Genomic DNA, 144,179 nt, shown 5'->3' with positions numbered 1-144,179 from the left:
ACCTGGGTAGAGAGCTATCTTGGAATCTATTCTTTTACACTAAACAGCATCTACTCCCGATAAAATGCCTACTTCTGATGATATTAGTAACTCACTATCCCATTCTTTGCCAAGTAACTGTAGCAAATATACCATAAAATGTTTGAACTCACCTTAGATGGAGAGAGAGAGATGGCAGACTTCTTGTGGTGAAAAGCAAGTCTTGAATGCTTTCACCCCGCAGAGGAGATAACAACCTCAAAGAAAGTGTTGGACTCTTCCATTCGAAGATGGGGTGCCAGGGTCAATCTCTGGAGGGGTTACCTCTTGCTAATATTTTAGCAATATGTGGGCTTGCCCACACTCTCCCCCCAACTAAGAGGCCCACGCGTAAGGTTAAGCAATTTCTTAATCCTTATCTTATTCTACATCTTAATCTTGAAATATTATAATGCTTTTCTAATACATGTACCATTATCTACGAAATACTAATTATCCCCAGATTTTCATCCCACAGCACAGTCCGATGGTGCATTCCCTTACCAAGGGCAGTTGGTGTAAACATTTATTACTTAAATATAATTTACCACAAAGCGTCCCATGACGGCTGGAATCTAGCTCGCAATGACTCAAACGTCTTTCCCTTTGGGATCTTCCCGACTTAGAGTTCATGTAATAGAGTGGCCATCCCTATTACACGAGGTGGATTTTCCATCCTTCACCAAGACGTTTTGTCACCCGGTAGGATTGCTACCGATACTAGCAACTTCATTTCTCATAATTCTCTTCTCCTAAGGTGCCGTCCGATTGCATAAAACAACGACTGTTCAGTCTAAAACTTAAATTTGATTGTCCCTGGTACAGTGGTGTCATAGCAGGCACTCTTACATACAGTGTATAGACTTGCATGCAACTAAAATATGCGTGCCTTAGACCATCAATTAAAACTTAAAATACTCATAACTATCTAGCGTCCCAGGTCTGAATGGGTGGGGCTGGCCAGGTTTCGGCAAAGCCTTCTCGTCCCTGGGTGTAGGTTTGTCCATACCGGACCGATTCATTTCCTCGTAGGTAGTGGGGTGCTGCCATCATACCCCACGGTGGCACTGGACTCTGCTGGAATTGGTATGGCGGCTGTTGCTCCTCCCAATGGGGTGGGACCATCCTCTGCGTTGCGGCAAGGTAGTTCATGGCCCCGTCTGGATGTCCTTGGTGCGGTTGTCCAAGATGTGCATATGTAAACATTGGAGGTGGATGCCTGGCGCGAGGGGGGTTCCTTCGAATTAGTGGAGGGGGACTATTCGCCAGCGTAGCATCGGAATTAATTACCTCAGCTGGCGGTTGTTGGTATTGAGGCATGGCTGGGGGTGTTAGTGGGTTAGTTTGTGGTGAGGTTAACTGAGGGTTTTGAGACACTGAGTGGTGTTGTTGAGGCAGGGACACTGATGGGTTACTCGGTGGTGGAACAAACGGCCTTCGATCTGGTCGGGGTGGCTCCTCCGCAGACGTGGGTACGGTCCAGGGTTGAGGTGGTTCTGGGTTCGGTGGCACAGGACGGGGTCCAGGGTGTCTCTCCTGTGATGGGGTGGTTGAAGGTGGGACTCTCTTTGCGTAAGGTTGTCGCTGGGCAGGTTCATCGATTAACTGTGCGGAAGTTTCAGGGACAAGCACAACCTCTTCGTCATCCTCCGAGTCCCCATTTTCTAGCCCTTCCTGTCCCTGTGCTAGTGTGTTCCTCGTGTGAGGTTGATGGGGTCGGACAGCATCTCCTCTCTTGGCAGGTCTTGGGTCACTGTTACCCTGCAGGTACTCACATGGGAACAGGAGGTTGCGATGGAGTACTCTGATTCTGTCCGGCTTTTTCTCGGGGTGCACTTCGTACACGGGCATTTCTGGGGACATCCTTCTCTTTACTACGTAGATTTCTTCGTCCCAATGTGACCGAAGTTTCTGGGGACCAGGTCTTTGGTGCAAGTTCCTCACAAGGACTCGATCACCTGCTTCCAGTGGAAGGGGGCTGAGATTTTTGTCATGAAGGGTTTTCCCTCTCATAGCCCTTGCATTTGAGTTTTTCCTTGCCAGCTCATACGCTTCCGCCATAGCTTCCTTCCACCTCTGAACATAGGTTGAGTGATCTTTACACGGTTGTGTACTCTTCGGGTTCAACCCAAATACAAGGTCGACAGGGAGTCGGGGAGAGCGACCAAACATGAGGAACGCGGGCGCATAGCCAGTAGCCTCGTTGCGGGTGGAATTGTACGCATGGACCACTTTATTCAGGTGTTCCTTCCAGTTTGCCTTCTGCTCTGTGGTCAAAGTCCTCAACATCGCCAGTAAGGTTCGATTAAATCGCTCCGCCTTCCCATTCCCTTGCGGATGGTAGGGGGTGGTGCGGGAGTTCTGTACCCCGGACAATTGTTGCAGGCGATGGAAGAGCTGATTTTCAAATTCCCTGCCCTGGTCGTGGAGGATGCGGCGGGGGAAACCAAACCTCAAGACGAAATCATTGAAGATGCGGTCTGCTGCAGTCTGACCCGCTTTGTTCCTGGTGGCATACGCTTGGGCGAATCGGGTAAAGTGGTCCACTACCACTAAGATATACTCGTACCCGCCTTTGCTTGTTTCCAGGTGGAGGAAATCAATGGAAATCAGCTCTAATGGTTCTGTTGTCACGATCGGTATCATCGGTGCTTTAGGTGGATGGGCAGGCTTCTTATTGATCACACAGCTGCATTTGTTTTTGATGTGGTGCTCCACTTCACGCTGCATGTGTGGCCAATAGAATCTCTGTCTAGCAAGTTCTAGTACACGGTCAGTTCCAAGATGTCCCATTTTCTCGTGGATTTCCTGGATCGCCCGGGCCCGGAACTTGGTGGGAAGAACTACCTGCATATGTTGTGTCGTTTCCCTACAGAGGATCCCATCCGAGTTGATCTTCATTTGGCTTAACTCACGGAGGAAGGGTCGCATCTCTTTTGCCGCCCTCTTCCAGGTTGCTGAGGTTGGCATCTCATTTCGCTCCTTCAACTCCCTGACCTGTCCAAGCAAGGGATCACTCTTCTGAGCCTCCACCATGTCTTCTGTGGTCACCTCTTGTATACCTCTCTCACTGGGTTCGGGATCCACTTGGTTGCTGGTGCACACAGAAGCCAACAGGGTCAAGGGTGTCTCTTCTACAGCTTGCAAGATGGCCTTCACAGCGAGACCAGCAGGAGCCTCCTGGGAGCATTTGGTTATGTACCTTTCCATGTCCAAAGGTATCCTGGACAGGGTGTCTGCATCTGTGTTTGACCTTCCTGGGCGGTACTTGATGGTGAAATTGAAGTCTGCCAATTCCGCCACCCATCTCTGACCTGTGGCATTCAGTTTTGCCGAGGACATCACGTATGTGAGGGGGTTGTCGTCTGTGTACACAACAAATGACGGAGCATAGTAGAGATAGTCCCGAAATTTGTCGCACACAGACCACTTCAACGCCAGAAATTCTAGCTTCCCTGAATGGAGGTGGTAGTTAAGCTCAGCTGGCGTCAGTGTCCTTGAAGCATAGGAGATAACCCTGAGTCTTCCTTCTTGTCGCTGGTATAAGACTGCTCCAAGACCCTCCTGGGATGCATCTGTGTGAACAATAAATGGCTGTTCATAGTCAGGAAATGCCATCACAGGAGGCTGGACCAGTCGGTCAACCAGGGTTTCGAGGCGCTCTTGATGGAAAGGAGTCCATGTGACTGGGGTGCGAGATGGGACTTGTGCCTTCCTCTTTAGTCTGGATTTAGCCTGGGTCGTGGGTGGAGGTTTGGCTTGAGGTACGGACAACAGGTCATATATTGGCTTGGCAAGCTTGGAGAAATCAGGTATGTATCTCCTGTAGTACCCCAGGAGTCCCATGGTCTTTCGGATGTCACCTACTGTACGAGGGGTCTTCTCCTTGAGCTGCAAAACTGCCACTGTATCACCTGGGTCAGGTCGATGTCCTTCCGCCGATACTATTCGTCCAAGGTATTTCACTTCCCGTTGAAACAAATGACACTTTGCTGCCCTCAATTTCATACCATGCCTCTTTGCAGCTTGGAGCACTTGTTTCAACCTGTTGACATGTTCCTCGAATGTACTACTGTAGACAAGGATGTCGTCCAAATAGGTCACGCAGATCTCGTTGTTCAACCCTTCTAGGCAAGACTCCATACAGCGTTGGAATGCTGCAGGCGCGTTTTTCAAGCCGAATGGAATTCGCACCCATTCATACAGTCCCCAGGGGGTGATGAATGCGGTGAGAGGGCGACTGTCCAGGTCCATGAACCCTTGATGGTATGCTTTCCCTTGGTCGAGGGTGGAAAACCAGCTGTTACCACCAAGGGTGTCTAGAGTGTCTTGGATCCGCGGGATTGGTTGTCTGTCCGCGACAGTCCTCTGATTTAATTGTCGATAATCGACGCAAAGCCTCAAAGTCCCATCTTTCTTCCTTACACAAACGATTGGGGAAGAGTAGGGTGACTGGGACTTCGAAATCCATCCGCGACTGATCAAGTCCCGCAGGTACTCCTTGACCTCCTTCATCAGCGGGGGTGGGACACCCATATAAGTCTTCTGCACAGGGGTTGGGTCATTCAGAGTGAGGTGCATTTGTAGCGAGGGGATACAACCAAGGTCCTGGTCATTCCTGGCGAATGCATCTGCTTCCTCCACCAGAACCTTCTCCGCTAACTTGCGCTGTGGCTCAGGTAGATGAGAAAGATCCACTGGCGGTATCCAGGTGTCATCCTTGGCTGAGTGTGGTCTGCTGGAGTCTGTCGTAGGGTTGGCTACTGAGGAGACCTTAATGTCTGCTTCTTGGAGAACGTCTGCGGGGAGGATAGTGCGCAGAGGGACTAGCCTTCCTAGATGTGTCCTGCCGGGCAGCAGTATGTCATGGGTTGTGTCATTCGAGACAGGAACAACAAAGGTCATAAATCTTCCTCCCCGTATGTCCACCGGAGAGCAGTTTGGTGTAAGACCGTCAGGTAGACATGGAGATTCCAAGGGTTCGAAGAAGACGGTTGTTTCCTGAGCCATGGCATTCGGTCTCCTGCATCTAACTAGTATGGTCTGTCCCGCGGGAATAACTTCACCATTGCGGCAAGTGTATGCTTGGCATATTTCGCCATCACTCGGCAAACTGAGCAGTGAAACCAACTGGTTTATTGTTGTCTTCTTGGCATGTGGGAGTAATCTACTCAGTTGTACCGACTGACCTTTAGCAAGGGCTTCGATGACGTTATACCCAAGGATAGGATGTTCGAGTGTCTCCATCGTCACTAGAAGGGGTACTTGAAGGGATTGAGTAGCTGTTGCGTCCCCAGGCACTTGTAGGCTGAGCTCTACCCATCCACAGTATGGAATAATACTTCCGTTTGCCGCAGACAATTTTAAGGGTTCCCCCTCTATAATTTCGGTCCAGGGACGGTTGGGAACATCCGGCAAATTTCTGTCAAGCCACTCCTTGGAGACTAGGGAAACTTGGGCTCCAGTATCCCATAGTGCTGTGGTAGGTTGTTGGTTGAAGCTGCAAGCTACCAGGCACTTGCGGCCTACCAGACGGACAACTTCCCTCTGTTTTCTGCTGTCGGGTGATGATGAAATGTTGAAGTGGTTTGTTACCTGAGAAGCTGGGGATTGGGACGTTTCGTCTGAACAGGTTACTGGGCGTCCCTCTCCTGTAACCCTTGAGCATTTCCCTGTCCCTGTTGCTTCCTGGCACGGCAACCCCGCAAGTAGTGTTCACTGCTACCACATCGGAAGCAGTGGTCACACGAATTGCCTGTACCAGCCTTCCGGCAGGCAGCACAACCTCTTTCCCTTCGCTGCTGTACTTTGCTTGAGTGGGGCTCGGCACGCAGGTTGCTGAGCTCGGCCTTCACAATGGCCTGGATGCTTGCCGCCAGCTCACTTAGGTTGAGGTTGGTGGTCTTAGCAGAGTTGGTCTTGGATGGGTGTGACTGTTCTTCGGTCCTTACAGCTGTGGCCTCTACACTTGCTGCTCTTACCCCTCTGGGTTTCAGCTTGTGAGCCCGCTCTGCTTCATGCTCGACTGCAGTGGTCAGAAGCTCCAGCAGTTCCTCATCACAGATATCTTCATTCTGTAGATGAGGTCGCATCTCCACCTGTACCGCCTCATTTGCTATGCCTGTAGAGATGGACCTCAATGCCATCCGTTGTACTTGGCTGGGGTCATACGTAACCCCAGCTCCTGCTTCCTGGGAGGCGAACAACACCTTCTGTTTTAGGTCCAGGGCCCTTAATACAAAATCATGGGCGGCTTCCTTGTGACCCTGGGAGGCCGTTGAGAGTTCTTGAAAAACTGCTGTGGCATCTTTCTCCCGATAGTGAGCTCTTAGGATTCGTCTCAGATCCGGCAGAGGAAGGTCTGTTCGTCCTTCCAGGTAGGACCTTAATCGTAGCCCAGGACTCACTGCGCGTACTACTGCTTCAGTGACTTCCTCTTCAGAGAACCCCTTCCGAATCCCGTGCTCTACCTGCCGAGCCAAGCTGACGAAGGACAACTTGTCCTTCTGGCCAGGCTCTCCCACCTGACCATTGATCCGGAATTCCTTTCTCCATGTTGCTAACATTGGGCTCTTCGCCTCCCCTACGTAAGGTGTCTTCTTCGTTTCCCTCTCCTCCGATGGAGAATTTCCCTGTGTCTCCTCTGGGGAATCTGAATCCTCTGTTTTTGTTGGGCCGGTTTCTGCCTCTGTCTCATTTCCTACCCTCGTCACACTCACCAACAAACTGACCACCTTCACCCACACAGCCTTACCTCCATCATCAGCATCGGCGAGGTCATCGCTATCCAGGTGTCGGCGGACCGCTCGTTGGAGTCCCAGTTTGCCTCTGCCCTCAGCCTTGGCCCTCTCCGTTGTGCTGATACCTATCTCCTCCGCCACGCGTTTCAGGTCCTCTTCACTGGCTAATGCAAGTCGAGCAAGGGCTTCCTTCTGGACCTCGTCGAAGCTCTCCATTTTCCAGTCTACTAATCAGGCCTGCTTCAATGGCGTCAGTAGTCGTATCAGCGCAGCCGCAGTGTCAGGCTTCTCGGGCAATTAAATTGTTGTGGATTACTGCATAGGTGGTTTGCCGGTAATGAGGGTTAGAAACTTCGAACCACCTAGCAGCATCCGGGCAGTGCCTCCAGAATTGTGGCCCACCTCTCGCTCATTCGCACTCGTAGACCTTAGATGGAGAGAGAGAGATGGCAGACTTCTTGTGGTGAAAAGCAAGTCTTGAATCTTTTATTCCGTTAATGACCAAGTGAATACTCAATTGATAAAACACAAAACAACTTATAAACAAAATCATGTACAACAATTACGGCTCAATGTCAGCACACCGTGTTTACACAACATCTGCTTAGTGCTACCAGCCTGTAATTACGAATGATAACTGCTCACTCTGTGTGAAACAAAATAACATATGTGATATACTCTCTTATTTGTGTGCCTACCCTATCCCCAGCTGTAAACAACTAAATTAATACACCCTTCTTGATTTAGCTGTAAAGCGGTTACTCAGTAGGTATATGACTTATAACACAATCTCTCACTGATCCCTTTCCTATCTCTACTACTGATTACATCCCATAGAGCTGTGCGATGGGTAAAAATGCAGTTCTATGTTACATCTATATCAATGCCTATAATTCATTGGTGCTACAAATAAACAAATCATAATTAGTCATAAAATTACAACTCACTTAATCTAACTTCAAACATTATTCCAATCAATTTATTCTGCCAACTCATGTAACTGATTAAGAAGATGTTTGTTCGTCTGTCTAAGCCATTCTGCTCCAAAACAAATAAAATCAATATGGAAAAAGCCCTTAAACTTGTTCCTTCTCACTCCAAAACAATTCGATGACTCAAATGACTGGATTCTCTCAGGCTACATTAATAACACTGACATTTGTTGTAAATTTCTACTACCAATCTGCACTGACTGGTTCTTTTCTAACTTGTCTTCCCGAACTAAAATAAAATAAAACACCTCCTCTCTTTTCCCCAGCACTCTTCGAGATGGCTCCTAAAAAGGAGGAGATAAACTCTCTCACTTTCCCAAGTGGTGTCCAAAACTTAAAACAAGGACTTTGTTTAGGCAGGGGGAAGAAAGTAGCAAGCTATCTACACTGCCGAGGTACAGAGTTATCTCAACCTTGGCGAGAGGCAGGAGAGGAGTGACCACATCACATCAACATCCGACCACAGGGCTAGAGCGAGAACCACTGGCTCGCTGGTGTGCATACCGGTGGTTTTCACTCCGGCAGTGGGAGGAGTGTTCACACTCTAATTCTAGTTCCGTCTCCCCCATCAAACTTGTATACCTAATAATGACCCTACTTATTTCTGCTGACACCCACAACACACAACTCAATTTCATTAGCGAAAATACAATCCTGTATTATCATATACTGTAACACTTCAAAACTTAAAGAGGAGTATCTAACTTAGAATTGTGTGAGACGGTCGTCTATTACTCATCCCTCAACCTGGATTGTCAAATTATGGCACACGGTATCTAGACTACACACAATTATAACATTCAACACCAGTCTCAACATATTCCCGTATACGCTGTATCATGTGGTGTATTAGTCTTCCCATGTGAAAGTACCCCTAGCCCATCAAACTGTTATCTTTTCCACTGCGTATCTTTCTTTGGAGACCACTGAGGTTTCTTTGTCTTGATGGAGTCTGTTAGAATGAAGTGTACAAACTGACTGACTTTTCTTCACTGCAGTGTCTAATCCTACAATCTTATATGCCCTGACATTGCAATGCACATTGAGCCACATTATTACACTAGCCACACGCATACCATCACTGCATGCACAGACACACATAACAACTCGCAATATTTTCTAGAATAATTATTGAACAGGCCCACATTACATACCTTCCTGTACGCCTCATGAAGTACTGTCTTTTTCAATGACAATATACAACACTATATACCCGGTAGTTTTAGTTTTACTGAGTTATAGGATAATTTGTGAAACATATTTGATAACTGACATAATTATCCCGTTTCCTTCGTCAATTTACAGAGTATACAATATAACCAAGGACATTATTTTCATGAGACAATCGCAAGACACGTAAAGCTTAACTGACCAAATGGTACATTTTTAAAGCAATTAATCTACTGGCTATTCACAATGAAACTATATTAGTAATGGCCAGCTCGGCTGCATTTATCAAATTTGTAGAATTTCTCAGGCTTGCCATTTATGTCTCAACTTTTGTAACCTGGGTAGAGAGCTATCTTGGAATCTATTCTTTTACACTAAACAGCATCTACTCCCGATAAAATGCCTACTTCTGATGATATTAGTAACTCACTATCCCATTCTTTGCCAAGTAACTGTAGCAAATATACCATAAAATGTTTGAACTCACCTTAGATGGAGAGAGAGAGATGGCAGACTTCTTGTGGTGAAAAGCAAGTCTTGAATGCTTTCACCCCGCAGAGGAGATAACAACCTCAAAGAAAGTGTTGGACTCTTCCATTCGAAGATGGGGTGCCAGGGTCAATCTCTGGAGGGGTTACCTCTTGCTAATATTTTAGCAATATGTGGGCTTGCCCACATTTGTAATAATAAATTGTCACATACCTTGTTGACTGTTCAGTTCCACAAAGTCCCATAAGGCGTAGGTTGATAGAATACTTAGCCCAATGCAAATATAAAGTAGGGTGTAGAAGATGACTCGCCTCAGTCTATAGCACATTGTTAAGGATCTTTCAGGGGCAATTTTACGAAAGCACCCGCCTTCCAGACATCTTGGTAGTCTCTCGCAACCACGCCATCCTCTTCTTTGCTTCCAAAACAACCGCAGAGATGTTTGACATGACTTGACTTTCTGAACAATCTCATAGATAGACATGGCCCTACTTTTTACTTCTTCCGAGGAGATCGAAGTGAAGTTTACAGGCCGAATGACGAGTTGGTTTTCCCGCGAAACATTAAAAACAAATGATATTATCATTGAGTTGTATGTCTTTCAGGTCGTAAACACTTCCTCCATGATTGGTCCACCTTAGCACCTGTTGCTGATAGGATGTATTGGGTGAAAGTCTTCTACTACAACACCACTGAAGAAGCTGCACGTATAGGAGAATGTATATACCCATTGGGAGTGATCGATATTGGAGCTCGTCATTGAATGGTCAAAACCCATGGACATTACATCACTCCAGCTCAGACTTCGTCCATCTCAGTCCCCCCACTCCCTCAAAATCGATGACCAAGCCTTAGTCCATTGTTCTCCAATAGAGCCCCCCTCCCCCCCCCCACACACACAAACACACACACTATCGCTCTCTCTCTCTCACACACACTCTTGTCATTTAAATCATTCATCTTCAAGCGTCCTTGCAACGCAAATTTCCTAACACGATTGACCAGCCGCCATGAGGGTGCTTATGAAATGATTGAAAAATGAGAAGTAATTATTTATTCCCCACGATCGAACGCGAATTCTTGTCAGCTTCCGGTAGAATAATGATGATAACAATAAACATATTAATTATAACTTACCAAGGTGACCTTCTCAAACTAATGATTTGTTTTAACCACATAAAGGAATCTCGAAATAGCATGAGCAATAAAAGGAATGAATAAGTTTATTGTTATCATTTATGTTAAATCATATATATATATATATATATATATATATATTCATACATTTGTTTGTTTGTGTCCATTCTGCTTCCTCAAGTCGAAACACGCACGCACACACACACACACACACAAATACATTGTAGTAAAGATAAAAAAAAAACAATATTACAAAGGATCTCAAGTAATACTGCAGTATAGTTATATTATGAAACATTTTATTTTATGGTTGCATGAGTTATACGATGCAGCACATTTTAATTCAACGAGGATGCAAAAGACTTTCAGCATAAGCATAGCTTGACTATAGGCTGACTGCCTTATGGGAAAATTAGCAAAGGTTTGCCTCTCACAAAAGGTATATTTTCGAAAGAGTATATGTAAAATACTACATTGAATATATAATGTGTATATGAAATATAAATAAATAACTTTTGTTTTCTACCTTAGTTCCTCTTGCGATGATAATATTTTTTATTCCCACTACGGAATATGAAATAAGTGATTTTGATAAGTTTTTGTGTGGTTGTTTTTTTTTTTAATAACACAGCTCCTGAAGCTGATAACATATCGGTATTCAAAGTTGATGAAACAAGCTTGTGATTAATTGCATTTGTAAACCGCGTTGTTATATTTTTAACCAGTCATTGTCGACTGGCGCATTCCCAAACCACTTGAAAATTGCATGTGGAACTCCAATATAAGCATAAGAACGGTGACAAACATCAGCTGACAAATTATAGACCTGTCTCTGTGCTTTCTTGTTTTTCGAAGATCGTAGAACATGCAATACCATGAAGGTATGAACATATTTCGATGAATTTGAAGAAAACTAATTTTTAGCTGGTGTATCTATCCAAATTCTCAAAGGCATTTGACACCATTAGTCGTTATACTTCGTTGTATACATTACGTCATTATGGAATACGTGGAGTCGCTAATGACTCGTTTTGCAGTTATTTATTATTCATTTTGTCCAAACGCCGTCAGTATCCTGAATGTAAGTCCATTTTATCAGATTTCAACTAAATTGTTTGTGGTGTCTCACAAGGGTCCTTATCAGGACCACTCCTCTTTATTATTTACACCAATGACATACGTAATGTCACTGAAGTATTTTCTTATATCCTATATGCAGATGGCACAACATCCTCTGCTCTGATCATGACTTACTCTCATTATGTGATACAGTAAATCATAATTTAGTAGGATGAATAAGTGGTTGAATGATGATTAGATTCACTGTTAACATAATTATTTCATTGTAGGTAATTATATGTTATTTGGCAATCGTCTATGATCATGCTGATCGAACGAAATTCATTCTTGTTCTTAATGGTGTTAATGTTCCAAGTGTTTTCTGTAATAAACTTTCTTGGAATATATCTCGATTCTAGACTATCTTGAAAGTATCATATGAGGTTCAAAGCAGAATTTCGAAGAAAACGGGTATTATAGGCAAATTTTCACATAGTTTGTTGCCGAGTATGCCATCTTACGAATATTAAAGTTTATTCTCATTTTTTTTTCATTCTTATCGCACTGTGATATGATATGGGCAAACACGTCCAATTCAAATATCAAACATTTATAGCTATACATAATAAAGTAATTTGAATGATTTCTAGAGCACAGCTTAAACCTTTATCAGGAATTGAAACTTCTTAATGTTACTGAGCTTATGCAATATCAACTGCGTATCTTCATATATCAATGGGTCAATGGTCTGCCAGTTTGCTTAATAACTTCAAAATCAAGTTAAAGAGTCATCTTACATCCCGCTCTTTAAACGATGAATAAATGAAGCAGGATCTTTTACGTGCATGAGTTGTGATTCTCTCACACTCGTGACCTCCATTTTATGTCGTTTCCGAGGGACAGAGTGTTTTGCCTCTTACTGGAGGGGACGGTATTTACACACAAAATCTATTGCTCAGTACTCTGGAATCGACCCCTGGTCCACAGTGGAGGCAGAGCTATCGATCGAGCTAACTCACCAATAATCCGGTAATATCAGTAAATAGTGTATTTATTATAAAATTTGTGACTGGTCGAATTGATACCACTTAACAATCCTTGATTACGCTATTATAATTCACGATTGTGAGCACTGATCTCTATACTCTCAGAGTAAATATCGGTGCTCGTGACTATGCTTTTAATTCTTGCACGGGGAATCACCGTCCTATCCTATCCTGCAAATGAAATGTTATATAATTTATACACTTCATTTGCTCTTATATCAATGGATTATGCGCTTTTGTGCACTATTCTAGTCAATATAAACTCCAAATGCAGATTAACCCTCGTACAAAATGTTCTATTTCACCTCGGCCTTTGGCCTTGGGCGAATTATCCATTTGTTGCATAATGTATTTATTCGAGATCATGCGCTATAATCAGATTGAAAGTGTTAAATAGAGTATGGCTATACATTGTAAAGGAAATCAAATCCGTTATTTTTGATTTATTTGTTTGTTTGTTTGTTTTTTGGAGAGAGAGACGACTTTGTATATACACTCATGCACCACTTGTAACGTGCGTGATTGTGTGTTGGCCTGTAAACATCGGGGGGGGGGGGAGATTTAGGGGGCTTAACCATCCCTGCCCCCCCCCCCCCCCCCCCCCCCCCTTTGCAGCAAAATGTTAGATCCGTCCCTGAAGACAAAAACAAAAAGGAAGAATGGTCGGTTAATCTAATCGGTTAAATAAGCATATATTCATGAGAATCTTTTGAGTGGTTCACAATAAACATGCATGCTTTCTAGTGTACCTCTCAAGTCTTACTTTGTCTAAACATAACTTTGTATTTTGCAGGTATGCATGTATATCTTTATCAAATGAAATTCAAATACCACTTATCCTCTGCACAGTCGAATATGTGCCTATATGATATAATTCGTGATTTATTATGTGTTAGGTTTTGTTGGAAAAAAAAGAATGAAAATAAATGAATTGAATGGAATTGAATTGAAATGTGATAATTATTGGTTGAATCTGTCTCCACCATTTTTTTTTTTTTTTTTAGCAATTATCCTGTGAAACAAATGAAGACCTTTTTAATGCTTTGAGGTCAAATATACCATCTATAGACCTATGGGTACACGGCACGGGGTCAAGTACAACAAGTATCATACATATATACTCCCATTTCGAAAAATCACCATGCTTGTCTTGTAAGAGAGAGAGAGAGAGAGAAAAGAAACGATTCTCGAGAAGCAATGGAACAATCCAACAAGTGCACATGGAATAGCTTCACTTAAAGTTCCAAGTCAAGTTGGCCGTACAGATCAGACGATTATAATCGTAGAGGCTTTAAATATCGAATTAGGAAATACAAATGAAAATTAAATGCAGAACTTCAAAGTTTCATATGTATAGGTATGTATATTATACCTACATGTATGTGTACATTATTTTTTTCGCACAAAGCAACGATATCAACAAATATCAATTACGACAGCACAAATTTAATGGGGTGATGATGTTAATGCCTGAGTAAGCCTCCCAAGGAGTAACACGCAAACCTTCACTGAATCTATTCTCTGTTTTCTTTCTTTCATACTTTTTTGGACACTGAATAAAAAGAAACAGTCGTATTGTTCTGACAGTATTGTCTTGTCTCGTAAAATATCTTAAAGGAGACATCCGGATGATATCAAGACTTTTACATTATATACATGAATAATAATAAATTGGTTATACTGCATGGGTACAGAGTTTTAAAATTTGTAGTGGTTAGGCTGGGGAATAAGAATGCTTTCCAAATTTATATAAAAATAACAATCAACAACGATGATGACATAGCGCTCAGCTTCTCCTTAAAGGGATGGTACAGTATTGGTGGAGATGAGAATTGGGCTTTTAACTTTTTGTGAGATACTAACAAAACACTTATTATATAGTACAGAGCATACCATTTTAAGAGGAATTCAAAGTTTACTTGATGAAAATCGGGTTTGGAATGACTGAAACATCCAAAAACAAAGTAAAACAAAGCAATCGTAATGAGTGTGGGTCCCACACTTTATCAGAATTGCTCTTTTTTGGATATCTCAACCATTTCAAAACCAATTTTCATCAAATAAACGTTGAATTCCTCAAAGAATCACATGCTCTTTCATATTTCATAAGAGGTTTCTCATTATCTCACCAAAAAATGTTAGAAACCTGAAATTAAGTCTCAACCAAAACTGTACGATCCCTTTAAGATTACATATGAGTTGGGACTCTAATAGCAGAACAAAAGAAGTTAGGGACATGGTGTCTGCTCTGTTACTGGAACAAAAATAGAAATTAATGCAGATCATTGCTACTATCTTGTTTGGTTAAAGCAAACAAGTAAAACCATGAAGTTTCGTAACTGTCTTTTTTTTTCGATTTTGATGATGAAACTACCAGCTTTCTTCCTGTCTTTATTGCTATTTTTGGCCTGAATGTGTTCTGCCATTGATAATCACCTCGGTAAGGGTGTGGAAGTGTTTTCTACACTCATTTCGATCACACGACACCTGCTCCACTCATCACAAGTAGTCCTACGAGAAGGGGAAGACCCCTTCGCACGCTATCCGGATTTCCGTCGACTTCATCAGCAGATGGCCTAGTAATATCACAGGAGCATATGTCAAAGTTTATTTGCCATTACCTACGGAACTTGAGTCAGGATAAAAGCTTTATTTCATATGTGTTGTTGTTTTTGACGGTTCCTGATATTCCCTTTGTCTTATCCAAATTTCGAGGAATTTTTATATCACGTTAATATGTAGCAGTGATCATTTACTAAGTACTCGATTGTGACTTGGGTATAAAAAAAAATCGATGCAAGTTTCTTGGACCCTGACGAAGGAGCCTGTGATTATTTCATTGTCTCATGACTTTGTTTAAGCATGGACTAAAATCCATTTAATCATTCTATTCAAAGAATAAGTTGTCGTTTTAAATTGTCACTATTCCGTTACACTGTTCGAATTCCCCGACATGCATTAGGTGCCCATTTGCAGTCCACTGCTGTTTATACATGGTATACCTTTAACAATTATCGAAAGATTAAAAATGAGAATTCATTTAAGGCAGAATGTGCATTGATCGAATTTGAAGAGTGTAGCAATGCAGCCATTCGGTGAAAGTTTTTCGCAAAGTTGATCAGACAACGTAATTTAAAGGGACGGTATTAGTATTGTTGAAGACGAGGATTGAGCTTTAACTTTCTGTGACATACCAAGACGCCACTTGTGAAATATCACAGAGCATACCATTCTAAAAGGAATTCAGAGTTTATATGATGAAAATCGGTTTTGGAATGGCTGAGACATCCAAACACAAAGTAATACAAAGCGATCCTAATAAAAGGTGGGTCCCACCTTTTGTTACGGTTGCTCTGTTTTGGATATCTCAGTTATTTCAAAACCAATTTTCATCAAATAAAATGTTGAATCCCTCTTGAAATTACATGCTTTTTCATATTTCATAAGAGGTTTCTCAATATCTCATCAACAAATGTTAGAAACCTGAAATTAGGTCTCAACCAAAACTATACGACCCCTTTAACTCTTGGTATATCGTCAGGGGGTTAAGAATGAGAAAAGAAGGAAATATCCACGACAAAATGTATCTAATAACTGCAGCCTTTAACTCTTGGTATATCGTCAGGGGGTTAAGAATGAGAAAAGAAGGAAAAATCAACAACAAAATGTATCTAATAACTGCAGCTGAGGTCACATCGTTACGACATTGTTTGCGTAATAGTAAATGCCTCTTTTGCATGAAAATTGAAGCACAACTGTAGTTTTGTGTCTTACACTGGTCTTGTGCACAACACGCACTAACGGGAAAATGCTACATTTTTATGATGTCATCATGCCATAGTCACGCGATTAACATGAATTTTTTGAAAAGGACCTTGGAGGGCTAACTTTGTTAGCTGACTAACACTCAAACTGCTATCACTTTTGACAACAAGTCAAATTTTGCTGGTCGTTTGTTCTTATGTGATGGATTTCACGAACAAAACTTGTAAACAAAAGTTGAACATGAAAGCAGAAAAAAAAATCCGCTAAAGCGCTCATCTTATGTTCGATCCTCACTTCATTATTCGAACTTTTAAGTCGACAGAGAGTCTGCCATAACATGTAGAAAAAAAAATGTTCTGTTACGAAATCAAAGTTGGATATACGTCACATCATTGGTGGAAATTGTAACGATTTGTGTAACGGCGCCAGTCTTCCTCTAAGGTCACTTATTTCCTTCCGGGGTGAATAAGACGACACGCAAAACCATTATGCAAAATGAAATGTCCCCTGTTATTTGCGTTGAATAACTGCATCGAAAAGGTCACTCAAGTGTGTCTACCTTACACAACGGTTTCATCCTTGACTTTGAACCATGCCGATAAACAATATGTCATATTGTTTTATTTCTTCTGGAGCTCTGAATGTTTCATAATTTGGCAATCAATCAAAAATTTTTCAGGCGAACAATACATTGAGTTGCTGTTAAAAGTCAAATTAGTAACTTCCTTTCTGTCGTTTAGAAGGGAACGCTGTCCTTTCATCACAACGTCTACGCCTTTCATTAACACGAACTTCGATCAGGTCGGATGCACCGTAGGGACGTTCTTTGTTATTTTTCCCGGTACATTAAAGGGATCGTACAGTTTTGGTTGAGACCTAATTTCAGGTTTCTAACATTTTTTGGTGAGGTAATGAGAAACCTCTTATGAAATATTAAAGAGCATGTAATTCCATGAGGAATTCAACGTTTATTTGATGAAAATTGGTTTTGAAATGGCTGAGATATCCAAAACAGAGCGATTCTAATAAGTGTGGGACCCACACGTTATTATGATCGCTTTGTTTTACTTTATTTTTGGATGTTTCAGTCATTCCAAACCCGATTTTCATCAAATAAACTTTGAATTCCTCTTAAAATGGTATGCTCTGTACTATTTCCTAAGTGTTTTCTTGGTATCTCGAAAAAAGTTAAAAACCCAATTCTCATCTCCACCAATACTGTACCTTCCCTTTAATAATTATACTACAGAGAAAAGCAAGAAGACACTATCATGTCGCTTGAGAAGATATTCTTAACGACAGGTCTGCTCTATGATACTCCAGTAGTGAAGGGATATGATGTTTTGCAATAAGATTATGTGAACACGAACGTATCCGCCCGCTGCCATTCTGTTTCATTATGACTATATGAAGGGTATTCAAAACAACAGAAAATTGATCATGTCGGTGTCGAGCTATCAGAAGTTGATGGCCAGGTTGGGCGTTAGTTGAGTTGTTGGCCGGTGTCTCTCTCAGTGTTGCCAGATGGTGATCTTGGTAACCAAAAATAGTGAAATTTGGTGATTTTTTGAAACCCTTGGTGACAAAATTTTATCCTGGTAACCAAATCCATATTTGGTGATTTCTGGTGATCTTTTGGTGATTTTTGGTTATCTTTTGGGGATTTTCGGGTGATTTCGAAAGAAATAAACAAAATCACCATGAAAACTAGTCTATTTTCCAGAAAGCATGGCGTAACACTTTCCCATAGATACATAACATGTGCGTTATTGTCTTGGTATACTGTCAGATCTTATACACACACAAAACACACATCGCACATTGTACGCAATGCATGTGTGTGACTGTGTGTACTGCACGCACACGCGCCGATGCAATGGTCGCCACGCTGCTGTCAGATCATACTCAGCTGTCTACTGCTGATAAAGCTACAAACCGCGGCCACCAGCTGTGCTGGCTACGTCATAGCAGGGAGGTTGGGACAGTGTTGGAAGCAGTACTGGTTGGAAACCAGCGAGCTCACTACTGATAATGAGTGTTCGATATAATTATATCAGTTTGTGGTTATCTTGTAGTTGAAACCCTTACCCACTTTCCCCAGATATCTCGAAAGATCTGTCTTATACTGGTGAGTTGCAAATCTTAAATACTCGAGTAAATGATAAGCTGACTCTAATAGCATCGAGTAAATCATGGTTAGATCTGTAATCGATATTTGACAAATGACAACTACTTGTATACTGTGTAGGACTGTGATTCTGTGTGCTGGTTGTGCGTGTTCGGTGGTGCTGCAATGTGCATTCACGCAAATGCAAATGGAAAGGATGACTAGATATCTACTAGTACTAGGTAGCTGCCTGCTACTAGGCAGAAGTGTTTGATTGACAACACTCATCCACTATGAGGACATTCATGCTGTCAGTGTAGGAACGGTTTTTATCCAATATCTCCTAAATACTGTTGATCAGTCATAAATCTTGAATTCTTCAGGAAAAAAAAAGAAGAGAGACAACATGAATGATAAGAAGGCTACTACCTCAATTCCCTCGAGTTGCATGAGAATATGTTTCTAGTAGGATCTAGACCACATAACTTTCGAGTTTCAAAGTGATGGCACTTAAACAGCAGTGGTGGTAAGTTGCTTTTTTGAAATTGTAATACATAACGAACAAGGACAGATTAAAATTAATCATAAACATGAAGAATTACAACTGATTAAATTACAAAACCTTAGAACTACTCTGTGTACTGATTTAAAAAAAATGAGATGTAAAGCAAAAGTGAATTGCGATTTATCAACCCTTGTCAACAGTGATATCTAATATTGTGATATTTAATTTATATCTTTGTTTTGAAAAGTAATACCAATATGTGCAATTACTATGCTATACTTCTACTACTACAATAGCCCCTTGCCCTTGTCTATCTCTGCACTATTTTCAGACTAGGCATATTCAGTATGGCCACACCACCAGCAAAGAAATCTAAGACCAAGTATGAGGCATCAAGAAAGTATTTGACCTCATGGGAAACTGAGTTTAACTGGCTTACTTCTGTGATGGACAACGATGTGAAATTACCATTCTGTAAATACTGCAGAAAGCAGCTAAAGCCTCATCATGCCTCCTTAAAAAAACATCAAGATACCCCAAGCCACGTTGCGGCGAGAAGAGCTATTGCAGGGAGTTCAATGACCAAATTCGCTACATGCAGTAAAAAGATCCAGCCTGCTGATGCTGTTAAGGCCGCCGAGCTTCATTTGGCTGTTACGACATGCTGTCATAGTCCTCTGAGCTCGATTGATCATTTGTCTGAGACGATCAAAAAGTATGCAGCTGGTAGCACTCTAGAGTCCATTTCGATACATCGCACCAAATGTACAAAACTTGTGACACAAGTTATTGCTCCTACCATAAAGGAGCAAGTAAAGGAAGATATGTCAGAGAAAGCATTTTCTCTGATAATCGACGAGAGTACAGATGTGTCATCAACAAGAGTTCTTGCCATCCTTGCAAGATACTTTAGTGAGGAGAAAATGGAAATACTGACCGTACTCTTGGGGTTTCAAGAGATCTGCGAAGCCACCGGCGAACAGCTCTTCAAGGCATTACAAACCGTTCTAGATGAGTACAATCTGAACCTCTCCCGTTGTGTAGGTCTTGCAACAGATGGAGCTTCAAACATGACCGGAGAACACAACAGTGTTTGGAGCCGAGTAAAAGAGGTTGCACCAAAATGCACACTCATGAAATGTGTATGCCATTCCATCGCATTGTGCGTACAGAAGGCATTTGAGGGACTCCCTTCAAATGTGGGATTCATGCTCTGTGAAGTTCCAAGTTTCTTCAGCCACAGCTTCTTGCGCCGAGAAGCATATAAATCACTCTATGACACATTCTGCGCTGAAGAGCTAGAGGAAGGAGAACTTGCAAGCAAGAAGATGCCCTTCAAAAAAATGTCTACAACTCGTTGGCTAGTCAGGGGGGAGCTCATCCGGAGGATTTGGGAACACTGGGATCCTCTGAAAAACTATTTCCAAATGGCAATGAACGAAGGCACGCAAGATGTCCGTTACCGAGCGAGGATGCTGTTCCACATGTTTGACGACAAGTCAAATTTCTTGTACTTTACATTCCTTGCACCAGTTGTGGAGAACCTAGACCGCCTGAATCAGAAATTCCAGGCTGAAAATGCATCACCGGAAGGGCTCTCAGATGCGTTAGACATGCAGCACAAGTCATTGAAGGAACGGGTGTATGATCACGGTACTGGTGCAAGACGTCCTCTGAATCTCATAGACTATGGTCACAAATTTACAGCTGAAGCAGTCAGGTTGCAGAGGGAGCCTGCCCATCTACAGATCGTAGACAATGTGAGAACCCGATGTGCTGACTTTCTTGCATGTCTCATATCTGAGATAGAAAAGAGGCTACCTGAGAGCAAGAAGACATTCCAAAAATTGTCATTACTTCATCCCAAGAATGTACTGTCGCAAATGTCATGTTGTGCCTTTTCAGACCTTCCTCTTCTTCATCTGTGTGAGGACCTTGATGTGGTTGAGGAACAGTACAGAATGATCCGCTTGCATCTGTGGAAGGAAGAGAAGATCTTCAAAGGCAGCATACCAGATGACAGCCAGTCCTTTTGGAAGGGCATTTTGAATCATGAAAACTCCGACCGACACAAGCCATACAGGACAATAGGACTTTATGCCCTCGGAGCGCTGTCTTGTCCCATCTCCAATGCTTCAGTCGAACGCATCTTCTCCATAGTGACATGGGCAAAAAACAAGTATCGCAACCAGCTTTCGACTAAAACTCTAGAAGCCATAGTCTTAACCAAGACCACTTTTGGCTGCTGTAATAAGTTTGAGGTCACTGCAGCAATGCTTAAAAGATTCAATGCAAGCATCTATGACTAGCTTCCAAGTGTATGCAGTAAACAGATGCGCATCAGTACGTTACGTTCCCTACAACATGAAGGTAAGTGGTTGTATTTTTTCAATTCAATTCAATTCAATTCAATCATAGTTTATTTCCGATCAACGAAAATCAAAACATAGTACAAAGTATACATGTCATGAAATGATATTTTTCAAACATTAAGGATTTGCAAAAGATTCATGTAGTATCCGAGATAAATTATATAACAACATATATTTATATATATATATACGAGGAGGATACTTCGTGGGCGTGCGGAAAATAGATTCGATATGAAAATAGTGATCCACTAAAAAGCAAAGCTTGTGGGACGTGGATCGCTAGAGCAAGATCAATGAATGTACACAATGTATGTTTTTATGAACGATATAGAAAAAAAAGCACTGTTAGAGCGCAGACCTCTGTCAAGCCAGCAGCTCATTTCCACCCATACACGCATGAACACGCGCATTAGTGTGGGTATACTGAGTCTTTGAATAATGCCTCCGCTGCCTTGAATGCAGACTAAGCTAGCCCACTTGAGATGGCGTTTGCACCCAAATGCATGATCTAGTCCGCGAGATCGTTGTGTCGCGATTAGTCTCAGTTTAGACACAAAAGATATACAAGTCCAGACCGTATTGGCTAAATATTCACAAACCATGTCAATTAGTCACGGCCAGTGCCGTATATACGGCACTGGTCACGGCTAATAGATCTTCATGTCGTCAACAAGTGAATCTCGTCGACCATGCTTTCCATCTCTGAATATCTCGCAAAATCTCGGATGCTGAAAAGGACATGCGCAAAAACCTGCGCGTACGCTAATTTTTTTATCTATACACACCTACAGCAGCAGCAGCAGCTCCCACAGCTTGAACTCCCTTGGAAGTTCATTGATCCTATATGCCAAAAGATTAAAAAATAAAAAAAAAAAACTTAAAAAAAAATCAATTAAAAAAAAAAAACTTCGAGAAAAAACATTTTCTCAGATTTGGTGATTTTTTGTGGTTTTTGGTGATTTTTCACAGGCCTTTTGGTGATTTTGTTCCGTTGGGACCTGGCAACGCTGGTCTCTCTGTGAATTCATTGAACATTTTCGGAGAGCTCGTCAGACCAAGTAGGTTTCCTCCTGGGTCAGTCAACGATTTGTCAATTGACCTGTGTTATCATCAGTGACTAATGGAATAAAGAGAAAATCAGAGAAAGAAGTTTCTTTTGTATTATAAAATCAGCAGTCGCGGTCACGTTCTTATGACAGCGTTTGCATAGTAATCCTCAGTAGGTCTGATGCTTCTTTTGTTCGTTGGGCATGAAATTTCACAAAGTTCGCATACTTCAGAAGGCATAGTGCTAGATGGTGGACTATGTTCGCCATCATTTCTAGAACAGCGCAACTATCTGATAGGGCCTACACAGTGCATGACCTGGAATGAAACGCTTCCTTTGAAACGACTGAACATTCGAGCCAATGGGGTAGAATGCTCGATAATCTCAGGAGTCATCCACGCGATGAATTATCATCTGGGCCGCGGAACCGCATGGTTTGGGGTTGGGCTGGAGCCCCCCCCCCCCCCCCCCCCCCACACACACACACACAAACACACACATATGAATCAATTTCATTAAACCCATGATTGATTTTTAAAGTTAATTTCCAGATTTTGGTCAACTTTGAACCCTCCGTACAAAATGGAACTTTACACAAGAACCAATGATGTGTATGAGAGTGTGTGCTTACAACATAGAGCTGTATTAATAATCCAACTCTTATGGCTTACAATGACCCTGAACAATACACATGAATACCACGAATACCACCTTTTCTCAAATCTGAGCTCTGCTGACTAGGCTTCTGGACTCTTGCTCCAAGGCACATCGAATACTTTATCAATAATTCATGATGGATTGCCCTGAGCACTGCTAGTCTGAATTCATAGTAAAGGTATAAAATGCATGCACATGAAAAAAAAACACATGTTTTCCTGTGCTTGCATACCTACACTACATTTCAGGATGAATAGAGACTAGCTGTGATAGTGGAATTTTTCATTAATGTAACAGAGCATTAAAATTCTGGCCATTGTTCAGGACCATTGTCTGTTTGTTATTTTGTACAGAGTGTTGTAAATAAAGCAAAATCTGAAACCTATATAACTTAAAAATAAATCTTGAATTTAATGAAACTGATTTATACTTTCATTTCTAAACAACCCTCAACGAAATTGTACACTATTCTGTTATTGCTCATTTCAATGTCCAGCGCTATCTGATATATGGTTTTTGAACTATTAAGGATCAAAAGTGGGAAATCCAATTTTTTTTGTAACAACTAGTAGAAGGTCGCGGTCGGGTTGTTGGTGGGCCAGGAGTGGTTGACTCAGGTTGAGTTGGCAGGTGATCGAATGTGCTGTGTGTTGTGTGTATGTGTGCCGTGCGTGCGCCGACTGCTACTTGGATCTGGAATTGGTCTTGGTTGTCAGTGTTGTAAAGTCTTCAGAATAGAGTACTCAAGTAAGTTTGCACAGAGTAAATGTTTAGCCTAAATGTTCTCATTCTTTACTAACTTGTATCATTTTTTTCTACATCAAATACTTGAGTCGCACTCACATTTAAAGTTTTCGTATGTTCATTCGACGTCAGTCCCACGCATACCAATTGTTGTTAGCTTCCGTAGCATTCACCGTGTTCACATAAGGTTAACCGCAGCAGCGACCCCATACGGACAAATACGTACCGTAAAAATTTACTGTGTTACAGCGCCCCGCGACGGGTTAACATAAGGTCTATTACAGTGTTACGACACGTCAATTTTAATACATAGCATGATAGAACCTACATCAGACGTGCGTACACAACACATAAATTTACATTGCATGTAATGAACTCCCCTTGAGCTATCAATGAATGTCTGGAGTAGACTATTTCATAAAGGCCTAGACTAATACCAGCTTACGCTGAGCTGAGGATTGTAGAAGAGTGAATCTAACGACGTGTCTAGATTCCTACGCCTACGGCCTAGATCTACTATAATGGTTAGAACTTTTTGGGTCCTGGCAGGCCGCTTTGGCAAAATCAAGCATCTTGTTGGCCATTTCCACCATCTTATCCAGGCAGGGATTCCAGTTATCCACCGCCACGGGCATGTAGATTTATTTGTAAAATCTGTAAATTAATGTGTTATGATTGTTACTGTTAGAATAGAAAAGACGTCTAGGTCTAGACCCAATCTAACATTATGTCACCTTATAGGGCCACTCAGCTGTTCGGTGTCGGGGGGGGGGGGGGGGGGCAATAAATTTACATTCTGATCAAACATTAGGCACGCTAGCTAGAAATGTAGAATGTAGATCAGTTCGGGAAACCCACTCACAAGGGGGGCCCCTCCTTATAAGTAACCCGTCCCCCTTATAACAAGTAACCCCGTCCCCCTTATAAGTAACCCCCGGGGCACCCCTTATAAGGAGTCTCCACGCTTTTTTGCAATGCAACGCGAAAATGAAAGGACTGCGGCAATTCGCTTGATTATGTCCATAAAGCTTCACAAGTTTCCTAGTTACGAAATTTGAGCAAAATCGGTTCGAGGCATCATATCTAAAATCATGGATTTAAATGCGATGTCAAACGACCCATGCGAATGCTGAAATGCGAGCGATTACTGGCGTGAGTGTCGCCAGGCGCGGCGGCGTGGCAATGCTTGAGTGCAGACGTGGCGACTGAGTACGGAGACTTTCGTTCATTCAGGTGGCTTTAAATGAAGGAAAAATAACAAAAGTAACGAAATAGTCAACCACCTACCTTTGCAATTGGTATGCATATATACAAAAGGATACGTTCCCATAGGGTTGTCCAGTTGAAGTCGTCCCTAAACAAAAATTTTAAGTTGAAACTTGCAAGTTTCGCCGATGAAGCTTGAAATTTCCAACAGCTCCCGCCTTCAGCAAGTTGTTCAGTGAGCTGCGCTGAACAACTTGCTGAATGCGGGAGCTGTTGGAAAGTTGGAGCTGTTTCCAGTATTGGCAGTCCTGCTTTTCTATTTCTAGACCCTAGAATTGTACTGTGTCCCACTGTGTAGTGCTTGATGTAGACCTCTCCAGAATTACAAGATAAAACTATAAAAGATCTAGACTCTAGACAGGTATAGTATTACCACAATACCAGACCGCATGGTAATTCCGGATGCACAAATTTGTACATATAAATGACATTCCATATGTGCGGGACTTCGTAGAATAGCCTCACAGAGCATTGTGTGGGCCGAAATCGCAGAAAATGTGACACAAAAATGTAAAAACGCTATTAAGAAATTCACAATTCAAATTCACATTTCATGTCGGATTTAGAGGAAGATGTCAATTCATCACAAGTTTTTATTGCGGGAATCGTTCAAATTTTCAACGTAAAATACGAAATTTGAGCCTTTTTTTCCGATTTTCTCTTTGTCGTCCGCTCAGTAAGAATGTGTACGGTGAATCATGAGTACCAGGTATGAAATTTGATTGTGGTGCAAGGACAAGATGTGAAAGACATAATTGTTCCATTATGAAAATCATGTCCGGAATTATACTGCAATTTTACACCGCGCTAAAAGACAACTTTTTTTTAAAGGGGTATACTTAAAGTCTATTTTCCAAAAATCAAAGTGAATAATTTTCATAATTTTGCTGAATTCATAATTTTTAGGACTTTGTGAATAACTGGTGCTATTTTCGGCAGAAATTTCATCCTCTGAGTACTGTACGGAATTCAGAGCCACAAAAAAAAAAGCGTCTGGTGATACGATCCACTCTCCTATCATGTTCTTTTCTATGTGCACATGTGCATAGTTTGTAAGTGATAAAACATTTAAAGTCATTTAGAGAGGTTGTGTACACTTCATGTTTTAATGGAAAGATGCTTTTTGTAGGTAGAGTTCTGATATGAATTTATTTGCCTTTCTTTTTAACAGTTAATTTATTTAATGATAATAATCATAGCCAATTAATATGGCCTGGCCACAAGCAACAAACCTCCCTGGCATTAGCACCAGAAGATCTACATTAATTTCTATTTTTGTTTCCAGTCTGTTCTGTTTACAGAGCAGTCACCATGTCCCTTACGTCCCGACAGTCAGCAATCAGTTGTCCTGGCCATACTCGTCCAGTGGTCCACCTTGGATTCAGTGAAGTTATTCAAGATCATGGATACTTTATGATCAGTGCTTGCAAAGGTAAGTTATTATTATAATATAAGTTTGTTTGTTTTTTCAGTGAAATCAGGAAGAACTTTATGGAATTCATTAAATCTCTTTTAAGTTAGCATTTGCAGTAGAATTGAATGCAATGAAGTTGTTCTAGCTTTTATTTAAACTCTATGTGTATCAAATCAAGACATGAAATTAGACAAAGAAAAGTAAATGAAATGTTTGATTCTAACTACATTGTATGATGCATAATTAAAATGCAGGTGGACAGAAATGTCAACTTCTATTATTTAATTTCCATCGAGACTTTATTCACAAAATTACAATTTCTGCAATACATTGGGAACAAAGGTCACCACATATATGCAAGTTGAGATTGATGAATTTGATATACTCTATACCAAAGCTTAGTTCCACTTTGTTTTTCTCTCATCCTAGCTTTTCACAGTTTGATCCAGGGCCTTTTAATTTTCTGATCAGGCATCGCAACCCTTATGCATGATCAGCGCAACCACTATCAGCAATATAAATGAATGCATGCTATTAAAATGGAACTTCTAACAGCCCCTCAAAATAGCATTGCAAATACAAACCTTCAAATTATCACAAAAGCTCTGCTGAGCCTGAAGTAGAAATTGTCTTTCGGCTCTCTAAAGTGAAAAGAATCTACTGATTATGCATGTAAAATCCTTACTATCACTGGTTTATCTTGTGGTACTATGTGTCTTTGTTTACATGAGTAGATTCTCCCATGACAGGGTCTAGAAACTTTGCTTCTCTTGGCCAAACATAACAAAATGTTCCACTATCATGGGGTCAGGTTTTTTCACAATTCTCATCGCTCACTGGTGAGTGACCATCCAGGGTTGATAAAGGGTTGATACACGTCTGACATCATCTGTCCCTCCTAGATGGCAAGCCCATGTTGAGACAGGGTGAGACGGGAGACTGGATTGGAACGTTCGATGGTCACAAGGGTGCAGTGTGGGGTGCGGCACTCAACAAGGAGGCCACCAGGGCAGCCACTGCCGCAGCAGACTTCACAGCGTAAGTGGAAAAATTTGATCTGACGTTCATCCACCTACAGCAGACTGAAAGACATTTAAGATTGTTCTTGCGTGCTCCTGTTCAAATAAGACCCACTTTGAGACTTTAAAGACGTTATTTACCATTTGCAGATGAAACAAAAACCCAGCTGTAGTGCTTCAAAATAGTTTTAAAATATGAGATAGGGATAGAAACAACCAATGTGAAAATTTTAATCATTGTAATCAATGTTAAGTATTGTTAAATATGCAAAATGTGAACAATAGTTACAATGAAATTGTTTCTAGACTAATCTGTCTACAGCTATGGTTTAGTCAGAAAAATGGCAATATCTCCTTACAGTGTATATAAATTAGGCTTTATTGCAATTTTTTTTTTATGTGATAGGGTATTTTGTGATACAACTGACCTACACATAATTATGCATCAAATGTGATAACTCGAGCATTTTTTAAATAACTGCTCACAAAGGTAAATAATACCTTTAAGTATTATTTTGAAATGCTTATTTCAGTGCCAGTGGGAGAAAAACATCTGATGGAGCTTTTTTTTTTTAAATCTACCACAGCTAATAAAAGTGCAATAACTCCTGCCTAAGTTAAGTTTCAATCTTTCCCAAATTGATTTGCAAATAATCTGCTACAATGGATGTAGCCAGCCTGTTGGGTATTTTGAGTGTAAAAATACCATTTCTCATGGCTCTTGTCCTTGTATCATCCTACTTCTTCACAGAAAAGTTTGGGATTCAGTGTCTGGACAAGCCCTGCATAGCTTTGCTCACAAGCACATTGTCAAGGCTGTGGACTTTTCAAAGGTAGGTTCAAAATGGGAAGTCCCAAATGATAAGGATAATGCCAATGATAATGACAATACATGTACTGATGTTGCTGATGATGATAATAATGATAAGGATGATGATAATGATAATCATTATCATCTCCATCATAATGCACTGACAATGATAATACAGTCTGACCTCTGCAATCCAGCCTCCCTTTATTCGGATCTCTCTATTATTATCCGGATGCAATCTCGGCATGATTTTTTTTTCTTCAATCTGATGATTACAGGGAGAAGGGGGATTTCAAACTCAAACAAAGTTCCAACACAAACTCATATGAATTACCTACGTATATTATTCCCAACACAATTAACTTACATTCACATCAAATTTTGATGTAAATAACATGCATTCAGACATTCACTGCCCAAAAAAATTTTGTTCTGATAGGAAAGAAAAAGTTTCAGTGTATGCTACCTACAATAGGTTACATGTACAGTGAACATAATGTATCTACCTTTGGATAGACGGCATGCATGTATTAAACATTGAGTCTCCCTTGTCTGGCCTAATTCCTTATCCGGATGAGCGCTGGTTACGACATGTCTGGTTGGGAGAGGTCAAACTGTTACTGTAACAATGATCAGTTGAAGTGATATTTAATTAGTGACAAGGATGATTGATGATATTGATTATAATGGGTAGAATTCTAACATCCTAGAGGTCTGTATATTCCAACTGTAGCTGCTCAACATGATACAGGCTTTTATCTTCTGAGGAAAGTGTAAACACCTCATTACCTCAGCCAAGGCAGGAGGTTATGTTTTCATCAGCATTAGTTTGTTGGTTTGTTTGTCTGTGTGCAAAATAACATAAATAGTGAACAGATTTGGATAAAATATGAAGGAAAGGTTGAGAATGACACAAGGAACAGATGACTAAATTTTGGTAGTGATCTGTGAATTTTTATGGATTTTATGATGAATTTTTTATATTTTGACAGGTAGGGTCAATGAACTTGGGAGTTCAAGCAGCACATTTTTGAGGTTTTCATGCGCGCACTAACGTGCATGCTCTAGTTTCTGCTAGGGCAAGGTGCGCCGCGCAGCTGAGGGTTGATGACATAACAAAGGCTTCTATATTGGGAATATTGGGCAATTTTCAGCATGCATTGGATGAGTAGAAATCACTGATCTCTATGGAAGAAGAAGATCATAGGTGGAAATTAGCTGCTTGGTGGAGGTCTGCGCTCTCAGAGTGCTTCTCTATTTTTTTTTTTATTATACCACATGTCAAGTGTGCATGACTGTGTGGGTTTGAGCTGCCTGTGATATGTGTGTCTGGGAGTGCGACTGGGTGAGTGTCTACATGTGTGCGTAGTATCTTACAAGACAATTGCTGAGGATCGAAAGGCATTCTTATGTGAGGCTGCCGTGTCATCATCCTTGTTCATTTTGATTTGTTATGAATTTTGAAAACATTCTTTTTACCTCATCTCAAACGCTATAAATTCTGAAACTCTGTACCCAGTATAACCCATCTATACTGGTGTTCAAATGTAAAAGTCTTACAAAATCATCTGGAGGTCTCCTTTAACTGTGTCCATACAGGATAGCTCCAGGCTACTAACGGGAAGCAATGAGAAACTGCTGCGGATATACGACCTGAATAATCCTGAGAAAGACCCAATTCAGTTCAGCGGTCATGAGGATAACATCAGAAATGTTCTCTTCCTTCCTGATGACAAGACCTGTGCTAGCTGTGGGGACGACAAGACCCTAAGGTTTGATCTGGTTTCCTTCTCTGCTGTAATGTGCTTTTTATGTTGTGTAGGAGGAATGATTAAAAAAAAATGAGTATGAGGTATGAGCAATTCTAGTCCTGCCTTTAATAGTGGGCCAGATATGTAACAAAAGTAGGTCGAGATGCTCACATCTGGCAAAGTATGAAATTTTGTGTGTGATTTGTTTGGGGCGCTGTTTTCAAAAATTGCCAGATCCAGGAGATCTGATCACTGGGTTGACCGCCATTTTGAATTCCAATATGGCTGCCAAAACATTCAAAGATCCCTAATTTGGATTCTGAATGATCTGTGGCACTAATATTGGTACACTAGGGATTTTTGTATGCTAGATTTAACGATGTATTGATTTGAAATGTCTGACAAACATTGAATGGCCGTCATTTTGAATTCCAATATGGCCGCCCAGACAAAATGTTGAAAATCCCTGTCTTGAGTTCTAAATGATGAATGATGCTGAAATTGGGTGCACACAGGTATTTCAACATGCTGAGATAAAGAAAAAAAAAAATGGAATAGTCTGATGCGTCTGGCAAATGGTATGCCCGTCATTTTGAATTCCAATATGATTGCTATAGACAAACATCACAACTAACATCCACGCACGTACAAAACAAATGCAGCAAAAAACAAAGCATAATGCACTTTCACTGATGTCACAATGTGCATACAGCAGCTGTGCACTCAACCAGTTACAAACATGCGCTCAATCAGGTAGCTAAATTCACAAACCCAACATAGACATTTTAAACTTTCTAACATGGCAACGATAAAGGAAATTTCAAAGTGGCTACCATGTAGCTTGTCAGACACTTCAGATAAACCCATTATTGAAGTCAGCATGTTACCATTCCTTCATGTACCAAATTTCAATAGCCTATGTCATTCAGAACCCAAGATGGGGATCTTTTAATGTTTCATCATGGCAGCCGTATTGAAATTCAAGTTGGCAGCCAACCCAGTGATTTTTAAGATCTCTTGGATCTGACAATTTCAGAAATAAGTGCCCCGAAATAACCCTATATGCAAAATTTCACACTGTCCGCCAGAAGTGAGCATCTTTTTCACAAATCTGCCCCACTATAATGCCTGTTTGCTTCATTAGTCTAAACTCGACATTATGAATGTATTGCAACTGATTGACAAAGTGCCTTGCATCGACATAAATAAGCACCAGTTATTCTGTGTTTTAGTGTTTAGTGTGTGGTGTTTTTGTTTTTTGTTTTTGTTTTTTTAAGGGGAGAAGGGGTTCAATCAGTTACTTTTAGAGCAACTTCACGCAAGAATTCATAACCTTGAATAAATACGCATTACCTGCTGCTATAATGGATAAGAACCTGCATTTGCTGTCAGGCTGAAGTTCGATAGTCTAAAAGATACAAGGCCTGTCTAGTAATTGGGAGATTGTTATGTTTTTTTCAACTTTTGTTTTTTAATTGGAAATTGTCACTGACCACTTTTCTACCATAATAAGCATTAAGTCAATCAAAGTGATTTACAGTAAAAATATTCAATTTTTTATTGGGTTTCATGACTGAGCACTGTTTTCCATAGGAAATGTACACAAAACAAAATCATAAAATTATGCCTTTTTTGGGTGAAATGCAGTTACAAATTGGGTGTTGCTTCGTAACAGTATGCACAGACATTGCAAATTTGGTCTCAAAAGTTGCATGAGAAAAAACAGTCAAGGACCCTTATGACAAGGCATTCTCGCATTTGAGAATTATTGTGTGAAACATCAAGGGGGGCGTGGATTCTGCCCTACCCCCGGCCCCTTTTAGGGTTAAGCAAAAGACTTTCTTAGCCTGGAGGTTCCCTTTGAAGATGGGGTTTAGACTAGTTTAGTTTTGAGCCTGAGGAGGCAATGCAAGCCGATTCTACCCAGGAAGTTCCAAGTGATGTAGAGTGGGCACAGAGTGAAAAGTTGTCTCATTCTCAGAGAACTATGAAAAGCCCAGGGTGGAAAGATGCCAGCATTGGTGTGATTCCTCCCATTTCTAAATCCTGAAATACGAACCGAAAAAAATAATTTTTGTGATACTTGTACGAACATCCTTCTCACTCTCTCTCAATGATGAGCAAATGTATTCATTCTTGATGATGTGCCTGCATCTCTTTGAATAAACGCAGGATTTGGGACATCGCCTCCAATTCGGAGGTGAGGAAGATCCCGCTCAGTTGCGGCAATGCTAGCATGGATCTAGTGTGGGACGGTTCAACCTTGGTGGTCACTCATGGCAAGATCGTCTCCTTCTATGATACAGCAAGGTAAAGAAGAAGAAGAGCAAACAAAGACAAAAACTACAGTAGAGCTATTGATGGGGAGGTTAGATAGACGGGTCAACACTACAGTAGTCGCCTCTAACAGGCGAGGGCTGAAAAGTGACAGCTCAGCTGGAATGCATCCAAATGAGTGGGATGAGTGCACTCGCTGTGTGGAACTGACAGCAGTGCACTTTGTATATTGGTATATAAATCACTTTGAGCACTGCAATGGTTGTGGTTTAAAGGCGCTATGTAAAGAAATCAGCAGCAACCATTGGGTGAAAAGTTCAAGTATTTTGATGGCCCCTCCAAGAAAGAGCTCATGAAATTTTCTGCAATGTCATCATGAGGAGTCAGTCTTTGTTCCAGATTGCTCTTTGAAGAATAATCATTGCATCTGTGTGGAAGCACTGGACCATATTAAATGTCTGGAAAAAGATCTCTTTCTGGTGTGTTGATGTGTATTGTAAGCAGCATTGTATCAATAAATGCCCAGAATGGTGTTCAGATGTGCTCAGGCAAGCTATTCCAGACCTAGTCAGAGATTATGCCAATGAAAATTTCTTTATTTCTGACCTTTGCCATCAGACCGTGAAACATCTAGGTTTGTGTTTTTGTGCGCCATGACCACAAAATCTTGCTTATTGAGCAAATCAGTTGAAAAACAGATATTGCTATGAATTATTTAGTAGCATATTGCTGGTGCATATTTCGAGACAATTTTATCTGAATATGGCTTGACATTACTCGCACACCCTTTCGTGTGAATGTGAGGAATTAGTGTGTGGGCATGGACCAAGACAAATGTAGGGAGTAGCTCTGCGCATGGTAGCATGCTCTTCCTAATATGATACTTATAGTTTTCTTCCCATTCGTTTTTCCCTGTCAAAATAGTTTTGAGGAAATCAAGAGCTTCGCAGCAGAGACCACCTTAAACTCAGCCTCTCTCAGCCCAGACAAGAAGACATACGTCGCCGGGGGAGAGGATTTCAAGATCTACAAATTCTCCTATGAAGATGGAAATGAGGAAGGTACAGACAAGAAAATGATCAGAAAACACGACTGTTCCAAAAGAAAACTCATGTAAATCAAGGAAAGAGTTGGTAACATACATACAGATGACATCATTTAAACATTTTGTAATTAATGCCCTTTTTTGTTATGTTTATTATGACAAACAAAATTAATGTATGCATTTTCTCGCTTAATACTGTTTTCTGATATTTTGCCATGTTTTTATGCCTCTGCCACAAAGTGGTGCTGGAGGCATTATGTTTTCGGGTTGTCCGTCCGTCTGTCCGTCCGTAATATATTTTGTGGACAGGGTAACTATCAAAACCTTTTAAGGTATCCTAATGAAACTTGGCATGTATGTGTATTAGGGGGTGAAGTTGTGCCTATCAACTTTTGGGTGCACATGGTCAAGGTCAAAGGTCAAAAGGTCAAGGTCAAATACGTAAAATTTCACTATTTCCTACATATCTATGCAATGCCTGAAGATATTTTCTTGAAACTTACTGTATACATGTATTACCCAATTAAGATTCTCTGGTGAAAGTTTTGGGTCATGAGGTCAAAGGTCAAAGGTCAAAAGGTCAAGTTAAAATATTAAAACTTCGCTTTTTTCTCCGTACCTTGGAAATTGTTCATGGTATCTTCATGGAACATGGTATATATACATGTACTGACTGGCAGTTATTATCTAGAGAATCTAGGGTTCATAGGGTCAAAGGTCAGGGGTCAAAGGTCAAGTGCAACACTTCAAATTTTTACTATTTCCCTCATACATGTATTTATGTAATGCCAGCAATTTTTTTTTTTTTTTTTTTTTGCACTTGGTGTATGCATGTATAACCTAGATTATCTGGAAATTTTCTTTTTCTCTTTTTTTGTTTTGTTTTGGGGGGGGGGGGGGGGCGGGGATTGCCTCAAAGGTCAAAAGGTCAAAGATCAAGGGAAAGTGCTGAACTAACTTTTTCCTCCATATCTCAGAAGTGGCTCAAGTTATCTTGAAACTTACTACATATTTATGCATGTTCTGCCTGACAGTGATTATCCTATGAATTTTAGGGTCAAAGGCCAAAAGAAAATGGTAACAGTGTACTTTTCAATACAGAAATTACACTTTTTCTCCATACCTTGAAAATTACAGTATTCATACACTTATGAATGGGTCAAAGTCAAGTTAAAGTCCTTGAATCCCCAAATACATGCTCTCCTATTCATCTAATTAAACCTAGGTAAAGGAAGGTGAACATTCAACACATTTGTGACAAACATGTAATTTCAATATTTTGCCAATATTGTGAAAATGTATCTATACATTGTCCACATGTACTATAGACCTATTAGGAGAATCATGCATTATGGCGGAGGCATAGCAGTCGCCTTAGCGACATTTCTAGTTCTGTTATATGTCAATTCCCCTTTCTCCAAATGGGTAATAGATTGCAAAATACCAAAGCAACAGTTTAGCTAAAAGTTAGGTTTAACTATGCAAATGTCATCATCATGAAAGTTAGAACGATGGAAACGATATTTTGTTCGCCAGTATTCTGTCTTATTTACATTAAATTTCCTTGTTTTTTCCCTCCTCTTCGTTCTTGAAATACAATTTATTTTTGTATTTTGTTTTGTTTATTGGACATAGCTATACTAAAAATTTACCAATTATGCATTATTTGTCATAGGTTGTAATGTGACATCATTAGGCCGACAATGAGTTTTGTTGCAGTTGTTTATATTGAGAAAAAAAGGAACAAAATGAGAATGCTGTTCCGGATAAATCCTATGGGACAGTATCGAACTTTGATGCAAGGCAATCTGTTGCAAGTTGAATGTCTCTACTGGAGTATGCAAGACTTCTGACATTAGGTGGAGACTACTTTATTACCAATAACTATTTTGTAGTGGAACAAAGAGAAACTCTGCTGTAAGCTTAATTTCTTCAATTCGCATTTTTCCTATGAACCCACCTCTCCTTCAGTATCCTACAAGGGCCACTTTGGACCCGTTCACTGTGTACGTTTCTCACCTGACGGTGAGCTCTACGCCAGTGGCTCCGAGGACGGAACGCTACGCCTCTGGCAGACCAACGTTGGCAAGACATACGGCCTCTGGAAGTGGGTGGATGACAGCGAAACGGACGCAGTCCCCGCGGCCGAACGAGACGCGGCGTCGCCCCAGGTGGTGAAGGTGGAAAGTTAACGAATCACAGGGTATCGTCGCACCACCTTTTGTTTGTTTTTTTTCTTTTTTAATGTCCTGCGTTCTTCAGTTTGTTTGACAGCTGGGGAGGATTTGGCCATAGAGGACATGTGTTGGCCCACATTCCTTGACTCCACAAGACTAAAGAGTTAGGTCAGTGTTGTCTCCCAGCTGGCATCGGATTGTCCTAGATGCGCTTTGCTGCTCGATCTTGTCATCCTGCTCAGTTACACGTAACTGTTTGCTGATCACACTCGCACACAAACTCAAAGGCCCGAATTCACGACGGTGGTGCGATTGAAACCATGGTTTAAACCATGGACGATTTGTACGGAGCACGAAGTGTCGCAGGGCCTATTTTGTTACGAAATCAGTCATTTTGTCGCCGAAACATTTCGTTGATGAAATGATCATTAAAGAGGCCATGCGACACTTGGCGCTCCTTACAAATTGTCCATGGTCTATACCATGGTTTCAACTGTACCACCTTTGTGAGTTCGGGCCAAAGAGGGGGGAAAAAAAGGAACAGCAGTGTTGTCATCGGTGTCAAGTGAAGATTCTGCAAGTTGCCCGCCCAACGTTAACATAGATAACCTCCAGGTTACATCATCGGCAGAAGGTTCAGTCAGGCAGGTGTGTCATCCACATTCACCTTGTGGTGATCCAAGATTCAGTTGAGTCAATAGTATCACGTAAAAATGTACCCATAAGTACATAAAAACAGTGCGAGGCAACGAATGGCTGAGAATATGACTTGGGTCCAACAGGACTGAAAAAGCAAACGTCTAAGTGGGTACATTACATGAGTAAATGTATCTACTGACAAAAAAAGTGTTTTATTTTGTTTTCCCAGAAGTGAGGCTGGTTGAGTCAGAAGTAAGATTCAACATTTTGAAGTGTCATGAAAGAGGGAGATATAGGAGAGAATGAATATCCAGTTTTGTACAATTTTATCCATTTTTTTTTCTTGTCATGAAATTGGTCTTACATTCTCAAGTTTTGCAAAAACACAAAGATTTCCACTTGTCATCAAAGTTGTTATTGAAAACTGTTGAAAAACAACATAGTGGAAACTCAATATAAAGAGATCTGATGTAACAAAATACCTGATAATAACAAACTAATTTCTCTGGTCCCAATGGTCCCAAGGATCTTGTTATACTGAGTTTCCACCGTATATATTTGATGCATGTACTTAAAGAAAAGTAAAGTGTGTAATTTGAAATGATATCAGAATAAGAGGGAGAGAGCGAGAGAGAGATGAGAGATAGTGAGTTGTGAAATGATGATACATGTATTTCAAAAATTTGTAGACATGCCCATTACAAGTAGGCGGGATATGCCCCAGTCTGACTGTTAAATCATTACAAAAAAACTAGAAAAGCACTCTGAGAGCGCAGACCTCCGCCAAGCAGTTACTTTCCACCGATGATCTTGCTCTTCCCAAAGAGATTTTTTCTCCTCTCTACCAATGGGGAAAAGCTCTTTGGGCTCTTCCATAGAGATTAGTGATTTCCACCCATAGGTCTATACATGCTGAAAAATTGCCGGATTTCCCAATATAGGCCTAGAAGCCTTTGTGACGTCATAAACCCTCAGCTGCACAGCGCCCCTCGGCCCAGCAGAAACTAGAGCACGCACTTTAGTGCGCGCATGCAAACCTCAAATATGCCCAGCCTGAACTCCCAAGTTCATTGACCCTACCTGTCAAAATATCAAAAATCCTTCATAAATTCCCCCAAAATTCTCGAATCAGTTAATCGTTTGTTACTTGTGTCATTCTCAACCTTACCTGCAAGTTTCATCCCAATCCGTTATCTACTTTTTGAGTTATTTTGCACACAGACAAATGAACGAACGAACGAACGAACAAACCAACAGTAATGAAAACATAACCTCCTCCCTTGGCGGAGGTAACAAAACAAAGCAAAACAAACAAACCAAAAGGAAGACGTTTGCAGTCAGTCATTAGTTTTGTTTGGTGTAATCTCATCAATTGATTTAATCACGATAGACACCACAATGTTTAGCGGTAAGCCTTTACGACTCATAGCGCTGCATCGATGCTCTTTGGTTAGCCTATGCGACTCATAATGCCGCATTGATGCTGTAGTTACAGTGGCGCACTACAGTGCCACAAACTTGCAAAGAACATCAGCGTGCTAATAAACAAGTTTGCGCAGGTTGCAACTGTACGAAACCTTGCATTTTTTTTTTTTTTTTTTGCGTACGTTTCACATAAAGAATGGCCTGCAGCAGTCAACCGCACTTTTTTTGTTATTTCTTAGTTTGTTTTTATTTATTTTTGGTGGCTTCAGAACAGATTGAGCAGAGTGACTCTGTCGTATCTCCTGCACAACATAACATTCTACAGAGACACCAAAGACATGCACGCCTGCATGATATGTATTCATTAAATTGTTGCTGATGCTGGATAAAACAAAAAAACAACACCACCAACACCAACAAAAAAAAAAACCAAACAAAACAAAACATCAGTGTACTGCGTGATGAATTTACAATAACTTCCTTCCTTGAATTTTTGCGGGAGGAATTGAATGTGGTCAATCTGCTAACACTTCTCCTTTCTCTTTATTGTCTACCCGCAAAGGATGTTTACGCACAATTGATGGCTATGACATTTTTTTTTTATAATTCTGTGCAATGTTTAACTTTGTCAGTCAAAATGAATGTGAAAGAGACAGTTTTCTTTCATTCTCTTTGAAAAAAAAATTATTCCTTTTTTTTTTCCTTCTGCGCAATGTTTAAGCGGGCTAGCGTCTAAGGGAAATGCGTGTTGTAGCAAAATCAACCCGTCCTCAACAGGTTAACTTTGTCAGTCAAAATGGATGTGAAAGTGACCGTTTTCTTTTGTGCTTTTTCTCTTTGAATTGTTATATTAACGTGTGATCTCCTGATGTCTCAGCTCAGGTTTTCAGTCTGTTCATGCTCACCCATTTTTGTTAGGTAAATTGTCCAGTATGTTGCTAAAGCTCGTTTAAACTGATGTGGTTTGTTGCCACAATATTTAAAGCATTAAATGGCGTGGTATGGGCAATTTGTAATGCTTGTGGATTTTAGCATTGTTCTTGTCGTACACGCATCAAGACTGCAATTTCTTGTTCATTCATTCCTTGTGAAGATAAAGAATTGAATGAAATGGCAAATTAAAAACAATGCTCTAATGAGTTTCTGATTTTTATGTCTCGCATATGTTTTCATTGTCCTTTGTAATTAATCGTGAACATATTTGACCCATTCAGTAGCGACTGATTTGTTATGGGCCATTTAAAAGGCAATTGAGCAAATGTAACTATACTATTCAAAATGTATTGCAAGATTAATTTCATAAACACATTTTTGCAGACAAAAGTTTACTACCTTTCATTATTACTTACTGCAAATTGTGCCACTTGGTGGGAATAGAAATATAGCACTGTATGCGTTCATGCTTTGAGTAATGATACGTTTGTGGCATTGAGAACTTTCAATCAGAAATATTTATGAGAAATGATTGCTAAAGCAAAGGTAACAGTGTGCTGCATTTAAATGGAATATAGTCTATGGTTATTGGTAGCACCTTTCGTTTTTAAAAAAAAAAAGATGTAAATGTAGATTCGTAGGTATGCTAGTTGAGAGGGTGGATATTAACAAATGACAGAATTGTGGACAAAATTTTGAGAGAAATCTACCATAACTCATGACAGATATACCTCTGCACACTGAAGTTGTGAATACAATGACACATATTTGTGTATCCAGACTCATGTTATTCCTCTGAGGTAGTGTGTGTGCATGTATAGGTCTATCTGTGTGTGTGTGTGTGTGTGTGTGTGTGTGTGTGTGTGTGTGTGTGTCTGTCTGTCTGTCTGTCTGTGTATACTGTATATGTGTGTAAGTGGGGGCATTTGTGTAACACTACTATCCAGGAAAAATGTCAAGATGATTTCCCAATTAAAGATACAAAGTAAAGTTAATTATATTATGGTGTTTTGTGTGTTTATCTAAATGAAAGTCTATGTACAGCATCGTGCCAAGCAGTGTGCAGGCGTGGCTTGCAAAGGTAATTGTACTCATTCTTAAAATCACAGTAAATATTTTAAAAGAATTTGCGCTCAATCTGCCCAACATGTTTCAAACATCTACATGTTTGGATCTGACATAGGACAAATGACATACAACCAATGACGCATCTATTTCTGTCCCAGATTTCAGTATTTATATTCAAATTCAATGAAACACACTTATATATCATTGTAATTAACAAGAAAAAAAAAATCCTCTATACCTTGGCAGATTACATAAATACAAGGACCTGATAAGTCGAGCCAGACACGCATGTAATTTGATAAGTAAATGAACCACAATATGCAGATGTAAAGGACGGCTAAATCAGTGCTGTCGGGCATGACATCCCCTGCTAGCATGCACCTCAACGGTAATGGCAACCAACCTTTGGTGTGGATTTACAGGAGTTCAGACTATCATAAATAATCACTTTCAAGATGACACATCCAGATCTCAGAGCTGCCGACAATCGCACGTCAAAAAGAGATTCCAAAGTGTACAGTAGTTGTGGAGATCTGTAGCAAGATATCTGATATCTATAACGATAAATTTTGAAGGTCCCATTTCCATTCCTTTTATATTTCTTTGATTTTATCCCCGATATAACGAGGTGCCGGACACAACAAGGAAATTTCAGCTGTCCCAAGCAGCCTATTGTGATGAGTTTTCCCTGTACTTGTGTGTTCCATGCAGCTCAATTAGGCCAAAATAATAGCCAAATTGGGCAGGTCTTCGTATCTATCACCAGGACATTGAAGAGAAATTTTGGTTTTCAAGGAAAACCACCTGCTGAATCAGGTAGACTTGGCAGCTCCGAGATCTACCGTTAGTATTGAATTTCTCGGCATTATAGGGCTGGGCAATTCATTCCTTCGCTCCCTTGCCTTCAGATGCACATCAAACAGACTGTCCAGCTCATCTCTGACCAAATGACTCCATGTATTCTGTTGACCACTAGCTGTGTCTATGAAGTATTCTGCTCCATCCGAAATGCTTCGCGTCATGCAATCACAAAGACGATACATTAACACAAAACGACTACAAACAAGTTTATGCACATGTCATAACGATGCAGACGTCGTAAAACGTACCATCACTCTCACCGAACAAGAGTTAGGATCAGCTGTTATAGATATGGAATGTATATTTGCAAGACCGCACTAACATCTCACCAGATGGTACAGTCATATCTGCAGTTGTTGGATAGGTCAGGAAAGAAAAATAAAATAGGCTAAACTATCTATCAGAGAAAGGACACACATCCATTTATCATTGTTACATATGCCGAGACAGTCATCCTTCTCCCTTACTGAAATGAAGAAATGTCATCATATACCTGTTACTAAAAGACAACAACAAAGCAAATAAGATCCTGGTACATGAAGTGAGGAAAATGCATTGATATCATGGCAGTTCCTACATCCTGACAGACATAATATTCAACTCCCTTAGCCCCCCCCCCCCCCCCCCCCCCCCAAAAAAAAAAAAAAAAAAAAAAAAAAAAGGAAAATTATATCTGCAGTTGTCAGATAGGACAGGAAAGAAAAAATAAAGTAGGATAAACTATCTATCAGAAAAAGGACACACATCCATTTGTCATTGTTTCAAGAGATGTGCATATGCTGAGACAGTCTTCTGTCTCTCCTACTGATATGAAGAAATTTCATCGAACGATACCTGATGCTTAAAAAACAACATTAACTAAGCAAATAAGATCCTGGAACATGAAGCAAGAAAAATGCATTAATAGTTATCACGGTAGTTCCTATATCCGACAGTCATAACATTCAACTCCCCTACCCCCCCCCCCCCCAAAAAAAAAAAAAAAAAAAAAAATAGGGACACTTGAGTAATTGTTCAGATATTCTCACCATTACCAGGATATGTTTCCTCTCTATCAAATTGAGTGGTATCATCCTCGCCCTAGCCTTCGATCATCTGGCCTTACTCTCCTGATGCCCATTACACATTGCAAGGGATATGGAGACCGGGCATTTTCCTCTATTGCTCCTCACCCATGGAACTCCCTCATTTGCTCCTCACCCATGGAACTCCCTCATACACCACTTCTCGGTGAAGTTGACAATTTGGAAGCTTCACTCAAGACACTCATATTCTTTCACCAGATAATCAATAACTAAGTATCTTGGAGCAGTCTGCCACTCTGAATATCTTTTTTTAAACAGATAAATAAACATGGTGCCATAAAAATGCTGTAAATCAAATGGCAGCTGTGATGATCAAAGAACAGCAAACACGTTCTCACTGCTCTGACGACTGGAATGCAAATCACTAAAACCTACAACACAGACAGCAAAAATGGCAGGATAGGGGGGGGGGGGATGAGGGGACCTTACTGCCACCTTTCTGGCAATTATAAACATACTTTGCTTGTTAGCAAAAGAGAGTCCTAAAGTACAGTTACATTTGGGCAAAAGCAACAAAAACATAGAATTAACAAATTCACCTAAACTATATTTTTGGGATCTAATCCAAGATCTTTTGAACCCGTTTTTTTTTTTTTTTTTTGACCCCAAGGTCACTGGGAGCAGTATACCACCTACCACCCAATGCATCTCAGGGTATAGCTGCATGATTTGAGAAACACCCCCAGGACACAGACGTAAATTCTAATACAAATCACATGATAGTTAAAGGGATGGTACTGTATTGGTTGAGGCGAGGATTCAGCCTTTTCAACCTTTTGCAAGATACGGAATAGACACCACATTGTGAAATGTTAAAGAGCATACAATTCTAAAGGAATTCAAAGTTCATTTGATGAAAATCGGTTTTGGAATAGCTGAGATATCGAAAAAAACAAAGTAAAACAAAGTGATCCCAATGAAAGGTGGGACCCACCTTTTATTAGGATTGCTTTGTTTTGGATATCTCAGCTATTTCAAAATCAAATTTAATCAAATAAACTTTGAATTCCTCGTGGAATTATGTGCTCCATATTTCATACGAGGTTTCTCATCGTCCCAAAAAATCATCATCAAAAGAAGGTGGAAACCTGAAGCCCCATCTCAACTGAAACTGTACCATCATCCCTTCAAATCATGCAGATATATGAAAACAAGAAAATTAAAAGCAAAGAAGGCAAATGTAAGGTTTACATTAATGGTTTCCAGCATAACTTCTGTTAATCTAACTTGTGATGGTTGTGAAAGCATAAACGATTTTTATACAAATGTATGAGTGATGTCGAAATTTATCCTTCTCACTTAGCCAGTCAATATCTACTTTACTGCTAGTATACTATCCTTTGTTATTCCCAGTTAACAGCTGAGGTATTGCCATTCACCAGACAGGAGTGTAATTCTAAAACAAAAAACAAGAAATTCTCCCTGCTTCATAGGTATAATGCCCAGCATAGACAATAATATTATGATATTGCTTTTTATATAGAAGTGCGTATATACCAACTTGCCACTCTAGTTGAGCCGCAAGGGCCATAGACTAGTGCCATGCAGCTAGGTGAATTGTCACAAATTGCTGTGAACATACATGTAATGCTAGAGATCCATGGTATATACAAGCATGTGAATGCCTTTTTAAAAGCACACACAGACATGGGAGGCGACAAATCAGCCCTGGACACGTAATCCCTGCACCAACATTACAACACCATCTAGAATGTAGTGCCGAATGCATAACTCACTGTCCTTGCAACCCCCAGGGGCCCGGGTGCCAACTTTTGTTTGCCTTTTTCTTTTCTTTTAACTCATATGATGATAAGCTGATATTGCTATTCCCACAGACACCTGCCTGAGCATACTCAGGTCCGTCTTCAATGGGTTATAAAATGAAATTTTATAACCCATAATTAGTAATTATGGTAATTAGCGCTGAAAAAAAAGAAGAATAACACAAGTTGATTTTCAGATATAATACATACAACCTACATGCTAATGGTTAGGTTATCTAAACTGGGACTGCCTGCATGTCTTTGTGAATGTAGTAAAATCTGGTTGAAGCATGAAAAACAGACAGTCACACACATGCATGCACACACACACACACACATACGTGTATATGAGTATATATCGTCGCTGGGGTGATAAGACCTTGTATCTGCAATTTTGGTGAAAATGAGTTTTTTGGATTAATGGTCAAATAATGGGTTAAGTGATGTCCTGTCCAAATCCCAACTGTCTTACTCCAAAACTGAAGCCACCACGGCATGTCAAAGGAAAGGCTATCCCATTCGCCACAGTGCTTTGGCCGCCATGTTTTTTGGCTCTCCTGAACATTTGACATTTTGTAGATACGAGGTCTTATCGCCCAGCGATGATATATATATATATATATATATATATATATATATATATATATATATATATATATATATATATATATATAAAGTTAAGAGAAAAGCAGTTAATGCATTTTAGCAAACAAGCTCTTTTTATTGCAATAAGAATATCTTGGCTAAAATGTATTAACCATTTTTCTTGACTATCAATGTGTTTAAATGTCAATATGTGGATAAATCAACATAAGATTTATACACAACATACATTATACACACACATGCACACACAAGGTGATTACAGAGGGATATTTTCAGCTTCTGCTTGATTGTGTCAATCTATGCTCCATATTATTGCTCAGCAATGTATGATGCACAAAAGTCAGTTGTTAATATCAGAAAAATCAGACTTTTCATGAAGAAATGGGGAACCAGAGGCGACGTTTAGAGTCTGAATTTTATATTTCATCGGGACACGACAGGGACAACATGCTGAATTTCGTTTGCATGACATCAAATCAACAAAATCTGTTACACAGAACTCCACACAGTATTCCTGTTATTGATTTTGTCACATTTGTGCACTGACCAAACTTAAAATGTTTATAAGGCTATGCTCTAAAAAGAACAAATAAATGACCAAAGCTTTAGTCATAATGGACCACAGATAGGAGAGAGAGAGAGAGTGTGTGTATGTGTGGTCAAAATATCACTTCTAATCAATGGCAAAATATGACAGCAACTACACACCTAGCAAGCAGAAATTAATACATACAAGAACAAAGATGTACAGTGTGGTAGCATGATACACAAAAACACAAATTACAGGCATACAAAAGACAAACAATTCTAAAATCAAGCTTAAAGGAATGGTATAGTATTGGTTGAGGATTCAGCTTTTAACTTTTTGCAAGATACCTAGAAACCACTTTATGAAATGTTAAAGAGCATACAATTCGAATAGGAATTCAAAATTTATTTGACACAAATCTGTTTTGAAATGGCTGAGATATCCCAAAACAAAGTATAAACAAAGCAATCCTAATAAAAGGTGGGTTCCACCTTTTATTAGGACTGCTTTGTTTTGGATATTTCAGCCATTTCAAAACCGATCTTCATCAAATAAACGTCAATTCCTCTTAGAATTATATGGTCTTTCATATTTCATAAGAGGTTTCTTATTATCTCAAAAAAATCATCATCAAAAAATATTGGAAACCAAAAGCCCCATCTCAACCAAAACTGTACCATCCCTTAAAAAATATCAGAGATTGCACATAATCCTGCTGGATTTAAATCTATGAGTTAAGTCAGCTTGACATGGTGTAACTAAGTTTTCAAGCTGCAATAAAACACTACACATTTTTGCAGTATTTAAAAAGAAAGAAAAAAAAAAGGGACAGAGACAATGAGGCCCCCAAACTATGAGACACACAATTGTTGGTGATGTTGCAGTATATTTCAGTGTTCACTGTGGCGTCCCACTTCAAAATTTGATCAGGAAAGAAGGAAAAGAAAAACCTGAAACAAACAAACGATTATCAAAGGGAACCACACAGCTCCCAGGAAAGATGGATATTCAAAGCATATCACATGTGTTGTCACACGAATCTTATAGAGAATGCATCAGTGGGAAGATGTCAAACAAAATCATCAAATATTGTACATCTGTGACTCGTCTGACAATGAAGTGTAAGTTTCACTACTCAACTGGCCTCAGCTCTCTTTACTTTAAGCTCCGCAATTAAAACTTGTGGAGTTTTTATACACCAACAATAGATATATGGTTTGCTAGCAACATTGAAGAGAGCCGGAGGGTAGCACTCGTAATCATGGAACTGAACTCAGTACCCTAACACAGATGAGTACACACCGTTTGCTCTTACAACATATTACGAAAGCCTTGACAAGAGGCTATGAGGAGAACCTGTACACTGTGTACACACTGCATGTTCATATAAATATATGAACTCCTTGACACAAGACTGAGGAGATAGAAGCCAGCAAACAAAGAATTCACACACTTTGCTCCTCCATCCACCAAACTGAGAGTACTACCTTTTTAATTACACCAGAGCTTAAGACTAGTTACATCTGCTGAGACCATCACAAAAGAAAACCCCCCACAAATTAATACGATGAAATATTCTGTGTTATTAAATCGCATCTTGGCACAAATTTGTCTAATATATCCAAGTGGAGCACAAACATCACAGACGCATATTAGGAAAATAGATTTTGCAGGTATGCATATTAAAGCTTCATAGCAGAATTTCAGATGATTAGCAACTATACCTGGTGATCTGCAATGACCAACACATTACATCTCTGGCGACTTTCATTTGTGTTTCCTATCCCGTATCAGAACACAGAACAAGAAAATGGATTTTAATTCTGAAGTGATTTAAATTGGGAGAATTGAGGTTTCTCAAATAACCACCATGTGTAATTTAATACCAAACTATAAGCTCATCACATCCTCACCAAATTCGTCAGTTTTAGAAAATGTTGGTCAATGAGAAAAGATGTCAGAGTTTTGTAGATATGTCCTAATAGAGATGGATATCATGCATGAATCCCATCTACCCTTACTAAAATCATGAGTACGAGCATGCTGTGTGCGTAAATTTTTTTCTCAGTGATTTGAATTTGTGCTAGTCCTGATAGTCTTGGCACACCAAAATATTCCTTGCTGTATAGACTAATGCAATGCATATCATCTCAAAAAAGGGAAAGTGATCCATGTCTTATTTCCGTATTACTCATTTATTGTTCTGTAACAGCTGTTCTTAACTGCCCATTTAACCACATGTGAAATTTTGTGTCAGCATGTCTCAATTCACAGAATATCATGCTGGCGATGTCTATGCTGTGCACAGTGTAGGACATTGTACATGCTATGGGAAATGATACAACATTCATTAGACTTTTGATGAAAACAATTCTGGTAGACGCATACTACCTGATTGTGTTGCTTATCTGCCTCCGGTGTATTGTTAGAATATCTCAGTACTGAATAATATAATCTGCATAAATTGCATTTGACTCTGTGAGACGCATGGTTTCTCATACGCACGGCAACAAGCACTTCACGACTCGCAAGGACTTTGCAACGACGGTCACTTGGCTGTCCTGCGTGGTCCTCATTCATGCCATTTTTCTTCTTTTTTTTTTCTTTTTTTTTTGCATGGATGTACAGTAAGATGTCCAAAGAATGGAAAAGCTGACAGCATGCGCAATCATCGCGTAACAAAGCTTCTGTTTGAAAATGGAAGTGACAAACGAGCACCAAGTACATCAACAGTGACACTGGAGAGACTTGGCACACACACACTGTTCGGGCAAGCTGTCTAAGAGTGAAATGCAATATGGCACGTTTTTCAAGAATGTACAGTTTTGATTAAGTCTAACCGGCCTCATAATATTTCACATTTACAACCACAATGCTCAATCACAATGAGTTCACCAGATGACCAAGAAAAAAAAAGAAAAAAAATAATACAAAATACAAAGCAAAAGTTGCCGTAAAAGTACCAAGGAGTTACACCTGTTATGGAATAATCTTTTTTTTCACTGATATATTATGACACACTATTTGACAGCTATGAATTGATCCCTGCGCTGAAATCAACTAAGAAGATGCGAACAGATTGTAATGATGAAATTACTGTACAACAGCACCAAATACGAATAGACTACACTTAACATCCTGCAAACTCAAACATCAATACAGTCAGCCCTGGATAAGTTACAATCCACGCGAAATCAGCAGTTGGATTCTTACGAACTTCTGGAATAATCAACCAGGACAATTTTTTAAAAAAACCTACAGTCAATGTAAGAGAGACTGAGTGTATAGTATACTGTAAAACGAGGAATGTTCGCGTGCACTTTAATTTCGTGAATTTTGCGAGAGCCAAGATTCGCAAAATTAAAATGCACGCAAAAGTTCTTGTTTATACTATATGCACTGAATGTTAACCCGTCGAGGACAGTTTGATTTTGCTACAACACACATTTCTCATAGACACCTGCCCGAGTATACTCGGGACTCGTCCTCAACAGGTTAAAGGCAACTCACAAAATTTCATGCCACAAAAAGGCCGTTGGCTCTAATTCACGAAAATTTCATGCCGCGAAAATATCATGTTTTACTGTACACTGTACTTCCACATTAGTTTACCACATATCTAAAACTGCTTCGGAGCACACACATGCAGCTATTGTATCACAATGATAGACCACTCCTTTATAAAAAGCCCCAAAAGATGAAGAGTTCAAACACAGCAGAAAACTTCCTCACTAGTATTGGGCACAAAAATCCTTCAGAAATGCTCTTCAGTAGATTAACCCGTTGAAGACGAGTCCCGCTTATACTCGGGCAGGTGTCTATGGGAAATGCGTGTTGTAGCAAAATCAGCCCGTCCTCAACGGGTCAACAGAGGATACTCAGCTCCCTGTACAAGTTGACTGGGACATCAAAGTTGAGATGAAGTCCAAGCTCTAAACACACCCTGTGACTAAATCATTTTTCATTTCTTTTTAACAAGTAGGATGTCGAATGATACCAAATGTTTTCTTTGCCAGTACAGATTTTGCTCACACAAGGTTGACTGTACATCATGCTGCATGCGTTACTCGGGAACTAATGCTACATAGTCACCAGTGGTGCTCGTAAATGTGCTAGATATTGATGGTAAAAGTGTCTTGAGTGGACGGCATTCTCCCTGCATTTCTTTCTCCTTTTTTTTTTTTTTTTTTCATGCACAGTAAAATATTCACAAAGCAGAGTAAGACTTCGGCCACCTCCCCTGAAAAAATGCAGGATAGATTTCAGCACGTCAAGAAATGTACACAAATATCATCCTATATAATGCATTTTTACCTAACATAGTATACTCTCACTCTCTCTCTCTCTTTCTTCCTTGCTCTCTCCTATCTGTATACCACACACCAATTAGCAATAATTCTACTACATCTGAGAGATATTATATATTAAAGTCATAACATATTTCAATAATGCCTCAGGCGACACTTCGTGGCGGTGGCATAAAAACAGAGCACATTAGAGGTTGGATCAATCCACACTACAAAGCCAGACTACCTTGAAGCATTTCATTCATCAACAATGTCATATTTCCTACCATGTCGTTTGAAACATATATTGTTCACAAGCCTGGGTATGTTCCACAGGGGAGGGGGATATATTCTGAATGAAGGCAATGCATGGGGTAAATTAATGAGCATAATCTGTCATACGATATAAAAATTACTACCATTGAATATAAGTACTCCCTATAAGATGGTATATCTCTCACAAATTATTTCTTGTCCTCTGATTGGTCGAGGGCATTAAAAGTGACAAAATATATTTCCACCATGAAAATCCTAGTCCAGCTATTTCCCAAGGAAAACATTAAAAAAAAATCATATCCCGCTGCCAAAGCAATATTTGCCTAACATACGTACACCACTCTTGTCACAAGTGCATATTTCAGTGCATGAGACATCATGTCACAGTACCGTTTTCATCCAAACCCACGGCATCTACACTTTGCGAGAAGACAGTAAAGGGTATCGCACAGTCGATGCATACACTTTTATGTGTAATTTTGCGTGTGGAAAAAAAGGACAAACCTTTAGATTGGTCAACCACCTACTCAGTCAGTCCGCAGCGCGAGCGAAAACGCACATATTTATTCAAGTCGTATGCACGGCTGAGCGGTGCTTGCATACGTAATGAGCAGATACATGGTCATGAATAAATCCGTGTAGAACGAGTATTTCTTGTCAGTTTTCGACACTTTTAGTATCGACAAAAAGATAAAACATTAGCAAATATGCTCATGATCAAAATAAAACGAAAAGAAGAATATAGAATATCAAAATCTCTCTCAAAGTTCGGTATTGTATTCAAAAATATTCCTTTACGTTTGACGCCAAAAAATTAACCTGAAATCTTTCATGCCCCTCTAAAATATGGTGAAGACTATGTCCGCTAAAGTATATAGTATCACAATAAGGGCATGTTTTCTCATCTTCATTTCAATACGGGTCAGGAACTAGCAAAATTCAGAGAAATGTCTAGCGTCGAGTTTAAAAAGATTATCCTCGCGTTCGCACCGGAATTCCGGGTCTGTGATTGGTCGAAATCTGTCGCAACACGCGACGTGTCGCATTGCGTAGTATCCATTGGCTGCTGACTCAATGCTGTGAGTTCAAAAACTATGTATCAGATAAAAGTGTCATTGATATGAGTAATAGCTGAATAGTGTACAATTGAGTTGGAGGTAATTTGAAAATGAAAGCCTATATTAGTTTCATGAAATCCATGATTTTTTTAAATGTTAGGTTCCAGATTGTGATCAAATTTTCACTCTCTATACAAAACTTGAACTTTACACAGGAACCAATGATGTGTATGTGAGTGTGCACTTACAATGACCCTGAACAATGGACCTGGCTACCACCTGTCCCGAGCTCTGCTGCAAGGCACATGAATGCTTAATCAATTATTCATGTGGATTGCCCTGAGCACTGCTAGTCTGAATTCTTGACACAGGGTGAAATGCATGCACATGAAAGAAGTAAGCACATGTTTCCAAGGGCTTGCACACACCACATTTCAGAATGAACAAAGACTAGCTGCGATAGTGGAATTCCTCATGAAGCATTCCAATCCTGGTCATTGTCCACGACCATTGTCTGGGTATCAACAACACACTCCACACGTGTTCATTCACTACCCCACTTCCGGTAAGAAAACATAATTTGCCTTGTTTTCAACAGGAAAATTCACAACCTTAAAAATGGTGCCCCTCTTCGTTTTTTAATTGATCATACTCGCTCAAGTTTCACGATTGTGAAATCGAAGAAATTACGGAGATCTATTTTCAATACCAGTCAGGAACTAGCAAAACATCTAACTATGATCTAAAAGCTTCTTGAACATTGGCAAAATAATCGTTTACTTTGATGCTAAAATGGATTATAAAATGGGTTCAAGAATGTAGCCAATTGGAAGCGCTGAAATGAGTCACGTGTGCGTGCATTAATTTTTACTATCATGCACGGCCTTGCAAAAAAGCGTTAAGTCACTGACGTCACAATGTTTACACTAGCAGTGCGCACTTAATCAGTTGTTACAAGTGCGTCGCGCGCTACCATACGCGCTGTCAATCCTGTAAACAACTTCTCGTTCGGGCTGCCAGCCGGCCTTTCTTGTGCACAACAATCATGTGGCGTACGTATACACTTATACGTACAGTACTTACATGTGCGGGATTTCCGAGTGCGACGTGCGTAAATGTTTGGGACGAACATCCTCAGACGTCTTGACCCACAAAGGTACGTGAAAAACGCTGACAAATGCTGTTAGTTTTCAAATTTTTGACCCATTTTATAAAACAAATGATGCACAGGATTATTTCGTGGCGTTAGTGGAGGCGTAGCTCACTCTCAGGTATTTACAATGTAGTGCAACGTGATTTCGCCTCGTGCATGTTTCACAATCGGAAATACCCTCGAGTGCACTATACGCCTACACTAACGCACTCTATCCTGTGCATCATTTGTATACTACTACATTGAGATCAAAAATAGGGAAATTAGGTATCAAATTGATGTGCATAATCAGCTCTATAACTTACCCAACCATCCTGGGTCAAACAATGCACTGCGAAAGCTATGAAAGCTGTTGTTGCGACCTCTGCAAAAACTCTCGCAAAGTATCGCGAAATGTCGTCAGTCTCAAGGGCACAAACTGCGCAAACGTGATTCTGAATAAAATTGTCGTTCGTGCCTCATTATCGCACGCGCTGCGGATTGACTGTACTCTATTTTTGCTGCTGCTCTTAAAATTCAGTGGAGGGGATATAAAACAAATATACCAGGCCATTGTTTGAGGTTCTGCTTAAACTATGTGCTTTCAATGACTTCAATAGTACAATTTTCTGAGGGGATGCACCCCTCAGAAAATAGTACTATTGAAGTCACCTTTATATGCACATAGTTTCAACCAGACCCTCTCAGGCCATTTGTACAATATTCTATGGGTACCTCTAAGTAGCTGTCATGATCATGTGACCATCACATGACTCAGAATTCTTCATACAAAAGCACTCCTCATTTGCTTGGTGTACACATAGGCAAACAGCATTATGCCATTTTTCCTCAAAGGACATGCTTTCTCTGTAATTCCATGACAATAGTATCACACATCATCCAAACAAAGAATATACCGGGTATAAAGTCAATTCCTTCATATGAATCAAAAGATAACAATTCCCGGGATGTGTTTTAGTGTACAAATGCAAACGGCAAATACTAACTGGTGAGAGCCTGTAGAGTAATAAAACCAGATAAGAAAATGCTCAGCTGACATTCATTCTCTCCTGCTGTTTGTTCACCCAATCATTTTGTCTTACCGACAGGTAACTTCTTTATCGTGATCATTGTGTCTGCTGGTGTCACTCTGGTATTGAAACTTGAAACTGAGGAATGTGAAATGAGGAGAGTTCGGTCTCAAGAAAACACAGAGGTGACTTCCAGTGAGAATACTGACGTGACATTTCCCTTAGTGATTATTCCGTGTGAACAACAAATTTCAAATACCTATAAAATACAGCCTACTTGCAAAAAAATCAATACTGGGAACTCACATGATCTTCAACTAATTTGTGACTGCCGATACTCTCTACACTGTCTCACAAAGTCACAAGTCTGTTTATCAAGTTCTATGGAGAGAATCTCTACTCTCTTAAGAATCAATTTTACAAATGCACTGTGATAGAAAAAAACAGTGAGAACGAAATGGCAATACTGGCACCACATCTACAGATGCCATTTCACAGCATGCTATTTCCCCAAGTTGTTCACATCGTAAACATATGGGGGAAAGGTGGTGAGGTATCCAGTACCTCTTTGGTATTATAATGTTATCAGGTCTTTGTCTTGCTTGACCATTTACGCACACACAGATGATTCCATGAATCGTATGAACAGTACTTGAGCAGCTCTACGCGTGGCTTCATTCAACACTCGTGAGAAAGGGTGATTATACAGCACCTAGCTTTATAGCACAGGACCCCCGACATCCAATCCCATTCTAGTGAAATCCCATTCTGTGCATGCTTGTGCCAATGTGAATAGGTTTGCACATCACAAATTCAGGAACTGTTTGATCACAATAGGTATCACATATTTCTCATGATTTAACTCGTCATGTTTTTCTTTATTTGCTGCACCCACTAAAGCTCCAACCCTTATTTTAAAAGAAAAACCAAAAAAAAAAATGTCTTGCCTTTTTTGATGTCACCAAAGGTAAATTCAGTTAAAAAAAACAAAAAAAAAAACCAACAATAAGCATAACAATACCTAATGGCGTGCATTGTGCTACAACCAGAAGAAGAACCAGCACACAACAGCACAATTGGCTCTCATATGATACATTTTGACACCTCCCATAGTCAAAGACTCAATCCTGGAGCACGTTCAGCACGGCAAATGACAATCGTAATTGATCTGTGTGCATCGTAACTGAAATTTTCTGTGATGCTGCTACATGAGACCTTCTTGCCATTGTGAGTTTGTGCCTCGGAAAAGGTATAAAAGGTGATTGACACGTGGTACTGCAATGCCTATTTCAGCTGATTTTCCTGCTGATGACATCATAGGGGGCAAGTAAGTTGTTTCTTTAGGGGTGGAGCTTTAATATTAGGGGCATAAAAAAGAAGAAAAACAAAATAATTAAACACCTGTGATATATATTTTGATTACAAAAAAAAAAATGGAATTTGTGATTTCTAGACCCATTTACAGTGGTAGAAATCAACATGGAATTGGATGTCAGGAGACTTATCTACTCAGTTTTGGATACAGTCCATCATTACTTTAAAATCAACCTTTACTAGCTGGTTGGTATTGGGTCTGAACCCAAAACTTTCCAAGATATCAAAGCTTGGCGGTCCCAAATAAAAGTGGCACACATCACACAGTTGGCAATGCAACAAGCCCAGGCAGAGATGACATGAAAATCGTTCCAGTCGATCCCAGAGTCCATCATGATTTTCGTCGTCACCTCAACACCAATTCCAAGCGCAAAGTCTCGACTGGTTCTCCAGTCGATCAGAATGGGAATACACAGCAGTATTACAGTTGACGACATGCAAGGACTGGTGCAATTCACTATCAATGTATTAAAGTTATACCGAGAAAAACTGTGACCAAATTCCACAGCAGCTTATTATTACAATTGCTATGAATTCTGATTTAGCCGACGACAGAACCTGAATGAAATCACTTAACTCCACTAGGCAGGGGGGAAATGTAAATGTTCTTTGTCTAGTCCTTCGAGTAACGCTTCCAAGTTGAACATTTTAAATACTAGTGTGTCGTGCGAAGATCGGTTCCCAGCCTCGAATAGCACTGCAAAGTTCTGAGACTTCAGTCCCGTGACGGGGTTCCTGACCTCAAAGTAGGTGAGGTCCGAGTAGCCGGAGAAATTGGAGAATACCTGCCAGGGGGCGCTCCACGACCGGCAGCCGTCCTTGCTGAGCCTCACGGACAGGTGCTCCCGGAATTTCGGCGAGGCGGGGTTGGAGAAGAGCACCCACGTCGAGGCGCTGGATATGTGCTGGCGGGGAGCGGGAAATCCGATCATACTCCCCTGTGAGGTGTGGTGGGCATTAAATGACAAAAAAGAACCAATAACACAATGCTCTGCAAGTACCACTGACAGAAAATGAAATTCACACATGCTCACAACTATGGATCTAGCATGGAAAAAGAGAGATACATGTATGTAGTTGAAGGGGCATGAGACTAACAAAATATAACATTTCATTTAATACAGACTATACACTAGGAGAGCAAGATAATGAAAGCAACAGTCAGAGTTTACCCCTTCTCTTTTCAGAGGCATGAGACGATGGAGATCTTCTGTGAACATCAGCTACTTCTGTTGTCAAAATACCTAACTACTGTACTAACTATTGATGGGGCTGAGACAAATGGTATATATTATAAAAGCTATTTCTTATTCCACCTTTGCTGTGAATGAGAAATTTAGTTTTGAGGGGATATCTTGAGGATTGTCCAAAAAACAAAAATGAGCAAAAAAGAGAAGAGAAGAGAAGAGCATGCAGGGGACAAATCCACACAGAGTACTGTATATGGCAAATATTTCGCGAGGTTTTTATTTTCGGGAATTTTGCAAGTCAGGCGCTATCCGCAAATTAAAAGACATGTGAAATGTCAACTCTGATCACAATATGAATATGACATGCATGTATAGGCCTACATTTCTCCATTCAGTGCAGTACTCCACAATCTTGAATTTATATGACCACTCGCCAAATCGTTAGGAAGTTCTAATTCGCAAAAATTTAGACTCGCTATTATATGGCACATACAGTATGTGACAGTACCTGGCATCCTGCCGCCTTGGATGGCACCACAAAGTTTTCGTGGTTGATCTTGTAGCCGGGTTCCACCAGCTCCTGGGCCAGGCGCCCCACCCCGAAGGTCTCCCCGCCATTCTTGCTGAAGGAGATCACCCGCGTCAGGTCGGCGTGGAGCGTTCGACTGTTGAGACACAGCTCCCCGCCGTCCACCTCCACCGCCTGTCAAAAGATCACCAGTAGGCTTAGTCACACATGTTAGATTTAGAAGAGTGCAAGTCAAACTGCGATTCAAATCACGCCTTCTTTGCGCTCTGGTTCACACATACACAGGCAAGATTTTTAAAAATATGATCTAAATTTCACTGGTTCACAAAGAAAATCACGACTTAAGTCGCACCAGTTCGAGTGTTGCCAACCTGCGCGTTAATGAGTCTAAGACTTGATGACCTGACTTGACCAGACTGTCCAGCACAGCTTGCATTATGGGATATAAATAACTGGTAAAATTTCACACAGCATTCATACAATTTTCACACCAACTATAATTTTGTATTCAGAAAAAGTGTGATTTTTATAAAGAAACATTGCACTGTTCGTGGTGGGCCGAACACAATTAGTATCTCACTAATAGTCACGATTATTTTGTCCACACACATTAAAAAAAAAAATGGTTTATGAGTCACAGTTCAAATCATGACCCAAAAAATCACAACTATTGGCGGCCATGCCAATGGGCCTAGAGTTATTGGGGATTGAATCAGCCAATCCTCAACAGATTAAATGGCCAAAGTCCCTATCTGGTCTTAAGTTAATCAGGCATATTTGTGTGCATGCAGTCATCTTGAACCTTTAAAGTCTCTACTGAAAATGTATCTGACAATGGCAAGAACCTCTCATCTGGGGATCAAAAGAAACAGAAGCCTAAATCCCCTTTTTTTTTGAATAGCTAGATTTAGGGGAGTGGGTTAACTCAAGCCAAATCTCACTCCTCCCCCCCCCCCCCCCCACAAAAAAGGAGACAAAAGCATAAAACCTGCTTCTTGCATCAACCACATATGATGCATTCTTGTATAACTTTTGTCAATACACAGCTTCTCGTAAGCTTCTTCAAACCTTTTTTTCTACAATGAATATACTAGCCAAAAACATGTGTGTAGGATATGTGAATGCATTCACAGAATATGCACATGATCTAGGCATAAATAGAAAGATTAAATAAAAACTAACAAATGGTATTCTATAAGAAATTGCAGTGCAGGATTTTTCACATCATTGTGAAAGGTTTTTTCTTTTTAATTACAATGTAATAACATCTACATTGTAAAAGCAGGCCTTCTGGACAGTAGAGAAATTACGATAAGACACTGCCTACATAAATGTATGTTACAATGTCCATACAAGGATTTTATGCTACCAGTAATCGGGCCTCTGAACATATGAGATGTGAAAAGGCCTCTCATCAACTGCCCCACTCATCAAACCTCTTTTTGTTTTTCCCAAAGCCCTAATATAGAAAAAAAAAACACACACCCAATGGGAATAGGGTTAATGGGGTAGTTAATCATCAGTCCTCGATCAGCCCATTTCTCTAATGACACATATTAATGGGAGCATTTATTGCAAAGTTGTACTGTCATTATGGGTAAAGCCAGGTCATTCACACCAAGTTTTTGCTGCTTAAAAAAAAAGAAGAAAAGAGAAAAAAGAAGAGGGGACCTACCATCGCCTCATTTCCGTGGATTGGCCGCCAAAAGGGGTCCATTCCGAACGGGATGCGTCCACCGGGGAACCAGGTGTCCCCGTTATCATCGCTGAAGATCACATTGGCATAATTTGTCGTGTTGTGGAAGTTATCCAAATAATCTGAAAAGGGAAGCCATAAAATATGTCCGCAAAAACAAAAAAATATATATATACATTATCATATAGCTTTACGTGCATCCAACCACAAGGTGTCTTTACATCAATAACATATGGGAGTAGTGCATAAAAGCATGGAGCTACAATGTGGCATGTATACGTACGTACAGTTGGTAAAATGAAAAAGAATTATTGAAAATGAAATGACTCAATTCTTGCCACTTTTAAGTAATGCATCAATATTATTGACTGTTCTGATTGCATATATCTTTTTGATAACATTGGGTGGATGACACGTTTGAATGGTACAAAAATATCAAATGGGAATTAGTGGACATGTGTATTTGTTAGTGCATTTCGTCAGGTGAGAATGATAACTGAGCTATTAAGGTTGCCTCAAACACTAAGGCTTTTGTGCCAACTTAACGGCCTCATCATTCTCACCGGACGATTTGGACATCAGCTCTACTTGCAATGAAAGCCAGCTGCAATGCAGTCGCTGACGTACTATGACTGATGATTTCAAATATACACGCCCATACAAATATTTTCAAGTAACACCATTTTATGCATTGAGAGCTATTGTCATTCTCCTGTTGTGTAACAGAGAGAGGTGGGGGGGGGGGGAGAAATAGGGAGAGCTAGACAGAGATTGATGTATTCATATATGGTATTCATATAGCATGATATCCATTACTCATAGCTGTTTGATGCATAGAGGGGATGGCAGCAATTACACAAATTGCAAAAATGCTGGTATATCTTGCATATTATGTTTTTTATGTAACATCCCAATAGCTCTCTGACCACCTCAGCTGAGGTGCTTATTGGATATCTTATTGATATTTGATGAAGTAATTGTAGGGAGAGCCGGATCTAGTTGTATGCTTTGCATTATGTATACCTTGTGTTATGTATTATGTTTTGGTGGATGGAAATAAAGTGTGATTATTTGAATTAGATTGAAATAATTCTGAAAAAAAAAAATTGCCTCGGAAATACTGGAGGTTTATCTCTGTTACCACTGCACACTGCTGATGTATAATATAAGCTGATTAAACACCAAAATCCAATACAAAACTTTTCCTGGACAAAAACCATGCAATCATCATTATTCAGTGTGTATATTATTCTCTGACAATAATCTCACTCACAGCACTGTCTTACTGTATGTACCACCAGAAAAGTAAAACCCTCTATACTGTGCACTCACGTAATAAAGGACCTATTTCATCCTTAACAAAGTAGTTTCCAGGAACAATTAATCTCCCTGATGCCATCTGAATACCATGGCCAGGACCTGGTTGAAATCAAATCAAAAGACAAAGAAGAAGAAGGGGAAAAAAAAACAAGGAAATTATGTTGAAGAGCACTAATATACAACACTTGGCTATCTTATGCTGCATTATAAACAATCAAGAATATGACGTGAACAGTGAAGCCATTCTGATATTGTACGACCCTAGCACTCCTAAACCACTGAGCGTATCTGATTTTGATGGAAACAAACGTAGGCAAATTTCCACTGCTCTTAGAGACATTCATGGTAGGGAGGGAGAGTAGACAGAGAAAATAACATCCTCCTCAAATATTGCATTAGTATTGTATGCATAAATGGAAATATTACTAATTCTTTCTCATTGTAGCACTGACTTATGTGAAACAGTGAACATTTATTTGAACCTTTCAACATCAAAAAATACTAAAACTAGAAAAGCACTCTGAGAGCGCAGACCTCCGCCAAGCATGCAGCTCATTTCCACCACTGATCTTGTTCTTCTATAGAGATATCAGTGATTTCCACCCATACGTACGTACACATTGTATATAGCATTGTGTGCTGAAAGTCGCCCGATTTCCCATATGGAAGCCATTGTTACGTCATAAACCCTCAGCTGCATGGTGCGCCTCGCCTTACCAGAAACTAGAGCACGCACTTTAGTGCGCGCATGCAAACTTCAAATATGCGCAGCCTGAACTCCCAAGTTCATTGACCCTACCTGCCAAAATATCAAAAATCCTTCATAAATTCCCCCAAAATTTTCGGATCACTACCACAAGTTAATCGTTTGTTACTTGTGTCATTCTCAACCTTTCCTGCAAGTTTCATCACAATCCGTTAACTAATTTTTTAGTTATTTTGCACACGGACAAACGAACGAACTAACTAACCAACAAACAAACGAACGGTAACGAAAACATAACCTCCTCCCTTGGCGGAGGTATACATATACAATATTACGTATATATAGTCAGCTGAGAACCAGAAGGGCGCTATCATTTTTTTTTTTTTTTTTGGGGGGGGGGGGGGGGGTAGTGAATTATTGGTATCATGTTGTAGAACTTGATCTCCTCTACATTACGGTGTCAATTTTTATTTGTTTTCGTTTTCAGTGAAATATCAAAAATCAAACCACAAGGGAACTATTTTACCTGATATTTTGAACAATGCTTCATACAAATCTACCAGCTTTTGATTAAGTAAACTTTTTATTTGATAATAAAAATTAATTGCTTCATTTGTATATATGCCCAAATCTTAGAAGGCAATTATAGCACCCTTCTGGTTCTATAAGCTGATGATATGACTATATCACAAACACAGTAGTGTCTATCACATTAACTACAGATATTGTTCATTCACTAAAATATATACATGTATCAATGCAAATCTCTCTCCCTTTTACTATAATATACAACACTTATTAACCTGTTAAGGAGGGGCTAATTTTGCTACAACATGCATTTCCCATTTAGACACCTGCCCGAGTATACTCAGGACTCATCCTCAACGGGTTAAAAAAGAATACAAAAACAAAGCAGTCCCTTTAATACCTGGGGCATAGAGTGCTGGGGATGGTCTCATCTGGCCGAGGGTTGAGCTGGTAATGTCTGTGGGTATTGTCCATGTCTCCCCGCAATCAAAACTCTAGATGATACAACAAGTACGGAAATAGAGAGCAAAGGGGAAAAAAAGTTTAAAATCAAACCATGTCACTGGCATGGCAAGACTTGTGAGATCACATACAATACATGCTGTAGGATACATGTACATCTTGTATGTAATAAAATAACAAGAGGGATGATCTTTAATAAGGCTATGAATCAAGGCAATGACAATTTCATAATATACCTGTACTTGTTATGAGCATACCAGCCAAACATGTGATAAATAAAGAAATGAGGTAAAAAAAAAACAAAAGAATAAGATCTGTTCTAGAAATTTCTGTTCACCCTCTTCATTAAGTCTGTGAAAATCCAACATTTTGTTGTTTTCATTCTCAATTTCTAACCTTTGTAATATGGCTCTCTTGCTACGAAAGAGATGTACCCATGCTGTTTTCTATCCCAAAATTCCACAGAAGTAAGACAAAATCAGTCACCACAACTTTTGGAGATGTCTCTGAGACCAGCTGGCGACTGGAAAAATTCTCAGAAAATAGCAAACATGTTTGATTCTCTCACGACTCTCTGGAGACCAGGCTAGTCTCCAAAAGTCACAAAGACATAGTTGAGACATCTCTGAGACCAGCTACAGACCGGAAAAAGTCCCCCCAAATATTGAAGATTTTGTTTTCTCTTGCCACTGTTCGGAGACCAGACTAGTCTCCAAAAGACATCACAAAGACGTAGTGGAGACGTCTCTGAGACCAGCTACAGACCGGAAAAAGTCCCCCAAAATATTGAAGATTTCGTTTTTCTCTTGCCACTGTTCGGAGACCAGGCTAGTCTCCAGAAGACATCACGGAGACATCATAGAGATGTCTCCATGACAACTCTACGACCAGAGAAACTCCAGTCGCCAGCAGGTCGCCACCTGACAATGAGATACCCACTTTAGACACACAAAGTCACGTTTATAGTACACAGTCGAGTCAATCAGTCTACTTACTCTGGTCACCATGAGCTGCTGATTGTAGACGCCTTCCCGTACCAGCTTCCACTGGCCGACCCAGGCCGGAATGAGTGTAAAGACCAGTATGATGGCGTCCAGCGTCTTGTCCACTATAGGGACTGGATTCATTGCCCTGATGGAATGCATTGAAAGAAGACCACACCGCATGACAGACAAGGGGACCAAAAAAAAAAGAAAAAAGAAGTAAAATATTAATTTTATTTCATTTCACTTCATTTCATTTATTTATCGTCCCCGAGTTGGATAAAAAGTGCTGCCAAAGTTTTGTTATCTCTCCATCATTCTAAAAAGAACTTGTCCTATATCACGATTTGATGAGATAAAATTCACACAAAAAATTATGTAAATCAGTTTCCCTTTGTTTGCATTTATTAAAACTTTATCATGTTAACAAACATAATTCATCTGTAGCCAGCTCACCTTCAAAAACTGAATCAGAAAAAGCTGTTTTGCCAGGCACACACACACACACACACACACACACACACACACACACACACACACACACACAAGAAAATTGCTAGTCCTATATTCTAAAAATTGTGTGTCTGCCCGTACAACAAATAGCATTTACAGTTTCCAAGGCATTTTGCAAAAGCAGTATGAGCTATGAAAAATTTGACACATTCTTTTATAATCAACTGGAATAGATTTAATTCCAAATGCAAGCCAATTTAAAGTAGTTTCTGAAAAGGCATTATTGAATTGTTAGTTGAAACTTTTATAAAGAGGCAAATATCATACGAGTAATCCTTTCATACTACAGTATGCCCAAAGCAGTTATGGTGGAAATTCAGAGGCAAAAAAGAGGGGGAGGGGGGGGGGGGGGGGACTTAAAGAAATAAGTATGGAGGAGATCTAGAGCATGATTGGATGTCAAAATGAATATAAATAGATAGCCACATGGACAACCTGACAAGCACCTGGCTGGCTACTGATGTAGTAGAAACAAACAAACAAACAAACAAACAAACAAACAAAACAAAGAAACAAAACAAAACATGAAATAAAAACAAAAGCCTTGAAAACCTAAGCTTGACCTACCTAAATCCTGTTTTGGATGCAACAATTTGCAGGTCACCCCATTCCACGTTCCAGTCCGTCCGTTTGCCTCTCCTGAGCACGATGTGGATATTGCCGATGTCGTGGTGTGTGTCTTTGCGTGCCTCGCAGAAGGCTAAGAATGTATCTTTGTGGTAGACCAGAGCCGGTATTCTAGTGGGGAGGATCATCGTTTGTGAAAAAGACAACCAGAAATGAATTGATATGAGACCTCATCTCCAGATGGATGGATGGATGGATGGATGGATGGATGGATGGATGGATGGATGAATGAATGAATGAATGAAGAATGAATGAAGAATGAATGAAGAATGAATGAAGAATGAATGAATGAAGAATGAATGAAGAATGAATGAATGAATGAAGAATGGATGAAGAATGAATGAATGAATGAATGAAGAATGAATGAAGAATGAATGAAGAATGAATGAAGAATGAATGAATGAAGAATGAATGAAGAATGAATGAATGAAGAATGAATGAAGAATGAATGAATGAATGAATGAAGAATGGATGAAGAATGAATGAAGAATGAATGAAGAATGAATGAAGAATGAATGAAGAATGGATGAAGAATGAAGAATGAATGAAGAATGAATGAAGAATGAATGAAGAATGAATGAATGAATGAATGAAGAATGGATGAAGAATGAAGAATGAATGAAGAATGAATGAATGAATGAAGAATGAATGAATGAAAGAACGAATGATGATTGATTGGAATGCAAGGAAATTAAAATAATGAAAATATAGAATACGGCTGCATATTAGAATCATTTCCTTAGCAAAAATTGAACTGTGACACAAGAGTTCATTGTATAATATAAAATGCCTCTTTTTTTCTTGTTCAAAAAGAAATATTTTGATATTGTTTTGATGACTTATGTATGTGACATAGAGTAGAACAATAAATATCTCAGTGGGAGAAAACAAAAATCATTGGCAGTACCATGAATACTAGGCATCAATAAATGAAAGAAAGACAATAAATTAATGTAAAGAAATGATGAAAAACAATTAAACAAGAGGCTAAAGCTAAAAACATAGCACTCGTAAGGGCTCAAAATTCATCTTTCACCATTTCAAATTTGCTTGGAAAGCTCTACCAAGAAACTTGTCTGGCTGATGCAATGTGCCGAGATAATAATGATGAAACATTTTTTTGTCGTTGTAGTATCTTGAGTTCAAATATGTGAAATAATGAAAGTCGGTATACCGACATTCATTCCGGAAGTGCCTTCCCCGTTCAGTAGTGGGTGTGTAGAATGCTACAATGGTGTCAAAGCAGAAGCATTGAGTTGCATGCAGAATGAGCTGCATGCAATTCACTTTCATGTGCAATGGATACCAGCACATGGCCCAATTTGGCGTAATCGATGTTGCAACTGAATACCATTTCCTTCTGAAAGCAAGATTGTTTGGTGGTGCTTCAGAATGAGAAATGTCGTATCAGATGTGACATACAGTACCCCTGTACTGAAAATTGTGGCATACATTGTAGTCTAACACAAGCTACAAATTTGGAGTAACCACACTGCAAAGGGAACCACATTGATTCACAAATCAAATATGTTAATTCTTTATAGCTTTAGCATTACAAATTTCTCCCCCCCCCCCAAAAAAAAAGCCACTGACATCACAGGATCGACTAATAGACACATCATGGACAATGCCATGCATCTTGTAAAGTGTCTATTACAGCTAGAGTCCAAAGCACCTGCTGTTAGGTAATTTTTCCACCCCACTTGATGACTGAAATGCTTCTATGCCTGTGAACATCATTCATCTAAACCCATTTGGTTTATAGATGCAGACTTTTGTTCATAAGGTTATATGAAATCCTCTGTATTGTATGGAATATCTGCTTAAAATCTAACAGTAGACACATGTCACATCAGAAACTGGAGGGAAAATGTAGTCCTGCAGAGACACGGTGTATGACACACAATGTCTCAATTTATTACATAGTGGCATGCGCAGTGTGTAATCTTGTCACTTGTTTGGCATGTTGCCATTGTACATGAATGAAATTAGACACATTTGTTACTAAATATCAAAATTGGAATATGTGTGCACAGAACTTAAATACTGCGCAAGAATAGATCATGCAACTGCTGTGGCAAATGGCAGCAACTGTAAAGGTCGTATGGGCACAAACCAGTTTAAAAGTTAGTCACACTTTGAAAAACTTATCACTTCTGGTTCTAGAGAAGAAGATTTGTATTTTAATGTACGTAAAGACCCCTTAGCAATGTACCCCTGGCTACTTACTCATGGCACTAATTTAGCTAAATCACTTCTGATTCTAGAGAAGGTTTTTTTTTTTTTTTTTTTTTTTTTTTTTTTAATAAATTCCTTAATTTGGGGAGTTTGGGCATCAGTGGGGGCATCAGTGGGGGCCGGGGGGGGGGGGGGGGGGGGGGGGGGGGGGGGGGGGTTGCGTGGTGCCCATTTGAACAAATTGAGGCCCTATCTCCCTAGACATGCTACATGTACCTTCAAAGTCTGGTGAAAATCCATCACAATGTTTTCAAGAAGATGAAAATATGTAAAAAGTTTATGGGTGACGCACTATGGATCCTAGACGATGAATGATCGCAAAAGCTCTCTTGAACCTTTGGCTTCTAAAGGTGAGCTCAAAACATCCCCCTTTTCAAAGAAATCTCTGGGTCAAAAGTCAAATACACCCCCTCTTTTCAACAATTCTCAGGCTGGATTTCATCGATAGAAAAGTACACCTTCACTGGAGACATACAGTAGGGAACACACATGCCGCCCCTCCAACCCAAGGGGGAAGAAATAATACTTTATAGTTACAATTTATTCATATAAAGAAAGGGTGTAAACAACAGAATGTCAGTTTATATAAAAAAACAAATAAACCAAATATATTTCAGCCATAGATTATCCCCCCCCAAAAAAAAAACAACAACAACAACATATTTATACACAAAACAAAGAAAATGCAGGGGTGAGTGAGGGTTAAATAGCAGAAAAGCAGGCATCTACGTCCAAAGCTCATCCAAGTACGAAAATATCAAATGATTATGCCATGAACAAACAAGAAGAATCATGATGCTAGTGATAAGACAAATTTGACGCTTAATCTTTCCATTCAAAATGAACTCGGTATCAGGAAAGTAAACATCTTGTAAACTGGATTGCATGATGTACCTGGGCACTCAAGTAATGACGTCTTGTGACAACAACAGCACAACTCCCAGTATAGTACTTAACCTGACTTCATGATTGTACTTCAATCTTCAAAATAACAACGCAAGAAGCTGCACAAACAATGGGTTGCATACACCACCTCATTAGACTCCTTAATTTCTTTGTAATATTAATACTGAACTCGTCTGGATATATCAAGAGGGAGGCATTTTTTAGATTACCAGCATCCTCCCTGCATTGTACCACGAAATCATATTGACAAGTAGACATCCAATATTGGAAATGTTGCAATATCAAATGACCATCAGTATTCAATTTTCATGAATATCAAATGTCCATTGATGTCAGTACACGTAATAGTAAAATTCTGAATTTCACCTCTCATTTCCAACATTTGTTCGCTCATAAATGCACAAAATCTACATTGCAACATCCCACTCTAGTCCTTGTGCTGCGTTTGATGTAAATCTGACATTTTGTAAAATATCCTCCCCTGAGAACCAGAAAGGCTTTGTTGCAACTTTGGGGGTTACTGAGTTATTGGCATCATGTCACAGAGCTCAATATCCTCTACATTATGGTGTCAATTTTGAATTATTATCTTTTTCAGTAAAATCTTGAAAATTAAAACCACAAGGGCACCATTTTACCCCATATTTGGAAAAATGCTCATTAATCTACCGTACCCACACTTTCGAATGAATACACTTTTAATTTCATGAAAATTCAGTGTGTCCTTTTGATTTATGCTTAAATCTTAGAATTGCAATAGCGCCCTTCTGGTTCTCAGCTGAAGATATGCACTTGTTGAGTTTCGAATCACAGTCACCAACCACAGCGATACATATATGTACTTCATATATATATACACATATTTATATTATATATATATTTCATATATATATATATATATATATATATATATATACAAACAGTAAAGACAGAGAAGGCACAGATATGAAAGCACTGACACCCTCCCTTACTAGGCATAGCTCCCCTTGACACCATCTTTCTTGAACTATATTCATAACAATATCTAATGTTGAAATATCAGAGCAGAGGCTTTATGTTCAAGGGCTTGCATTGGTCAGAATCATTCCCACTGCCAAAACACATTTTATATACTTTCCTGGTCTTCTTATTCTACCACTTTCTGCTCAAACTCTGAAACTAACTCTGCCTGCATACAGTACTCCTGTGCATCTTTTATTATTAGCACACTTGCAGTTTCAAGGATGGCCTTTTATTTTCATCTTGCCATACCCTACAGACAAAATAAATACAGTTTTCTGTAGTTTCAAAATAAACAGCAAGTTTCTCAAATCAATGACCAGGAAGAAATCAACACTGCTACATGTAACTACGTAGCATGCCTCGATCAACCAGAAATGCTTGCATCAATGCATCAAAATTGATGGGAAAAAAGATTAAAAATTGTCCTCCAGGGGCATGTTGAGTGAGTTCCCTTTTATTCCCCACACAGGTAACACAAACTGGCATAAATTGCTACTAGCAGTAGATGAAGATCATACAATGCCACTTCCACTTCAAGTTGATTTATTGAATACATACATGTAAGAGTAAAAGCAAACAGAGAAGATAGCATAGGTTTTAATGACATATGGACCTCACTCTAAATACCAAGCTCTACATTGACGTAACAGTGGACTTTGAGCAATGCTGGGAGCATTGAGTGTGTGTGTGTGTGTGTGTGTGTGTGTGTGTGTGTGTGTGTGTGTGTGTGTGTGTGTGTGTGTGTGTGTGTGTGTGTGTGTGTGTGTGTGTGTGTGTGTGTGAGTGAGTTGTGAGCAATATTATACCCATGATTGACTTGTACAGAGTTCTGATTGCTGGACAATTTCCATGTAAACACCACCTGTACAAATATTACTGTTTTCATTTTTACTTTTATGCAATAAACGAGAATGCACTTCATTTTTCCGAAGTCATTTCATATAAAATACATATCTACTGAGTTAAAGGTCCGGAGATAATACCTTAAGTTGCCTTGGATCGTAGGGTAATTATTTTGTGCAGTAGTGGATAAAAGCAATATTTTCTATAAAAATCTAAAATGCAAACAAACATGAAGGCTATCAAACTGTCCAGTTGCTGGAATTAACCCTTTAGCACCTGAGGATTCTGTACATAAAATGGCCTATGAATCCCTGGAAGGTACAGTAACATTGCTCTCATTTCGACAACTTGCTAAATGATGGAAAACAGCTCATTGCATGTTTATTTTTGTCGATTACAAGTTATAGTATGATTATTTGAAAGCATATTGAGACTCTGCAAAGAGAATGGTGTGCAACAGAAGCAATTCTGACATACAACTGTACCTGGTAATTTTGTTGCCTTTTGACCTCTTTCTTATTACATAAGTACTCTATATTAAAAAAAAACAAAAAATGGTAAAAATGAAACCATAAAAAAACATGAAAAGGCAGCTTCAGTCATTTTAGGGAGTAACAAGGCAGTGCTGGGCGTTTGAGTGACTAATGGGTTTTAATCTATGAAAAAAAGACCACATTGTATGGTAAAAATTCACTAAATCAAACTTTTTTGCATCAGGTGTCCTAATTACCATTAGCAGCTGTTCAGCAGTAAACATTATGAAATATACAAACATGCGCCACATCGCTGACATGCGGGTCTGACAGTTGCACATCATAACTATGTGCTTTGGAAACAGCAGCACGGCGCACACTTGCACACAAATCTTGTCACACTGTGCACAAGGATGAGTGAGATGCGAGCGCATAGTTATTCATCAACCTCATTAACAACTAATATAAGGTCATGTCATACACCCACTCATCCCCACATCTCCCTTTGACGGGTTAGCTCCATTCATGATACAAATACAGTTGAACCTCTCTTATCCGGACAAGTCGGGACCGGGGATCATCCGGATAAGGGATTTGGCCGGATACGGGAGACTCAATGCTTTATACATGTACATATATACATACACATGTACACTGATGTAGCCCATTGTAGCACCACATGTAGTAATGTGTATACTGCAACCTTTTCATTGTTACACTCAGTAACAGACCCCAAAATAGAGGTTCGTGTTTGCAAGAATGAAATCAATTTCTTTTATAAATTCTTGGGATGATTTACCTCAATAATTACAATGTATTAAGAAATGTATCAAGTAGTCTTGAAAATAAACAGTACGAGTCGACGAAACTACGCTTCAAAATGCGATGATTTGGGGATGTTTGGGGATGTTAAAATGTCTGAAGGTAAGCAATTTGGAAGGAAACTTGATGTAATGTATATGTTAATCATGTTGGAAGTAATATGTAATTCATGTGTGTTTGTGTAGGAGTTCTCAAGGAGTTGGGAATCCCCCTTTCCTCCCGTAATTATTAAAAAAAAGAAAGAAAATCACGGCGAGATTGCGTCTGTATAAAAGAGAGATCCGGATAAAGGGAGGCCGGATAAGAGAGGTTCAACTGTACTCTATTCCCGTATGGCTTCATCGTTTCTGCCCGGCTTTTCTCTGGCAATGGAATACATGAATAACAAAACCCCGGTGAATCATGCTCAAAACCTCATGCTACAGTTCTGGGCTCCATTTCATAAAAGATGTTAGGATGACAACTCTTGCTGGAATGACAACTTCCCACAGCAAACAGCCAATCAGGAAGCTGGATTCTTGTCGTTACCATGACAATTGTCATTCCAGCAAAGGGTTGTCATCAAATCAACTCTTTATGAAATGGGGCCCTGGCCTCTGACCTGACGCGGAGAAAATTACAATCTATATAGTGAACGAGTTATTCTTTAACAACAAATTAGGCAGAACAAAGTCGAGAAATTGGCAGAATGATACTTGTAAAGATAGATTTTGGAATGAAGAAGAAAGTTCAAATGACTGTTACGGCGTAAGTACAGATGTACACTGACGCTCCACTTTCAAACTGATGGGTCTAGAATCAAACATTGTAGAGCTGTACCATTAAAATACCGCAAACCCATCTTCCTCATTTACATCGACATGTAAACTTTCAAACAAGAGCACACAAACAAATAAAACCACAGTATTACATGGATGTGTTTGTGTTAATAGAGTTCTCTCTGAAAACAACCAATATATGCTAGATGTTGACACAGTCCATTCACATACAATGATGTGGAGAATATTTAATAAATGCAGCAATGCAGGCATGAGAACAAAGATCAAAGCTCCTGTTTGCCAGGTCTAAAAATTTGCAGTTATACTGTACCATAGTAGGCTTTTGCATCTCTGTGAAACACTCTATCAACCCCCCCCCCCCCCAAGTCACTCAACAAACTAATAATTCATTGAATGACAAACACTCAGCAGTAGGCCCTAATTATATGATAAATTTGACAGTCGTCTTTATGCTTTTAAATAATGAAGGCTGTCAAAAAAACAAAGGGTGGCCTTTACATTGATAAATGGATTTACAGTTTGATGTGTACAGTAGGCTGATATTATTGCAAATCAGCCATGACAAATTAATTGGAAATTGCTTCTTCCGCATGAAGTCCAATTATGACAAATGATGACAGTGTCAGAAAACCAATATATGAATGACTGTATGTGGGACTAATATGGCAAACATGCACTAGTGCGGAATCTTGGCATATCAGGTACCTCCTCACAAAGGGGCACACGTTTACATTACAGTTTGATGCTAACACAAATGAAAGAAGTCAAATATTTGTATTTGCCCAATCTATTACACAATAGCATACTAGGCCTACATGCTTTAAAGGCATAATTTACCATTTGCAGATGAATCAAAACCCCAGCATTAGTGCTTCAAAATAGTTCTAAAATGTGAGTTAGGGATAGGAACAACCACTGTAAAAATTTGAATCCATATTATCCATGTTAAGTATTGTTAAATACACAAAATGTGAATAGTTGAAAAAAAAATGATTCCAAACTAAACCGTCTTCAGTTATGGTTTATTAAGAAAAACATTAAATATCTCCTTATATTTGGGGCTTTATTGCAAACATTTTATATGGTAGGATGTTTTGTGATATAACAGACCTACACATATGCATCAAATGTGACATCTTGAAAAAAATTTTAATCACTGCTCCCAAAGGTAAACTGGACCTATAAATAGCTGAAATCAATGATTCCTGGAGGGAACATCAGTTTTGATGAAACAATAGTCAAATTGATATCTTTCTGAAGTATAGCCATGCATTTCTTATTTTAACTCACCTAATGAATTTGAAAATTATATGTTGAACATTCCTATCTAAGATGTTAAAAAAACAACAACTTAGTTCTTACTTTAATAGCTCAGTTGTAGTCTATTACAGTACAACAAGTTTGATGAGGGTTAGATCGAGAGTAACTTACACACAACGCAGCAGACCTTTCTATTAAAGTTGTCATGATCTTAATACTGCCAATATTTAGAGCTTGGTTCAAGTTTTGTTCAAGTTCCATACAATCATTATCATTTCTCATGTGATGTTGCAAACGAATGAAGCTGACACGTTTCTCCTTCCATCAAGAAGGATCTTGGCCACGTTTTGCCCTTGATCATGAAGTTGGAAGTTGGGGTGGGTGCCACGTTTTCCACAGGGACCTCCTATTCCATTTGTCACTACAATCAGCACGTCACCGTTCTTCTTTTCCATCATGTTTAATACCCATGTCTGTCTATCCTGGTTCATGATCTGTTTCTGATCTTCTGTGTCAGAATTCAGAATTTGCTTCTTCTTTAGTTATTTTCACTGATTTTCTCCAGAACATTCTCCTCTCCCCCCCCCCCTTTTTTTTTTTTATGCCAGCACCCTTGATTCTTGTTTTGGGGCCGAATATGCAATACTAGTAGTTGAATTGTTTTATGTCCACTTATAAGTAGCTGTTGTATAAACGAGCATGATTTCAATCAGCTGTGAATATTCCCTGTAAAAAAAAACAAAAACAAAAACAAAAACAAAAACAAAAACAAAAACAAAACAAAAACACAAACACAATGAAACTACTGGATCTCCAGTTAAAGATTACACTCCCCGAACAATCTGCAGAAATCTTGTCCCATGCTTCTTTTTTTTCTTGGGGAAAGGCTAATGTGAAACTCTCTTTGACTTGTCATACTAAACCTACATGTAATTGTAAGCTCACACAAACCTCATAGAAAACTCTGGGTGACTCGCCTTGCCCTAGCAATGCTGGCACTCAAGTCTATGACATTCACACAGTACTCAAGCTAATTCAAGAGATGTAAGATATGGGCAAGTTTTTTAGAAAAAAAAAACGTATTGGTACTTCACAACGTTAACTCAAATTGTACGAGCTTACTAAAAGTTGCGATGAGTCGCATAGTACAAGGATGCAGAGAATTGGCAAGATTTTTTTGAACACATTCAAAAATTTGGGGACCACTACACCCTGGAATACTAGCGCAGAAAAACTATGTATACATCGCATCATGCCAAGCAGTGGCAAGTTGTCCTGGTTACCATGAAAAGTTGTACACAAGTCATTGCGAGTGCTGCTTGAACTAAACTCACCATCACTCCCACCACTCGCCACTGCAATGCAGCTAAACAAGAGCTAGCCTTAACTTGAAGACGGTGCAATGACTATAAATGCAAATGTTTCTGATATTCCTCCTGTATGTCTTATCAATCTCAAGATATTCCAGTATCGCAAAAATACTGTAAAAGTGGAAATTTTCGCGGTGTTGAAATTTTCGCGCATTTCGCGCAAACCAAAACTAGCGCGAAAATAAAAGCACGCGAATATTTTTGTTTGCCATAGGTTCCAGCAGTTGATAACTTGATTCCGCGGAATTAAAAACATGCGAAACTCTTCTTACCCTGCCGAGCGCGAAAATTAGTAACGCGAAAATATCCTCTTTTACAGTACGTGTCAAATTTCACTGATTCCCCTTTTGTCCTTTGATTTCATTCGAGAGCCGTACACATTTTTGTTTTTGAAAATGAAAGTTTAGTTTCATCTGTTGTTTCAATTAGTATAGGTGATAAAAATGCACTCAGTAAGAAAGTGTGAAACTGAGAGCTTCCAAGTCCCACTCAGTAAGAAACCACGGAACTGAGATCTTCAAGTCCCACTCTGAAGGACCCTGCGAGTATAGATAGCAGAAAAACAGTATTCTCCAATAACTCCAACCAAGAATGATGTCTATTGTATGTGTGTAAGACTACATTGTATGTGAAGAGCCATAAAGTTTCAGCAATTACCAATCTTACAATACTGAGGCTCTTTGTGGCACCTTGGTCACTGCTTATACAGCAAGGACCTTAATATTATAAAGGATTTATCCACCTTTGATCATATTCAAAGGATAAAAAGTATATGCTTGCTATGACAAAAACAAAAACAAAAACAAAACAAAAACAGGCATAGAGCTATGCAGTAGGTTTCAAAATGACTGGTCAAAACAGCTAAAGTTGTGAATCTTGGGCTATCACAATGGATTCACTGTCAGAGAGATGGAGTAATACATAAATAAAACAATATAAACAAACAGACTCAGGGACAATCGCATTAGATGCCTCCAGCATTCATTGAGCTTGGAGCATGAATGTCTAAACATTGAGGCTATGCAAACAAATGCTCATTTGTATTCCATATTCCATTTTTGCAAGGTGAACAATTGATCCCCATGCTGCTATGAACCATTACAAAGTGTCTTGCACTCAGCGTACACAGACTGAAAGTGACAACGGTGATTCGATGTGCTCTACACATATTTTGGAAGTGCAATTCCACTTTATACACATAGTTAGGCGCACAGTCATGACGTTTTGAGCTTTGTGATTAATAGGCAGCATTTCTCAAAACAGCAGCAGAAGCATGGTTCACATTACTTTATTGTACGATGTCGGATGAACTAATTACCGCGCACTCTTTCTGAAAATCGGTTTCACCCCAAATAATGGTCTAACAGTATGATGAATAAATTGATCTACGTAGTACAATGAACCAATGAGTCAAATCACTATTGCAGACCGGCCATGTTTGACCAATGAAAGCAAATGCCTGGGGCTTTACATTGTAATTTGACAACTGTTTGGACCTGAGCACAACGTCAGACTGCCTGAGTATTTGTACTTGTACATGAAATGAAACTGGAAACAATTTATCATCAATACATCATGTTCACTCAGTGCATACTGACTGTAAAGTTCTTGTGGCAATTACTATGTACATCAAACTATTGGGTGGTGTAACATAAGTTCCCTCAGAGTAAGAGGTGTTTCGATATAAAAAAACAATTCTTTTTTTTTTCTTTTTTTTTACAGCTGACTGTAAACCACAGCCAAGGTTTGGTTGAAAGCACTTACAGCTGTGAGCATGTTACCATTTAAGCAGGGCTAGCTGCACACTAACCCACTTGGTTTTTGTTTTGTATTTTTTGAACTGGTCTGACTTGTCCCTATCAGACCAGTCGAGAGCAAGTTTTACTAAATCTTACTCATCCAAATCTAAAATTTACTGGACCTGTTCTTTTTTTCTCACTAGTCCCAACAAAATAATGTTTGTTTTGTTTTGTTTTGTTTTGTTTTGTGTGTTTGTTTTTTAACTGGTCATATCGGACCAGTATATTTGGCAATTTCTGAAAAGTTACTGGCCCGACAGTGATTTTTACCAGTCTGGGACCACCGGATCGGCGCCAGTGTTAAGCATTGCATCAAGTTGCTACAGCTGCAACTACAGTTATTGCAACTCGCAACGCTGGCAAACACCCTAATAAAATCCTCAAGAATACTATTAATGGGATGTGAGAATACATTCTTACATTCTGACAAGATTTTTCTGTTGCTTGTTCCACCATTGAAAAGAAGACACAGAATTCACAAGTAAGTCTTCACATTTGCTACATGCACAAGTTTAAAAGGCATGCATGACACATAGCTTTGTTTGTTTGTCTTCGACACTTACATCTTGTATTAGGAATTAGGGGTGCATTATTGTGCCTTACAGCTCTTACCAGCTCTAGGATTGCTTACCTTGAAGAGTTGTATGGCTTCATTCCAGCCTTAAAGACCACTGCAAGTTAAAAGACAAGAAATCATCAAAACAGTGATACAGCATGATTCATTGCTTGGAAGTGGAGAAAAGTCTTGAAAAACAGAAACAATTATACATTGATGAGGAACAGATGAGTAAAAAATGACATCAGACATGGGGATGCACTCAAAGAAAATAAAAATTACAAAAGTCAGTACATCTTGAATCGCTTCATACAGTGTATGACTTCCATGGACATTTCGGTTGCACCTTTGGTAGTTTATGGCTATGGTATTGTTTTTAAAGTTCTCCTATCATGTTTTGTACTAGCTTTTACGAAAAACATTTCCCACTTTTGATCCTTAATAAATTGGAAAACTATAATGTATCAGATGACACCGTTTACGGTGCCGGGCTCGGCCCAGGCTTTTAATTCAAACCTTTCAATATTTTGTCATAGTGGTGCTCTGCTTGTAAACAAAGGTATATTATTTTGAGCGTGTCGGTCATGATTTGGTACCGCATTTGGCCCAGTTTGGCACAGTGAGAAAAGGCCGGGCTCGGCCACCGCCGAGCCCGGCCTTTTCACTCACTGTAAACGGGGTCTAAGTTGCTCCAAGGCACATGAATGCTTTGAATAATTCATGATGGATTGCCCTGGGCACTGCTAGTCTGAATTCAAGGTAAATGTAAAAATGTATGCACATGAAAAAAGTAAGCACAAGTTTTCATGTGTTTGCAGACACTACATTTCAGGATGAATATAAGACTAGCTGTGACAGTAGAATTCCTCGTGAATGAATAATAAAGCATAAAAACACTGACCATTTTCTGGGTATTAACGACACACTTCATAGAGGCCTACACACCAATTACCCATGTGCAAAGTTAAAATTTTGTACAGAGGGTTGAAAATAGAGCAAAATCTGAACCCTCTTAAAAACCAATCTTGCATTTAATAAAACTGATTTATGCTTTCATATTTAAATTACCTCCAATAATATTGTACACTATTCAGTTATTGCTCGTATCAATGTCAGTGTTATCTGATAGTTTTTGAACTATCAACCCGTTGAGGACGGTTTAATTTTGCTACAACACGCATTTCCCATAGACACCTGCCCGAGTATACTCTGGACTCGTCCTCAACGGGTTAAGGATCAAAAGTGGGAAATGTTTTTTGTAACACCTAGTACACAGGAGAAGTACTTGTCAAATCAGTCAGTTTCCTTTTAAGAGAGCAATATTTTCTTTGTGACTCTCCTCAAGACAAGCCAAGGAAAGTACATGTACTTCCCTCAAATCATTCAGGCGCAACTCTAGGTCATTGATACAAGATACATTGACCAGAATAAACAGATTTGAATAAGTAGAAAGAAAGAACGAAAGGAATTTCATCAAAATCAGACATAGATCAAAGTTATAGAATGCTAGTTTTCCTTTTCACCAACTGGTGATGTTGTTCATGAAAAAAAAAATATGCAAATTAGTTCAGGTGATGATGTCACCAACTCACAACCTTCCAATTGGTTTGTGCACAAAACATGCACTACAAATTTAGTAGAATATAAACTTTGTCCTGTTTTGGCATTACAGTGTACATGTACCTCCTCCCCTCACCCTCCACAGTACTTTACAGCTGGTTTAAAGTCTGATTATAAGGATGAAAATTCTGTTTGGTGATTTCTCTCCAAAGCCAACTTGAAATAAGCATGAAATCGTACGCATTGAAGTATAATATACAGAATAAGAAAATAATTTCAGAGAAAGGAATTAATATTTCTGATCTTGTGTACAATGCAAGCACAGAATTATGTGCATGCAATATCATATGAAAGTCAAACAGGACCCATTTATTAGCATTGCTGGGGTGACTAGAAAATACTGTAAGTAGTATATAGCTTATGATTTATCTACACTCAGTCAGATTTGAACTTTCTGTTATAAATTCACTGTTGATTTCACCTACAGAGGTACAGTGTAGGGATATCACTCATTTCTGTCTTGTGTTTTTTTAATCTAATCGTAATCTAATCAGATAAATTTCTTTTGAAATGAACTATCTTTCTAGCTTATCAAAATTCATATATGATGGCACTCTGCAAATTTCTAACACTCCTCATCCCTTTAAATGTCTGATCATGTATTTTCCCTAGTATTTCATGAACCGTTTCATAACCTCTGACCTTGACAACTGACTCCTGACAGCAAAGACATGGAGAGCTACAAATCAGCTTTAACTCTGAGGTTACTTGCCAGAATTTGTAGTGGGCAGCAGCATACAAAAAGAAAACCAACCAAAAAAACACTGTACCACTTGCTTAAGTTTATTGATTTTTTTCTAGGTTTCTAGAGCTGAGGGTAATATTTCAATTTAATTAACCTTAATCTTTAAACTTGTAAGCCAAAGCTGGTTGAATGGTGATAGTAAGCAAATAATCAACGTTGGTGAAGGTGATGGGACAAACTATCACTTCCGAGGTGATCTTGTGTACAATGCAAGCACAGAATTATGTGCATGCAATATCATATGAAAGTCAAACAGGACCCATTTATTAGCATTGCTGGGGTGACTAGAAAATACTGTAAGTAGTATATAGCTTATGATTTATCTACACTCAGTCAGATTTGAACTTTCTGTTATAAATTCACTGTTGATTTCACCTACAGAGGTACAGTGTAGGGATATCACTCATTTCTGTCTTGTGTTTTTTTAATCTAATCGTAATCTAATCAGATAAATTTCTTTTGAAATGAACTATCTTTCTAGCTTATCAAAATTCATATATGATGGCACTCTGCAAATTTCTAACACTCCTCATCCCTTTAAATGTCTGATCATGTATTTTCCCTAGTATTTCATGAACCGTTTCATAACCTCTGACCTTGACAACTGACTCCTGACAGCAAAGACATGGAGAGCTACAAATCAGCTTTAACTCTGAGGTTACTTGCCAGAATTTGTAATGGGCAGCAGCATACAAAAAGAAAACCAACCAAAAAAACACTGTACCACTTGCTTAAGTTTATTGATTTTTTTCTAGGTTTCTAGAGCTGAGGGTAATATTTCAATTTAATTAACCTTAATCTTTAAACTTGTAAGCCAAAGCTGGTTGAATGGTGATAGTAAGCAAATAATCAACGTTGGTGAAGGTGATGGGACAAACTATCACTTCCGAGGCGAATCAAATAGTGAATCAATCTAAATACAAATTCAGGGTATGAAACTACAACTCATTGCCCACATCTTACAAAAAACCCCATTCGATTTGCTTCAGTGGTGAAAGAGAAATGAGGAATTTTGTAGAGGATGTCAGGAATCTCTTCCTTCCAAATTCTGTCTATTATTCACACACAAGAGCAATGAGCTGCTAAAATTGGAAGAATCAGACTCATGACGTGCTTTACAACAATCCACATTTCTCTGTGACCGCTTAACCAAATTGAATGGGGTTATCTGCAAAAAAAAGCTAAGATGTTATATTTCAAGACCCTGAAGTAGCACTTAGACCGGTTGATCATATTGGGTATTATCAATTCGAAAATCTAATTGTACTTTTTGGGGCGACTTACTGCAATATGTCCCCCCAAAATTACAATCAGATTTTCGCATTGATAACACCTAATATGATTAATTCTTTTAAATGCTACTTCAGGGTCTTAAAATATAACATTTTAGCTCTATTTTGCAGGAAACCTCATTCAATTTGGTTAAGCGGTCACAGAGAAATGTGGATTATTGTAAAGCATGTCATGAGTCTGATTCTTCCAATTTTAGCAATTCAATGCTCTTGTGTGTGAATGATAGACAGAATTTGGACGGAAGAGATTCCCGACATCCTCTACAAAATTCTGTAATTCTCTTTGACCACTGAAGCAAATCGAATGGGGTTTTTTGTAAGATGTGGGCAATGAGATACAGTTTCATACCCTGAATTTGTATTTAGATTGATGTAATATTTTTAAAGATATCATTGCCGAGGGCCCCGTTGTAATTTTTTTTGGGACATACTGTAGAAGCACTCTTTCCCTTCCTGTATCTCCTCTGTTGACAGCCTAATGTCAACAGAGGAGTCTAGGAAAACTGCATAAGAATGGGTGTGTGACATGCCTCATTCTGACTTTAAAAAAATGTGTGAGCTTTCAACTCTTTTATCCTATCAGTGCAGCTCACTTCTTTTCTTTCTTTTCTGAGGAATATTGGTACAAATGCTGTCTTAAATTGCAACAGCATTATTTTTGTAGGAGAGCCAAGAAGTACAATGTAAACCTAAAATGATAACTTGGGAACCATGAAAGAGAAGAACTGTTTGATTGACCTGTATTTCTCAAAAGAGGAAAAAATCAGACAATCTGTTGCAAACTAATATGAATTTTTTAAGTTTCAGTGCAGCCATCGCTAAAGTAGAAGGCAGGTACAATTTGTGATGTCATGTATACAAGTACAACAATGACAAAGAAACTATGGAGAAAATTCAATAAACTTTCTTTTTTATGAAAGTACACATTTCCTCAACTTGCTTAACTGATTATTTCAAATAGTAATAATATTCCCCACGCTGCTTTCCAAAATAGGCAAGTTCCGTATTCCTTCATTATGCTAGAAAAGTAAAAATGTTTTGAATTTTCTTTATAAATATTGCTGTCCATACATGATGTTACAAAGTGTTATACTTGTAGCCTATTCATCTAGCCACAGCTGCAAAAAACTGTTGAAACTCCGAACTTCATTACGCATTGTTCAATTTCCTAAAACTTTACTGATCAATGTGTTTTACTAACATTGCTGAATTCCCTCAATTCACACACATATTTGGAATTCATTCACTCTCCTTTAACTTTCTGCCAAGTGATAAATGGTGGCATCACTGACCTTCTGGCTTCGTCTCTTGTGGCGACATCGTGGCAAACATGTTGTCCTGGCTGACCAGATTCTCCTTGATCACAAAGTCCATGGGGCCCTGCATTTGGCGGACGACGACCACCACGGTGAGGACGCCGGCGATGATCACGAAGAGCTGGGTGGCAACGCAGGCTCGCAGATCCCGCAGGATCGCCTTCCGTATGCCCATCATCATGTTTCGAAGCAGCACCCTCAGATACCGCATGTGACCGCCGAGAGTGTGGGAACTGTCTGGAGCTCCGGCAAACACAGAGAAAGGCTCTCCCGAAACTTCAGGGCGAGGTTTTGCAAACAACTACTATTCAAACAAGGCATGCAGTGGTCTCGGACGAGGCTCGAATGGCCAATTTCCTGGTCCTCATTTTAGCCTCTGTCCCTCTCCATGCAAATACTGGGAAAAGTGGTACCTCACCTCCAACAGTTCTGGTGTACCTCAATACTAGTACACTTGTGTGCTTCTTTCTGGATGAAGATGTCAAGCGCACTTCTGCCTTTGAAGTCTGCTTTGGTATTCAATACAGGAACCCTTGCTACAGCTGTAAATACTCATTTCCACAGCACATCACGTTGGAATGCTGTACATGGCGAGAGTACACCAATGATGAGTTACTACTGTGGTATTACTGCCATTAATCTGTGGGTGTAACACACGCACAAAAATATCATAAATCAGAATGCCAAGCACATAAAACAAGAAAAACTACAACGACCTCAGATTACACACAAAACAAAACGTTAATTACAATGTAAATGTCCAAATGTACCAAGCGATCAAATTGAATTGTCTTCCGCCCAGTGACATTTACTAAGTGATGCTGTACGGCTAGACTGATTACTAAGCTGATTGACAAGTATCTAGACTGGACATAAGGAAAAGACAATAAGTTATTAAAGAATTGTGGAGAATACTGTAAAAGTGGATATTTTTGTGGTGTTGAAATTTTCGCGCATTTCGCGCAACCAGAAACTAGTGCAAAAATAAAAGCCCACAGATATTTTTGCTTGACATATAATATGTTCCTGTCATTGACGTCTTGATTCCGCGGAATTAAAAAAACACGAAACTCTTATGACCCGGCCAAGTGTGAAAAATTAGTCGCAGGTACTCTACAGCCACATTTTGACAGTACAACATTTTCCCAAATTTCAATCGGAAATGTTTGGAGACTAACAAAAAAACAATAAAGAGGAAACTTGTTTTGATATAAACTTGTTATTCACAAGCAAATGGTTTCTCACTTTAATATACAAAGGGTCATGTTTACTAGTTTTGTTCAGTCTGAATGCAATCCAATAAAATGACACACAGCCTGAGATATTGATAGCGTTAACCAAGAGAACATAATACTACAAATTTTAACATTAGGCTACTTATGTACTCAAATAACCAGCAAATGCATGAATTATACACAATGGACTTCCTGATGCAGCAAGTACATCATTCAAGACCACCCATCATTAAAGGCCCCCCTGGCATCCAATTCAGACCATGTGGATATGATGACTTCTACTGATATGAATACAATGTAGGTCTTTACATCACAAATTCAGTGTTGTTTGATTGAAATGTGCATCAAATATCTTGAACAATATCATTTTTCATTTTTTTCTGAATCCACTTTAGAATATAATCCTCAAAAACTTTCTTGTCTTTTTTTTCCAGTAATACATTGTAGTAAAGGCAGCTGAAAGAGGTGTAACAATATGTTATTGTATGCACCTTGCATTAACCAGGGGCACTACCTCACAATAGCAAGACAGGTTTCATACAATAGAATTTTACACCTTTTCTTGCCATATATATAGTCGCACTCTCAATACTGGAGGTGTTTCCCAACAGCAATGACCAGGCCGCATAATTGGAAGGTTCAGAGGTGTTACTCTAGCACTATGGGACCTGTCATGCTATTGAGAGTTCGTGCCCAGTCAAGGTCAGGTGCTTAACATTAGGTATTGTGATGCTTATTACCTCCGTCAAGGGAGGAGGTTATGTTTACGTTACCGTTGGTTTGTTCGTTCATTCGTTCATTCGTTTGTCTGTGTGCAAAATAACTCAAAAAGCAGTCAACAGATTTTGATGAAACTGGCAGGAAAGGTTTAGAATGACACAAGTAACAAACGATTAAATTTTGGTAGTGATCTGAGAATTTTTTGGGGGAATTTATGAAGGATTTTTGACATTTTGGCAGATAGGGTCAATGAACTTGGGAGTTCAGGCTGCGCGTATTGAGGTTTGCATGTGCGCACTAAAGTGCGTGCTCTAGTTTCTGCTAGGGTTATGTGCGCCGTGTAGCTGAAGGTTTATGACATAACAAAGGCTTTTATATTGAGAAATCAGGCGACTTTCAGCACAGGGGTGGAAATCACTGATATCTCCTTTGGAAGAACAAGATCAGTGGTGGAAATAAGATCCATGCTTTGGCGGAGGTCTGCGCTCTCGGAGTGCTTTTCTAGTTTCAGATGCTTTTACCATTGATGACATCAGGAAAGGCAAAAGAGTTGTTATTTTAGTGGCACAGCACAGAGTGGGTGCAGAAAAAATGAAAAGCAAATTGAATTGGAAATGTTGCTACAGCGACTGGTACAGTGTTTGTCTCTGCCATAATGCATAGTTCTCACAATAGGTCTATAGTACATCTTGCCAATGTGTGATGACAGTTTCACATAACTGGCAAAATACTAAAATGACATGTTTGTCACAAATGTGTTGATTTTTTACTTTCCTTGATCTAGGTTAAATTGGATGAACGGCTATATTGTCTAAGAGAGCAGGTATTTGAGGATTTGAAGATTTTTACTTGACTTTTGACCCTTTTATGAGTTTATGCATTGAGTAATTTCCACGGTATGAAGAAAAAGTGTAATTTCTGCATTAAATATTGAAGATTTTCAGATTTTTTCCAAATTTGAATGCTTGTCCAAGTTACAATAAGTACAACTTCTCTTTTGCTTACTACACGCCAAACACAGCATATGTGCATAGCGTGCTGTTATCAACACATTGGCATCGCTTTGTCTTCATGGTAAAGTCTTTGCCTGGAGCCACTTAGGCACTATCTGGTGCTCATGTCCACAATTTTGCATACATGGCTTGTGCAAAATCTGGTTCTGTATTACACAGTGAGCTTTCACAAGGCTGGATTGATATCCTTTTTTCCATAATGTAATCAGGACACACCATTCTTAAACACTTAACAGTGGATTTTTCCATAACAAAAATATGAGTTTGAATTTACTATCACTAGCAGTGTTTCCATAAGCAAGGAAAGGCTATAAAATTTTATTGGTAGACATCGTTGCCGAGCCAACTTACAATATGCTCCTTTTTTCTGTTCTTTTTGTGAAAGTACAAATTTCTCACAGTCGGCAGCAGAAACCAGTCTTAAAATCTGATTTTTATGAAATTCTTTTTATGAAGTTCTTTTCAAGCTGTTTAAACCAACAATTCTCTACCACAGTCAGACACACAATTCAAATTCTGCACACAAACAAGAGCTTGTCAGATGATATTTTGGCAAATTTCCCCACAGCACCGGTCTGTGGCTGCAATGTTTCACTGGCGCGCCGGGTCAGAGCAGCTGTGCGCGCGCTTGACTGCATACGCATGGAAGCAGCGTCAAGCATGCCAAACCATTCCACTCGGTAAATGAAAAAAGTCAGGGCAAATTGAGAGGTCTAATAAATGCTTTATTTTGCAAAAATAAAAGAAGATTTTTAAAAAATGTAAAATGTCTACATAGGGCAAGTAGGATAAAGCAAGCCGCCCATAATTTGACCATAAACACAATCCAAAATTAAACCACCGACTACATGTAAGACCCATACTTATTTGCACACAGGCGAATTTTGGCACAGGTAAACCTCGAGGCAGGTTTTCTAAAGGGGAAATCCAGTCCAAATATAAGTTAGTCTGATAAGAAAGAGTAAAATATTATGAGTTTAACAGTAACGTTTTGATCGAAATCAAATGAAAAATAAGGAAGTTATGACAGTTTGAAGTTTCGCTATTTTGAGGAAACAGTTCTTGAACGGTCAATATGAATCATATGCAAATGGCAAAGTGAGCCTGTCATCCCCTCAGAACTTGCCATATAGTTTGTACATAAAATTCTGAAATCTAACCTTTTTAATTAAAACGCAATTATGCCTGAGGCTCAAATCCCGATATATCCAACTGATCACTATTCTGAAGTTATTCAACCAGGAATAACATCATATTTCAGACTTCAATGACAGAAACATTGAATTTTCATTATTTTTTTTTTACACAATCAATGAAAATTGTAAGGTTATGACATGGTCAGCTCACTCATTTGCATATTCATATCCAGAAATTAGTGAAACTTCAAAATTTCATTTCGATCAAAATTATACCATTCAACTCATAAGATTTTACTCTTTTCTATCAGACTAACTTATTTTTGGACTGGATTTCCTCTTTAACTATACATTTTCGGGCATAGGTCTAATCATATTCCTGCATAACTTCAGCCTTCTGGTGGTTTTGACTACTATAAAGGGCCCCAAAATTATGCATCGTGAGCATGCAATGACATCTAGAATCTAAATGGTCTATGGGCCCGGCTCTATAGACATGTGAAATAGGTCTATCCTAAGTATCAAGTTATACAGGAAGGGAGAGCAGAGTAAGCACTCTCAATGAGTAATTTGGCATTAGAAAATCTAGATCTAGATCTTTTAGGTCCTACTCCTTGGTCAGGCAGCTGGCTGGGACCCTTTCCCTTTAGTCTACTTTTTTTTTTTTTTTTTTGCATTTTGATTTGGTACCCTTGCACTAGCTTTGTCTCGCGAACAGAGAGCAGGGAATAATTTTCCAACTCAAATTTGATTAGCAATTTCAGCTGATGAACAATATTTTAAATGTTATCCTGTACACTTCTATGGAAGAAAACTGCAACACAAAAGTTAGTTTGTGTAGCAGTGTTGTAAAAATGCATAGCAAATTGCGATGCGATACCAGGAAAATTATTCCCTGAGAGAGTAAACTAAAATGCAGTTCTCAGGATTGTACTCTACACTGCACTGTTGACTGACTGTCTACAGCCAGCTAACAGCAACAAGAGTATTCATTCAAATCATAATATCATTAATATCACACTTGACCGAAGGTGAAAGATCGGTCTGTCGGGGATAATAGGCACTTTTCGATTTGCACGTTGAGCCCGCTGTCACCGTGCGATGACATATTTTTTACGCACTGCGCATGCGTGTCGACCCTCCGCTCATCACCCAATTTTCGAACGCGTTCACCCTGGTTATCACCGTCCACCCAATTCACTCGCGCTGCGCTCAAGCCACCTTATCTATGACGCCATATTCCTCTCACGATAGATGAAATCGTGCGAAAGAGCATGATGACTCTCAGGAAATCATGCTCAGTTCACCTGTTTTCCTATTTCTTTCGAGAGAACATTAACAATTTAATTACATGAAAGCTTACGATCTTGATATGTCAGAGCAGCAGCGCTTGCTTGGCTGACATACGAACTACAGCCTCTGGTGCCTTTTTTATTTGCCCGCTTTCACTGTTCTGCAATTTGCAACTGCATGTACCGTACGCAATCACATCTCGGTGCTTGGCCTGATGCAGTGCATTTTACCTTGTAATCTTACCATGCATGATGTTTTAAAATCCACATAATTCATCCCAGGATACTTATTCGGCATCTAGTCAAAGACAAAATAAATATTACAAGTAAAAAAACAAGTCACAAATTCCGCACATGCACCCGAGGCTAGCCTCCTGCACATGCCACGAGACGTGACACCCGAAATCGAAATGTTTTTCAGCAGCAGGTCAACGTACAGACGTGACATCTTGACATACGCTTGCGCTCGGCGTCACAACCTCCTCGTTCACCCAATCGAAAAGTCCCTGATTTATATGTTCCGCAGAGTAGAGACTTGACTGCGTCTGGCTTCACGGAATCCCCATGTCTACGGAGGAGAGTCGTTTTTTGGTTTCTTAAAAAAATGATGACAAAAAACTCCTCCGGACAGACGGATTTTCTGTCGGACTTTTCTGTCAGACTGTCTAATATCACACACGTAGACGTGCATCTCACGTCTATGCACTTCAACCGGACCCGCACGGTTAACTTTGCTTTGCTTTGCACAAAGATCCGAGTAGGACTAGAGGTACGAGTAGTAGCCACGACACAATAGAAGTACAAAACACTACCCAAAATTGAATGTATGGGACTTACAAAACGACAAGACCAAATGAAATATTAACATGAATGATCAGATCATGAACGGTTTTCCTTCCTATCTTGCTGCCTGATTTTGGAATCCAATACAGAAAAAAGAAGTCACACCATTCATCTTCAACATTCATCGAAAGGCATCAGTTCGTAAAATCTTGTGTAGACATACTTTGTACTCACAAAATGACTTCTACAGGAACTTGGCCGAGCCCGACTGGATTCACGCAGATTCACACCTGCAGTAAATCTAGTTAATTGCACATACACTATACAGTACCGGTACGTTCTGCACACTATACTTCACGGCGCTGCATGCAATACTGTATGCGATAAAAAAAAAAAAAAAATGAAATTCGCTCATTTGTCATCGAGTCTGTCATTTATGTACGGAATGCTGTATGTTGCAAAATTCAGAAAACCCACGGATCGGGACAATGAAACCCAAACATTAGGCCCTAAAGGCCTGTATGGATTTTTTGATATTGAGGGAATAGTGGAATGCCTCAACGGAAATCGAGAAAAATCAAACAAATCGTTTAAATGTATTTTTTTTTATTTTTATATTATACTTCCGCCACCGATGGATGAGAAGATTCCATCCTGTGACATCACAAAGGGACAAAAGAAATTATAAAGAGGATTCAACGTTATTATTTTCACTTTTCTGGCACAATGAAAGAGCACCTGACTTAATACCCTTTTCAGAAGAAGGGGGAATAATATCATCCTTAATATATTATGTCAGTGACAAGTCGAGGAAATGTGCTTAATTCTCATTAAAAAAAAAGCATGAAATTTTGTAGAATTCTCTCTATTTTCTTTAAAGTTTATATCATTGTCCATGTGTAACCGCACAAAATGATGTAGTCTTCTCATTCAGCATGGCGCCATTGAAACATTAAAAATTCATAACTTGTTTCCTTTTTTTTAAGCCAAAAGTGTGGATAGGTCGTTTGTAAGTTGTGAATCCATATTACAACTTACAAGGAAAGCTTTTCTTTTTACCTTGTGTGATTCATTCAATTTATGTACAATATAATGCAAACCATAGTTGTTGTTAGTTTGTTTTTTCTGAGACATCGAAATATAATACTCACCTACTCGAGCGGTAGAATTCACATAAACTTTTGTATTTCCATGTTGACAAAAGGAAGGGGAGTGGGAGATAGGCAGAAATTATTAGCAGGTACACGCAGAAAAAGAAAGAAAGAAAACTGATCAATAAATTTCTTGAGTGACTGTTTGATTATGATTTGTAATATTGGGTATTCTATAATGACAAAGGTAAACGGCAATCAAGGAGATGCAAGATATTTTGCAGTATCCAAAAAGTGCCTACGCTTCAAATTGGGGATGACTGCTACATTTTTCCAAGGATCCTGACGAGACATGATTATTTTTGTGTACCTGGAATACAGCTGTGTGTTGTTTATGGTTCTTCCGAGAGAAACTAGCACACATGCAGAGATGAAACTACTGATCACTGGTTGTTGTTTTTTTTCTTTGCTTGTGCTGAGTGTTATTAAAACTAGTGATCAAGGGATTTGTGCCTGCAGAACAAATAAACAAACAAACAAAAAGGTTTCTACTCTGCTCGTGTTAAGTGAAAATCTGTGATCAGTAATTTCGGGCTGTTGGTACCAGGTGAAAACCCTAAATCAGTAGTTTAGCTGTTGGTATAACACATAATTAGAAAAAGTATACTGTATCAACGAACAATAAAACGCAGTAAGTGTTTTTTAACTTTTGTAACGTATGGCGTTCCATAAATTTGCGATCGCGCACAAAGCGGCTGTCTCCCTCTTCAATCTGTGGAGCAATCACTCCAACTGATTTCTTTTATGTTTTCCACTCTTCTGTGGAATAAACAAATAAATACCTGTTGATTCTACAGCAGAGTGGTTCATAAAAGAATTCAGTTGGAGTGATTACACAAACTGAAGAGGGAGTTCAAGTATAACAGTCTCTTATGCAAATACAGGGGCGGATCCAAAAATTTCGTAAAGGGAAGGCGCCTTTACAAATTTAAGGGGGACGCACGTGCCCCCTCCCCCATTTTTTTTTTTTATTTCTGTTGTTTTAACAAAAATAAAAGAGGGGAGCGTGCCCGGTGCACCCCCCCCCCCCCCCGGATCCGCCAGTGCAAAATTAATAGATGTCGGGATTCCTCCTTCACCTTCTCATTCTCAATATAGGCCTACCGCCATTTCTTCCCACTTTCCTCTTTTTCTCCTTCCATTTCCTCCTATATGTAGTTTCCTTTCTTCCTTCTTTCTTCTTCTTCCTTTATTTTCCTTCATTCCTCTTCCTCCTCCTCTTTTTCGCATACTTCTCCATTTGACAGTCATAATGCTTCACTTACTCGTCACTTTTTTCTTTGGGTCATACAAAGACTCACATACAAAATGGGAGGTTGTTTAAGCCATTTTAATGTTGCTCATAATATTAAACAGTCATAAATGCGTCGATTAAACAAACAAACAAACTAACTTACAACAACAGGTCTCTGGCCGTGAGAGGATTTTCTACGATCACATTTTCCTTAAAAAGAAAAATGCAATGGCATATAAGTCAACTGCAAATGGTGATGAGGGCGTGTCATTGACAGACCATTCATAACCGATAGGCAGAGAGCTTAGAGGTAATCATGATAATAACTTCAGTTGTGATACTATTCAATGAACTTGGGTGCGCAAAAACTGAACTTCTTTTAGTGAGCATAAATGTTATGAATTTATGCGAATACTAGAATATGAATATAGGCCTAAATATGGATGATATATATGCATATACAATGTATCATGTGTGTGTGTGTGTGTGTGTGTATGTGTCTGCGTGTGTGTCTGCGTGTGTGTGTGTCTGCGTGTGTGTCTGCGTGTGTGTGTGTGTCTGTGTGTCTGCGTGGACAGATAATAGGTATATGATTATATACATATATAGTTTCTTATATAAGAAACATTGCATTTGCTCCGTGAATTGGCAGTACAAGTAATAACAATGTCACAATAGAGGAATGCCGATTGCCTTGATTTTGTGGATGGCTGTGAAAATTCATAAGCACTTTCATCCCTGACGAAGGGGGAGGTCCCCGAAAATTCGGATTTTGAACTAAACTCATGAAGGCAATTGGCATTTAATGCATTCCTCTATATTGTAACATTATTATTACTATAATACCATAGATGAATAGGCTATAAGGTAGGTTAGATCACATAAACAGACTTGTATATTACAGACATCACATTTTAGACGTTCTCAAATCATGTAATGCTGCTATAAAAATTCTTCACGAATCCTATTCGAATCCTTAGCTAATGAAATAAACGATAATTAAAATCGATCTTCATAATGAAACAATTTCAATATTGTGTCACCATCACTATCAAAATCAACATTAATGTTTACTAATGATGTCAATATTGACACAACCAATATTGATTTGCCTCGGGGAAGCGTTGCGGAGGAATAATTAATATGCCATTGTAAATTTCTCAACATCTCAAAAATACAATTTTACCCCAAGACATAAGTTACTATTGTATGTGCCCATGTCAAGAGTGTCGATATACTTTTCATGGATGACTAGACTACTCATAAGCATGATAGGTTATGCACTTATACATGTACTTGGTATGAGCGCGGACAACGTGTATCCATGGACGTCAATGTCGGTGTGTAGCTATAACGCCATTACCAAACTTGAGATGACAACACACTTGATGATCCCCAGGGTTTAGTGTTAGCCAATAGGAAAAGATCACGTAACCCAGCCAACAAGATTAGTGTCGTGTAGTTCGGTTCAGCAGACGACATTCAGCACCGGGCTCAACACTAGAATAGCTATCCCGGAACAACGCTAACATAAACTGATTTCAAGTTCATGGGCATCGGGGTGGGGGTGTTGGTGCGAACACATTTTTTTTTTTTTTTTTTTTTTTTTTTGCTTGCTTGTCAGCTGAAGAAACAGCTGAAGTGGAATCAGAAAGTTGCGCTGAAGGCCTTTTTTTTACTTGTTGGTTGACGAAACCCGGAAGTAGAACCAAAAATATAAACGCACCCCTCCCCCTTGAAAAAAAAGAAAAAAAGAAAAAAAGCTGGTGACGCCCCTGAAGTTCGGAATTATTGCTGGTGCCAGTGTCGAGATGGCATTTACACTAGCACTAGCACCGAACTTGAAATCACCCAAAGTCACTGAAATATTGATCGCTAAAGTGAGATTCAGAATAATCGAATACAATCTTGCATTTATACACTATTGCAACCACACCAGTCCACATGGTACAGCATAAACCTAATGGCTTTCCAGAGTTGAGTTCTTTCCAGAGTTTCGTTCTCGATAAATACATCCTGCTCTTCTTTCTAAATCCAGTTGCTATGGTTACAATCCATATCTCTCTTTCAGCTTCTTCTCCAGAACCATTGACAGGAGGTTGCACATCTCAAAGTGGAGTTGCTGTAATCTGTGGGAATTCACACCCCAAGAAAAAAAAAATAAACATGAAGAAAAAGATGGAGAAAATGACAAATATACAATTCACATTTTAGTGATAAGACTATAAGCATAGGACGTTATAAAGCACTTATCCCACTTGTACTGGTTACATGAAGAGCACCAGCGGCCCTTCAATCTGTGTTGTAATTAAAAAGTCGTTCATGGGTTGTGATTTCAAAGCTGTGCTTACACATAATACACGGCAATTTACGTCCATTCTGAAACATTTTATTGACATGAACCACAAGATTATGAAAAACACACACACACGCAATTTAACGATCTAAGACTAAATAAAACCAAGAAAAAAAAAATAAACCGTACACTAACTGAAAAGTCAAACATGGAAGAATGGCATACAAAGTCAGGCAAAAAAGAAGTACCATAGTCGAAACTGAGCTCTTGAAAGTATTAAGTTTTCCCTCGTAAACTAGATGTCACAGAAGAGCTTAAAGAATCCACTGCACAGGACTGAATACGGAATTGGCACGTAAGTTCCTCGATGGAGCATGGCGGATTACCAGGCAGCCATGGACTGCCGTGTAAGCCATCGATGTGTAAAAGGAACTTTAGCGGCCACATAAAACAAATCATATTCAAATTTAATTTCTTTAAACGTTATATGAAGTGGTTCGAATCATGTTCCTTCGTCGCATCTTGATTTTGTATTCTATGATTGTTATCAATTCGATTCATTTCAATTCAACTCAATTTTTCGAAGAGAACATAGACATTTCACTTTCTTTAGTAATAGAAAATAAGGTTTCATAAACAAGGAAATAACAATAAGCAAACTTTGAAACATGGAGGGACCCACTAAAAAGGCAAAGCTTGTAGAATGTGAATATCCATAAATATAGAATATCCATAAAGAAGGCGCTGGAATCTGATTTGTTTACCCATCCAATTAAAGAGAAAATGTTTATTTTTAAATTTTCCCCGTGTTTATTCAATGCAAGGGGTTAGCTGGTATTATAATACGGAGTATTCTGATGCGTGTTACCTTCATACGTTTACACACCTGAACATGGTGTTATCTTGGTGCTCGAGGGTGGTGATGTAGGCCTCGATCCAAGTCAGACTGGTCGCTAGGTCAACGGAGATGGCGTAATCATCGTGACGCAGCGTCCTCTGAAATTCTTTGACCATGTCGTAGAAGTCTTTGTAGTGCCCTTGACTCTGCACCATTCCATGTGAAAACGGAGGAAAAGTAGCGAGGTGCTGTGACATTCATTCTTAAAGGGAACCCAAACCCAAAGAGCTGTGTGGATTGAGTGAAAGCAACAACACCAGTAGAGGAAAATTGGACAATCGATGCCAAAGTTATGAATTCTTTAAAGTTTTGGTGTTGGAACCGCTGGATGAGGAGACTACTAGAGGCTGTGATGACATGTGTGGACAACGATATAAAGAAAGTACAATGGAAATTCCACAAAAATTCACTGTTCTGTACCAAAATGAAAGAGCACTTAACTAACCGCTTTCAGAAAGCAGGGGAAATAATTGCTCGCCTAAGTAATCACGGTCAGTATCAAGTTGATGGAATGTGCAATTTTCATGAAAAATTAATTTTTGTGGAGTTTCCTTTATATTTTCTTTATATTGTTGTCCACACATGACATTAGCCTCAAGTAGTCTCCTCATCCAGCGGTTTCAACACCAAAACTTTATAAATTCACAACTTTTGCTTCGATTGTCCGATTTTTCTCACACTTTCACTGATGTGTTCTATTAATGTTGCTGCTTGCACTCAATCCACATTTCTTGTTTGGTTTTGGTTGCCTTTAAGGAGGCAGTCGTGACCTCACATCAAGATGGGTTTTTCTTTTTAACTTCCTTCTTGAGCTTTTGTCCACACTGCAGAGTGACCAAGATGCATTTTTCTTACTTTCTTCGTCATTTTAAAGGGATGGTATAGTATTGGTGGCGATGAGGATCGGGCTTTTAACTTTTTGCAAGATACCAAGAAACCACTTATAAAACGATACAGAGCACAACATTCTAAGAAGAATTCTAAGTCTATTAGATGAAAATCATTTTTGAAATGGCTGAGACATCAAAAAAACAAAGTAAAACAAAAGCGACCCTTATAAAAGGTGTTCCCCACCTTTTATTAATATTGGCCTCTTATGGATATCTTAGCCATTACAAAACTAATCTTTACATGCTCTTTCATATTTCACAAGAGGTTTCTCATTATCTCATCAAAAATGTTAAAAATCTGAATTTAGGTCTCAACCAAAAGTACACAATCCTTGAAGGTCTTCCAGTTAATCTGGGTCTAAATCACTGCATGTGAAGTCGGAAATATATGACATGATGGAAATCGGGGTTTATTCATAATCAGATGCATTTATAGTGAATGAATCAAAACTTTAGTCGCTGAAATTTCGATGCAGGGTAATCTTTAATTCTGTGATATGGGCTCTTCCAGGCTGTCGCGGATGCGGACAATAAAACTATAGAAGTCGATGTCTCGCAAACTGAGCAACATGCTGAGGAGTTGAGGAAGTCGCGCAGCTTAATTGGCAAGTATCAACTTCCTCCTGAAAGTGGCTTTCAATGTTACCATGATACTTGGATGACAGCATTGTAGCTAGTTTTATCTGGAACTATTTCCTGTTTACGGTGAGAAATAAAGACATGAATTTCCCGCCACTTCCTATTGATGGCAATCTTATTTCATTGTGAATCTTTCCTTGATTTTTTTTCTCTTTATTTTGATCATTTTCCTATCCCTTGATGGTCTCACCCGCTGCCCCGCTGTCATCGTGAAATTATTTCAAAGATGCTATGAATCTGAGAACAGATAATTCGATGATATAAGAAATAGAATTTGGGTTCAGTGCTCTGATTTCGTTGCAGCATTTTATGATGAACCGAACCATCGAGTGAGGTTAACTGGGTTCATTTTCTGTCTGGGAGGAGGCTACCCGTTATTTTGGCTATTGTGAAATGTATATACCGACATCAAGAGGCTTCAAGGTCATTACGACCACGCCTTGAGTAAACGATAGCGTTAACCTGATGTCAGAGTCATTTCCTTCAGCTCATATGATTTCTTTTTTTCGCACTTTAGGCCTCCTTTGATATGCGATACCAGAAGGATCTCTATCCCTGCGTGCCCCTTCCCGGTGATGGATGTGCTGATCGAAGTGCACTTCGTCGTCATGCGTCAGCCGCCCTTCCTCTTTGCATACGAGATGAACTTATATCACCTCTTTAACTCATTCTGTGCATTGTTTATTCCGTGAAACTCTATTTTCTTATACCATGTATACTGCAGGATAAAAAAGTTGCAGAAGTGACTGAAAAGAAAAGGACCGAAGGACACCTCAAACGAAAAAACAAACAAATTAGCTGTAACTAACTAACTAACTAACAAACTAACTAAGTAACAAACAAACAAACAAACTGACTAACTAACCAACTAACTGACTAAATAACTAATGCATATACCTGCTTTTCCAGCATCTGCCTGACTTCTTCATGCTGCCGTCGTATCATGTACTCCTTCTTACGCTGTATAGTCTGCGGAATCGATGACGAATGGTTGAAACGAGAAGAAGAAAGGGCAAGAGTAATTATTTCAAACATAGTCTTCGTTCAAGCACGTTTTCTCTTTATATTTCTATCAGCAGATATGGTTGAGTGTAAGTCATCACATAACCACTATGTCACAGTAACTATAATTATCGCGTAAAGAATGTCTTTTAACATGTTAGCACTCCTTGAAAGCACAGTTGCTATTTATACAGATTACCATAATAGAATGCAGCCACATACTGCTTGTCACTTTATTTTCCGCGCTTCGTCTTGCCTGATACGACATCTAGATTCGTGTCGTCATCATATGGCGGTCATGGTTTTGTGCTATAAATAGATGAATTGATATCCAACTCACGACTTCCACACAAATTTCCGCAAAATTTGGAACAATGAAAACTAAATTCTAATCCTTCGAGTAAAGTGACTTTTGAGTTGAGTTAACTTGGCAATGACGACTTTTTAGGGGGTAGTTAAAGAACACTGTTGGTAAAAAAAAAAAAAAAAGAACCGGCAAAAGCGTAATTCATTTAATTTTCTTCATTTATTTATTTGTTTAATAATAAAGTCAAAATAATCAATAGCTAAAGAACACTGTTGGTATAAGAACCGGCAATAGTGTAATCTATTTAGATTATTACATTTGTCTATATCTAATAATGAAGTCAAAATTCTTAATAGTTAAAGAACGCTGTTGGTTATAAAGAACCGGGAATTGCGCAATTTATTCAAATTATGTTTGTATTTATTTTGTTTAATTTAATTTTTGTTAATATGAACAGGTATACACGCTTCCGTAGCTACCAGCTCTCGCTCAATCATCTGCTCCCGGCGGTACGCCTCCGTGGCCTCGTGGATGTTCATGATGATCATGCCGATGAAGACGTTGGTGAAGATGAAGTGGCCGAGGATGATGAAGATGACCGTGTAGATGCGGGACCCTTCTCCCAGCTTGTCCAGCTCCATCTGCATGTCCGTCCACCCTTCCACCTGTACACAGTCATGAAGACGTTACGTCACAGGCCTATTATCCGTCATTACTTTATGATAATATCATCACTCTTTTTTATTGATCCATGATATCGATTAGTAACCGTCAAAATATAATTTGCTATATACTCATGCACTCTAAATCTGTATGGTCATCTCTTTCCTTGATGAAATCATTAGATTATTGTGATTTTGCTTCACAAACCTGGCATGCAGAGCATGTTGTGACTAAACATTTACCTGGTTATATCATTCGGCCCGGTTCATTCGACAAACTAGTCTACACGCACTCCTTGTTCACCTATACAGACATGATGCTAATCCTTCGGGTATTTTGAATCCACTGTGACTATAAGACTGTTTGCAACGATATGCTTAAATTTTTAGAGGTTGATAATCTTGCTGCTTGTGCATCATCTATAGTTGACTATATGATACACCAGGGATAAGACAATGGAAGGAGGGGGTAGGAAAAGCATGAAAATAAAATGCTAATTGAGAGACAGACAGAAAAACAGACGGATTTAAATTGATGCAAACTATGATATTTCCCATACAGTTTAAAGTGCATAATTATTATAGGCACACTTTTGTGACTGTTTTTGGTGTTATGTCTTCCACTAATAGGTCCGTCCGTATAATGACAGGGTCTATTTTCTATAGTGGTTTGGCATTGTCTTTTCTGCTTGTATTCGTATAATTTCGTTTTAATGTGCTCTTACTGGTTATATCTCTTCTCATTTTGCTCTGTAAACTTGTTCTGTATACGTTCGCTGCACTTGGTTGGATCCGCTGCTTCTCAGTGTTATGCCATCGCGCCTCTCCCCCGCCCCTTATTTACCTCCTTCTGTGCCGGGGACTTTGGACAGTGTGTACAACGCTATTATAATACGCCAATCGGCACAAATGACACACAAAGGCTTAAGGCTGATACCGTTACGAAAGTGAAGAGCGTCATCATGGCTGCCTGCAGGTTGCCCCAGTTCTCCCTGTCCGAGTGCTCCTCCTTGTAGCCGAAGAAGTAGTAGCCCATGATGGCGAAGAGGAACATCAGGAGCAGGAGCAGGAGGATCACATTGAAGACGGAGTTCCGGAAAGTGTCGATCAGGGCATTGACCAGGACCTCGAAAAAAAAAATAACCAATAAGGTGACGACGACGGCGAGTAAAACAAAATATCAAGTTGAGGTGAACGATATTGCTGTACTATTTTTGTTTTCTTTTTTTTTTGCAAAAGAAATTGCCAACTCATCCTTCAGAGTTCAAATCAGAATTACTTGTGATTTTAGATCGAACTTTTTACATTCTATTTGGATGTCAAGTTTTGAGCAGAAACAGTCGTCCCATACCGAGAGACACGTTGCAACCAAGTGAAGACGTCACAAGGTCATATAACGTTATGTCTGCGTCAATGAGCGGTGCTTCGTGCTCATAGAAATAAAATTCTTGTCACTTGATATTAGCAAAAATGAAGGGACAAAACCCCGCAGCCTGATTCCGTCACCCTCTTTCCTTCGTTGTTGCAACAAGCTTAAAACTACACGTGTTTTTTATATGTATATAAGTATAGAGGAACTAGCATGCGGGATGTATGTTTGATCTCTTTGTAGTATAATTATCCAATCGACACGAATGATACGAGACTTGTGCGATCAATAATCTAAGTTAACGAAAGTCGATAAACTTCAGTGCCGTCCCTTTTGGGGAAACATGAACTTGGACAGACATCATTTAAATTAATCATTGACAACTGACCAAATTTTCCAACCATTTGCTTATCACAAATATCTGCTTTGTTGTCATTTTTTCTCCATTATTACTTACTTGGAGTCCCTTGACAAAGGAAACAGTTCGCAACGTTCTGAGTGTGCGCAAAGCCCGGAGCGTTCGCAGGGCGTTCAAGTTCGGTCCATTCACAGTCTGCATCTGTCCTAGTAAAATCTTCAAAGATGCGAAAGCAATTCAATCAGAAGAATGAGAGTGTGTAAGAGAGACATATAGAAAACAAAAATGCTTAGTGATGATGTTGAAATATTATTACAATTGACAGAACTTTCTTTGATTCAACAGAAAAGAGCCTTATCTATGAATCACCATCAGTTGTATAAATAAAAGAATGCAAACTACTTGAGAATTCAAATTCTGGCAGTCATGATGATCAATGAAATTCAAACTGCAAAGATCATTCATTCATTTCATTTAATTTCACTAATAAAATATGAATGCATAAAGATGTGACAATATAATGACAAGTATTACATGACAATGTCCCCTACATTTCCAACCATTTTTTGTACTTGTCTTGAAATTACAAAATTGTATTATTGTTCATAGTTTTTTTTTCATTGCATTGTTGTATTAATAGTATATTCAAATGTTGTAATCATGTGTTCGAAATGAAATAAAACGAAACAGAAACGAAACGAATGTAACAAAACAAACAAAGAAGCAAATAAACAACCTCAGTTATGGATAAACGGGCAATTCAAACATAATTCCGAATGACTATGCAGTTGGCTTAAAGGGAGGGTATAGTATTGGTTGAGGTGAGGATTCAGCTTTTAACTTTCTTGCGAGATACTTCGAAACCACTTTATGAAATGTCAAAGAGCATACAATTTTAACAGGAATTCAAAGTTTATCTGATTAAAATTGGTTTTTAAATGGCTTAGATATCCAAAAACAAAGTTAAGTGAAGCGATCCAAATAAAAGGTGGGTCCCACCTTTTACTAGGATCGCTTTGTATTGGATATATCTCAGCCATTTCAAAACCAATTTTCATCAAATAAACTCTGAATTCCTTTTAGAATTCTATGCCTTTCATATTTCATAAGAGGTTTCTCCTTATCTCTAAAATCCCCATAAAAAAAGTTGGAAACCTGAAGCCCCATCTCAACCGAAACTGAACCATCTCTTTAAGATGAACTATATCAATGCAAAACAATCGAAGGTAATCGTTGCTGTAGGGCCCCTATGATTATTCCTCAACTTTGGGATATAATACAACGGCATTTTCATTGAATTGGCATTCAGACAAAACATATACCTGGATGAAAGAAATCACGAGGACAGTGAAGTCGAACAGGTTGTAGCTGCTGTAGAAGTACTTGACAGGTTCGGCGTAGATTTTTAGAATGAATTCGGTGGTGTAGATGCCAAGGAAGAGACCGTCACAAGTTACAAATACAGTCCGGTATTGCACCTGTTTGGTAGAATAGATAAATGTTGTAATAAATATCATAATTGCACCAAACGACATCACGCATTTTCAATTAAGGACTTCTTTATTATAGTGTCATATATTTGACATGTCACTCTGCCATGATGCATGGGTAGTACCTATTTGACAGACACAATTCCCCTCCATACCTCCGTAATGACAGCTAAAGAAGTAGGCCCTAATATTTAGCCGTATAATTGCCCCTGCATCTATTTTGACATTTACATTGCATTTACACCTAGATGCTATCATTAAACAATACCAAGATTAGAGATGCAACTGTATTGGAGATAGGCCTAGATATCATACCCATGGGGTGGATCCAGGAATTCCGTAAAGGGAGGCGCCTGCACCCGCCCCAATTTTTTCTTTCTATTTCTTAAAGAAAAAGTAAAATAAAAGGGGGCGCGCGCCCGGTGCGCCTCCCTCTGGATCCGCAACTGCATCCTATAACTCTCTAACTTTATAGAGTTTTCCATGGCTTTGGAGAACCCTTAACATTCAAAGCAAATGCAAGGATAAAATCTTGCTGATGTGGGACATAACATATTGTTTTTCCCAAAGTCCGAATTTCAGTTCATTACTACCCGTGTTACGGTACCTTCAATTCATCCCCAGTCTCAATGGCCATCACCAGTGCGTTGAGAACAATGGTCACCATGATGATACCGTTGAACCAGTTCGACTCGGTGAACCGCTGGATGAAACGGTGGAACTCGTAGTCGGGTCGGACGCACTTTTTCAGTTCACCCTCGTCGTCGATGATGACATCGCTGTCCTGACGAGTCAGGCTTGGGAGGCTGTCTGACGACATCTTGACTAGTTCGACGAAAAGCTTATTCAAAAACTAAATCTAAAAGGTATAGATGTATGAAATTCCTTCTGATTTGTTTGCCAGAGATGAATGCGCTTTCTCCATGCTAGCTATGTACAGGAACCGAAAAAATGATAAAGTTTTCTTGCGTTGCTCACGCGCAAGGCACTTGTCATCAGGCCTGGATGCGCGTAAATGAGTGCGCGCACCCTGCTTCTCACGCAGTCTTTCTGCAAAACGTTTGACCAATCAAATTGCAGGTGCCAATAATTTTCTCCCGCAATAACATTAGAGGAAAAGACTTCCTTTCAAATGTAAATTCCTTTCAATTGTAAATACTGTATCAAGTAAGAATTCATCTCATCAGCATCTGGGAGTCTACACCCTACAAGCAATGCTTATGTGTAGATTCCTCATATTTCGCATGTTTACTTGTCTTAACTGCTGTATTTGACAATTCACCTAAGCAGTCTTTTGTTTTGTATGTGTGTAACGTGTGTTTATGATTTATTTGTTGAAACATGGAATATGGAACAATAAAAAAAAAACTTCAGCGATTATATCCTTTTTTTTTCCTTTGGTTGACTTTTCTGCCTTATCTGCGGTTTGTTTGCATAAAAGCAATCTGCTTCTTAACTTCAGTTTCAGTTATGAATTCCCCAACTTTAGTCGTTTAGCACAGTGATCTGATGAGTATACTATAGTGTGACAAAAGATATGTCTCTCTACAACACGAAGCTGTTCGAACAATAGATTTTAATGTAATCGCACGTAATATAGGTACAATGAATGATTGAAATATTACCTCCCTTCTTCTGCTCTGATGACGCTTTATTCAAGTTCGGTATTACCTAATCTAAATTGTGGAATTCTTGCTTGGGAATACATATTCCTTGAATCATGTTTTCATTTTCTTTTCTTTTCTTTCTTTTTTTTGATGATGGAAATAAACAAACTATTGAATTGAATTGAATTGAATTAAATAGAATTGAATTGAAGAGCAGAGATGTATTGAATTGAGAAAAAGTACGAAAAGTATTTTCCATTAGCATGAGGACTCGACAACATACGTTTGCAATATGTTATGAGAAACATCTGGAAGAGTTTCTCTCCTCTGGAAGTATAATACTTCCAATTAAGTTTCCTCGGTTAGGTACATTGTCCTTATCAAAGGTAGTGCCTACCCATGACGAGTATTTGTGCATTGCTTTTTTTTTTCTTTTATTCTCTCTTTTAAAAAAAAATCAATTTCACAGTACTTTTAACCCTATTAAGCACAAGCTATTTTGACCCCTCGCAGGCCCAAGGGGGAGGGGCACATTGTGCCCCCCCCCCCATATAACTTTTTTTATTATTTGATGTATCATCGTCATATTTGGCACATGGGTAGAGTAATTCATGCTCTACATGACCGTACATTTGAATTTTCTCAAGGTTACCCATGGAGGGCGCTATATACCAAAATATAAAGAAATACATAAGAAATATGCTAAAAACATTATTTTCTGTATAATTTCTTTATCCCCATTATACATGTCTTATCATACACCAATCATTTTCATATTTGCCACAAATGATAATCAAGTGGAATTTTATCATTTGTTATGGTTGAAATTTCTCAAGGTTACCGCATGGGGGCGCTATTCATATCCACATAAAGTAGTACATTATGAGACCTGAGATGAATGTTTGGGATGGGTACATGTAGTTATGACATTTCATATTTGCATAATAGTAGATTTTTGAGATTGCCAATTGATGATATGATAAACTAATGATATTAGAGGCATATCTTGGGTGAAGGTATCAAAATAACACAAAATAGAAGGGCAATCTTTAAAAAATGATATTGTTTTCAATTATCTCTATCATATCTATTGTTTTATGCCTTTGTCAAATAAAAACAAAGGAAATAATCAGAAAAACTTTCGAGGACCATAATTACTTCAAATTTTGCTCCTTCAACAAATTTCAGCCAAGAAACCCCCATTTCATACACTATAAAGCTGTTAAATGAAATGGGAACACAAAAAAAGATGCAAAATCTGACTGACATGGTTGTCAGTTTATGGTTGCCATGGCAACCAGCGACATCAAATATAGCTAATTTATACATCAAAATGTTTGCAATAAGATTTTAGGAAAAGTCACCAAATTTGGTTGAAATCGGAAAAAGGGCTTAAGGAGTGGCAAATGAAAATCTGGTGGGGGGCACAATGTGCCCCCCCCCCTCCCTTGGGCTTTATAGGGTTAAAGAGACTTGCAGTTATAGTTTAGGGCCTATCTTGTTAGTTTGGTACCATTATGCATTTTCCTCTCTCCTCGTTGTTTATATCTGTACGTAGTAACAAGACATTAATTAGTGCGAGTACATACAGTGTTCGCGAAGGTGGACAAAATATGAATTAAATTCAACCCACTAGGGACCATGGTCAATATTCTTCTCCTCCTTCTTAGCTCTGGTTTTAAAAGTCTGCCTCCTTCAATTATTATAGAATTCTTCCAGACTGTGGAAGACTGCAGACTGTCGCTAAATATCACAACATCAATAGGGAAGTATAGGCCTATACAACAATATCGCATACCATGATCATAATACAGGGGCCGTGGATCGTTTTTCAGTTGGGGGGGGGGGGGGGGGGGGGGAGGGCTGCGCAGCCCGGGGGTGGATGCATCTTTTTGCGTCTTTTATCGACTTGAAACCCCCCGCTTACACGCACCGGCGTATATAGCCTGGATAATGATTATATAATATTGGATGGCCTTGAGATTGATACAAGGAAATATTGGACGAGCTATGCACAAATATTGGACGAGTCGAAGACGAGTCCAATATTTTGCTTAGCGAGTCCAATATTTCCTTGTATTAATCGAAAATAGGACATTCAATATCATCATTATTATCCTACAGAGGATTTTAGCAAAGAATGTTTTCACTTTGGCCTACCCTTTCTGTCTCCGACTCCGAGTGCTGTTCCTACTGTGTAGTGATCCTGACATGGGGTATGGTACATGTACACTCTTCAGTGCAAGTTAATCCACTTCAGTCTCTGATAAAACAGTGATCTGTGTATCCAACTAAGGTAGCCGTCATGCTACTGTTAGACCGAGATCTAGCTAATTTAGACCAGAATTAGATGTATTTCTATCCGAGATCTGAGAAACAATTCACGTCACATCTACAGTAGATCGTGAAAGATCGAATAGGCTACGACTACAGGGCCGTTCACATTGGAGCGGTTTTGCGGCAGCGGCAGCGGCGGCGGTTTGCCGCTAAACTTTGCCGCAGCGGCACGCTGTGCACACTGGAGCGGTTTGCCGCGCGTAATATGCAAATTAGATTGTTGCCCTTGGGCACCTGCAGTTTACTAGTAATCAATTACATAATTATCATGCACATGTACTAGTATACCGTGAATACATACCCCATGGATCTGAGAATTTACAAAATCACTTTTCCAAAACGAAACAAACAATCCAGGAAATCAAGGATGCGTAACATGCAAGAAGACTATTGGACAATCAGCACTGGAATCTCAGCTTTTCAACTTTTTGCTAAAAAAAAACAAACACTTTCAACACAGACTGTTCAATGAAACTGCAAAATATTCCTTGTGTTACTGATATTGGTATGCACGCAGAAATTATTGCATCGGACCACTGCCATATATACTGAGAAGGCGGTACATAAAATGTGTACATCCAACACCTCAATATCTCAAATATAATCTGCGAATGTCACATTTTCCTTGTTTTTGTTTGTTTGTTTGTTTATTGGGTTTTTTTTTTTGTTTTTTTGTTTTTTACAAAATCAGTCAGCATCCAAAGTAATGATATCTTATCTTGTTTCGTGTTAATGAGAAAATGACTAGTATTTTTTTTTTCTGGTGTCGGCAGAGTGGTCAACTGTATGAAAGATGAGCTCTTAAAAAAAAAAAAGAAAGAAAAACCAGCAACATACTTCTTTACTTGTCATTCCAATCTTTTACCATAGAATAGTACATGGGTATTATGATATATATATATATATTTTTTTAATCATCATGATTGTGTCATTAATTTTCATGTGCATGTTTGTGTAATGATTTTTGTACTTCATAACTCACTTTTCCTACTGCGCCTTGAGCACGTTAGTCATGTGGAATTGGCACATTAAATGTATACTGTATTATTATCATTATTACCAATGAACTCTATACGGATGAAATGTTAATGTTTGATTTGATATCTGTCACAGTTCATGCTCTTTCTGGAAGTGTAGTTACAAATGTGAGGGGATGTTTTAGGTAATATGCCTACCATTCACTCTCCTACTCAAACCTACTAGATCTACGTATGTAGAGTATAATGTAATGCACAAACAGCCCATAATAAATTCGCCCACATACTGTTATACTCCCAGCTATGGAAAAACAAGAGTAGCATTTTCACTCTCCACAACATGTGTTTTATATTATGCATCGGGAAGAAATTAAAGACAGTTTTGCATCCTCTTAGAAAAAACAAACAAACAAGCAAACAAACAAAAACAAAAACTACACACACACACACACACACACACACACACACACACACAATCTCAGTTTGGATTTCAAATTCATACATCTGTATTACACCATCAAATCTACGCTTTCAGAAATCTGGATAGCATTTTAACAGACAGTCGATTTCCAAGTGAACCACACAACTGTTGAGTAAAGTGATTACCAAAAGTCAACTGAGGTCGGTTTTATCTTCAGCAAGTTTTGTGGAATTGCACTAATCTTTTCTTCGATTAATTTAACCACCGAATGAAAACCTTAGTGAACAGGAATTTTAACCAACTTATGTCGGTAAATGACAAACATCACTCGAAATACACATCAAACAATGTACATACACTAATACAAACCACACATGTCAAATTTAGCACTTGAGACACTAATTCAGGACAATTGTTGCAACATACACTCTCATTTGATGTGATCTAATATGGCAGTCTGTTGCAGAAATAAAGTACAGTGCATACATATACTGTTAACATTTGCGAAGGGAAGTAATATAGCACATTCACATGTAAAATGAAAATTCACAAGATCTGACACTGTATGAGCAACTTTGTAAATCTGAATGGATACACATGAGTTGTCAAAACAATACAGTAATGGTAGTATGGTACTGGATTTTATGAATGATTGAAGTACATGTATGATAATTAACATCAATGTAATTTGTATCTTGGACCAATTCTCTATAAGCATATTATTCTCATCTCCTACATCTGAAAAAAAAAAAGAATTAATTCAGTGCAAATTCCTAGCAGAAATGCATACTTTACAACATAAAACAAATCAGTCGTTTACATTTCACCTTTCAAACCTCATAAGGACCAATCTTTCGAAGTAATAACAAACAAAAAGTACTTGTATTACATGTACATGGGTCTAGGGCAATTACCCCGGACCCTTCCCCTGGCCCTAATCCTAATCCTAATCCTGAACCTAATCCTGACCCTAACCCAAACTCCCAACCCTTGACCTAATCCTAACCCTTATCATTACTCTTACACTACCACTAACCAGTATTTAGCCAGGGGGTAATTGCCCTCTGGGGCAATTGCTCAGATACGCATGTACATACATGTAGGACAGGGAAAATATAGGAGAGAACAGGATTGAGAGAAATGAGCAGTACAGAGTTCATCAAATGAAATGAGCAAGAAAGAGCGGATACATAGGGGTGGATGAGGCTTGAGATTTACAATGATATGGACATGTATTGATGTTACAAACACAAACACAAGAAAATCAGGATAAGCAAAGGAATACAACAAAAATGGGCACCTAGGTGCTTATATGGTTCAATTTAGCTAGTCAGATAACAAAATCAAGTAGCAAACAGAATAGCAACATATTATGCATATAATGCAATGACCCATTATGAGTTATCTGACATCAAATACTAATTTAATGCACGGAAAGTACAAACTAAGTGTTCAAGATTATACATGTAATGAAAATAACATTCAATGCCATGTCAACATTTACAGATTTGGGTTTCAAGATAAACTTGAAGCTTTCAAAAATCTGTAGTAACATGCTTCAGGTACACTTTAAAGTGCTTGCTCTACTGTTAATTATCTTACTCATTGCCATGCAGCATAATACAATATTGCATCCATACTCCAAAGTCAAATACACACATGTGACAAGTACTATGTAGGTGCATAGTGAAAAGGTGGAATTTCATCACATTTTTGAATATGTAGTATGTTGGCTACTGGCCTACCTAGGAGCAATGCACCGAATTCTTGTGTTGTGGGCCTGTACATGTATATGCTATCACATTTCTCCTGAGTCGAGGTCTAACTGCGAAGTGATACACAATAGCCTGCCTTGTATGATAATCATGAAGAACTTGATCACTTCTTACGAGCATAGATGAAATTGCTTGGGGTACATCTTTGCTACTCAAGTGATACATGAAGGATGCCAGTTGAAGATAATTATATCTTGTGTTTTCAAATTACCATTCACATTATAAAGACTGAAAGTAGTTTGATCCACAATATTTTGGTTAAATTTTCTATAGATCTTTTTTCATTACCATGGCAACACATTAATTACATACCACATTACCTGTAATTAATAGTGGCCACATATGCCAAGTTCTAGGTCAACTCCTAAAAAAGCAAGAGAGTTGTTGTAACTTGGGTTGGAACCATGTGCAAGCATGGTTAGCAACAATAGTGTTGACAGATATTTAGGCCAGGTGAGGTCATTTAGAACTAGTTTCCATGGCGATGTCACAGTTTGGTGCTCCATACATCCCTTGTCAACCACTGTACACACTATGTGTGGGCGTGGTGTGTAATAATGGTATTAGCAGCTTTTCACATATTTGATACTGTCTACATTATCATAAGTAAAACTAACTCCTTGAAAAGTGAATACATGTTTCAAAGAAGCATTGACCACTAATAGTATCAATATAAATGTACCTTATCATAATTCATACATGGTACAGGTGTATAGTCAAAATACAACAATATCCATATGGCAAATGGCTTGTAAAATAACATGGTCACTGTTATGAGGAGACCACACAATTAAAGGTCAGTGCCTATTTCCCTATAACATTGTATGTACTACTCAAGCAAATGCTGTTTTATTATGCAGACTTGATACGCGAAGGGTGGAGATGATAAATTTATGGTTGCAGTATGGTTGACTCGGCAAATTTAGAAAATAAGGGATGGATGCCAAAGTTTCAAATCCTCCTTGTTTGTACAGGAGTCTCTTTTAAAATGGTCTCACTGCCATGCAATGTGGCCCGCAGTTGCGATTTAGAACGAAGATCAACTTGAAGACAAGATCAGCTGCACCCATAACACCTTGAGGACTGTGCCCTGTGCTCCACAACTGCAGATACATGTACCTGAAGAGGGTATACTTTGCTTTCTCCAATAAATAGGATGAAGGGCTGTGACTGCGGATATTCTGTGTCGACCACATATGAGCAGTTAAAACAGTCCTTCCTGGAAGAACGAAAAAGGCAAGCATATATGGAAACAGTGTAAACATTTTGAAGACGTATCGATGTGCACTATTTTCTTGTGCCTTTATACACATAATATTTCCAGTAATTTTGTATCATATATTTACTAGCAACTCCAGCAAACTAGAAGCAAGAGTGACCAAGATCAGAAGGTCATTCTTTAAAGCTGAAGATCTACTATGCACATACAGGAGTGAGTCAAACATGATATCTGGAAACAGGGGGCAAAATTGTTTCAGAAGGGAATGGGGAGGTAGTTCAGGCCTGTAAGAAAGCTACAGATCACAACAGAACAATTCACACACTTCTGGCCTTCATGGTGCTATTTGTTTGTTTGTTTGTTTGTTTTTTCCCATGTCTAGCTTAATTACAAACCAGAACTATCTTTGCAAAGAAGCGTAACTTTGTCTAAAGTCAATTTTTTTTAGACCAACCCCCCCCCCCAAAAAAAGAAATAAAATAAAATAAAATAAAAGTGGCAGAAAATTTTACATTCAAAGTTATATTTGACTTGCATTTTCATGTCCTCCAAAACTGATTAAATTGGTACCAGTATGGGCCAATTACTAGACCTAGGCACCTATGGTATACTATTATATACACTATTAAAATGACTGATTGGTCCACGCTGCATATTGTGATACCTGTCAAATGTATGGGATGTTGCCATACATTATAAAGAAAGAGAAGAATCTACATACATGTACATTTCCTTGGAATGAAGGGGCAGGGTAAAGATTATAAGATGTGCCTTCACAGAAATTTCACTCTTAAGTTAAGTTCACTCTTTAGTTCTAGGTGACATACAAAATATGTACCTGTGTTGTCATTAGAATTATCAGGTACGATACAATACATGTACCATCACTTCCAAAATAAAGTTGTTGTTTTTTCCTCCTACAGGAGTAAGGTCAAGTTCTGAACAATGGTTATGGTATAAATGTACCTAGAATGTCAATCTTTCGAATAATGCACTTCCAGTAAATCCTGAAAACTGAAACTCACAGCTCTCCAGTCAATGAGTGAGCTTGCATCAAAGCCTGGTCAGGGATGCAGCCTCCTTTGCATGGTCTTTCCGCATTCGCTGAATAGGAGGGAAGCAGATTCAATCACTGTTTACCTGAGGGCAAATAATATTCATACAAGTGAGGTGTTATACAAATGATGTGTTATACGATGCATTATAACCTTATTTCCTTACATGAATAGGGGGAACTTTTTACTCAGCACAAAGAAAATGTAATATAAACAGGTCTCTTAAAAAGCACCTTAGCCCTTCACTCCCATAACCAACGCCACATGCAGGAATTGATTGCCTGAACTTTTGATATCTGATTTTTGCTCTTAAATTGCTCATTTGCAGTACAGTGTAAGTGCTACTAAAATGCCAAGTGCTTATATCAATGAAACTATTCATGAAAATATACATTTGGTATTGCTACCAACATGAATTAACGCACTGAATTACCTGCAGAACACAATACAGAGGGTCAACTTTCCTACTGAGGAACACAAAGGACTGGCACAGCCTCCCAGAAGAAGTAGTGGCTGCTTCAACCCTTGATACAATACATTGTATGTCAAGGGTCAGCAATTAACCAACCACTGCATCACTGGGCATTTTTGTGATTGAGGGTACAACCTATCGGCACCCTATGAATTTGCAGCTCGTTTATTCCAAAAGTATAAAACAAATTCGCCTAAGTTTTTCCTCAAATAAGCTGTAAATACTGCAGTTTCAAATCTCGTGACTGTTCTGTTGATTCTGAATCTCCGTTGTAAAATTATGCAATTTTAGTGCGTGCGATGCATTTTCTTCGCGTGGCTGAAAAAGGGTACCTCACGATCTGTATCCCTTCCCCCCATTGGTAATACATGTGAATTTCATGAATCATAGTCATGCATTGTTACTGAGTGGATGTGTTATTGAAACTTGTTTAGTTTGTTTTGTTGGCTTGATTTTCGTTTCTTTGTTACTGTTTTAACAGCTATAAAATGGCACTTAATCCCACGCGTACCTTTTTGTTCTATATAACGCAAACAGCCATGATACGCAGGGTGTCGATGTACCCTTCCGATAGCTGGTACCCTGGGCCTTACCATACATCAATTGAAGAAACCGTCCAAGTCTATTGATTGTGGGAAATGTGGGCATCTTTGGAAAGGCAAGACGAGATAATGTACATGCTTACCAGCTACAGTACAGTTACAGTTAAAGTGATTTTAAAACATTACCCTTAACTTGGTCAGACTCAGCCTGAGAGGATTTGATTCACTTTCTAACAAGACAAATCAGTCCTACTTCACTGCCTGCCGTCTGATGATGTGAGACTGAAAGTGAGTAAATTCAAGTAGATCGTCTTTGTCATGCCAATGCCAATGGACAAAGTTGTGGTTATGTGTATGCATTTATACCAGTGCGGTGGCAGTATGGCACTACAAAAACACCTACGTAGTACATGACCTTGATCTAGGCCTGTGTATAGAGGCAGAGTCAATACCCAGATTGCCAGAACATACCTTTTAGGGCATAGCGCGCGTTAGGTCTAGAAACTCTAGACTAGAGTCTAGAACTATGTCTAATGTTAACAGTACTATCAGAGTATCAGGCCTACAGGCTGGGTGTTTCTGTTGTTGTTTTTATTTGAATTTATTTGCCGTTTATCAGTGATCATTTTTTCCCCGTATTAATTTACGCCAAATTTTTACTTATAGTTATGAATTACTTCAATTCCAAAATTTTCCATAGGCAGGGCCTACATTATTTTAATTTGAATAGAAATAATTCAAAAATATTCTATGATATCAAATATATCTAACGAGTAACGTTAGAGTGTCTAGTCTACTAAGAAGCATATCATAAATAGGTTGTAACTTGTATATACGCCTACGTAACCTTTTTTTTCTTTCTTTCTTTTACTGTTAGGCCCTACCGCCTGCCTACCGGGATTAATCGACCACATGGTCATTGTGGTCCATTTATCATATGAGAAGCCCTTCCAATCTATGGACCCCATACATTACTGGTCATTAGTAGGTGTGGGACTAGTCGGACAGTAGGAGTGCTCCTACTGGACCTAGTAGTTCTAGATCTACTCTAGACTTCAGCACCACGTTGGTTTCAGCACCACGTTGGCAGAATACTATATCAGACATAGATAGGCGTATATGGGACTGTGATATTGATAAGACTGCTTTCTTTCGCTGGCGAGTCTGCGTCTATGACAAAATACGTGGAAAGTTACAATCTGCAATGTAGCCTCTGCAAGAGAGTGACCGCTGTCAAGGGTCGAAACAAATGGCAAAACCTTGAGAAAACCAAACGAGCAACTTACCATTTAGCCCGATTTCATCACCAATAGTCTCCAATTCGATATTTTCCTCAGGAGTGTTTTTGTGAACATAACTAAGTTTATTGTACAAAAGTTGTCTTTTCTGGACGTCTTCGTTCCGCTCTTCGATCGACGTGTTGTACCTTCGCGAGACTCTTTTTCAAGCTAAAGTTTATGACCCCACCCACATAATAACGTCACGAACTATACTCTATTATGATTGGTCAATAGCAACCTCGCCGCAGCGGCAGACTAGAAAAATCGCTCAGTGGAGCGATTCGAGAAAACCGCTTGCGGTTGCCGCTCTGAAAAGTCACCGCTACCGCTCCAGTGTGAACGGTTGTACATGAACAACACGCGAGGGATTTTTGCGGCACGCCGCTGCCGCTGCCGCTGCCGCAAAACCGCTCCAGTGTGAACGGCCCTTACCACAACTAGTCCTATACTGTGCTGTATATAACGTACTTGTACACACGTACGTACATGTACAGTAACTGTAATATGCATATCGCGCATGCAAATGCAAGCGCAGCGGCGGCGGCCGGCTACATTGATCGCGCGCGGGCTATCTAGCAGTAGCGCTGAGCATGCAGAGCTGCAGATCAATCGTCGCCTTGCGCCTGCATGCACAAAAAATGCAACTTGTTTTCATCAAACCTAAATTTAACTTCCTGTTATGAAAGTGATATTTTGAAAAATTGTGTGAAAAACAATTTCAACTAATTGATATATGAAATTTGTTTGTATAAACACAGAATTTTAGAAGAAACGATATTCTAGTTAATTCGTGATTGACCAATCACAGACGTTTTTACTTCTTATTTCAGGTCATCTCGTATATATCTCTACCAATACGGTGCAGTTTATAAAAACTTTGGGGAATCCCCCTCTTGCCGTCCAATATTTTAAATATTGGTCGCCTCGGCAAAAAATATTGGTCGAGTTCAACAAACTTTTTAAGTGGGTTGGAGGTTATGAGGTGCGTCGACAAAATAACACTTGTATTTGGGCTCTAAAAATCCTCTGTATGGATAATAATCTGTGATATTGGGAGGGGCGGTGGTCACTATGCGAGAGAGCGAAGTGACCGAGCCCGAGCCAGCGGAGGGAACGGGTGAGGGTGTGGGAGGGGGTGCTCCCACTCCCACGGTGAGAACTTTTTGCATTTTTATGTTGTAAATGGTGCAATTTGATGCATGTTTTTCCGTCTTTTTTCGACTTGAAACGGTCCACTTGTTTAAGGTAGCAGGATATTTTGATTATTTGATTATTATTGAACAATTTGCCTATAAAGTGGTAGCATATTGTAAATAAACTTCTTGTATTAATCTATTGTTACAATTAATTTCATGAACGTTGTCTGTTAAGCGATCAAACAGAAAAGGCATGCTCACAGGGGTGTATATACAAAATTACAAAAGGGATATTTCTCCTCCCACACGAAGGTGATTTTACATTTTCAGACCTGAAATTCAGCGATCTGGTGCAAACTTTTGGTGCAATACTTGGATTTTTTTCTAGCTCCCCCAGCCCCCCCCCCCCCCCAAAAAAAAAAAAAATTTATTTCATGGAAATAATTAAGATTTTTTTCAGGAAAGTGCTAATAGCAAAATCACCTCATTTAGCTCTTATTCCGCGCATGCATCATCTGTGTGTATGTACAAAGGGGGAGGGTGTGGGAGGGGGATGCCCCCTCCCACTCGACGGAGCTTTTGCGTTTTTAAAATCAAGATAAAGCGATCTGAAGCACACTTTTTGTGAGAAATTCGTGTAGTGTGATTTTCCCCCGATTTTTCCTCTTGTTTTCTTTTTTTTTTTTCACGATCCAAAAGTGTGTGTGTGTGTGGGGGGGGGGGGGGGGGGGGCTGCAGCCCCCCTCCCCCCGCGTCCGGCACCGCGGCCCCTGTAATATAGCCAATGTTTGAACATGTGCGGGAGATCGCCGTCTTGGCTTGGATCGGGGAAGTGGAGGATGGGACCAGGGAGGTGGTCCCACCTCCCTGATGGGACCCCAACATAGACAAAACGGATCCGTTCTTTCTTTCTTTCTTTCTGTGATCCACTTAAAGGGAAATATCGGGACGAGCTGTGGGACTGTGAGTGAGGTCGTTTTTGCAGGCAGGGACATACAGTGTCGTTTTTATCTCCATTAACCCCTTTAACACTGTCACCTGTCTACAGCAAATTGAAAAAGAAAATGGATTTATATATTGCCTTATATATTATATATTTGTTCGTATGTCTGTTGTTGGGTTTGGGTTGTTGTCATTCTTGTTTGTTTGTTCTGTTCCCCCCCCCCCCCCCCTATTGTGGGGTCTGCGTGATAGACTATATAATAGCTAGCTGTACGTACATACGTACATTGCATGGCCTCTGACTACTCAGTACTTGCCGCCTCTGACCAATCACACGTTATCATCAAAATCGAACAGAAATGGCGGGGACGCAGCAGGCAACGAAAAACACGATCACTCTGAAAGGATCCAGTGATATTGTGGCTGAGTTCTTTTGTGAGTATTTTATAAAAAGTTATTTTCGAACTAATGAAAGTGACATTCTCTCTTATTTCACGACAAGACAATTTTGAATTGCCGTTGGAAAAAAAACCGTCAAGAGTTGGACATTGTAGTCCCACGTGCTTATGATTGTGTAATTATGGAGAACACCTGTCGAGAGTCTATGCTACTGCATTGTCACGTTAACAGTTAAGTCCTATTACATTAGCTACTTTACTAGGCCTACTGTACTGACTATAAGTATCTCATAATGTGATGCAGTGCAGTGTCAGTAGGGAGTTTACACTACACTGTAGACAACTATATACTTATTAATCTACTTAGATTTTACTTTATTTATGATTAGACTGTAGTCTATAGTCACGACAATAGTCATAAATTTGAAAGGGAACAACTTTGCACAACAGGGAATGACACTAGAACCAGACAGGGAATTGCCTTTCGAACACTTTTAATTCGGTCTTCGGTACCGAAACGTCAACGTAAGTCCTCCGTTGACAGTCACCATCTTTCGTTGTCCTTTCCGCCCTCTCTCGGCGTATCTGTTACAACCGTGCACACATTGTTCCCTTACAAATTTACTGTCAACACTGGTGGTCAATAGTCCATGTAAACAAGTAGAAAGGTTACTATCTATCGCAGCGGTCTGGTCAGGCTACTATCTATCGTAACTACTAGTAATAATAGTACACAGCCCAGTCGCTAACAGCGTCTGGTCGGGCTAGATATGTCTAGGCCCTACTACACTTCACTTTGCACTTGTCCTACTCAGCTCAGCATCATCACCACCCATCCGTGATCCTGAAATGAATGCCTTGTGTTCCCTTCCATAATTTGTCAATAAATTCTTTATGCCATAATATGGCTAGAATAAAACAAAACAGATTTACCAAAGCCAATGTCAATGAACATATGATGAATAGATTATGGAAGAAAAGTAAACAATAGACTGAGAGTTAGCATATTAGTAGTATAGTGAAGTGCCCGCACCTCGTCAGGGGCCCGAACACCGTCACCCCGCTTAAAATTGTTTTAAGCGCACTAGACAAAAATTTATGCCCGGGACTGTGTTCAGTACACTTGAAACTTGGCAGGGCTACCACAACCAAGCAACTTGTGGTGAAAACCGAACAGTTTTTCGCGAAAATATGAAATTTAATCGGAATACGTGTTATAAGTATGCCTATAAGTATCACCACTGTCCCCGCACGCATCTTTTACGTGTATGTCTATGGGAGCATCACGGTCACCCGCACACGTCTTTTACGTGCTTTGTCTATGGGAGCGCGGGTGACGAGTTGCGGGCCCCTTCCTTAGCGCGCAACTTTTTCGCATCGTTCGCGTTTGACGACGATAGCAGCAAATTTTCGATATCGATCAGTGAACTTGTAATTCCATTGGAATTTTCAGCATTTTTCCTGTATGTGAGTTGGATTTCAAAGAATTTCAGTGGCGAAATGTGATTCAAATATGCGCAAACATTAACTATGACGAGGTGCGGGTCACCCAAGTATACTACACTGTAGTACTACATGTAGTAGTAGGGCCTATTAAAAATATGTAGATTTTGTACTTATTAGAGTGACGAGACTTTACAATTTCAGTACGGGAATCGGAAATAGGAAACCCGCTCATGATCGATGAGGGGGGCTCCTGCTCATAAATATAGTCAAAAAAAATAAGGTACTCTCCCCCTGCCTCATGAGCACTTCCGGGATTGTCATGAGGCCCTCGGCCCAAGATGCTCATAAGGCCCCCTAGCCTTGTTAGTTATCATCTGTCTCATGTCTGACATACAATGATATGTATTTTCGCAAGTTCACACAGTGATTTTTTGTTACACACACATGTCCACTTTCCATGATGAAAAGAAGAAAAAATTCTGGCCGCACTTTTTGACAAAAATCGAGTTTTAATCAACCGACGTGCAGCGATCCACCAAAGCACAGCCGGGTGCCAGCAAGTTCACTCAATGCAGGGCTGTCTCACCTATCGGCCTGATCCAACTTGAAATTTTTGGTGCTTTTTTTCTGTGGCTCTTGCCTCGCCATGCACGAATCGGCCCCATGAAAGTGAAGTCATACATCATTTTACAAATATTCGTAAAGAGAATTTAAATAAGATCCAAACTAACCTGATCTCGTGTTCCAAATCACTATTCCACACTGACAGAGTAGGTGGGAACCCTAATTTGTCAGCAAATCAGATTTTCAGACCGAACTTGCGCATGCATGGGAGGATAGCTCATATCTTGCGCGCTGTCTACCCTGGATGCCACAAAACACTTGCACGAAAAGCACCCACAGGCTGATGGACAGCGGAGAAAATGAACCAGACACACCCTAAGTTTATGCAAAGGCAAATGCTACCTATTTTCAGTGTTAAGATTTAGGCAGCCTCAATTAATTAACAGTTTATTCTCCCTCTTGGATACATTATTGCCTTGAGCGAGCAGACTGAAACCAGGTCTATTCTTGAGTTGGCTGTTCCACATGTCAGTCACCAACTCTGCTAGCAAAGAAAAATATCCACCAAAAGTGTTCACGCTGATACTACTGCTGTTACCATTGTACCAAATCATTGAGACATTCATTGAATTTCACCGCATTCTAAAGAGGCAATGCAAAAACACCCTCATGTGGGTCAGAGATACCCCTCCAATCCCCCCCCCCTCCCCCGCTGCTATGCTCCCTTGCTTACATATTTTCCTGAATATCAAACATTTTGCCCCCTCCTCCTCCCCCCCCCCCCCAAAAAAAAAAGAAAGACCTCCACACGGTAATGTTTGCACAGTATTGTCCTGTGCCAGAGGAAATTCAGATGGTACAGAAATGAAATGGGAGTGTGAGTAAGATATTCCTTCTCATGTGTGTGTGTGTTTGATTGATATTGACCAAGAGTGAGATTGAGATCACCATGAATCATCAAATGCTGCTGCTGTATGATACCACTGGCATTGCAGGGCACTGCTAGTTGACTAATGCAGCATCAAATGTCATTGTCTCTTGCAGTAAATACGACTGAATTTCAAATTGCTTGTACAAATTCTGCAGATCTGTTTATCAGCCATGATAGTTCACAGGAATATGAATTTAAGGTTATTAGAACTTTGGCACTGAATATTCATGAAAACATGAAGAGAACCGAATAAGCGATGGCCAGGTATCTCAGGTTGGGCTGTAGAGGTACTTTGCATTCCAGTGATGGATCCTGCATTTACAGTGCTATCATACAGTGTAGTACAAACATGCCATTCCATACATCCATTTGTCAGTGAATGATATGCAAGATATCATTTTGGATAGCTTCTGAGCAGCCAAGAAGCTGCCAAATCGAGGAGTGCAGACTCACATAGAAGTTCAAGAGTTAAGGTACACCCTGTCATACAAGTGTTCTGTGGTTGAGCACGTGGAGTGACGTCTGCCATCACTAAGTAGGTAGTTCACGTAGTGACTGCAGACATGCATAGTTCGCCCTCCGTAGGAAGTGAGTATATAACCCCTACGATACCTAGGGATCTCTCTCCTTTGCCCTTTTCTACCATATTTGATAGCCAATCCAACCACAACAGCACAGTCTCCAATATGATGAGACTCCCTCCTATATAGACAATAGCATGCCAACTTTAGATGAGATCCTATTCCTCTGTTTTGATTTACACTTTGATGACATTCAGATTTTGGCATCAACAATCTCCTGTACCAGAGAGGTATCTATCCCGCAGAGACCTTCTCCCGATGTGAGAAGTACAAGCTGCCACTGCTAACAACAACTGATGAGGCTTTGAAGACCTATCTCAACACTGTCATGGAACAGCTTAAAGGTGAGTAGGGCTTGACAAGGAACATCATGTAGGTACTTGCCAAGTGATCTTGGTCAAGTAAAAGTTTAGAGACCTGCTAATTGAAATAAGAGAAACTGCATGCCCAGGTTGGTCATTGAGTTTACAGTGAGCATGGAAAAGAAATTGATAAAAAGCTTAAAAAATGATAACCTGAAACATGTTTAGCTGTTGGATGTCTTCTAATTTCACCAGGTTCTGTTTTTGTCAGATTGTGTCATACGTTGTAGAATGCATACATTGTAATTTATTTTCCACTCACACACAAACAAATGACAGATGCAATTTCTCTGTCATGTTCAGTGTCAAATGCTTTGACAGATACTTTTCTTTTTATCAACTTACCTGAGCCAAATTGCTCATGTGAGCTATGGCAATTATTAGCCGTATGATGTTTGGCATGCATTGTGCATCATGCTTTAAACATCTCCTCAGTGTGCATCTTGCGCTGCTGGATTCTTTCCAAACTTAGTGAGAATCATCAGTGGATTGCAGAGGGGATCTACTTAAGTACAAATAATTTTGATGCCCCATTAGGGGGTCCCTAGGATATGACTGAAGTGCCCCAAATTAGGAGGATGTTGCCCAAGGGGCCAGCAGTAATCTCCAAATCTCAAGATGCTTTAAACAGTTTGCCTCGGGTGGAGTACCATGAAGGCAAAGTGTGATGCTCAGGTGAGTGTTAGACCTGTGAGTTTAAACAAAGCAGTGGGGGCAGATTCTAAAAATTAATATTTTCGTGGTTAGTCAGTGTATTTAGTGGCAAATTAGGCATAAGTGAAATAGGAGCTGTAAACTAGGGCCACTGTATGTTGATGTAATGGTTGATACTGTAAATTGAATGTTTACTTCAAAGGAAATTAAGATTTATTATTGTGCGGTACAGTACTGTAAATTGAATATAATTACTTTGACTGAAATCAGATTAATTGTTCTGCAATTTTAATTTATCGAAGAGCTACATGTATTTACATGTCAAATAACTTGCACGGTTGTATATGACAGGTGGTACTGTGTGATCAGCGGTCCAGAGCAAAACAATCCAGGACAAGTTTTTTTTCTTATGTGATATGCATGGCCTTGAGTCATGCCAAATTAAATCACAAGCATTTACATTTTGATCAATGATTAGTGATATCCCTGAGGTCACTCTGTTCACTGTCTTTGTTTCTTTTGTGAATTCATACTTCCTTCCTTGTTTCTCAGTTTTATGGCCCCTTTCACATCTTATCCGTCCAGCAGGCTAGCAAAGTTATATCTTTGCAACTGATTGACAAACATCTCGACGGAAGAATTTCATGAATTTGAAGAAGTTATATCTGTTGATCGCTGTAAATCCTCTTTCTGTGATTTTTGTTTGCCACATCCCTACAGACTGGTTGAACCAGCAGATTGTCCAGAAAGTCGTGGTCACCGTGTCCAGTGAAGAAACCGATGAGGTCATGGAGAGGTGGCAGTTTGACATTGAGTGTGACAAGACGGTCAACCATGAAAGGTGAAGTGTCCAAGAGTGTTATCAATGTAACAATTTGACCCATTTTCATATCCATTTACGTATTCTAGAAACACAGACTGCTTTGCCCCTGTGCACTGTGTATTCTTTACATTTGGCAGTGAGGCGTAGGCTTGCAGTTGCATCTCAAACAATTGGTGTACACTCCACTTCGGAGTCTTTAATATGCCCTGCCCATGCATGCTCACAAACACATCGTCAGGTTTCTTCAGAAGGATTTGAAGCTAGTGAAGACCTGATTCAATCTTACATTGTTGAGCTGTGGCAACTTTTGTTTTAATAGCTCTCTTCCATTTGACATTAGTGGTCACTAATATGGTTGTTTGCTCTGAATGAAAGGTAGCCATATGAGACACAATTTGATACATCATCATTCCCATAAAAGTGAATAAAATTTTCTGTGCCTTCTTTTTTTTCCTTTCTCTTTTGTTTTTTGTTTTTTCAAAATATGTGTGACAGTGTGAATATGACAGTTGTCAACTGCTCATTCTGACTGCAGGTAGTAACAGCAACATTTTATCAATACAAATTTGGAAATTCATGTTTCCGAAGCAATACTTGTGAACATCTGCAAGTTAGTTGCTGTTGATGTCATGGCCAAATGGAGAATACTCAAAAAGTACATGTAGCCCACAAAAGCCCCAAGCGTGATGAGACACACTATCATGAAAATCAAAGTCACTTGAGCTTTGAAAATGTTTTCCCAGAGTGATTGTTTTCTTTATAAAGATTTATGAAGTCAACTATTAGTGCTTAGTATTTAATGAGATGGTATTTGAAAACACACAAAAAAGTTCAGCATTTTTTTTTCCCCAGATGATTTTAACAGTTGAAATGAATGTTGTTTTTCTAATTATGTGATCAAGTACAATGTAAAGTTAAGATTGCTGAGTGGCTTTTAATGAAGATATATTATGAAAAGGTATTCTATTTCATTTTGGTTTGTTTTTTGCAGCAAACCCAAAGAGAAATCACATGCAGAGATCTACAAGGGTATACAGGCAGTCATCAAGCAAATCACAGCATCAGTCACATTTCTTCCCCTCCTAGAAACAGCATGTAAGTCAAGATGACATGGGGTCTGTATCAACTGCAACATATGAAGTTGTAACATTCTCTTCTGGGAACATAGGACCGCGAAGAATTCGGAACTCAATTTGCAAAGACAGTTTTGTCGTAGTGGGTGTCATTGCGCCACAGATTTTGTGAACTCATTGAGAAAGATGTTCTAGGCCCCGTTTTATGATAGTTGTCAGACTTGACAAGTTGTCAGTCTCTGTCAATTTCAGTAAAATCCTCTGTTTTGATTGGCTGAAAAGCTCTGGTCACTGACTGTTACTATGGGAATTGTCAGAGATTGACAACTTGTCAGGACTGACAACTCTCATGAAATGGTGCCCAGATCATTCTCATGCTAGAGCTCATGAAACATTTCTGTGTATCATAAGGGTTAGTTCACAGAGATTTTATATACACAAGAGTGCACACTGGCCATACACATGCACACAAATGAGACATTCAAAATTGAAGAGGGAATGCATGCACTGATCAGAGAATTGATGGCAGTCTAGCTTCAAGTCATATCTTATAATTTATACTAGTAAGGAGTGATTTTTTTCCCCCAAATCAATGTTTATTTTCATAAATGCAATTATGTTTCATTGTTTAGAAATAAGTTTCTACAATAATATATCATTTAGACTATTTGCTGGGAGTCAGGGCTTTTTTATTTATCACCAAAAAATAAACTTGAGCATAGGATGCAAAATTATTTTAGCGTAAGACCTTTAACAAATATTTTAACACTGAGATGTAACTATAAAGGCGCATGGATGACCGTGTCAAAAATCATTGAGTTGAGTGCATTTGAAAGTGTGCTGCCATCTACTGTTCAATAACTGTACAAGATCCAGGCAAGACAAGTGCTCATAGCTAACAATGGCAGCTCCCTTGCGCGGGGTAGCATATGTTTGAGCGATGCTCAGCCGAGGATATGAATACAGTATGCTTTAGAATTAGGGTTAGAGTTTACTCAGTGTATTACCCTAGGACACCGAGATCAACGTTACTATAACTCTAACCCTAACCCTAACCTTATCCCTAATCCTAAACTGAGTAAACTCTAACCGGTTTACCCTAATCCTAAACTGAGTAAACTCTAACCCTAATCCTAAAGCATATTCATATCCTTGGCTGAGCATCACTCCAACATATGGTACCCCTGCACAGCTACCTCCAATTTTGGACTACGCCCTCTTGTGCCTATTAAATTTCTTTGAGTCAATCAAATTGATACCACAGAGTTTCAGGAAATCTGATCAGGTGATAGTTAAACAGTTGTAATACATGGTATTCCCCATGGGCGTAATATTCCCCCATGGGCAGAACATTCATGCAGCAATCTCCATTGGTTGAATTTATTGTGTAAACAAATGGTTAAAGGTGACTTCCAGATGATTTTTTTGACTTTCGCATGTGAACACCTATAAATCGGTTATACTGGGTACAGAGTTTCAAAGTGTATAGTGATCAGGATGAGGAATAAGAATGTTTTCAAAATTCATAGCAAATGGCAATGAACATGGATGATGACATGACAGCTTCGCCATAAGAATGCATGAGTGAGGGCCAGCTCATATCAAGGAAGCAGAAAAAAAGAAGAAAAAAAAAAAAGAAGGCATGCATGCATAAATTCTACACAGATGAAATTGTTAAGCGAATGGTTTTGTAATGGAATTGTACATTGCTACGTTACTGGAATATGTGAGCCTCCTATGTTATCTTTCTTGTTCAGTGTATTATGTTTTAGATTTTTCACAGTATTGGTTTATCTTCTCACAGATCAGAATAAATTCCACAAATTTGTACATGGTACTGTCAATTTATGCACTGCTTGATTTAAAGTTACCGTATATTAATTGTCTGGAATGCCCCTTAAACTACACCAAATGATAGAGCATTGATTATTTCCTTGTGATTAATAGAATGAATGTAATTATTCAATACTGTGTGAAAACCAGAGCATTTAACATTTTTTTTTTTAAATCAGGTGTCACACTTCCTGCTCTTGGTGTGGCTGATTATGTAACATAAATTACCTTTTGGAGTACATTGAATATAAGTTTATTCAGTGAGGTGTTGGTCGTAAGATACAAAGCAGCAAAATCCAGGAAAATTCTTCAGGGGATGAAGTGGTAAAATGTCAGCAAGATATGTTTAGCATTAAACTGAATGCCATACACTGTAACTGGGAAGGTAATATTTGCAAGAGTGATCCATATCTTGACTATCAAGTATTTGAGATGGTTGCTAGTGTAACAGCTGTAATGGCTTTGTATAATCTTGTTTTGTGCCTTTGTTCACCAGGCAAGTTCAACCTGTTGATCTACACCGACAAGGACCTGGCAACCCCCGAAAAGTGGGAGGAATCTGGACCCGCTCTCATTGCCAACTCGGAGGAGGTGAGACTGCGCTCCTTCACAACATCGATACACAAAGTGGACACCATGGTCTCTTACAAGATAATGGATGGTATGTAGGAGTCATCCAGCCGTTGAGGAGAAAAGCTTCACATTCCGTTATGATGCTCCGTACAACAAGAGTGACAGCATTGTTCAAATGAACAAGAGAGCTACTGTGAACGTCAGCTGTGCCCTGAGCACATCCTTGGGCATTTTTGGCACGTTGCCTCGCTTGGAGGAGTGTCGCGTTCTACATGCCTTCCAGTATCGCATGTGTGTGCCACAATGGTCAGCCTGGTCATCTGCAGTCTGGACAAGTGCTTCGTCCGTCCACTGGTGATGGATAGTTGAAATGAAGCACTACCAAGTATGCATGATCTGACACCTCTCTTTTCTTTGTGCTGTAAAGCTTGTTTTACATGTTTTACTTTGAGTTGAAGGTTTTTATGCATGTGGTTCATGTTTTTGCTTGAGGTAAAAGCATTTAATTCATCTTGACCCTGTAAAACCTGTACTGGTTATATTAATAGCACACTATTTTCTGATAATTTGGTGTGTCTTGGGATGGATTCAATCAAGATTACCGGTATTGTGCCATGCAGGGGTGCATATATTTTCTCTTTCTTCCTGCATAACATGCATCATAATCTGTACGAGCAGTACTTGACCTGGGAGTGTGTATGAGGTTCTTCCCCTCTCCCCATGTGGTTTAACCCTAAAATGGCCATTTTCCATGGCCATTCTGCCACACAAAATTTTTTTACTGTGCCACTCGCTGACTTTTTACTTTCAAGTCTCGCACATATTATGACACCATTTTTGCACAAAATTGGGCATACCATTATGATGCTGCACAACCTTTTACACATGCTCGTCAGAACGAAAATTGCTCAAAAACGTGATTTTGTTTACAAAGTCAATGCAAAAGGAGTTTTCTCATCTTATTCAAAAAGATATGATTATATTCACTTTCATTGGCTGAAATCAATTCATTTTAGCATGATTAATGCTTGAAAAAGTTCTGTGACAAATTTTGTGAAAAGAAACAATAAAAAGAGAAGGTCGAGGAACAGAGAAAAGAAATTCATAAAGCAATAAAATATGTAAGCAGTTAATTTTCGCACCAGATTTTTTTTCAAGTGCATTGTTAGGAATGCTGTGAAGAATATTTACACCAAAAATTAGGATTCTTGGAGCTGTATTTTCTGATTTAGAACAGAATGTGTGATTTCAAGCATATATTAGAATTATTAATCACTATAAAATCTAAAAATGAAAATTTCAAATTTTTTTTTTCTAGTTCAGTAGATAACGTCTCAGATAACGTATGTACCAATTCTCATGGCGATTGCAATATTGATGGCCAAGATCTCGGGTGGGGGTGGGGGCATTGATTTAAACACTGAAAATGTGAAAGGTAACTTGTCAATCGGTTGCAATATATTACAATTAATTTGATCTTCTCTCTATCACTGTCAATACACAGAACGTGTCAGAGATAATGACCCTGACTACCAGAGTGTCAGTATCTATATTTGACAGTAATTGACTTGTAATAATGATTGTATTGAAAAAAAAATGCAGTAATTTGATTTTATGAGGATTGGAAAGTTAGAAAAAGTCTTGCTTTCACTCAGCCTTTGGCTGAATTTTGTAACCTGTGAAAAACTATTCCTCAGGCAGTTGCCATATTTGAAGGGTTACACTGTACAATGTATGAACACGGTAAAGAGGTTGCGTTGGGAATTGTAGCCAGCTGTTACAAGTTGTCGTGTGGCTTTATTTGAGGAAAGCGTTGGTTATGAGATAAATGTAGCAAATATTAAACTACGACTTGAAGTTCTTTGAAGCACGTAGCTCAGGAGACTGATGGGGCCTGTGTTCAAAGGCTATGGGGATGGCACAGTCTTGTGGGAAAGGCCTTAAAGTAATGATATAGTTTTGGTTGAAACCTGGCTTTCGGTTTCTGACTCTTTTTGGTGAGATAATGAGAATCCTCTTATTAAATATGAAAGAGCATGTAATTCCAAGAGGAATTCAATGTTATTTGATGAAAATTGGTTTTGAAATGGCTGAGATATCCAAAACAAAGCAATCCGAATAGAAAGTGGGACCCAACTTTTATTAGAATTGCTCTGTTTTACTTTGATTTTGGACATTTCAGCCATTTCACAACAGATTTCATCAAACATACTTTGAATATCTCTTAGAATTGTATGTTCTGTAACATTCTATAGGTGGTTTCTTAGTATCTCGCAAAATGCTAATAGCTAAATTCTCGTCTCCACCTTTAACCCTTTATAGATGCAGAGGACTTTGGACAGTGTGTACAATGCTATATACATGTAGTTTTCTGTGCCAATCGGCACTAAAAGTGCACAAAAGAGTTATGATAATTTAAATATTGTGGTACCAGTTGGGAGCTGAAGTATGAGTTTCTATGACAGTGGCGGATCCAGAGGGGGGCGCAACCGGCGCTCCCTCCCTTTATTTTTCGTTAAAAACAAAAGAAATAAAAAGAAAAATAATGAAATGAAACCCGGAAGTGGCACCAGAAATATTAGTCATGCCCCCCCCCCCCCTTTACAGAATTCCTGGGTCCGCCCCTGTATGATTAGATCTTTTGAATCAGGATTACTCTCCATTCTTTGTAATGTGATAACCCTACAAATTAAAGAGTTTCCGCCGCCAACTCATCATTAATTCCCTTGAATGTATTTAATAAATGTTGACATTGTATGATCAAGGAGCTTCAAACACGTGTTTGAAGCTCCTTGGTATGATGTTGGTCACGCTATTCATCTTCTAATGCTGTTTGTATTTAGTAGTACTGCATATATATACCAAATATTTCACGAGGTTTTTATTTTCGTGAATTTTGCGAGTTGGGTGCTGTTTGCAAGTCTAAAGATGGGTGAAAATATCGCCTCTTGTCCAGACATGAATGTGACATGCACACATACATTTCTCCATTCAGTTCTTGTACTGCACGATCACAAATTTAACCACTCATGAAATTGTTGGGAAGTCCCGATTTGCTGAAAAGTAGACTTGCCAAATATATGGCACATGCATTAGTAGATGCTAAAATATGTTTGTTTTTTTTTTCCTTCTTATTTTCTTTTGTGCCAATGGACTGTGCCAAAATGTAATGTGTTAGTAATTCATGCTCTAATGTGCTCTCCTCACATAAAAAAGAAATGTTAGTGAGTGGATACAAGGGGCAGCAGCTTTTGTTGGTGCTTTTCGTCAGCTGAATCTTAATTCTATTTGTTCATATCTGTACAGTTTTTGAGATAAATTCATGTTTTGCAGATTATAGATTACCCCAGGGGTTGATCGTTGGTCAATGAGTTTGTATGTGTGTATGTGTATGTTTTTGTTGTTGTTGATGGGTTTTTTTTTTTTTTTTTGGGGGGGGGGGGGGGGGGGGGGGTTGATGGCTAATACCAAAGCAGACATACAGTGTGTATTTTCTGATGTTGCATATTACATACAATACATGACTAGTAACACATTCCAGGAATAAACACTTCAGTGATGGTCTAGTTTAACCCATTGAAGATGATTCCCATGAATAGTCAGGCAGGTGTCGAGAGGAAATGTATGTTAGAGCAAAATCATCCCCAAAGACCAGGATCCATGTGATAGAGAATCACTTTACTGGAAGTTTCTCACATGGTGATTATTCTCCATTCATAGTTTAATAAAGTACACCATTGCTTCTCCCCCAATCCCCCCCCCCCCCCCCCCTGATGAAGCTGTGCCAATGAACAATTATGATAAGCACACAAACTAAGTAAGCTCAACTATGTCATCACTGCTATGTATCAAGTGCCTTATGAGAATGTTGAAGTGGTGTAGCTTAGAATGACGTCTAGCTGTTGAAACAAGTCATTAGTCATGACTACTGTATACGCTATATATTTCGCGGGGGTTTTATTTTCGCGAATTTCGCGAGTCGGGAGCTATTCGCGAAATTAACAACACGCGAAAATATTACCTTCCAAAATGAATCCCTTGCCTTGATGATACGAACATTTCAGTACTAGTATACCATGTCACGGCTTACCGAACAGACCATACTGGCTAAGCTTGTTTACGCACGTCCACGTCTACTTACGAATACTGTAGAGAGCCAATCCATTATCGCAAGGGGACCACTCGTCAGAAATCTAGCGCGGTGGACTTAACCACTTCAAAAATGTTGAATTCTAACTTACTAGTTCGCAGAGTTTGGTAAGTTTTTTTCATGCAGTGTATAACTAGTATCATTCTTATTTGCTAATAAGTTGAAAATTCACACTTTCTTTGCCACTTCATATTTTCTCTGGTCCCCCAATCGCGAATTTAACCACTCGCGAAAATGGGTGACAGCGGCAATTCGCGAAAATTTATGTACGCGAAAATTATAGCGTATACAGTAATTGTGAGGTGGGGTCATGTGAAATCACAAGCTGTTAATGGGTGACTGTAATATGATTTGTTACAATTACATATATCGCTCTCTCCAAAGTATTAATTATTAATCAATTCATGCTGGATTACACAATGGAGTGTTTACACTTGAGCTCTGATGGCGTTCAAACATATCTCATTCACATGATGGTTCAGGATAGATTGTTCCCATACTCCTATAAGTTTTATTATCAAATGTATTTCTATTTTTCCCACCTAATCTTGGGCGCATGATATGTGATCTTAAAAAGGGAGACTTTGACCAGACACTATGCAAACTAGAATTGCTCTGTATATGATGTAAACCGTACAAGATATAAACTTGTACTGTGTTTGGTAGGAAGCATCTGCTGATTTGTTTTCTGTCCTTTTTGTGTAGATTGTAATGCTGTTACATGATACATTGTACTTTGTGTTAGCCTTTGTGACTGTTCCTATATAGATGTACTGTAAAACCAGAAATTTTCATGTGCATGAAACTTTCATGATTTTCATGAGAAACCAGGATTTGCAAATGGTCTTGTCTGTACACAATGTATTGAATGCCAGTTGCAATTTGGGAAAATTTCATGCCGTGCAAAAGGTCGTCGGCTCCAATTCACAAAAATTTCATGCCGTGAATGTTTCTGGATTTAAAGTATACAGAACTTTTACAGCAATGACACATATGTACTCATGAAACCCACACACCTCTGAATACCACAATCTTTTTAATGTACAGTGTAGAATGCTCTCATTCTTCACTGTTTCAAACCTTCAGTGCTACATGCAACAGGGCTGTGTTGTTTGTTTGTTCTTTTAAAAAAAAAAAAAAAAAATGTGCTGACTTGCCAAATCGGTCATATTTGCGTAATGCACCTTTAATTGACGTCACCGGTGGGCTGTGCTCTTTGCAGATTGCTTGTTGAACTTTGAACAGAGAGAATTTGATGAACAAGCTTCGATATATTCTATGCTGGCATAATGCAAATCTCAATGGTGTTTATGGGCTATGCACACAAGCAAAGGTTGTGATAGTGGAAGCTCACAAAGATGTCTCTGTAAATGTTTTATGTCAGGAACTACATAACAATGCTTGTGATATTTACAGTGTTTGTACAGCTATAGATAGAAAAGACATCAACCAATTCTCAGTATGAACCATCTACACCACTCACCACCTATCAATAGATGCCTGAAAAGACATTTCAGCACTTAAAATTTTACAAAAGACATTTCTGTGCTTAAAATTGTAAAAAAGACAGTGCCAAATATGCTGGTGATTGAGTCAATAGCTGTATTATGCAAGCACGAGGTTGACCAGTGCACAGTTGGCACATCCTGTACAGTAGCACTTGTTACTGCGGTAACTGAAAACCATTGCCTGAGAGTACACTGTATTTGCTGTACACGCTAAACATGCAAACACTTCATTTTCCTGTCAAGAACAGAAATCCCTCATCCACTTCCCCTCCCACATTGCACAACAATTTGCGAGACTACAACTTGTACATTATTTTTTTCTGTTCATCATGTGCAGTGGGCACAGTGGCTCCTACATGTTGTAGTTGAGCGCAGAAAAATGGAATTCAGCTTTGTGAAGCTCTTGCCATGTTGCGCAGTGACTGGGCACTGATATAATTATAAAGTCACCATTTTTACTTGTCACCTCCAAGATATGGTAGCTGTCTCTAATAGATACAATGGACTCCTGTTATAACGAAGTCCATGTGACCAGCAGTTTTCTTTCGTTATATTGAAATGTTGTTATAACCTAACAAACAAACAGTGAAAAAGCACAGAGTGGATAACGTTGTGGTCCGAATGTTTACTTCGTTGTAACTGGAATTTTGTTATAACCATGTTCCTTATAACGGGAGTACACTGTATCATACATTGCACATCCAGTACATGTATTTAGAAAACTATTTCAGCAAAAAACGCACACAGTATAATTGGTATGCATATCTTGCACAGGTGGAGATTGAAAGATTCATGTTTGTAGTTTTGAGCTAAGAGCTTTTCTAACTATGGTTAAACACTGTTTGCTGACATGCCAGCAAGTGAAACCACGTAATTTATATGGGAATGGGAAATGCATTAAGGGGCAAAACAGGAGTAAATTTGTATTTTTGTTGGGTTTCAGAGGCTAAATCCTTTTTGTGCTCATTGGCAAACACTAGAACACTATGTGATATCATCTGAACAATCATTGATTAGATACAGCTTGTTTTATTTGGCAATTTTGCACAACATTACAGGCTGCATGAATAACTGTGTAATGCTAATTAATATTTGTTTAACGCGGAAGAGCATGGTACATGCTTTTATTTTAATGACACGCTGACGCAATGTTCTAGGTACTTCTGCATAGATGGCCAAAAGTCATGCCATTTCTGTTCCCTTTCTTCTTCTTTTTTGATATCCTGGTGTAGATTTCAAGTCATGTGAACTGTCACTTCAGAGCCAGAATTTGCCTCACTTTTTTCTGGAAAGGAAACCACAGTATTATGCTTATTCAATAGCTTTTGTATTCTTGTACACCTTCAAACCAGTGAATAATGAATTAATTTATTGTATCCCCCGAACAGTGTTGCCAGTGCTCTCAGTATTCAAACTTTTATAGGATGACATGTCATATTCCTTGTATGTGCTATTCTCGTCCGATTTTATTGTATCCTGCGACAGTTGCCATATTATACAATATTCTGGCCTGAAAAGTAATCCAGATGGGGTATGGGAGACGGGTTCGGGGGATACATGTGCTCGATTGCGAGTGCTCTAGTTTTATTTTGTTCTTATATGTACTGCTCAGGCTTGTAATGTCAAATTGGAAAAAGCAGTTTATTATGATTATGTTAAGTTTAAAATGTCTCATTTATTTTGTCTGTGATGAGTACATAGGCTTTTGTGGCAATTTGTGTAGCATCGTTGGATTTGCCCAAATTATGAATGATTAGTACACTGTAGTACACTTTATATGCTATATGAGAGATTGTTTTTGAGAATGGACTAGGAACAGCTGAAGTGCAGAATTGGTCATTTTTTATATCACACTTTTATGACATATTTTGCTCCTGCTGTACAACACAAACAATGACAGCATAGTATGATATATAGGCCTAAGAAAAATTCTGTCAAATTGTTATCCTGTAATACAGCGTATACCAACTAAAAATATATTTTTGAGAATGATTAATTGGTTTGATAAGTGGGTAATGAAATGGTAAATAATATATGCATGGACACCACTGAAACAGCTAGAGTGTGGGCTTTTATGGGTACCGACAGTGTCTTGTAGGGGTATGTACCTGTTAATAAATATACACTGTATTGTTAATAATATGTGAATGAGTACTTGTAAAGCACCATTATCCATCATTGCTGGTTGTATTGTGAAGGATTAAATGATGCAAGTGAGATATAGATGTTACTGACTTCATCTGCAGATTTATACAAGTTTGCTATTGAGCGTGTTTGATTGATTTAAGTGTGTTGCATACACTCTATTATGTTTTCACAGAATGAATCTTAAGGCAATCTGGAAATGAATGAAAACACTCTTCTAGTAGCTAAGGCAACAAGCTTGAGCTACAGTGGAAAACTCAAGCCAGTACTACAGTGAAGTTATGTTGTCAATATGTGTATGCTGTACACATATACAAGCTTATTAGATGTATTTCCGTGAGGCTAGTTTGCAATTATTTCTTAGCAGAGATTCCAACCCCAAGCACCTTTTGATCTGGAGATTCTCCCGCCTGAAACCCCTAGCAAATGGGAGACTCCAACTTGATGTGCGTGAAGCACGAAGTTCCTTGCGGCTGGGGTCTAGCTCTAGGGTTCTATATGCTCTCTCGTGCTATCTAAGGCTTATTTTTCAACATACGATGACACTACGTAAGAAATCATTTCAAGCGGGAGAACAGGAGATTTTTAAAAATGGGCTTTCAGCGGGACATCTCCCGTCGAAGGCGGGAGAGTTGGAGTCTCTGTCTTAGGTGTATTCAGTATCTTGGGGAATTTAGTTTTGTCAGAAATAACCAGGACATTAATTTTGATCATGCAGTTATAAATATATCAGTTCAGTTTTATAATCATATAACTAACGGAAACTGATCATATCAAAACCATACATCGCAGAAAGTAATGGATTATAACAGGATGAGGGATGTGATTGTCGCCACACAACATACAGTGTATAGCAAAATACACTTCACCACGTTCACCCCCAATTACTACATGTATTCTTCTGTAGCCTTATGTGCCACTATTAATCTCTCGCTCTCATGGTGTTTTCACTTCCTTCTTAACCAGACCGCTTTGTGGGCTCTGTGCACGTGCATGTGTCCATCAGATTTATGACTTATACATAGGCAAGGGCCCAGCACTGAAATGAGGAGTTGCTTAAAAAATACATGTATTTAAAAACAAGTACTGTACACCAATTCCCCTCTTTGGCATTTTGTGTGAGTTGCATGTATTTTCATGTGAACTTCAATTTATTTTTGATAATTCATATGTACGCAGTATATACATGTATGAACTACAGTAATACACCCTGTACATTGTACAAGTTGACATCCGTCACTTTCGTGATGCCACCTGCCAGTTACGTGAAAATCTGACATGGGGTGTTCTACAAGAAGCTAAAAATGTTAGCAGTTTACGCACGACGGACGCCAAACGATGAATGCCGGCAATGGCCCACCGTCCAGAGCCCTTTGCTCGAGAACTTTTTTTAAGTGAGCAATGGAGTTCCCTATTGCATGTGACGACGAGTTGATCACTTGCCACCATGCCTATCCAGTGGACTGGAGAAGTAAAAATAGGGGGCTGTCGCCATGCAGAGCAGAGTTATGGACTCGTTTTATGTTGGTAAACACCAAACATGAGCAAAACAATCCTAAACACTGTCTGACACAGCTAAGCACCCCCAACTCTTGCAGTCACAATGGAGGCTAGGCCTGGTGGCCCCCACAGCACTACCCCTGCATCCTCCGAGCACCGTACAGACGGTGACAGCGAGGCCGCTTTGTGCATGAGGCAGCACCATGGGAACCGAAGATTTCAGTACCGTTTTCCCCAAGAAGTAGATCCCGATGTTTGGAGAAGTGTCCACCACGCGGTGGACACGGTACTGCCGTTACCGCCCTCGGAGAACTGAGATCGGAACGAAGTAAGCGAGACGGCGAGACAACACCCACAGTAAGTCCGCCATCATGGAAGTGACAGCGAACGACAGTGAGCTATGACCCACGGGCGCACGGTACTGGAGCGCTCAACGTTGCCTGCGAACTTGCCACAAATGGGTCTCCGTATTTATACGTTTGTACACCTCCCAATGCGTAGCAGACGACAGGAAACTGACATGTATTGTCCATACACATTCGCGCATGACGTCGATCGTAGTCTTAAAATATCGAGACCCTTTCATCTTTAGAGTATCACGATTGACATAAGATGCGGAATATGCTGCTGGATCTGTAAAGCTGTTACTGTTTTAGATTTTTTTTTTAGTGTATCGTTAATTTTTGTAATGTTTAACTGTGAATTTTTTGGACCTCACCACTTCTTATGTACAGGTGTGCATAAATTTTACATGGAATAATGGTATTAACATTGTGATTTTAGACTAAGATGAACCATGACATCATGGATTATTCTCGGCGCGTGTGTGATTGGTTCGCAGCGGTTAGCAACAGTACAGGCGGGGGGGAGTCGCTCGCCGTGCGGCTTCCAGACATAGGAATACGGTACATGTACTGTACTTTGTACAGTATTGCGACATAAGTGGCAACACTGCAGCATACTCAATGTGTCGTCCCCTCTGTTCCTTTGTATATTTTAAGCCAATATAAAAGGGTAAAGGATAAAAGGATACTACACCCCTCTACAACTGAAAAAAGCAGTGGTGCAATTAAAAGTGTACCAGGCCCTGTTATGTAAACAAATAATCGTCACTGTTCTAATATGCACTGACGTTTGCTGGAGGCTATAGGGAGTCGAGCGGCTACATTTATATTTATTGTTCTATATTATATGGCATTTTAGTAATGTCTTGTCTAATGTAATGTCTAATCGTTGACGAAGCACCAACGGTAAAAACAGATGATTGGATGCATCGATTAGGCATGAACAGTTTTATGCATATGAATGTCATTTCACAAATCTTGGTTGTAGGCCTACATATTTTATCCCATATTTAAAAAAAAATAATAATAATAATAACGACCTAGCAAGCTGCTTTGAGCAGATGACTAATTTCAATGATATGTGAATCCCTTGTAATCAGTGGAAGTACAAAAACATGCACACAAAAACTCATCAGATAGTGATTTATAATAAGCTACACATCTCACATGCAGTCTAACTGACAGAAATCCAAGTACAATGGTTGGATTTCATAAGATGACAAATGTAATGAAACTATGGAAAGAAACAGATAATTTGTGTTCAGCTGTTCAATCAATGTAAAGTAGACACAAAATTGTGGAAGAAAAAAAGAAAAAGAAAAAGAAAAAGAAAAAGAAAAGAAAAAGAAAAAGAAAAAGAAAAAGAAAAAGAAAAAGAAAAAGAAAAGAAAAAGCGTCATCTCCCGTGCCGGGAATCGAACCCGGGCCGCGTGGGTGAAAACCACGAATCCTAACCACTAGACCACACGGGATTTCTCTGCCTGTGCGGCGGCTACATTTATTTATAAAGGAAGCAGCAAGATTTTGACCTCCGGTCTCCCGTACAACCATGGAGATTGTTCCACTGGATTGTACACATGAGAACTTGTTCCACCATCCAGGGAGGTGGATTCTCTTCCACCTCCCTGGAGCTACTAACAGTGTTAGTAGCTCTATGGTTTGTTAGTAGCTCCATGGTTTGAACGGTGACGCGCCCACTATATTAGGGAGCTTTAGATTTTAGACGCGCGGACGTTCAAAGGAAAAAAACATGTTCTGAGCTTGCGCAGTAGCGCGCGTAAAGTCAATCTATTTTTAGCTTGCGTCGCCTGAGTTGTTTACTACGCGTACTGGGCTATTTTCACGTCCGCACAGTTTGCGACGTAGAGAGCTTCTTCATGCACTGATCATATGGGGGCGCGATTTTATTTTTTATACGTTGCGTCCCAGCGTAATCTAAAGCTACTTTTCCACACGACGCAGGGAGAGGAGAACGTCCAGCGCAAGCGTCGGCTCAAACGTCCGCGCGTCAAAATCTAAAGCTCCCTAATATGCGTTTGCAACACTGATCTCTATTATGGAAATAGAGATCAGTAATTTGCACGCGAGGAACAACTTTGAAGCTGGGGTCGGTTTGGCAAAATCATTCTACTAGTAATTTACACGAATATCAATACTTTCCTATACATGCTGCGATAGTTTATAATAGAGATATAGGCCTACCCGCGGCATCGTCAATGTGTTTTGGAAAAAAAAATGCTCTAATGTGTACAATAATTACGAGCCAATGATTGGCGATATTTGAAAAAATACAATTATGTTTTCTTCATTTTGTTACTCATTATCACATGTATTTTGTTGGTTTACGTTTTAGCAATTATTACAAATATGTTCTGCTTTTCTCTGTTTATTTGATAGATATGAAAATAAATTTGAATTTGAATTTAATAGAACTATAGGTCCTATTATTCATGTATTTTTTTTGCTGATTTCGCCGCTTCACCAGAGTATTAAGCTTACTCATATTTTTCTCTTTTGTAACAGTTTGTTGTTCTTACTCTGAAGAAATTTCTATAACCATTATATAGGCCTATCACGCTATATGACAATTTCAATCGCCCTGCGGTGTCCTTTTCATCTGTCACACGCATGAATCTTGCACTCTTCCACAATATGCATGCACATTCTTGTCTATATATTGTGTTCTTCAAAATGATAGAAGTAATTTAAAGTATCTTATCTATTTTCCATAAAGATAAATATTATTTTAAGTAGATGTTTATTATCAACAGATTATAATTGCGATAAACTTCAGTGTAATAAAATGTAGATTATGAGTGAGGGTGCCATGGGGTTTCTTAGGAATACATAGCGATTACACACACGTCACATATAAACAGTAGGCCTGCACACATACACACAAACACACACATACACCCACAGTACATGACATGCGTTAACTGCATTCTAGCAGGAAGGACTGTTTAGACAAGCTATGATACTGCTATGTACACATTAATACCCTATAGAGACACTGGCATTGCCCTAATCATAATTTTGATATGGCAGCGTTGTACAGTACATGAACTGTTCACTCTGCGCGAGTTGTGTTCAAACCATTTGCTGATGGAGGAAAGTAGTACGGATTTTGATGGTGTTCACAAATAGCTGCTACAACGTCTTGTGAGTTGATAGGGTATATCCAGGGAGGTTCACCTCCCTGGAATATCGGACATCGAGGGGTCTGTTATCATGGTTATGTAACGCTTAGGAATGTGTAACGGTCTCGCTTTCCCTTCCCCCATCCGTTATTCCAATTAACTCTATCTAAAAGTGGTTCCCTACTGTTATCTTTTCATCGGAGACCACTGTCCTTACTCGACCTGACCTGTCCTTCCAGTAGGCCTGTGTCCTCAGCTTGTCCTTAGCCAGTTGGGTCAAGGACGAAGTACTTGGGTCCAGCCTTGTGGCCAGTTATCTGTGCTCTCTTGGGACTTGGTCGCGTGCCGCCCAAGCCAGGCCCAGGGACGTGGCCAAAAAAAAAAAAAAATGTAAACAGGGAAATGTAAACCCCTGGAGGCTGGATGGTATAAATATTGACCCCTTTCTAGTGTAGAAATCTGGAGATTCTAGCTGAGGAGAGGCTAGAAATCATGGAGTCACCTCCCTGCAGAGTCTGCACATGCTGAGAGACTAGAATACGCACGTATAGTCACAAGTTTGGATAAACTTGCTGTCATGCCCGGACCACTCTTTCTTTCTTTCTTTTTTCAATTTGTCAATTCAAATGAATATATTGGGAATTTTCTGCATTGAATATATAACGCAAATGAAATACAGTCATTTCTTTTTATATTCAAGACAAAACATACAGTGTGTGTGTACATCCGAACATGACTGAGATATACGTGTACAGATTGAGAACACGTCAATTTGGAACAACTCGGCATAATAGTGAATCAAATGATCTGACTGAATTATTATGGCGCATTTATTGGGAGTGTGAATGCAGCATACACTGTCGTCAAATAAGCATATAGCTTGAATATACGACAGCCTTAAAAGCTAAGAAAAAAAAGAGAAAATGGGCAAAACTCTATACTCATTGTCCTCTAACCTGTCCGACTGAAGTGGTGCTTTACAATGATAATACAGCTATTATTATACTCTAAGTAAATTGACCCATATAGCGAAGTCTCCTGCATCCTCAGCAGTGGAAATTTCTTTACATAACGAAGAAGCTATACATTATATTGAAAACAAATTGTTTCACCTAAAACGGAGGGGTAGTAGAAGTTCAACCCGACAAGAAATACAACCCCGAGGGAGAAAATGTTCGTTTCTCTTCTTGGCTGCAAGGTTTTATGAGCCACTTAATTGTTCTTGAGTCAGATATTGTACCCCCCCCCCCCCCACGTGGAGGTAACGAGGTTCCATGAAAATGCTGAATACTATGATGAATAATACTTTCTCATACCATTACTGACTAACGTTTAACTGTCACTGCGTGGCATACAGTTTGTTTAATAGATACTTTATTTTCTGCAACTCAATAAATCAATCAGCAAATCAATATACATAAATTACATAATCATGAACATGTGGGAAATATACAAAGTAAATTTAAAACAGAGTCGTTTGACTTGCATAAACAACGATGTAAAAGGAAATTAATGATATAATATGCAGTATGCATGTTTATGTAGCAGGGATTACAATAACAAAAAATAGTTAAGAAGCGATTATGCAGAGGGCCGCCATTGTAAGCAGTTACAATGTATATACTTTTATACGTTACCAGCCAGCGGGAAAGCAGCTCTTCGGCATTATAGTTCTCTATCTACCTATGATATACCTATCTATCTATCTATCTATCTATCTATCTATCTATCTATCTATCTATATCTATCTATCTATCTATCTCTATATCTATCTATCTATCTCTATATCTATCTATCTATCTATCTATCTATCTATCTATCTATCTATCACTATCTATCTATGGAATCTATCTATCTAACCCATCTATCTATCTATCTCTATATAGGATATGGCATACGGTTACTTTGGTTAAACGATTTCATATTTAGTTCTATCAAATTCATTTAGCCACTCAAATAGAATGATTAGAAGTTCAAATCAGGGTGTTAAAAAGAAAAACCAGCAGCATAGAAAGTAAGAAAACGAAAAACTTCCTCCCGTGCCGGGAATCGAACCCGGGCCGCGTGGGTGAAAACCACGAATCCTAACCACTAGACCACACGGGATTGCATGATGCTACGAGAAGTTGATAACGTGATTGTCTCACGGTGGCTTGCCTTGTTGCAGTGCTGGTCGTTCAGTGAGGCAGGGAGAATGAAAGTAAACACGTCACGCCTTCCTATATTGTATGCCCACACTGTGTACACTGATTGTACATTAACACGCAGATAGCGCATCATGGAGAAGTGTGCTCAATAATATGCATGATGATGTAGGTCGAATACAACATCAGCCTATCATCATTGTCTTTCTTCTGTTCTCTTTTTTTTAGTCTTTTTCTGCTCTTCATACTGATCATTATATTGCTATGATAATGATGGCGATAATGATGATGATGATGATTGTAACGATAATAATAATACCAATAATTGTAGCAACAGTAATAATAGGGACCTAATATCATTGTATCATTATTTCTATTATATTAATAACAAAATATATTAGCAACAGTATTAGTAGTAGTAGCAGTATACAGTATAGCAATAATATATGATGAAATGAATTATGATGAAATGTCTATATCTATGCGTTTGTTTTTTATCGAGTGTTTTCTGTGTTTTCATTATACTTTTGCATGTATAGCAGACTTATTTTGTGGACTGTGTCTGTACACAATTACGCGCTGTATCCGTTTCGTCGTAGTTACATGAGATGTTTTGACATGTCGCTAATGTATTTCTTTCATCGAAATGGTCATTCATTTCATTTCATTTCATTTTCATTTCATTTATTTCATTTCCAACAATGCAAAACATTTTCATACACAAAATAACACAATATCAATACAATGTAGTAACAAAGAAAAATATACGTGAAATTAACAATACTATACGCATCACAATAAGCGGATGAAATTAAATTCAAATTAAAGTTGCATGAAACATTGAGACATTACAATAATAATTATGAAGAGTTTGATCTCAAAAAGAGTTAAATATGATAATTATTCACCATAACTTCAAGAATATCCCTTGCTATGCTGCAAGTGAGGTATCATTAGAAAGGTTTTGTTTTGCTCTGTCTAATGATAGCCCTTCGCCCATAATGAAAGGTCATTCTATACAGTTCCGTTTAATATAGTAATGATACGGATTATTATTAGCATGATTATGATACCATTACTCTTATACATCGACCGCCATGTTCTATGTTAGTAAAACTTTGTTGTGTATCCAACCTGAATGTTATGCTTCATCGTATTTTGTTATATTTCATGCATTTTCATTGAGAAATATACGAAAATGAATTGAAATTGAAATTGAAATCACATTGCTTTGAAAATCATTGCATAGCTCAGATAGGAAGCGCACATCCATGCACTTTATTTAGCCTTGCCACCCCTCCTAATGACAAGTATGCCGACTGTGTTTGTAATAGTAAAATTTACATGAGAAATATCAAAATATGATGATAGTGGCAATAATGGTGATGATGATGACAATAAACATTTTGACAATGCTGCGATGATAATAATGATAACAATGATAATGACGTGCACTGTTTCAAGCACAATAACTTGACTATGAGACAATATTTCATGTATAACGAATAAAACAAGAGAGATGTAAATCAACAATGTGTCATCTGGAAAAAAAAAATGATAAAATAGCACCTCCCGTGCCGGGAATCGAACCCGGGCCGCGTGGGTGAAAACCACGAATCCTAACCACTAGACCACACGGGATCTGTTGAGACGTCACAAGGAACATTATCGCCAGTATACTATGAACGCCTGACATGTTTTTGTTTTACACCGGAGTGAGGGGGCTTTGACTTTTATCAAATTGCCTGGTTCTATGTTACACTTTCGTGATGTACAAATATGATCGATATGCATTACTTTGTGTAAGCTTGCAATATCAGCATTAGTCTTGTGTACGTGTACAGAAAAATCAATTATTATACACTCGTACACACAATATACATACGCATTACATCGTGTAGATATTTGATATATTATAAATATACTTATGTATACGAATATAGTAGTCATACGAATATAAGAAACGTTCCTTTTCGTACACCGGTAGCTCTCTTTTCAACAAACTCCCCACTGAAGTACTGTTACTGTCTTCGTCACCGACTATATTCAAAACAAATTGTTTAAGATTTATCCGCATGCTTTAATTTTTGTCTTCCAATGAATCCAATAGAACCTCCTTTTTTTTCTTTTACATTGTCACACCCACTAGACTTTTTTCTTTGTTTTGTTTGTGGTTATATACTCTTCCCTTTTCTAAATTGTTAAGACCTTATTTTTTATGTATACATGACTTGTAACAGAAGTGTAGTTAAGTTGATTTCTTTTGTTTGTTTATGTCATTGATCTGTAATTGTGTAAATCACGATTCTACAAATGTATTTGTTGTTTTATTTTGTGTATATACAGGGCGCCATTGTAAAGCAGTTAGCAAACTAAATGTGCCTACCCTGTATTATTTTTAAAAGAAAACATGAATAAATAAATAAATAAATAATACGTGTGTGTGTGCGTTTGCGTTCATATAATCATGCAGTATTGTGCGTAACATATTATGAGCATGAAAATAGGTATATTATGAGATCATTGCGTATACATTCATTGTGCAAGAGATATGTAGGCTGATCATGTATTATGTATCATGGTTTATTGTTTGTTTTTCATTGCATTGTTGTATCATGAATATATATGTCTATTCAAATGTTGTAATCATGTGTTGGAAATGAAATTAATGAAACGAAACGAATCATGAACTTCATTTTGTACATACGTCACTATCCGTACTTATTGACACATAAAGTGATTGCTCTTTATATCGATCATTATTGTTATCGGGTTTTCTTTTTTGCTTTCGTTGTCTTTTTCCTGTGGACTATTTTCCATTGTTATTTTCAAGTCCGTAAAATGCCGGAACTCAACAAACAGCCTATATCAATAACCAATCATTACTGCATTATACCATGCTTTAGAATGTCTTTCTTTGTCTCTACGACTCACTCATGATTCTTCTCGGGTTTTTTTTAACTATTTCTTCCCTTCTGTCCTCCCTGCTTTCTTAGCTCTCCTCGCTTTACATGAATATTTCATTCAACGAATCTACTCAATTTTCAGATTTATTTGCACATAATTATGTAAGGAATGATATGTTTTCTCCATTTTTCATTATTTCCTTGTATACTGTGGTTACTCTGGCCCCTGTCTGTAAGCGCTGCCTCTCATGAGATTCAAACATGATACTCTTAGTGAATTTTGGACACATTGGAATCACAATAACCCGAGGATACTCTACCCCTCAAACCCTCCATCCCATATCATACGACAGGCCCTGACAGCAAGAGCTCCTACAAACAAGACTCCTCAAGATAAAGAAGCTATGGTGACAATTCACTACATTTGCTGCCTAATTTTAACCACTAACTGGGTAGACTTAATTCCTTGTTTGGGAAAAAAAATGAAGTTCTCGAGAAATCAGAAGAATTACAAAGCTTGATGCAGGGACCAACACAGATACGTACGTGTGGGACAACAGTGTGGCAAGTGGCAACCTAACTGCGAGCTGCGACCAGTGCGACCTAGTTTGTAGGCACAAACCCACAAGAAAACGAAAGGCACGAACCGCACGAACTGCACGAATTGGCGTTGGAAGTTTATCGAGTGTAATTACAATCATGTAAGGTCAACGGAAATCGATCTGTACATCCCTCAGCACCAAACGTTCATAATATCACCTGGGTAGATTGCATTCTTAGGAAGTTTGTGAGTTTGTAGTCAACCAGGTGTGCTTGAAAATGCAAATTGTTGTGTTTTGTTGGTTTTTTTTTTTTTTTTTTTTTTTTTAGTCTGGCAATACAAAACTGATTATTTTCAGTTTTTTAGGTTATTTTAGACATTAATGGACATCTTTGGTTTGCACGTTGATGTTCTGTATACCTACATTGATTGCATTCCTTTAATATACAACAGATTGGAATAAAACCAGTGTTAAAAGTGTCAGCTTTATATCACGACAGAGGGTATATCGAAGACCACAATATGAATACTTGTAGTCTATGGATATCGTATACGTCACAGAGATAAAAAATGATACCGAAATACGTTTGTTAATTTCACACGCAAAGGCAATGTACCGGTTACAGTGTAATCACTTCTGTTGTGACAACATGTTTGACTGTGTTGTATAGACGGCGTGAACTCAACGCTTCATTGTGTTCACACCCACAAAAGACTGGCCAATCACCTTTCAGAGTTAGGTATGACGCCAAGCTTTGTGCTATTTTCAGCATATGAGACAATCACAATGAGACGAAAACAATACAGAAACCGCCAGGCGCACTCCGATATAAAAACCCACGGCTTGCGACGACGGGTTAGGCTTCGAGAGATCGTTCGCGAGGATCGGTAGCTGCCCACTCAGGTCCGGCCATGACTGACTGGAAATGGGTGCTGGGGATCGTGAAACAATCCCCCTCTCTGATCATCTTGATTTGCTTACTTCGCTTTTAGCCCGAGTTTCTACTCGGGTTTAGCCTCTCTGCGTGTTGTGAGAAGCCGCTAACCTACAAGAATGGTAGCCGGACGATTGTAGCACCAGAAACCCGGTCATGGGAGTGCTCTCTGCCATAGCAGCCCCGCCACCACTGTCTTGTCAGTGCTAGGGGTGGTGGAGAGTGGCTCTCCTGGCCACCAAACCAAGCTCTATTCCTGTCTGTATTAGAGGTAGAAATCGGTCAGAATGATTTTATCATTTGCGAATTCTATACGCTATTTCTCTGATCAGATGGGTTGGGGTGGTGGCCGCCGGGACAATCTTCAGTCTCTTCCTGTTAAAGCGCCGGAAGAACTAACTGACCTCACTGTGTATTCATTCCTTCGTATCATCAACACGCACACACACAAACAACGCAGAATGTAAGTATTATAATTGCACGCTTTTGCGCTCATGGCTACGAAAAGGCAGGGCGCAGTATGGCTTCACTAGGGATTTATTTACCTTTTCATAGGTTTTTGTAGGCGATATGATTTAGAGTCACAGAGCGCCGGTTCTACGTAAATAGGTAACTCTGTACTTCTTTATTCTTTAAATGGCAAAGTTATATCATCTGCCCTATACGTTACTTCGATTAAAGTGACAATATTTCGGCTGCAGTCAAACATTGCACATTTTGTATGCATTCGCATCTAAACTGAATACGTACTGGCGAGGCCTATAATAGACATAATGATGTTGAACATCGCTTTTATGGTAAATGTCTTTGCAATATAATGATCGAATTGTGTACTAAAACGTTGTGTCTATGGACGTGATGATTTTCGTGACAAATTGATATCCCCCGTAATTATGTTATGCCGAATGCGTCCTCTTGATCTCGGCATGCGTCAGACATACAAAATATGAATGGCCATTTTGTCCGAAAGAGAATGTGACGCTTTCTCTCAAATTGCAGTACATTGTACATGAATTAGAGATTGAGAGGATAAAATTATAGTGAAGCCCATACAAAATAAGGTCAGCGGCATGTCGGTACAGTACAGACAGTTCTCGTTTCATAACGAACTTTGTACCTTGTATTCATACGAATGGGTGTCGCAAATCGGATGAACGTCGATCGCACGGACAGTTGTCTACACATCAGCGGGACCTTCAACGCCTGTCGGTTTAGTATAGCTTCTCACAACACGCATTCAAAAGAGGAACATTTCAAAAAAAGGCGAAGTACAGCAAATCAGTTATTGATCTGGAGATGGGACCGTTTGACGGCCCCCAGCAGTCATTTTCCAGTCATTCAGCCGCTACCATCGCCAGCCCCGTCACGCGAATGATCTCTCGAAGATGTATGTCTAATATACCCCAATGCATAATCGATGTCAAAAGGGATGTTGAAACACAAGGTGGGTCTACCTCCTTCGTTTAGACACACAAAACGCCACACACAGTTTAGATGCTTTTAATGTCCTGTCGGTGATACATATACTGTCATGTAATATTGAACATTGTGCTTCAACACATTTTACTTCAGATTTGATGCAATTCAATAATTTCATCATTTAAAAAAGCCATATTTACAATGTCACATAATATAGTAGATCAAAATGTCTACCTTCAAACATGATAAGCAATCATGATACATTTCTGTTTATGATTATTTTCTTTGTTGTCTGTTTATAGGGAGGCCAATGCAGTTTTTGATGTGCTTTATTTTTGTTATATCGTATCTTACTGTTGATCAGAATTTAACCAGATATTGTAGGTTAAAACTAAATTAGAGTGATATGCGTGTATACTTCTCCCCCCCCCCCCCTCTCTCTCTCCCTCTCTCTCTGTTCAGGAAAAAATAAACAGACAACTTAGGCATGGATATTTCACTACTCCACCATAAAACTCACACACCATTACATTACCTTTAGAGACAATGCACGCTCGCATGTGCGGAAATTACACAGAATATACACACCTTTGTATAAACTGGTAAATCGACGTTTGGTGTTTGAAGGAACCAATCATGCTATGTACGGTGTGTATTATGTTAATGAATAACTCGGGACCTATAAGTTCCAACGTGCCATGCCCTTTGATTGGCAAAACGGTGAAAACCGAATGCATGTAAGCTAATTTTTCTCTCAAATTAAACCATTGAATCGTGTTACCATTTCCTTCCTGACAAAACTTGAAAGACCAGTGAACATTCTTGATTTGATTTTAAACACAGTAAACCACGCAGCCGCTGCTCTTCTTCCATAATGGCGTGTACAAAAATCCCCATGAAATATATTCTTGTGTTTTTTCTCTTGTGGGTGACTCTGAGGTCCCTCGGAGTCGGTTCTATAATGTTTAGTTTGAGGATAACCGCATTGCAAGCTCGAAGCATATCTACTCTTGTGTATACGGCTGCACAATCTGTATTATAGTTTATACGCAATATCTCACACAACAACATGTACTGTGTACACAGCTCCTGAGTGGATCCAGGGAACAATGGCCATTCATGAACGCAATAGCCCCACCCAATTTGCCTGTATAGGCATTGTCTGGGGACACAAAAATTACAACAGATTTCAAGAGAGGATGCGTAGAGTTTGATTTCTGCATACAAGGCTGTGCACACATCCATGCAGACGAAGACAGACTGCAACCCAAGGAGATAGGACCTACACAATGTTACACTGAACAGGGAAAAGTTATATGTATAGGCCTACATTTATACTGTCAAAAAACAACAACGACTGTTAAGATATCTGAGGTATATTGTCCTACACGATACCGAAGTCTCTGGTGATTTTTTATTTTCCACATTTAGATTATATTCGTTTTTGGTCAGTTTCCGTTTGTTTGCTTTGATTGAATATAAAGCTATATGAAAGTTTGACACTAAATGCTATAGATACACTGTAGGCCTATATACTAAATATTGGAACTTTGTGAATGGTCGAATTTACCACAGTTATTTGGAACTTTGTGAATGGTCGAATTTACCACAGTTATTATTCAAACCCTTGCACATTATTTATGTCTTGATATGACCCAACTGACAGTAGATTTCGTCTTGATTGGTTTGTAGAACTGATTCGTTTAGAATTAGCAGAGGGAACGTATGTATATAGCGCATGTTTACCTATATGAAAGTTAAAGACGAATTCGCAGGAATGAGTACCAAATCGTCGACGCGCAATGTAAAATACATCGACCTTTTACTAAGACCAAGATTATATTATACAATCTCCCCCCCCCCCTTCCCCCGTCAACATAGGGAAGCACATCAGGGAAAGCCTGATTTTTTTTTAACTTTGTTATACAGTTCAAACTGTAAAGTTGCATATCAATGATTTTTCTCTCTATTGCAATTATCACTTTGACAGTAATGATTGTGATTGCTGTCATCATTATCATTCCCAATATCATTCTTTCTCCACCTTTATCAGCATTCCAAAGTCCTTGCCACGTGTCAATCAATATTCATACAAATCGTATTATATTTTAACACCTTCCCTGTGTTGTAGTGTGACTGCAACTGTAAGATGGATCTGTTTCGCAAAAGTGGGGATATGTTCGTTTGTGTGAGAGAGGAAGATATAATGAACGACATGTACATATTATAATATTTTGCTGATTATGTTGTGCATTCTCGTTGCACTCTCTGTCAATAGAGTTTGTATACCATACAGTGGTATCATAATAATGGGCTTTGGCGATTTGCCATAAGTGACCATGTAAAGGAATGTGTTGTGCATCACCGAAAGCTATCATGCTAAAGAGGATCTCCTAAACGGATGGTCCATACATCCGTTGTGTTTTCCGTGCCATGCCTCAAGTACATTGCCCAGGGAATTAACAGTCCTTGCGAACATGCTGGGTTAGTCATTTACGTGATTTTTTTTTCTATGGTCCTGATAATGAACGTCAGCTGCGTGGGCGATTACCTACGGCCTCGAGTTATGTTGACTGAGCAGCATGCAATTCAAACACAAACACATGAACACACATGCACTGCTCTGTTATCAAAGATCACCCCCAGCTCTACTGTTATACACAACTGAGATAGGAGCGTACACGCATGGAAAAAAAAAAAACACAAAAAAACTTACATTTC

At 39.0% G+C, this 144,179-nt stretch overlaps 5 protein-coding genes and 3 non-coding genes across 10 annotated transcripts; 3 read left to right on the top strand and 5 right to left on the bottom strand.

Annotated features, from left to right (window-relative positions):
* Nucleotides 1-17,946: 17,946 nt before the first annotated feature.
* On the top strand, nucleotides 17,947-22,219 carry LOC139736647 (zinc finger protein 862-like). The gene is made up of 2 exons (XM_071647396.1): nucleotides 17,947-18,544; nucleotides 19,360-22,219. The coding sequence occupies exon 2, from the start codon at nucleotides 19,376-19,378 to the stop codon at nucleotides 21,335-21,337; it is 1,962 nt and encodes a 653-aa protein (XP_071503497.1). The 5' UTR covers nucleotides 17,947-18,544; nucleotides 19,360-19,375; the 3' UTR covers nucleotides 21,338-22,219.
* A 1,554-nt stretch (nucleotides 22,220-23,773) lies between these two features.
* Nucleotides 23,774-35,905, top strand: LOC139736664 (serine-threonine kinase receptor-associated protein-like). The gene is made up of 8 exons (XM_071647415.1): nucleotides 23,774-23,852; nucleotides 26,401-26,547; nucleotides 27,432-27,567; nucleotides 28,300-28,381; nucleotides 29,959-30,131; nucleotides 32,283-32,420; nucleotides 33,312-33,448; nucleotides 35,404-35,905. The coding sequence occupies exons 2-8, from the start codon at nucleotides 26,427-26,429 to the stop codon at nucleotides 35,622-35,624; spliced, it is 1,008 nt and encodes a 335-aa protein (XP_071503516.1). The 5' UTR covers nucleotides 23,774-23,852; nucleotides 26,401-26,426; the 3' UTR covers nucleotides 35,625-35,905.
* An 18,257-nt stretch (nucleotides 35,906-54,162) lies between these two features.
* Nucleotides 54,163-85,713, bottom strand: LOC139736663 (sialidase-2-like). 3 transcript variants are annotated; one of them, XM_071647412.1, is made up of 10 exons: nucleotides 85,664-85,713; nucleotides 79,227-79,890; nucleotides 74,353-74,392; nucleotides 62,170-62,340; nucleotides 61,102-61,237; nucleotides 60,045-60,138; nucleotides 58,423-58,509; nucleotides 57,070-57,212; nucleotides 55,374-55,568; nucleotides 54,163-54,613 (listed from the first exon to the last, which is right to left on the bottom strand). In XM_071647412.1, exons 2-10 carry the CDS (start codon nucleotides 79,459-79,461, stop codon nucleotides 54,257-54,259), a joined length of 1,458 nt encoding a protein of 485 aa, XP_071503513.1. In that variant the 5' UTR covers nucleotides 79,462-79,890; nucleotides 85,664-85,713; the 3' UTR covers nucleotides 54,163-54,256. The 3 variants fall into 3 exon arrangements, with proteins under 3 accessions (XP_071503513.1, XP_071503514.1, XP_071503515.1); XM_071647413.1 differs by having other exon boundaries at nucleotides 85,653-85,708; XM_071647414.1 differs by having other exon boundaries at nucleotides 79,227-79,831; nucleotides 85,664-85,696.
* Nucleotides 85,714-89,861: 4,148 nt separating this feature from the next.
* On the bottom strand, nucleotides 89,862-98,545 carry LOC139736662 (cation channel sperm-associated protein 3-like). The gene is made up of 8 exons (XM_071647410.1): nucleotides 98,333-98,545; nucleotides 97,558-97,713; nucleotides 96,335-96,451; nucleotides 95,446-95,634; nucleotides 94,326-94,511; nucleotides 93,435-93,506; nucleotides 90,997-91,154; nucleotides 89,862-89,943 (listed from the first exon to the last, which is right to left on the bottom strand). The coding sequence occupies exons 1-8, from the start codon at nucleotides 98,543-98,545 to the stop codon at nucleotides 89,862-89,864; spliced, it is 1,173 nt and encodes a 390-aa protein (XP_071503511.1).
* A 13,282-nt stretch (nucleotides 98,546-111,827) lies between these two features.
* On the top strand, nucleotides 111,828-120,822 carry LOC139736661 (mitotic spindle assembly checkpoint protein MAD2A-like). The gene is made up of 5 exons (XM_071647409.1): nucleotides 111,828-111,923; nucleotides 115,606-115,752; nucleotides 117,145-117,265; nucleotides 118,239-118,342; nucleotides 120,650-120,822. The coding sequence occupies exons 1-5, from the start codon at nucleotides 111,848-111,850 to the stop codon at nucleotides 120,820-120,822; spliced, it is 621 nt and encodes a 206-aa protein (XP_071503510.1). The 5' UTR covers nucleotides 111,828-111,847.
* A 10,951-nt stretch (nucleotides 120,823-131,773) lies between these two features.
* On the bottom strand, nucleotides 131,774-131,845 carry Trnae-uuc (transfer RNA glutamic acid (anticodon UUC)). The gene has a single exon. It is a non-coding gene; the product is annotated as a tRNA-Glu (tRNA).
* Nucleotides 131,846-135,547: 3,702 nt separating this feature from the next.
* On the bottom strand, nucleotides 135,548-135,619 carry Trnae-uuc (transfer RNA glutamic acid (anticodon UUC)). The gene has a single exon. It is a non-coding gene; the product is annotated as a tRNA-Glu (tRNA).
* Nucleotides 135,620-137,226: 1,607 nt separating this feature from the next.
* Trnae-uuc (transfer RNA glutamic acid (anticodon UUC)) lies at nucleotides 137,227-137,298 on the bottom strand. Its single transcript has one exon. It is a non-coding gene; the product is annotated as a tRNA-Glu (tRNA).
* Between the last annotated feature and the right edge of the window lie 6,881 nt (nucleotides 137,299-144,179).

This window comes from Diadema antillarum, unplaced genomic scaffold (genome assembly GCF_040938485.1).
Source record: "Diadema antillarum isolate AM-2024a unplaced genomic scaffold, OU_Dant_1.0 seq00000660_RagTag, whole genome shotgun sequence".
In the NCBI taxonomy this organism is placed as follows: domain Eukaryota; kingdom Metazoa; phylum Echinodermata; class Echinoidea; order Diadematoida; family Diadematidae; genus Diadema; species Diadema antillarum.
Note: the sequence above shows the minus strand (reverse complement) of the source record. Positions and strands in the feature narration are given on the sequence as shown.

Excerpts from the sequence above, each read along its gene's own strand:
- LOC139736662 (XM_071647410.1), bottom strand. The coding sequence starts at position 98,545 with ATGTCGTCAGACAGCCTCCCAAGCCTGACTCGTCAGGACAGCGATGTC. Across the intron at positions 94,512-95,445 it reads CGCTCTTCACTTTCGTAACG|GTGGAAGGGTGGACGGACAT; the intron begins GTATCAGCCTTA and ends GACTGTGTACAG. Across the intron at positions 91,155-93,434 it reads GGCAGATGCTGGAAAAGCAG|AGTCAAGGGCACTACAAAGA; the intron begins GTATATGCATTA and ends GGAATGGTGCAG.
- LOC139736664 (XM_071647415.1), top strand. The coding sequence starts at position 26,427 with ATGTCCCTTACGTCCCGACAGTCAGCAATCAGTTGTCCTGGCCATACT. Across the intron at positions 26,548-27,431 it reads TATGATCAGTGCTTGCAAAG|ATGGCAAGCCCATGTTGAGA; the intron begins GTAAGTTATTAT and ends TGTCCCTCCTAG. Across the intron at positions 27,568-28,299 it reads GCCGCAGCAGACTTCACAGC|AAAAGTTTGGGATTCAGTGT; the intron begins GTAAGTGGAAAA and ends ACTTCTTCACAG.
- LOC139736661 (XM_071647409.1), top strand. The coding sequence starts at position 111,848 with ATGGCGGGGACGCAGCAGGCAACGAAAAACACGATCACTCTGAAAGGA. Across the intron at positions 117,266-118,238 it reads AAGACGGTCAACCATGAAAG|CAAACCCAAAGAGAAATCAC; the intron begins GTGAAGTGTCCA and ends TGTTTTTTGCAG. Across the intron at positions 118,343-120,649 it reads TCCCCTCCTAGAAACAGCAT|GCAAGTTCAACCTGTTGATC; the intron begins GTAAGTCAAGAT and ends TTTGTTCACCAG.
- LOC139736647 (XM_071647396.1), top strand. The coding sequence starts at position 19,376 with ATGGCCACACCACCAGCAAAGAAATCTAAGACCAAGTATGAGGCATCA.
- LOC139736663 (XM_071647412.1), bottom strand. The coding sequence starts at position 79,461 with ATGCGGTATCTGAGGGTGCTGCTTCGAAACATGATGATGGGCATACGG. Across the intron at positions 62,341-74,352 it reads AAGCCATACAACTCTTCAAG|AATACCGGCTCTGGTCTACC; the intron begins GTAAGCAATCCT and ends CCTCCCCACTAG. Across the intron at positions 55,569-57,069 it reads TCCACGGAAATGAGGCGATG|GCGGTGGAGGTGGACGGCGG; the intron begins GTAGGTCCCCTC and ends ATCTTTTGACAG.